We start from the raw sequence: 144,179 nt of genomic DNA, 5'->3' as shown, positions 1-144,179 counted from the left end.
AAACTGTACAATTCACCTATATGCGGACAACTTGTTGATACAGCATATGAATTGGCATATTGGCAATTTTAATTAAGAGTCATTTAAAATCCTATTGTAATGGCTGCCGTCATGATAAGGCAAACTGGAAACTATGCAACTTAACAAAATACCCCAAATTTTGCCATATGCTCCGCCTTCTAAAGTTAGTAGTTTACTCGGTTATGACAAAGGATGTAATGCCTCTATAGAAAGATTATTTAGAAAAAAACACGTTCATGTCATCAAATTAATATATGTCAGTGCATCGTCGGCAATAATAGTATACTTAGTGATTTGAAGAGCCTTTTTGACCTTTATTTCTTGTGACATAATATAAAAATATGATACCTCATTTACTGTGTTTATCATCCAATCAATGTGTGGTTTGAGATATGTAGGACCAACCGGGTTTGTTAAGATATGTAGGACTAACAGGTTTAAGATATGTATGACCAATGGGGTTTTGTTAAGATATGTAGGACCAACGGGGTTTTGTTAAAATATGTAGGACCAACAGGGTTTAATATATGTAGGACCAACGGGGTTTAAGATATGTAGGACTAACGGGTTTTGTTAAGATATGTAGGACCAAATGGGTTTTGTTAAGATATGTAGGACTAACGGTGTTTTGTTAAGATATGTAGGACCAACAGGTTTTTTTTAAAGATATGTAGGACCAACGGGGTTTTGTAAAGATATGTAGGACCAATGGAGTTTTGTTGAGATATGTAGGACCAACAAGGTTTTGTTCAGATGTGTAGGACTAACGGGGTTTTGTTAAGATATGTAGGACCAACGGGGTTTTGTTAAGATGAATAAGACGAACGGGGTTTAAGATATGTAGGACCAACGGGGTTTAAGATATGTAGAACCAACGGGGTTTTGTAAAGATATGTAGGACCAACGGGGTTTTGTTAAGATATGTAAGACCAACGCGGTTTTGTAAAGATATGTAGGACCAACGGGGTTTTGTTAAGATATGTAGGACCAACGGGGTTTTGTTAAGATATGTAGGACCAACGGGTTTTTTTAAGATATGTAGGACCAACGGGGTTTTGTTAGGATATGTAGGACCAACGGGGTTTTGTTAAGATATGTAGGACCAACGAGGTTTTGTTAAGATATGTAGGACCAACGGGGTTTTGTTAAGATATGTAGGACCAACGGGGTTTTGTAAAGATATGTGGGACCAACGGGTTTTGGTAAGATATGTAGAACCAACGGGGGTTTTGTTAAAATATGTAGGACAAACAGGTTTTGTTAAGATATGTAGGACCAACTGGGTTTTGTTAAGATATGTAGGACTAACGGGTTTTGTAAAGATATGTAGGACCAACGGGTTTTGTTAAAATATGTAGGACCAACGTTTTTTTTAAGATATGTAGGACCAACGGGGTTTTGTTAAGATATGTAAGACCAACGGGTTTATTAAGATATGTAGGACCAACGGGGTTTCGTTAAGATATATAGGATCAACGGGATTTTGTTGAGATATGTAGGACCAACGTTTTTTTTTAAGATATGTAGGACCAACAGGGTTTTGTTAAGCGAACGTTTTAAATGTTTTATCATCCGACGAAAATATAAGAAGCCACAAACACAATACTCCATTTAGAAATTCCAACCAATCAAACCGTTCAGAAAAATAAATGACAATTAACATGATTAATGAAATTAATGAATTCAAAAATCAGCTTTGAAACTTCGAACAGCACGCAACTAGCTTACTCGGTCTACACGAAGAAATATTAGGTATATTCAAATATACAATACAAGCATATCGATACATCAATAATTAAATTCATTCAGTGACTTTAACCTTGGAGTTCCAGAATATGATATGTTCATTTACACATTATTTCTTTTTTGGCAAATATGCTTTATAAAGTTAAATTGTCTTTTATAAGTCCCTCTATATGAGTGTTTTTTTATTTTGCATCATAAATTCAAACATTCAGATGGAACCAGATTGATTTCTACTACAATATGAAACAACACCAACAGTACGTGTTCTATATTCTCTGGTTCTTCCTTGCAAAGGTTCCATGAACTATACTGAACAAGGTTCATTTTTATATTTTTTATACATTTATAAGTACATAAAACCCGGTCAGTCATTCTGTATTTAAACGAACAAAACGCTATTTGTTTTTGAAAAAAGTTAAAATTACAATTTTATATTTTATTTTGCAATTTCAAATATTTTTATTTAATATATTCTTCACATTTTGATCAGCTGCAATGTCAACTGATTGTGTACCTTGGTTTATTATCAATGATTTTTGAAGCTTTGTCTGGCTTGAAAATGGTTAATGTAATCTTATAGTTCGTTTTTGTTTGTGTTGCATTTTAGTGTGTCTGTTCTGTTGTTGTTCTTCTCTTATAGTTATGTGTTTCACTCAGTTTTAGTTTGTAACCCGGATTTGTTTGTCTCTATCATAAAATTTATCATTGGTTCTTTTCATTGTTGGCTATAATCTAAAAGTTATTTGTGGCAATAACTATTGTTATGATGGTAATCGTGGGATAAATTAAAATGCAAAGCAATGGAATCACACAAAGTCAAAATACAGCCAATAGCGCGGAAGACATAACTATTAAAATGATTGAATAAACTGGTCCTACATGTTAACACTGCCTGGATATATACTAATTTCTTAAATAGGTTTTCAGCTCTATTTTGTATTCCTGCCGTGTAACTCATTAAATTAAAGATGACAAAGGGTAACAAAAACAATACATTGATGTGTCAGAATGACATGTATGGCCTCGTTTTCAAAAACTATTGCAAGCTCAATATGGGAAGGATTTTAAAAAATAGTCTTAATAACTGTTATTATATCGAATTTATTAAAGCTCAAATCATAGCTTTGATTTCGGCAAAAATCAGAGGAATGGAACCTAATGTATTCATGATCTATAACTCATTACAATAGACTCACAAATTAAAAAAAAACTCAAAATATTTGAACTCGTTTAGGAACCAAACGTATATACATGTTATTTTCACGATATCTTAAGTATAGCATTTAATTTTTGCCAAAATTAGCGGAGCGAAACCAAATGTTAATCAATCTGTAACTTATCGTATTACATTCACATACTAAAGACCAACAATCTGTTAATGCGTTTAGGAAACATTTCATCTATAGTGTGTTGTCGAATGATTGAACGATGGAATGACGAACAAGGGGTAAACTACATGGTCCCAATGTTTCTCAGCAGTAGATGTATCAAGTTATTTATGATTATAACATGAACAGTATTATTGAGGAACAATGTAATCCTTTCAGAGTCTTAAAATTAGGGTCCAATACATTTTGTTAAAATAATGTTTTTTTCAGACCTAGTTACAGGCAGATAACGACTAACTCAGATATAATTATGTAACGAATATTTTACGAAAGGCAAATAAAAATGTATACTTACATAGAATTTCTACAATAAATAGAAAACATTGATCGTTATAAAATGTATAAGATAATGCAATTACAGTTAAATTGTCTTTGAAATACTAATTTAAATTAAACAAATTTTCGAAAACGCTACAAGGAAAAACGTTTAACAACAATATTCATTAAATATTCTAAAAAAACAATTGTCTGTAATAAATCAGTGAATGGATCATGTTATCTTGAATACAGATCAGATAACTGGTTAAAATTTTTACAATTGTTGTGATTAAATCAGTGTAGTACTTTGGACCTGTTATACAAATCTAGTCACTCCCATCAACTTTGAGTTTTGAATCATTTCCGTATAAACCTGTGAACCTTTAACAAGTTGAGTTCCGATATTTTCTATACAACTACAGCTCACAATTGGACGTTGTTAAACATACGATTCAACTAACAAATAAACAATTGTATTATTCAATAATGATGTAAAATGTGACATTCTGATATTAAAGACTAAAACAACAAATGACAAAAATTAAAAGAAGTGACAATACAAATGATGAAAAAGATATACAACAGCTAAACGAATATCCTCAGTCTTACTGAACGGTATTCCAAACATAAGTTCAACTGTAGTCAATCGAATCATAGGTACTTTATTCATATAATTTGCACCACGTGACTTTTGCCCTTATGATTAAATGACTTCTCTTAGTCTAAGATTGAAATTATAGATTATATCAAATTTTCGGATCAAACAGTCCATTTAAGTCATGGATCTAAGACTAATGTGTTTTGGAAAACTTCCTTTGACGGATATTTACAAAAATGTTCTGTAAATCTGAGTGAAAATGCTGAGAATTTGACTTTTTACAAAATGGGAAGGTTGAAATCATCATGTTTTAGAAGAATTTGAACGTAAACCAAAGAAAACTGGTAGTTTTAAAGTTATCAAGCTTTAAAATTCAACATGCAAGGTGTTTCCCCTTCATGCAGACAAATCATGAACACGATCTACTTGTATCTTGATTTCTGTTCTCAACCTTGCGTTTCGACAATTTTTAGCTATATTATATAGCAATTATATGTCGGTTACGCTTCCGATTTTAATACCGTAACTTTGAAAACTTTCAACCTCGTGGTTTTGTTAAGATATGTAGGACCAACGGGGTTTTGTTAAGATATGTAGGACCAACGGGGTTTTGTAATGATATGTAGGACCAACGGGGTTTTGTTAAGATATGTAGGACCAACGGGGTTTTGTTCAAACTAACAAAATTGAAAGTTTTCAAAGTTACTGTATTCAATAATTTTTTGAACACGAACAGAACCCTAAAAACCTGCACCCGTACAAGTTGTTGATACAGCATATATAATGCTAATGTAATGGCTGCCGTTATGATAAGACAAAATGGTCGTCATGCAAATTAACACCCCAAATTTTGACATATGTTCCGCCTTCTTAAGTCATAGTTTACTCGATTATAACAAAGGATGCAATGCCTCTATAGAATGATTATTTAGAATAATTCACGTTAATGTCATCAAATTGATATAGGTCAGTGCAACGCAAGCAATAATACTATTCTCAGTGATTTGAAGATCTTTTCGTTCTTCATTTCTTGTGATATAATATGAACATTTTATGCTTTATTTGTTGTGTTTATAATCCTATCTATGTGTGGTTTAAGATATTCAGGACCAATGGGGTTTTGTTAAGATATGTAGGACCAACAGGGTTTAAGATGGTAGGACCAAAGGGGATTAAGATATGCAGGACCAACCGTGTTTTGTTAAGATATGTAGGACCAACGGGGTTTTGTTAAGTTATGTAGGACCAACGGGATTTTGTTAAGATATGTAGGACCAACGGGTTTTTGTTAAGATATTTAGGACCAACGGGGTTAAGATATTCAGGACCAACGGGTTTTTTGTTAAGATGTGTAGAACCAACATGGTTTAAGATATGTAGGACCAACGGGGTTTGTTAGGATATGTAGGACCAACGGGGTTTTGTTAAGATATGTAGCACCATCGGGGTTTTGTTAAGATATGTAGGACTAACGAGGTTTTGTTAAGATATTTAGAACCAACGGGGTTTTGTTAAGATATGTAGGACCAACGGGGTTTTGTTAAGATATGTAGGATTAACGGGGTTTTATTAAGATATGTAGGACCAACAGTGATTTGTTAAGATATGTAGGACCAACGGGGTTTTGTTAATATATGTAGGACCAACGGGGTTTTGTTAAGATATGTAGGACCAACGGGGTTTTGTTAAGATATGTAGGAACATCGTGGTGGTTTAACATATGTAGGACCAACGGGGTTTTGTTAAGATATGAAGGACCAACGGGTTTTTGTTAAGATATGTAGGACCATCGTGGTTTAACATATGTAGGATAAACGGGGTTTTGTTAAGATATGTAGGACCAACGGGTTTTTGTTAAGATATGTAGGACCAACGGGGTTAAAGATATTCAGGACCAACGGGGCTTTGTTAAGATGTGTAGAACCAACGTGGTTTAAGATATGTAGGACCAATGGGGTTTTGTTCAAACTAAAAAGGTTGAAAGTTTTCAAAGTTACTGTATTCAATAATTTTTTGAACACGAACAGAACCCTAGAAACCTGCACCCGTACAAGTTGTTGATACAGCATATATAATGCTAATGTAATGGCTGCCGTTATGATAAGACAAAATGGTCGTCATGCAAATTAACACCCCAAATTTTGACATATGTTCCGCCATCTTAAGTCATAGTTTACTCGATTATAACAAAGGATGCAATGCCTCTATAGAATGATTATTTAGAATAATTCACGTTAATGTCATCAAATTGATATAGGTCAGTGCAACGCAAGCAATAATACTATTCTCAGTGATTTGAAGATCTTTTCGTTCTTCATTTCTTGTGATATAATATGAACATTTTATGCATTATTTTTTGTGTTTATAATCCTATCTATGTGTGGTTTAAGATATTCAGGACCAATGGGGTTTTGTTAAGATATGTAGGACCAACAGGGTTTAAGATGGTAGGACCAAAGGGGATTAAGATATGTAGGACCAACCGTGTTTTGTTAAGATATGTAGGACCAACGAGGTTTTGTTAAGTTATGTAGGACCAACGGGATTTTGTTAAGATATGTAGGACCAACGGGTTTTTGTTAAGATATTTAGGACCAACGGGGTTAAGATATTCAGGACCAATGGGTTTTTTGTTAAGATGTGTAGAACCAACGTGGTTTAAGATATGTAGGACCAACGGGGTTTGTTAGGATATGAGGACCAACGGGGTTTTGTTAAGTAATGTAAAACCATCGGGGTTTTGTTAAGATATGTAGGACCAACGGGGTTTTGATAAGATATGTAGTACCAACGGGGTTTTGTTAAGATATGTAGGACCAACGGGGTTTTGTTAAGATATGTAGGACCAACGGGGTTTTGTTAAGATATGTGGGACCAACTTGGTTTAAGATATGTAGGACCAACGGGGTTTTGTTAAGATATGTGGGACCAACTTGGTTTAAGATATGTAGGACCAACGGGGTTTTGTTAAGATATGTAGGACCAACGGGGTTTTGTTAAGGTATGTAGGACCAACGGGGTTTTGTTAAGATATGTGGGACCAACTTGGTTTAAGATATGTAGGACCAACGGGGTTTTAAATTGTTTAAATCATCCGACGAAAACATAAGAAGCCACAAACACAATACTCAGTTTAGAAATTCCAACCAATCAAACCATTCACAAAAATAAACCACGATTAATGAAATTGATGAATTAATAAAAATCAGTTTTAAACTGCGAACAACACGCAACTAGTTTCCTTAGTCTACACGAAAAAATATTAGGGATATTTGAATATCACATTTTGAAAATAATTTAGAAATGAATAAAGTGGCTTTTTGTATATCTTTTTTCTTATTCATGGATTAACAGGCATTATACATAATTGATTACGGTTGCACACAATAAAGCTAGCCTTAAAAAAATCCCAATCAAGCAAATGGGAGAAAAAAAACAAGATGATACGACATTACAGAATAAACTATATAACTATCACATTTTCACTGGGTAAAGATATTTGGAATTACAGTACAAGCATATCAATACATCAATACGTAATTTCATTAAGTGACTTTAACTTAGCAGTTCCAGTATATATTTTGTTCATTCACACACATTATTTTTATGGGGGCAAATATGCTATATAAAGTCAAATTGTCTTTTTTAAAATGGTAAGTCTCTCTATATGAGGATTTTTATCTTGCATCTTTGATATATTCTTTGCCAGTAAAGTGACTATCATAGATTATAGTTTCCATATGGGCTAAAAGTAACAATATCCATATTCATTGGAAGATCAATATGTGTTGCTTCATCAATTCAAACATTCAGATAGAACCATATTGCTTTCTACTACAATATGACAAACCACCCACAGTGGGTGTTCTTTAGTTTTTGGCACTTTCTTGCACTATAAAAGCTTCATTCTTAAAAGTCAATATCAGAAGATAAAACCCGGTCAATCATTCGGTATTGAAATGAACAGAGTTTTTATTGTTTTTGACAAATTTAAAAACACAATTATGTATTGTTTTTGCAATTTCAAACATTTTTATCTCAAAATTTTGATCATCTGCAATTTCAACTGAACATTACCTTGGTTTAAAATTGTATTATGTATGACTTTTGAACCTTTGTTTGACTTATAGAAAATGGCCATTGTTATCTTATAGTTCGTTTCTGTGTTTGTTGCATTTTAGTGTTTCTGTTGTGTCTTTGTTCTCCTCTTATATAAAAAAGAAGATGTGGTATGATTGTCAATGGGACAACTCGTCACAAGAGACCGAAAAAAACACAGAAATAAACACCTAATGGTCACCGTACGGAATTTAACAATAAGTAAAGCCCATACCGCTATAAAAGGCCCCGAAATGACTATGTAAAACAATTCAAACGAGAAAACAACAAAGTTGAAAAGCATTGAGGACCAAAAGTTCCAAAAAGTTGTGCCAAATATAGGATTTTCTACCTAGGATAAGAACATCCTTATCATTTAGAATAATTCATACTTTTGCAACCAGTATTTTTTATAGAATGACTATACATGTATAATAGATATAAATGATAAAACCGGCGACTGACTACAAAATAACAACTGATAGATACATATCCTATCACAATCATATAAAAAGTCACAGCCGCGTTAGCCAAATCGATAAAGTGACGTCACATTGGAATTTCGAAAAATTTCCCAAAAAATATGATAGAATTAGGATAAAATTCAAGATTGGGTTTGTAATGTTGATATAACACTTATTATTAACAATAAAAATCACAATACTAATGAATATCAAATTGTGGTAACAATTAGATAAGTAATTTGATCTAGCTATATCGGTATTTTTCTAAATCAAACTGTAAACCAAATATATCGTTTACATTTATTTGAACCAAATGAACTGGATGACTACTTATCTCCACCATAACACACGAAAACAGAAAAACAATAAGATTTATAACTACAAACGATAAAACATTTGACAAAATCCGAGGAGAATAATAAATATTACATCGAAATAGAAAAGTACCGTTACAACTTACACGTCTTATAGCAATGCGAATTCACACTCAGCAAAACAGTCACAATCGGGTATAAGTCAAGTTAGTTAATTAAACGCTGAAGAACATATGTATATCAAAAAGAAAAACAGCTGGTATGTTTTCCTCTTTCAGTGTTGAATCCTATAGATTGTAAACTTTTTAGTGATAATTCAATCCAATAAAATTGTTAGAATGTTGGTTTAAAATATTTCACATTTACCAAATATTACGATTCCCATCACTGTCTTTGTCATGCTTTCTTACGTCTTTGCTTTCATTCATGTATTCAACCAACATATGTGTCAGGTAGTTAACTTACCACCACGATAGCTACCTAAATTCTACAGTACGGTAAACAGATTATCTTTCATGGTCATGTGGTTGTTATTATGTGGGTGGAAACTTTCCTTAGAAACAACTTTGTGACATGTCCTCTTACAACATTGTTTACAAGACTTTAATACTAATATTTCTAGTAGACCTTATATTGAATACAACACATGTCTTTCTTATCTAGGTGCATCACAGCTGGTTTACACCAGGGAAGAGTTCCCATTATACATTAAGCAGGTGAAGGTTTCAGACTGTGACAAATATCTGTTGAAATAGATAGGTCTCACTAATGAACTCAATATTGAAGTAGTTGTCTTATATCAGGTATAATTAATTATTTAATGATATGAAGCTTATACTTACACATCAGGTGATATTCTGAAAAAAAATCAATATTATTATAAAATAAAACATAACAAAAATAATAGAATAACATAATAAAACATAAAGAACACCAATAAATAAATATGCTAGTTTATGCCACTAACATATATCAAGTAGGAATAAAATTTACAGTAAATGATAAACTATGTCTTGGATCTATGATCAGTCCCTGGGGTGTCCATTTGCAATAAATAGATGATAGGACATGCCGCTAGAAAAGATCACCTTTCCAAGCTTGATAATATGTGAATAGGTTGGGAAAACTATCAGAAATATATGATGAGGTCAATAAAGTTTTAATAACTTCGTCTGTCATTTTTATTGGTCTTCATGGGTGTGTTTAATCAACCATTTGTTTTTAACTTTTGGCACTTTTGGGTTTCCACTGTCACATTATACACCAAACGAAACCCAAACAGTATGGGAAAAGTTAACATTTTAACCTACGCAGTATATGAAAAGATTTTTGAAATTTAAATCATGTAAAAAGGTTGGGGTTACAGAAACAAAGCGGCACCCCCTATCAACTAAATATTGGAGTGTGCACCCACCCCGATAAACGGTCGATCATATTGCTCCTTTAACTCCAAATCTGTTTTATTTATAAACATTATTTCAACTATAAGATATAATGAAAACAATTGTTTTTATGTCAGATACTCAAATATATTAGTATATAGTGTTTTTGATAATGTGTTCGTATACACGTAAAAATTTTAATGCAAGATATTCTATACAATCATCTTATAATAATTGTACTTTCATACCCCGTCCGAGAACACATTTTATGACAAAAACATTGAAATATTACAGTACAGTTCTTTGGAACAGTATTACTGTAGAAATCCAAATCATAGAAACGATAGTCTGAGAACAGTTCAAACAAAGTTAGTATAATTTCTTGTATCTAAACTAAAAATGTAATCATCAGATGAAGTTTGTCTACTTTTGAAAAAATCAATATATGTATTTGTCTTGTATATCTGACATTTACAAAATATGTTCATTACCCGATTCTGTACGTTTTTCGCCATTTGTTTTTAAATTAAAAGTTGTGTATATCAACGTATATATTATTTTATTGTTACATTTTGAGTTTCATCGGGGAAGATTATTAATATTCTTACTGATTTTACCCTCTTTAGATAAAGTATTTATTATTATTATATTATATCACATTTCTGTATCAATTCAATATGACTTTTTCAGTATATTTTTCGTTAATAAATTTGAATAGAAGTACTTACTCAGAAGTTATTTTTGTCCTGAAATGTACACAATTTAGAGTTAGAATTATATTTGTAAATCAAAACACATATCAAAGAACCTAAGACAAAAGTATAAATGATAGACACACATATGTTTGTTTTGTAAAAGTATGGTCTATTGCTATTTATACACACCGATGTTATCATACCATTTATAGTTTCTTTGACGAGTTCCAGGTAAAAGTATTTAAAAATACAAAGCATTCGGATAATACATCCTTCTCCTTAATTAATAAACATTATAAGATTAGATAACTAAAACAAATTTTGAATTGAAACAACTACTAGCAGCTCATGTGGAAAGCACCAACAAATACTTTGCAGTTTAAAATGACAAATGGATCAACAACCAGTCTTTGATGTCATTTAAGTCTACAAAAAAGATGTTTGTTATGCACACAATCCAAAATGTAATGTGTCATAACAAAACTTGTTTAAAATCATTGTATTGAGATTAGAAAAAATTTAGAAAAGTAAACGTGAACCATCATATAGAAATAAAAGGATGTCTTATGCTTATCAATAAAACAACTATTCATCATAGTTAAACTGATGGAGACAAAATCCCCATGTTGTTCAATGTTTCTGTTTTAATGATGGAGACAAAATCCCAATGTTGTTCAATGTTTCTGTTATAATGATGGAGACAAAATCCCCATGTTGTTCAATGTTTCTGTTTAAATGATGGAGACAAAATCCCCATGCTGTTCAATGTTTCTGTTTTAATGATGGAGACAAATCCCAATGTTGTTCAATGTTTCTGTTATAATGATGGAGACAAAATCCAAATCTTGTTCAATGTTTCCGTTATAATGATGGAGACAAAATCCCCATGTTGTTCAATGCTTCTGCTTTAATGATGGAGACAAAATCTCCCTGTTGTTCAATGTTTCCGTTATAGTGATTGAAACACAATCCCCATGTTGTTCAATGTTTCTGTTATAATGATGGAGAAAAAACTCCCATGTTGATCAATGCTTCTGTTTTAATGATGGAGACAAAATCTCAATGTTGTTCAATGTTTCTGTTATAATGATAGAAACAAATTCCCAATGTTGTTCAATGTTTCTGTTTTAATAATGGAGACACAATCCCCATGTTGTTCAATGTTTCTGTTATAATGATGGAGACAAAATCCAAATGTTGTTCAATGTTTCCGTTATAATGATGGAGACAAAATCCCCATTTTGTTCAGACAAAATTCCCATATTGTTCAATGTTTCTATTAAAATGATGGAGACAAAATCTACATGTTGTTCAATGTTACTGTTATAATGATGGAGACAAAATTCCCATGTTGTTTAATGTTTATGTTATAATGATGGAGACAAAATCCCCATGTTGTTCAATGTTACTGTTATAATGATGGAGACACAATTCCCATGTTGTTCAATGCTTCTGTTAGGATGATGGAGACACAATTCCCATGATGTTCAATGCTTCCGTTATAATGATGGAGAAAAAATCCCCATGTTGTTCAATGTTTCTGTTATAATGATGGAGACAAAATCTTAATGTTGTTCAATGTTTCTGTTATAATGTTGGAGACAAAATCCTCATGTTGTTCAATGTTTCCATTATAATGATGTAGACAAAATCCCCATGTTGTTTAATGTTTCTGTTATAATGATGGAGACATAATCCCCATGCTGTTCAATGTTTCCGTTATAATGATGGAAACAATATCCCCATGTTGTTCAATGTTTCTGTTATAATGACGGAGACATCCTCTCCATGTTGTTCAATGTTTCTGTTATAATGATGGAGAAAAAATCCCCATGTTGTTCAATGTTTCCATTTTAATAATGGAAACAAAATCCCCATGTTGTTCAATGTTTCCGTAATAATGATGGAGACAAAATCCCATGTTGTTCAATGTTTCTGTTATGATGGAGACAAAATCCCCATGTTGATCAATGTTTCTTTTATAATGATGGATACAAAATCCCCATGTTGTTCAATGTTACTGTTATAATGATGGAGACAAAATCCCCATGTTGTTCAATGTTACTGTTATAATGATGGAGACAAAATCCCCATGTTTTTCAATGTTTCTGTTATAATGATGGAGACAAAATTCCCATGTTGTTCAATGTTTCTGTTATAATGATGGCGACAAAATCTCCATGTTGTTCAATGTTTCTGTTATAATGATGGAGACAAATTACCATGTTCTTCAATGTTTCTGTTATAATGATGGAGACTAAATCCCGATGTTGTTCAATGTTTCTGTTATACTGATGAAGACAAAATCCCCATGTTGTTTAATGTTTCCGTTATAATGATGGAGACAAAATCCCCATGTTGTTCAATGTTTCTGTTATAATGATGGAGACAAAATCCCCATGTTCAATGTTTCCGTTATTATATGGGAGACAAAATCCAAATCTTGTTCAATGTTTCCGTTATAATGATGGAGACAAAATCCCCATGTTGTTCAATGCTTCTGCTTTAATGATGGAGACAAAATCTCCCTGTTGTTCAATGTTTCCGTTATAGTGATTGAAACACAATCCCCATGTTGTTCAATGTTTCTGTTATAATGATGGAGAAAAAACTCCCATGTTGATCAATGCTTCTGTTTTAATGATGGAGACAAAATCTCAATGTTGTTCAATGTTTCTGTTATAATGATAGAAACAAATTCCCAATGTTGTTCAATGTTTCTGTTTTAATAATGGAGACACAATCCCCATGTTGTTCAATGTTTCTGTTATAATGATGGAGACAAAATCCAAATGTTGTTCAATGTTTCCGTTATAATGATGGAGACAAAATCCCCATTTTGTTCAGACAAAATTCCCATATTGTTCAATGTTTCTATTAAAATGATGGAGACAAAATCTACATGTTGTTCAATGTTACTGTTATAATGATGGAGACAAAATTCCCATGTTGTTTAATGTTTATGTTATAATGATGGAGACAAAATCCCCATGTTGTTCAATGTTACTTTTATAATGATGGAGACACAATTCCCATGTTGTTCAATGCTTCTGTTAGGATGATGGAGACACAATTCCCATGTTGTTCAATGCTTCCGTTATAATGATGGAGAAAAAATCCCCATGTTGTTCAATGTTTCTGTTATAATGATGGAGACAAAATCTTCATGTTGTTCAATGTTTCTGTTATAATGTTGGAGACAAAATCCTCATGTTGTTCAATGTTTCCATTATAATGATGTAGACAAAATCCCCATGTTGTTTAATGTTTCTGTTATAATGATGGAGACATAATCCCCATGCTGTTCAATGTTTCCGTTATAATGATGGAAACAATATCCCCATGTTGTTCAATGTTTCTGTTATAATGACGGAGACATCCTCTCCATGTTGTTCAATGTTTCTGTTATAATGATGGAGAAAAAATCCCCATGTTGTTCAATGTTTCCATTTTAATAATGGAAACAAAATCCCCATGTTGTTCAATGTTTCCGTAATAATGATGGAGACAAAATCCCATGTTGTTCAATGTTTCTGTTATGATGGAGACAAAATCCCCATGTTGATCAATGTTTCTTTTATAATGATGGATACAAAATCCCCATGTTGTTCAATGTTACTGTTATAATGATGGAGACAAAATCCCCATGTTGTTCAATGTTACTGTTATAATGATGGAGACAAAATCCCCATGTTTTTCAATGTTTCTGTTATAATGATGGAGACAAAATTCCCATGTTGTTCAATGTTTCTGTTATAATGATGGCGACAAAATCTCCATGTTGTTCAATGTTTCTGTTATAATGATGGAGACAAATTACCATGTTCTTCAATGTTTCTGTTATAATGATGGAGACTAAATCCCGATGTTGTTCAATGTTTCTGTTATACTGATGAAGACAAAATCCCCATGTTGTTTAATGTTTCCGTTATAATGATGGAGACAAAATCCCCATGTTGTTCAATGTTTCTGTTATAATGATGGAGACAAAATCCCCATGTTCAATGTTTCCGTTATTATATGGGAGACAAAATCCCCATGTTGCTCAATGTTTCTGTGATAATGATGGAGACCAAATCTCCATGTTGTTCAATGTTTCTGTTATAATGATAGAGACATAATCCTCATGTTGTTCAATGTTTCTGTCATAATGATGGAGACCAAATCTCCATGTTGTTCAATGTTTCTGTTATAATGATGGAGACACAATCACCATGTTGTTCAATGTTTCTGTTATAATGATGGAGAAAAAACTCCCATGTTGATCAATGCTTCTGTTTTAATGATGGAGACAAAATCTCAATGTTGTTCAATGTTTCTCTTATAATGATAGAAACAAATTCCCAATGTTGTTCAATGTTTCTGTTTTAATAATGGAGACACAATCCCCATGTTGTTCAATGTTTCTGTTATAATGATGGAGACAAAATCCAAATGTTGTTCAATGTTTCCGTTATAATGATGGAGACAAAATTCCCATATTGTTCAATGTTTCTATTAAAATGATGGAGACAAAATCTACATGTTGTTCAATATTACTGTTATAATGATGGAGACAAAATTCCCATGTTGTTTAATGTTTATGTTATAATGATGGAGACAAAATCCCCATGTTGTTCAATGTTACTGTTATAATGATGGAGACACAATTCCCATGTTGTTCAATGCTTCTGTTATGATGATGGAGACACAATTCCCATGTTGTTCAATCATTCCGTTATAATGATGGAGAAAAAATCCCCATGTTGTTCAATGTTTCTGTTATAATGATGGAGACAAAATCTTCATGTTGTTCAATGTTTCTGTTATAACGAGGGTGACAAAATCCCCATGTTGTTCAATGTTTCTGTTATAATGTTGGAGACAAAATCCTCATGTTGTTCAATGTTTCCATTATAATGATGTAGACAAAATCCCCATGTTGTTCAATGTTTCTGTTATAATAATGAAGACATAATCCCCATGCTGTTCAATGTTTCCGTTATAATGATGGAAACAATATTCCCATGTTGTTCAATGTTTCTGTTATAATGACGGAGACATCATCTCCATGTTGTTCAACGTGTCTGTTATAATGATGGAGACAAAATCCCCATGTTGTTCAATGTTTCTATTTTAATAATGGAAACAAAATCCCCATGTTGTTCAATGTTTCCGTAATAATGATGGAGACAAAATCCCATGTTGTTCAATGTTTCTGTTATGATGGAGACAAAATCCCCATGTTGATCAATGTTTCTTTTATAATGATGGATACAAAATCCCCATGTTGTTCAATGTTACTGTTAAAATGATGGACACAAAATCCCCATGTTGTTCAATGTTACTGTTATAATGATGGAGACAAAATCCCCATGTTTTTCAATGTTTCTGTTATAATGATGGAGACAAAATTCCCATGTTGTTCAATGTTTCTGTTATAATGATGGCGACAAAATCTCCATGTTGTTCAATGTTTCTGTTATAATGATGGAGACAAAATCACCATGTTCTTCAATGTTTCTGTTATAATGATGGAGACAAAATCCCCATGTTGTTCAATGTTTCTGTTATAATGATGGAGACAAAATCCCGATGTTGTTCAATGTTTCTGTTATACTGATGAAGACAAAATCCCCATGTTGTTTAATGTTTCCGTTATATTGATGGAGACAAAATCCCCATGTTGTTCAATGTTTCTGTTATAATGATGGAGAAAAAATCCCCATGTTCAATGTTTCCGTTATTATAAGGGAGACAAAATCCCCATGTTGCTCAATGTTTCTGTTATAATGATGGAGACCAAATCTCCATGTTGTTCAATGTTTCTGTTATAATGATAGAGACATAATCCTCATGTTGTTCAATGTTTCTATCATAATGATGGAGACGAAATCTCCATGTTGTTCAATGTTTCTGTTATAATGATGGAGACAAAATCACCATGTTCTTCAATGTTTCTGTTATAATGATGGAGACAAAATCACCATGTTGTTCAATGTTTCTGTTATAATTATGGAGACATAATCCCCATGTTGTTTAATGTTTCTGTTTTAATGATGGAGACAAAATCCCCATGTTGTTCAATGTTTCCGTTATAATGATGGAGACAAAATCCCCATGTTGTTCAATGTTTCCGTTATAATGATGGAGACAAAGTCCCCATGTTGTTCAGACAAAATTCCCACGTTGTTCAATGTTTCTATTAAAATGATGGAGACAAAATCCCCATGTTGTTCAATGTTACTGTTATAATGATTGAGACAAAATTCCCATGTTGTTTAATGTTTATGTTATAATGATGGAAACAAAATCCGCATGTTGTTCAATGTTACTGTTATAATGATGGAGACAAAATCCCCATGTTGTTCAATGCTTCTGTTATAATGATGGAGACACAATTCCCATGTTGTTCAATGCTTCCGTCATAATGATGGAGACAAAATCCCCATGTTGTTCAATGTTTCTGCTATAATGATGGAGACAAAATCTCCATGTTGTTCAATGTGTCCGTTATAATGATGTAGACAAAATCCCCATGTTGTTCAATGTGTCCGTTATAATGATGTAGACAAAATCCCCATGTTGTTCAATGTTTCTGTTATAATGATGGTACAAAATTCCCATGTTGTTCAATGTTTCTATTATATTGATAGAGACAAAATCCCCATGTTGTTCAATGTTTCTGTTCTAATGATGGAGACGAAATCCCAATGTCGTTCAATGTTTCTGTTATAATGATGGAGACAAAATCTCCATGATGTTCAATGTTTCTGTTATAGTGATGGAGACAAAATCCCTATGTTGTTCAATGTTTCAGTTATAATGATGGAAACAAAATCCCTATGTTGTTCAATGTTTCTGTTATAATGATGGAGACAAAATCCCTATGTTGTTCAATGTTTCTGTTATAATGATGGAAACAAAATCACCATGTTGTTCAATGTTTCTGTTATAATGAGCAAGATAAAATCCTCATGTTGTTGAATGTTTCTGTTATAATGATGAAGACAAAATCCCCATGTTGTTCAATGTTTCTGTTATAATGATGAAGAAAACTTCCGATGTTGTTCAATGTTTCTGTTATTATGTTAGAGACAAAATCCCTATGATGTTCAATGTTTCTGTTACAATGATGGAGACAAACTCCCGATGTTAATCAATGTTTCTGTTATAATGATGGAGTCAAAATCCTTATGTTGTTCAATGTTTCTGTTATAATGATGGAGACAAAATCCCCATGTTGTTCAATGTTTCTATTATAATGATGGAGACAAACTCTCCATGTTGTTCAATGTTTCTGTTATAATGATGGAGACAAAATCCCCATGTTTTTCAATGTTTCTGTTATAATGATGGAGACAAAATCCCTATTTTGTTCAATGTTTCTGTTATAATGATGGAGACAAAATCCCCATGTTCTTCAATGTGTCTGTTATAATGATGGAGACAAAATCCCCATGTTGTTCATTGTTTCTGTTATAATGATGGAGACAAAATCCCCATGTTGTTCAATGTTTCTGTTTAAATGATGGAGACAAAATCCCCATGTTGTTCATTGTTTCTGTTATAATGATGGAGACAAACTCCCGATGTTGTTCAATGTTTCTGTTATAATGATGGAGACAAAATCCTTATCTTGTTTAATGTTTCCGTTATAATGATGGAGACAAAATCAGCATGTTGTTCATTGTTTCTGTTAATGATGGAGACAAAGTCCCCATGTTGCTCAATGTTTCTGTTATATTGATGGAGACAAAATCACCATGTTGTTCAATGTTTCTGTTATAATGATGGAGACAAAATCCCAAAGTTGTTCAATGTTTTTGTTATAATGATGGACACAAAATCGCCATGTTGTTCAATGTTTCCGTTATAATGATGGAGATAAAATCCCCATGTTTTCAATGTTTCTGTTATAATGATGGAGACACAATGCCCATGTTGTTCAATGTTTCCGTTATAATGATGGAGACAAAATCCCCATGTTGTTCAATGTTTCTGTTATAATGATAGAGACAAAATCCCCATGCTGTTCAATGTTTCTGTTATAATGATGGATACAAAATCCCCATGTTGTTCAATGTTTCTGTTATAATGATGGAGACACAATGCCCATGTTGTTCAATGTTTCTGTTATAATGATGGAGACAAAATTCCCATGTTGTTCAATGTTTCTGTTATAATAATGGAGACAAAATACCCATGTTGTGACGAAGACAAAATCCCTATGTTGTTCAATGTTTCTGTTATAATGATAGAGAAAAAATCCCTATGTTGTTCAATGTTTCTGTTATAATGATGGAAGCAAAATCCCAAAGTTGTTCAATGTTTTTGTTATAATGATGGAGACAAAATCGCCATGTTGTTCAATGTTTCCGTTATAATGATGGAGACAAAAATCCCATGTTTTCAATGTTTCTGTTATAACGATGAAGACAAAATCCCAAGTCGTTCAATGTTTCTGTTATAATGATGGAGACACAATGCCCATGTTGTTCAATGTTTTTGTTATAAAGATGGAGACAAAATCGCCATGTTGTTCAATGTTTCCGTTATAATGATGGAGACAAAATCACCATGCTGTTCATTGTTTCTGTTAATGATGGAGACAAATTCACCATGTTGTTCAATGTTTCTGTTATAATGATGGAGACAAAATCCCAAAGTTGTTCAATATTTTTGTTATAATGATGGAGACAAAATCCCCATGTTGTTCAATGTTTTTGTTTTAATGATGGAGATAAAATCCCCATGTTGTTCAATGTTTCTGTTATAATGATGAAGACAAAATCCCCTTGTTGTTCAATGTTTCTGTTATAATGATGGAGACAAAATCCCCATGTTGTTCAATGTTTCCGTTATAATGATGGAGACAAAATCCCCATGTTGTTCAATGTTTTTGTTTTAATGATGGAGATGAAATCCCCATGTTGTTCAATGTTTCCGTTATAATGATGGAGACAAAATCCCCATGTTGTTCAATGTTTTTGTTTTAATGATGGAGATAAAATCTCCAGGTTGTTCAATGTTTCTGTTTTAATGATGGAGACAAAATCCTCATGTTGTTCAATGTTTCTGTTATAATGATGGAGACAAAATCTCCATGTTGTTCAATGTTTCTGTTATAATGATGGAGACAAAATCCCCATGTTGTTCAATGTCTCTGTTATAATGATGGAGACAAAATCCTCTTGTTGTTCAATGTTTCTGTTATAATGATGGAGACAAAATCTCCATGTTGTTCAATGTTTCTGTTATAATGATGGAGACAAAATCCCAATGTTGTTCAATGTTTCTGTTATAATGATGGAGACAAAATCCCCATGTTGTTCAATGTTTTTGTTTTAATGATGGAGATGAAATCCCCATGTTGTTCAATGTTTCCGTTATAATGATGGAGACAAAATCCCCATGTTGTTCAATGTTTTTGTTTTAATGATGGAGATAAAATCTCCAGGTTGTTCAATGTTTCTGTTTTAATGATGGAGACAAAATCCTCATGTTGTTCAATGTTTCTGTTATAATGATGGAGACAAAATCTCCATGTTGTTCAATGTTTCTGTTATAATGATGGAGACAAAATCCCCATGTTGTTCAATGTCTCTGTTATAATGATGGAGACAAAATCCTCTTGTTGTTCAATGTTTCTGTTATAATGATGGAGACAAAATCTCCATGTTGTTCAATGTTTCTGTTATAATGATGGAGACAAAATCCCAATGTTGTTCAATGTTTCCGTTATAATGATGGAGACAATGTTGTTCAATGTTTGTGTTATAATGATGGAGACGACATCCCCATGTTGCTCAATGTTTCTGTTATAATGATGGAGACAAAATCTCCATGTTGTTCAATGTTTCTGTTATAATGATGGAGACAAAATCCCCATGTTGTTCAATGTTTCTGTTATAATGATGGAGACAAAATCCCCTTGTTGTTCAATGTTTCTGTTATAATGATGGAGACAAAATCCCCGTGTTGTTCAATGTCTCTGTTATAATGATGGAGACAAAATCCCCATGTTGTTCAATTTTTCCGTTATAATGATGGAGAAAATGTTGTTCAATGTTTGTGTTATAATGATGGACACAAAATCTCCATGTTGTTCAATGTTTCTGTTATAATGATGGAGGCAAAATCCTCATGTTGTTCAATGCTTCTGTTTTAATGATGAAGACAAAATCCCTATATATTTCAATGTTTCTGTTTTAATGATGGAGACAAAATCCCCTTGTTGTTCAATGTTTCTGTTATAATGATGGAGACAAAATCCCCATGTTGTTCAATGTTTCCGTTATAATGATGAAGACAAAATCTCCATGTTGTTCAATGTTTCTGTTATAATGATGGAGACAAAATCCCCATGTTGTTCAATGTTTCTGTTATAATGATGGAGACAAAATCCCCATGTTGTTCAATGCTTCTGTTTTAATGATGAAGACAAAATCCCCATATATTTCAATGTTTCTGTTTTAATGATGGAGACAAAATCCCCTTGTTGTTCAATGTTTCTGTTATAATGATGGAGACAAAATCCCCATGTTGTTCAATGTTTCCGTTATAATGATGGAGACAAAATCTCCATGTTGTTCAATGTTTTCGTTATAACAATGGAGACAAAATCCCCATGTTGTTCAATGTTTCTGTTATAATGATGGAGACAAAATCCCCATGTTGTTCAATGTTTCTGTTATAATGATGGAGACAAAATCCCCATGTTGTTCAATAATTCTGTTGTAATGATGGAGACAAAATCACAATGTTGTTCAATGTTTCTGTAATAATGATGGAGACAAAATCCCTATGTTGTTCAATGTTCCTGTTATAATGATGGAGACAAAATCCCCATGTTGTTCAATGTTTCTGTTATAATGATGGAGACAAAATCCCGATGTTGTTCAATGTTTCTATTATAATGATGGAGACAAAATCCTCATGTTGTTCAATGTTTTCGTTATAACGATAGAGACATAAATTCAATGTTGTTCAATGTTTCTGTTATAATGATAGATACATAATCTCCATGTTGTTCAATGTTTCTGTTATAATGATGGAGACAAAATCCTCATGTTGTTCAATGTTTTCGTTATAATGATGGAGACAAAATCACCATGTTGTTCAATATTTCCGTTATAAAAATGGAGACCAAATCCCCATGTTGTTCAATGTTTCTGTTATAATGATGGAGACAAAATCCCCATGTTGTTCAATGTTTTTGTTATAATGATGGAGACAAAATCTCCATGTTGTTCAATGTTTCTGTTATAACGATGAAGACAAAATCCCCATGTTGTTCAATGTTTCTGTTATAATGATGGAGACAAAATCCCCTTGTTGTTCAATGTTTCTGTTATAATGATAAGGACAAAATCCCCATGTTGTTCAATGTTTCTGTTATAATGATGGAGACAAAATCTCCATGTTGTTCAATGTTTCTGTTATAATGATGGAGACAGAATCCCCATGTTGTTCAATGTTTCTGTTATAATGATGGAGACAAAATCCCACTGTTGTTCAATGTTTCTGTCATAATGATGGAGAAATAATCTCCATGTTGTTCAGTGTTTCTGTTATAATGATGGAGAAAAAGTCTCCATGTTGTTCAATGTTTCTGTTACAATGATGGAGACAAAATCCCCATGTTGTTCAATGATTTCGTTATAATGATGGAGACAAAATCCCCATGTTGTTCAATGTTTCCGTTATAAAAATTGAGACGAAATCCCCATGTTGTTCAATGTTTCTGTTATAATGATGGAGACAAAATCCCCATGTTGTTCAGTGTTTTCGTTATAATGATGGAGACAAAATCCCCATGTTGTTCAATGTTTCTGTTATAATGATGGAGACAAAATCCCCATGTTGTTCAATGTTTTCGTTATAATGATGGAGACAAAATCCTCATGTTGTTCAATGTTTTCGTTATAATGGAAGAGACATAATCTCCATGTTGTTCAATGTTTCTGTTATAATGATAGAGACATAATCTCCAGGTTGTTCAATGTTTCTGTTATAATGATGGAGACAAAATCCCCTTGTTGTTCAATGTTTCTGTTATAATGATAAGGACAAAATCCCCATGTTGTTCAATGTTTCTGTTATAATGATGGAGACAAAATCCCCTTGTTGTTAAATGTTTCTGTTATAATGATAAGGACAAAATCCCCATGTTGTTCAATGTTTCTGTTATAATGATGGAGACAAAATCTCCATGTTGTTCAATGTTTCTGTTATAATGATGGAGACAAAATCCCCATGTTGTTCAATGTTTCTGTTATAATGATGGAGACAAAATCCCAATGTTGTTCGATGTTTCTGTCATAATGATGGAGAAATAATCTCCATGTTGTTCAATGTTTCTGTTATAATGATGGAGACAAAATCTCCATGTTGTTCAATGTTTCTGTTACAATGATGGAGACAAAATCCCCATGTTGTTCAATGTTTCTGTTATAATGATGGAGACAAACTCCCGATGTTGTGCAATGTTTCTAATATAATAATGGAAACTCAATCCCTATGTTGTTTAATGTTTCTGTTATAAAGATAGAGACAAAATCCCCATGGTGTTCAATGCTTCTGTTATAATGATAGAGACAAAATCCCCATGTTGTTCAATGTTTCTGTTATAATGATGGAGACAAAATCCCCATGTTGTTCAATGTTTCTGTCATAATGATGGAGACAAAATCCCCATGTTGTTCAATGTTTTCGTTATAATGATGGAGACAAAATCCTTATGTTATTCAAGGTTATGTTATAATGATAGAGACATAATCTCCATGTTGTTCAATGTTTCTGTTATAATGATAGAGACATAATCTCCAGGTTGTTCAATGTTTCTGTTATAATGATGGAGACAAAATCCCCTTGTTGTTCAATGTTTCTGTTTTAATGATAAGGACAAAATCTCCATGTTGTTCAATGTTTCTGTTATAATGATGGAGACAAAATCACCATGTTGTTCAATGTTTCTGTTTTAATGATGGAGACAAAATCCCCATGTTATTCAATGTTTCTGTTATAATGATGGAGACAAAATATCCATGTTGTTCAATGTTTTTGTTATGATGATGGAGACAACATCCACTTGTTATTCAATGTTTCCGTTATAATGATGGAGACATAATCCCCATGTTGTTCAATGTTTCTGTTATAATGATGGAGACAAAATCCCCATGTTGTCCAATGTTTCTGTTATAATGATGGAGACATAATCACCATGCTGCTCAATGTTTCCGTTATAATGATGGAAACAAAATCCCAATGTTGTTCAATGTTTCTGTTATAATGATGGAGACGAAATCCCCATGTTGTTCAATATTTCTGTTATAATGATGGAGACAAAATCCCCATGTTGTTCAATGTTTATGTCATAATGATGGAGACAAAATCCCAATGTTGTTCAATACTGCTGTTGTAATGATAGAGACAAAATCCCCATATTGTTCAATGTTTTCGTTATAATGATGGAGACAAAATCCCCATGTTGTTCAATGTTTTTGTTATAATGATGGAGACAACATTCCCATGTTGTTCAATGTTTCTGTTTTAATGATGGAGACAAAATCCCCATGTTGTTCAATATTTCTGTTATAATGATTGAGACACAATCCCCATGTTGTTCAATGTTTCTGTTTTAATGATGGAGACAAAATCCCCATGTTATTCAATGTTTCTGTCTTATGCATTTACACGTTTACATTGATATGCGTGTACTTATGTAACATAATCCAAATTAAAGCAAACCAATCGGACAGGACAAAAGAAATGGTCAACATGAATATATTGGGTTTGGATAATTAAAACGGAAATACATCGATATCATTAATCAACAGCCATCTAGATCCCAATCATAGGTCTTTCAATGATCGTAGCCCCATTCTCGGAATTTCATTAAGAAGACAAATTGAAGTGACAAACCAGGTCAAAACATTACTTCGGGTATAGAGAGTTGACGTGGTATGCTTCTTCTGATATACATGTAATACCCTCAATTTATACCCAGTAAAGTATGTTACTATAGTTCAAATTGCTTTTGAGACATCAATTCTCCTATACAGAGATCTAAAACTGCGATAACATGGCACATATACGGACAATTGAGACAAAAACAAATCGGGATCGTTAAACATATATAATTTAAAACACTCTCTCAATGTTTTTGTGTTAGGAACATCGAATCGCCACCTCCTCTTTTCACACTAATAATGACATTTAGATGGGACGAGCGTGGCATATAAATTGCGACAGACAAGTATCGATATTTAAATCAATCAGCTGTAATTAGTCCAGAGGTATGGAAAAGAGGATATGAATAAATTAATAGATATTAATATAATGCAACCAATGACAAAGTCACTGTATGAGGACATGTATTTTTTATGTCTTACATATATGAGGTTCACTATTAACATAAAGAGGGCTTAACATATTTTAAAATGATGTCTGCTATTATCACAATGTTTTTTTTGTTCCAGAAGTTAAAAAAAATTTCTACTGCTCTACATTGTTGAATTAACTATTGTGTCCTCTTTATCATGGTGGTATATTTGTTTACTCAGGAACAGTCTCTTATATGTACTGATCAAAGTTATAAGTTATTATAAAATGTGCGCTTGTCTCTGCAAGTGGCGTCTCCCATGTTAGAGTTTGTGGTTATTTGATAAATATTGTATGTTCGTTTGAGTTTACGAATTAGAACTTATTAGTAAATACATAAGCATAGAATACATATTCCCGAATATATCATATCACTTAAAATAGGTAAAGGTCAGAGTCTGACGATCAATATCTAATTAAGAATGAGAAGTGGAAATGATTTTTATCATCAATACTCAAAGATATAATATTTGGATCTATGACTGATAAAGGGTCTAAAATAAAATATGCCATGTTGTTATCTATATATATACTATACGCGCGTTTTCATAATATCATTCAGGAAAGTCGAATCAATGTGTATTGTATTAACAATAAAGGTTAAAAATTGATAGACACAGATCTGTTTCAATAATTGTATTATAACATCTTTAACATAAAATGAAATTTTATTAAAAGGGAAAAACTTGTTTTGTGCTTTACATATCTTTGTTTTTCAAATTTGCATATCTGATTTCATAATGAACTGTGCACTTGTACTTGGTCTTTTGTACTCTTCCGAAAGAGAACTACACAACATCACACTTACTTGCAATAACTGCATCTGTATCTGTATTGTTTGGCTGTTCTTGTAACTCTATAAAAGACATCATATTTAGATATTCTCAAGGGAGATGTCTAACTTTCATAGAACTTGATTTTATATAAATATTCGAACGCAATTATTATTTGAATACTCACCTTTCATTTTGCTCAGATATTTGAATCTCATATCAAAAAGTAAAATCACAAAAATCCTGAACTCAGAGGAAAATTTAATCGGAAAGTCCATTATCACATAGCAAAATCAAATGACAAAACACATCAAAACCGAATGGAAAAGAATTGTCAAATTTCTGACTTGCTACAGGCATTTTCAATTGTAGAAAACGGTGGTTGAACCTGGTCTTATATCGCTAAACCTCTCACTTGTATCAAAATTATGCGCCATAATTAGTCAATTTTTGCAAAAGTGTAATTTTATGTCTTTGATCTCTTTTCTGGACAAATTTTTATCATGAATACTTAAAGGTAGGATATTTTGGAAAGCTAAACTGAACGAATAACATATATTTACATTGTTTATATATGTCGTGCAACCCTTTAGTCTGATCTATCAAACGTGAACCATATGTATATTCTAAAACCAACGTCCCTAACATTAGTCGATTACGTGAAAAAAGAGACACAATTTAAAGCAATTGATGGTACTGCAAATCACTGATTCGTTTCAGGGTTTGCTATATAATAATAACATGTCTAAAAGAGATAGAACCATTATTTAACATATAATAACTTAGTATTACCTTAGTCGTATTTGGCACAACTTTTTGGAATTTCGGGTCTTCAATGCTCTTTAACTTTGTACTTGTTTGACTATACAACTATTTTGATTTGAGCGTCACTGATGAGTCTTATGTGGACGAAATGCGCGTCTGGCGTACTAAATTATAATCTTGGTACCTTTGATAACTATTTACACCACTGGGTTGATGCCACTGCTGGTGGACTTTCGTCCCGAAGGCATCACTAGCCCAGTAGTCACTCATCGGTGTTGACATGAATATCAACATGATCAATTATGTGGTCATTTTTATAAATTTCCTGTAACAAAATATTGAATTGTTTGAAAATCTAAGGATTTTCTTATCCGAAAAATAGATTACCTTAGGCGTATAAGGCACATCATTTCGGAATTTTAAGTCCTCAATGCTCTTTAACTTTGTACTTGTTTGGCTTTATAACTATTTTGATCTGAGTGTCGCTGATGAGTCTTATGTAGACGAAACGCGCGTCTGGCGTATTGAATTATAATCATGGAATGTTTGAATACCAATAAGTATACGTGCAAATGGTTAATATCATACTCATCGGTTCAATTGGAATCAAAACCAGTTGAACAAAGGATAAGTATAGAGATCACTAACAGTATAACGCAATGTTATATGTAAATATAACTTACAATGACAAACCTAGGTATTTTGCTTAGTTGTATTAGTGTAGCAAAAGTCAAATCCACAGAAGAGATGAACACGAAAACGGGAATAATAGAAACAACTTTGTTAAATGTCTATTATAAATACAAACCTGACGTTCTCCTTAGGTTTTGGGTTTTCTTCTTTATTGACAGTTTCTCTGCGTAAAAATAATGATCTTATTAACAATTTCATTTTGTTATTCTCGTGGGATTTTATCTGATGCTTGGTCCGTTTGTGTGTGTGTTAGTTACATTAAAGTGTTGTGTTGTTGTTCTCCTCTTATATTTATGTGTTTCCCTCAGTTTTAGTTTGTTACCCCGATTTTGTTTTTTGTCCATGGATTTACGAGTTTGAACAGCGGTATACTACTGTTGCCTTTATTTATCATTCACATATTATAAGTGCGTTAAAATTGTAAATTATTATAAAAATCAAATAAAACAGTGATTTCTAAATATAAATAAATCCACTTAGCTGTGTTAAGATAATCCAAAAATATCGCACATTAGTTTCCAAATTGCATTTAAAGTACTGCTTTTTTTTTCTTTTTTTTTTTTCATTTCACTTCTTCAGGTGCAAAAGGGGAAAAACAATATACACAGTCATTTGAAAAAGTTGTTTTCCTTGTGTATGCCCTGCCGTAATGTTTTCCTTGTGATTGATTTGATAAGATTTTGATAATAATTGTTATATTAAGTTTGAACTACCACTTATAAATTGAAAACTGCAGGTTCAAGTATGTCTATTATTAGTTTGTACTAACACTTCATATATATGTCTATTATTAGTACTAACACTTCATATATATGTCTATTATTAGTTTGTACTAACAATTCATATATATTTCTATTATTAGTTTGTACTAACACATCATTTATATGTCTATTATTAGTTTGTACTAACAATTCATTTATATGTCTATTAATAATTTGTACTAACACTTCGTATATATGTCTATTATTAGTTTGTACTAACACTTCATTTATATGTCTATTAATAGTTTGTACTAACACTTCATATATATGTCTATTATTAGTTTGTACTAACACTTCAGTTATATGTCTATTATTAGTTTGTACTAACACTTCATTTATATGTCTATTAATAGTTTGTACTAACACTTCGTATATATGTCTATTATTAGTTTGTACTAATACTTCATTTATATGTCTATTATGAGTTTGTACTAACACTTCATATATATGTCTATTATTAGTACTAACACTTCATATATATGTCTATTATTAGTACTAACACTTCATATATATGTCTATTATTAGTTTGTACTAACACTTCATATATATGTCTATTATTAGTTTGTACTAACACTTCATTTATCTGTCTATTAATAGTTTGTACTAACACTTCATATATATGTCTATTATTAGTACTAACACTTCAGATATATGTCTATTATTAGTACTAACACTTCATATATATGTCTATTATTAGTTTGTACTAACATTTCATATATATGTATATTATTAGTTTGTACTAACACTTCATATATATGTATATTATTAGTTTGTACTAACACTTCATATATATGTCTATTACTAGTTTGTACTAACACTTCATTTATATGTCTATTATTAGTTTGTACTAACACTTCATTTATATGTCTATTATTAGTTTGTACTAACACTTCATATATATGTCTATTATTAGTTTGTACTAACACTTCATATATATGTCTATTATTAGTTTGTACTAACACTTCATATATATGTCTATTATTAGTTTGTACTAACACTTCATATATATGTCTATTATTAGTTTGTACTAACACTTCATATATATGTTTATTAATAGTTTGTACTAACACTTTATATATATGTCTATTATTAGTTTGTACTAACACTTCATATATATATGTCTATTATTAGTTTGTACTAACACTTCATATATATGTCTATTATTAGTTTGTACTAACACTTCATATATATGTCTATTATTAGTTTGTACTAACACTTCATATATATATCTATTATTAGTTTGTACTAACACTTCATATATATGTCTATTATTAGTTTGTACTAACACTTCATATATATGTTGATTAATAGTTTGTACTAACACTTTATATATATGTCTATTATTAGTTTGTACTAACACTTCATATATATATGTCTATTATTAGTTTGTACTAACACTTCATATATATATGTCTATTATTAGTTTGTACTAACACTTCATATATATGTCTATTATTAGTTTGTACTAACACTTCATTTATATGTCTATTATTAAAGACCGTTTAGTTTTTCTTTGGTTGCTGACTTCTTGGCGAGAATCCCAAAGTCTTTTAATAAAACTTCAACTAGAAAGGCCAGTGATTCAATGAAACTTAAACACCTAATACAGTCTATACCATATATACGGAATGAAATTATGTATAGGTCTTAGTCATAATATTTTTTTAAATCAGTTTTGAGATGCCTATATTACGGTACAACAGGATTCAGAAGGAGCCCAAAACAACCTCTTATAACTTTTAGTTACAGTTTCCTATGAATTCATTTAACAGCAAAGCTTTTTTTCTAAAACTTGCTATATCAGTAGTTTATAAAAGGTCCTTTATGGTTTTGAAAGCTCTTGACAGTACAGGTATGTCATAACTTTTAATCAAATTATAACTTCATGTTTGGACTTTAACTTCATTTGCTGGTCAGTTGTGGGTAATTGTAATGACAATATTAACAAAAACCACAATGTATTCAACGTATTTGACATTTTGTCTTTAAGATAAAAAAAAATCATTATTATAGTATAACGACGTCTTCTTTGTTTTAGAAGCTATCCTTGATCCTACTAGAAATTTACTACAAATTTTAATTACTTAAAGTATAAATCGGAATTCTAATTTCTTTTAGTAGATATTGACATTCAAATTTGTACTAGGAGTATTTTCAATCCTACTGAATTCCAATTTAAACTTTAAACATATATTTGGGATTCTATAAAGTAAACGCATAAATTTGATTGTTTTGTAACTCGTGAAATGCTGGTTATTTTAATCAATGATCAAGAGAACACTGATAATTTTGAATAACAGCGTATACTGGCATTGCATTATCGCATATTCTATTAATCTGGAAAACTTTGATTATCTGAGATACTAATACATAATATAATTGAAACAAGAAGCGGAAATGCCATAATTATTCAACCATTTGCAGTCGAAAATAAACTGCTTATATACCAAAGTTCATATGAAAAAAGAGGAAAGGACAATAAGAGTTTTCAAAACAATTTCATAAAATCAATAACTAAGAACAAACTTACCTAAATTTCAGGTCCCCAAACAGTTTCCCTATGTCTGCCTCTGCTACTGTCTTTTTGACATACTTGACTGATGGCATAATAGGAATCTGTATTTCTTCTATTTGATCGACTTGTGACTTTATTTGTCTTAGTTTTTGTAACAATTTCGTAGTATCTTTTATACCCTGGGTGTCTTGATAAAGTTTCTGCTGCTTCTTTGCCTTATCCAAAGCTGTTTTTAACTCATTGCTAACAGACTGAAAGGTTTGAACATTCCTAGTGTCTTTCTCCTTCAGCGTGTTAATAAGACTCTCAACTTTCTTATCAATGATCTCTTTTAAGTGTCTGCCTTCTTCTCTTATAGCCTGAATGACTCCCTGTACATCAGCTTGATGTGTATGGGTACCTTGGTTAATATCTGCTATCTTTGACTGCAGATTTCTCATCTTCATGTCGATCACCATTTTGACCTCATTTTTGATTCCTTCAGTCGATTCCTTGATTTCAGCAAAGTCATGTGATTTGTGTTTTTTAATCACACATATTTTACAAATCGGCGAATTACATTCCATGCAGTAATAAATAAAGTTTTCATCATGTTCTTTACAATATTGTTTAACTTCCGGGTTTATATTTGGACCACCCAGAAATGTGTGATTTTTGGTCATCTTCGTCCGTAAATGAGATATTTTACATCCATCACAAAACAGCTGGTCACACTGTTCACAGTAGTTATGTCCAGGTCCAGATACACAAATTTCACACGTTTTAGACGCAGCCTGAGCCATTTTAGTTGTTTATAATTTTGATTGATTTAAGTGTACAGGAAGATAGATAAAAGTGAATGTAAATACAATACCGGAATAATATCTCAATTACGGATCATGGCATAACATCATTAATTCTTGCGTTGAAGGACATTTAGAAACTCTCTTTTTTTTATTTTTCTCACACTTTTTTTCTTTCTGTAATTGTTTTCGATTCCTAATTTATGTTATTTATCTACAAAAGTGTTTCCCTCAATTGTTAGTTATGATAATACAAACAACACAATAAGAACAAATATTCCATGAACAAAGATATGTACATAAGAAGAAATGTGTAGGAAATTAAATCTCACTGGAATAGATGGATAAGTTATTTTCTCAAGATTAAATACACGTTTACAGAGAAAGTACAACTACAATATAAATACACATACAATAGTTGAGGGCGAACAGAAGCAGTAAAATAAAGTAAAATGAAGTACAACTTTATGATGACATACATGTATAATAAACGGTTAAAATAAATATGAGAAACACAGTCAGGTGTTTTACGTTTAAATGGAGGGCTTACCTTTCTATTAATACACATAATGAATGAACACAGTTTTCTTAAAACTGATTGTTTTAGTATTAAACAGTGAGAAAATTGACAAAATTGTTGAACTCTGTAAAATTGTACTTGCAGACATAAGAATGTACTACTACTTTAAATTGAAAACCTTTGCCAATTGAATACAAATTTACACAAGTACTGTCTTAAATCGACAAATAGATAAATACCACCACAGTCGAGTTTTCTACATTTGAAAATGAATGTACCAAGTCAGGAATATGACACTTGATGTCCATTCGTTTGACGTGTGTTATTATTTGATTTTGTCATTTGTTTAAGGACTTTTAGTTTCGAATTTTCCTCGGAGATCAGTATTTTTTTGTGATTTTATTCTTTACAGCATTACTACAGTGAATGAGAAAAATATTCTCTTTTTTAACCTGGAACAATACGTACAAAATAGCAACCATTATTGCATCAATACACAGACGTAGAAACTCTGTTTGACTTTCATAAAATATTGCCAAGTTTTTAATGCAATATCATTTTTTTTTCATAATCCCAAACTTCAATACTATACACCAGTAAACGTAAAGGTGTAACCATAGAATCTAACAAAGAAATAAAATATCTATTGATCAGTCCAATTTTCCTGTTTTATGTTATGGATAGAACGAAGCTTTTATAAATGGCTTGTTGTAAAAAAAAGTAAAATCACAAAAATCCTGAACTTAGAGGAAAATCAATTTGGAAAGTCCATAATCATATGGCAATTTCAAATAACAAAACGCATCAAAAACGAATGGACAAGAACTGTCATATTCCTGACTTGGTACAGGCATTTTCAAATGTAGAAAATGGTGGAAAACAGTCTACATTTATTACTTCCAAAATATTATACCAAGTCATTTATATTTTGATCGTGATTTATATGAATGTCCTATTAGAGATTTCCAATAAAATGACATACGTACCTAACTCGACGTACGCACGTAACGGGACCGGTTATTGCTAACCAATTAATTTTGTTAAATGCGTTACTCAAGTTTTAACTAAGCATTCCTAAACTATGAAATCCATTCATAATAAATTTTATCTATATCAAATATTTCTAAGATGATGAAGAACGAAAGAAATCATGATTTTTATATATCACGTGATTATTGAGATTCCCGCCTAAACTTCACTGTCATAAGACCACGTATATATACGTATCTTTACCTATCATACGATTCATTTGAGTTGTCTTTCATGGTTTTGACAATGACTTTGATTTTCAGATATACTTATCTTTGCAATATTTAATGAACCTTTTATTATTTGATATTTGTATTGATTTTGTTTGTCGTTATCAGATAGATTCTTCTTTTCGATTTTTAATGTTATAATATTTAATTTCCGTTGGTATTGATTTATATAGATTTTGTCGTAATTTCAGAAAAAAATGAACTCAAAATGTTAATCAGAACGTGTCTCTGTTAAAGTTGATAACTGGGATTGCATCATACTTTATTAAGTATTATTTCAAACCTTCTCTTCTTCTACACTTAATCTCCTCAATTTACAACTTCTAAAAAAAAATTCAACAGGAAAAACGTACGTCAACGGGAACTGAATTTAAAAAAAAAACATTAATACAGGTCATGTACTTCTTTAAATTTCAATAGTTGACATATACCTTTCTTTCAAATGAAAGTCAACGAACATTAAAAAAAGAAAATTGTAGTTGATAATAATGTGTGTAAATAAATGTGTACACCAATTCGTTATATGGATTGTAATTTGGAAGGTGTACTCGATTAGCAAGTGATGACTAATAATCTGCATTGACCACTGTGGATAGTAAACTATCAACTTATCATAGTACATAGTAATTGGCTAAAAATATCCTGTACCCAAGTATTTCTGATTAAAAGTGGATGAGAATGTCTATTTACATAGTTGTTACATTTTTGAGACAACTATAATGTCACTTCAGTCTTTACGGGAATTTTCTTTTTACTCGTATTCATCCGATTAGAAGTAGATTCTAAAGCTATCGCATATATTGATTGAGTTTCAATTTTTGTCTCGCTTTGGAGGTATATATATATATATATATAAAAGTGACAACTATGCGACAGATCCAATGACAGGATCACCAGTGAAGGTGTTACACGACTGAAAAAAATAATTTATATTCATGATTATATACTTGTATATTGGATTGACTGGTAGCAGGCTAGCCTCGAATACAATTTCAATTATTTTGTTGGACCCCCTGATCGAATGACTTTAAGACTGTATTTTACGGCTTCTCCAACAAGCATGATGCATTCACGAGCAAGAGCAGGTATTGGTTTACTCGTAAAAAGACTAGTGTGTCTTGATAGTGGTTACACTCTCTTGTTACCTAGCATATGAAAATGCGACTCTTAATTGTCGGGCATGTTAAAAAAGGTATATGTATTAATCATTATAATTAATTTTCATCATCCTCAATATATATGTAATATTTGTCGCTGGATATAAGACATACATCAGTATCATCATCATCATAAGTACTATAGCTTGAGGCTTAATCTTCGTCGTAAGTACATGTATTATATATAGCTGTAGGCTTCTTCGTCGTAAGTATAACGTGAGGCTTAATTCGTATCTAATATTTTAGCCAGATTATGTCGAGACCTTATTTTACGCATGCATCTCTATGATACATAGTTTTTATAAATATCCAAGTTAAAGCCAATGGAGATCGTTTATCAAATGATCTTGTCACAATTAAAACAGATAGAAAGGAATTGACTCGTGAGACTGAAACGAAGCATAAAAACAGCTAGCCATTTCTAGTATTTCCAAATAAGCTCCATGTACCGAAATGATAGTATCCACAGCTGCTGAACACTATCTTAAAAACAACTACAAAGAATAATTATCCCGTTTATAATATTGATCAACTATGTCGTACTGTTACACCATTGTCCTAGTATGGATGTGACTGTCCCAAGTCAGGAACCTTTAATTCAGTGCTTATCGTTTGTTGTTGTGTTTTCGTTGATTTTTTTTAACATTAATTTGGCTGTTAGTTTTAGTTGTTTTACATTTGTCATTTTGTGGCCTCTTATAGCTGACTATGCTGTATGGACTTTTCTCATTGTTGAAAGCCCTTCGTTGGACTATAGTTGTTAAAATTTCTGTGTAATTTGGTCTCTTGTGAAGAGTTGTCTTATTGACGATCATACTACATCTTGTTTTTTGTACATCACAAATTAAAAATAAAACATTCATAGACAGTCTAGAAAAGCGAGATCTTTTGTCATGTCAAAAGTACAGAGTATCTGTAGGACCATTAGTGGTCATAACTGTTTAACAGATTTTATGTATTGCCCATGTGTCCATTAGATTACACGTCAGTTTCACATGTCTGTGTTCAGTGAGCTACTAAATCACGGGAAAAAAAATCCAATTCAGTATGTAGTCTTAAACTTTTAAATCACATGCGAGATGCCTAATGGTCAGACATTGTTGTTTTTAAAAAGTATTTATCAAAGTCAAACGACAATCATTTAATGTTTTTTTTCGTGCAATACAATTTGTGATCATGGCCGGATCCAAGATATTTGAAAGAGGGTGTAGTTTTCTATAATTGAATTTATACTGACGAGCGGAGCGATGCAAAAAACAATTTGGACAATTATACGCTAAAAATGATATGGATTTTAAAACTTATTTAGCGATCGACAAGGGGGAGTACGCCCTCTACCCCTGTATCCTCGGATGCAAGTTTAGGTATACTTAAACAAAAACCTCGCCCCATAATTTGGTATAGGTAAAGACGAAATAGTACTTTTGAAAAATATATCATTGATATGAATTTCTGCCCACATCAAATTATCTTCAGTTAAATTATAGAAAACTATTTTTTTTTAAAAGTCAAGTACACCTTTTACATTCGGGTGTGTTGGAATTTACTTTAAACGTCAAATCTTTTTAAAACAATAAAAAGGCAACCTTCTCGCTTCGGAATTCGTTATTTTAATATTTGCATGCTAAATTTCGTCTTGGTAGTTTTTAAAATTCATAATTTGAGAAGAACTAAAATATGGGTCAAGTGAAATGACAAGAAATGATGGGTGTGTTTGATTACAAGTTGCTAATTTACTTGTTCCATTATATTATTTGTGTCAATAAAATCATTCAAAGTTTAATGACAAAATATTTAAAGAGTAAATAATTAGTTGGGGTTGATTTTTACTGACGGTATATTCCAGCAAACAATGCGTGTTCAAAGAGCAAAACATGCATGCAGTGTATGCTCCCCTCCGTCATGCTTCAATGCAGTAGGACTAAATACGTTGAGTTAAGTCGGTTATGTCGAGTAAAGTCATTTTATTGGAAATCTCTATTGTGACAATTCAGATAAACTAAAATGTGACATAACTAGAATCAGTGTAATTTTACTCTCGAACCATTACCCGCTTTTTACCGGGCGCTCATTAGAGACTTGACTATTTTAAGAATGACACTTAAACCTATTTTCAGCCATTTTTCTCTGTGCATACAAAACTCCTTCTCGCTTCGTAATAATTGCATAATCTCATGAATCTTCTCAGTATGCACAAACATTTTGACCACTGAGGGCAATACACATATATTCATACGCCGAAAAATTACAGTGAAAAATAAAAGAACAAAAACAAAAATACCGAACTCCGAGAATAATTCTAAACGGAAAGTCTCTCAGTAAATGGAAAAATGTAAAGCTCAAACACATCAAACGAATGGATAACAACAGTCACATTTCTGACTTTGCACAGAAATTTTCTTATGTAGAAAATGAAGAATCAAACCTGAAGGATTAAAGCTTGCTGAACCTCTCACGTGTATGATAGGCGCAAAAAATTCCATAATATTGACAACGATGTGTAAACAAAACAAACAGACATAATAAGTAAAAATATCAAAAGTAGGGGGACAACAGACAACATTGTGTTTTAAATATAATCACTATTAAAAGAAGCAAATATGTCAGCAATGATAAACAATAAGACATACATACAACGCACATTAACAAAAACGAAACACAAGAATACAAAAAAAATATCATAGCACAATAACGCAATGACGGGATGTATAAATACCTAGCCACGTCAAATGAATATTGTCAAAAATAGACTCAACAATGAAAGTAATAATTTACAAAGACAAATGAAAGTACACTACAACACGTCGTTATTAAGATGATAAATAACGTCAGTACCTATATAATATAATTCCAGACCATCGTGTATCATTTGTAAAAAAAACGGAATCACATCAAAAACGAAGCAACAAGAACTGTTATATTCCTGACTTGATACAGGCATTTTGAAATGTAGCAAATGGTGGATTACACCTTGTTTTTAAGCGATAAACCTCTCACTGATGTACCCATATTTTGACTATTATATTTCTTGTGTCTGTTTATTTAACGCATCAATGTAAAAATATCGGAAATTGATGAGACTGTCATTAAAGTGAGAGTGTTAGCGCTATAGAACCAGGTTTAATCCACCATTTTCTACATTTGAACCAAGTCAGGAATATGACAGTTTTTGTCCATTCGTTTTTTGATGCGTTTTGTTATTTGATTTTGCCATGTGATTATGGACTTTCCCAATTGATCTTCCTCTAAGTTCAGTATTTTTGTGATTTTACTTTTCACGTTGTTGATAAATTCTTTCGTTGAACATGAAAATGAGTTGGCAATGAACCGTTGTTTGTACGGAATTTTGTGAAGCTTAGTTATCCAATACAAATAAGGTAAGTCCCATGACTTTATGTTGATTTCCCAAAAATCTCATCAATGGTAAATGACATGTGTGTGTATGTGGGATGACCTCAGTGCTCATCTATTCCTAAGTCTTTTACACGACTCTCCTACTTATACGATATATATACCATGACAATATTATTTGAAGCTTTGTCCCCAAGGAACAAAAACATACTTGATCAAGGCTCCGTGTTGAAGGCCGTACTTTAACCTATAATGGTTTACTTTTTAAATTGTTATTTGTATGGAGAGTTGTCTCATTGGCACTCACACCACATCTTCCTATATCTATTGATCGTGAATAGATGATAGACATTTCGCAGCCTTTTTGGTCTCTGAAAACGGACTTTGGTCGATCATTCACACAGTTTTTTAACTTATGAATGCAACAACTTTTTATCAGAGACCTGATTGTTTTGACCCATTCTGACACAGTGTCCAGTTCAACTTTTCGTTTAACCCATGCTCTGGGGTAGTCCTCAGTGAAATCCATTATTATTTTTATGTATAGTTGCAATAGATGTGTTTGGGTTCTATATACTTATCACCATGAAATGTCAACTTTCGGAGATGTTCATGTTAAATTATGTTTAGATCTCCAGCAATAACATGACCAGAGTATTGTAAATATAAGGAGAGAGGGACCAGTCACATGTAATAGGTTATTTGTATGTATTGTATGCAATGCTTGCTTATAATTAATGTGCAAGTGTTTTGTGTAACTGTAGCATACAATAGAAACATGTTTGAGAATAAAATGGAATTTTAGATGTTATCTCCTTGTGATTTAGAAAGTTGCGTATGTTTATTGTATCAATTCCTTTAATTGTAAACTAAACACGAAGGAATTTCATCGTTTCCACATGTAAAGGTTCATATCTTACTTTAAAAAGCCAAAAAAGAGCTACATCACACATTATACTTACCAGTCTGTATATTGGAGAAAGTGTATTGATGCATCCTTTGTCAAGTGCAGAATCTTTCAAACATTTTAGGAAATTAACAGGCAGTGCAAAAAGAATAGTTCTAATTTAATGTTACCCTATCGGAGGACGAAGATATGAAAAAAGGTAATCAAAGCTCCTAGAGGGCGATCTAGATTTAAAAGACCTTTTTACATCAGGTAGATGGAAAAGTTTGTTCCCATGAATACGTTTCTGTCTTAAAGTAGTATTTAATAAGATCATCACATTTACATCACTGCAGGTTTGACAAATTTCCTACTTCTTTGATGCTATCATTGCAACCATATGGCATTGCAGTACCTATTTCCTTTATCCAGAAATTCCCTCTATTTTTTCGGAAAAGAATACTTAGTATTGGGGTTATTGGTGTGGTGATACATTTCCTCGATGATAAAGAAGGTGCATGGTCAGGTTAATTAAAATGTTTATACAGGACCCTGAATTGCGCATCGTTATTATCAGACCGGTGTTGATTCATCCCTTTACGCAAAGTTAGTCGAGTTTCACCAACATGTAGTATTGCATACAAAGTACATTCAATTCCGTAAACGACATTGTCCGTGGAACAGTCCAGAGGCTAAAAAGATATGCGTATTCCTAGCTAAACCAGTCACTTGTATGACAGTTGACAGCAATAATTTACCATACAGATATAATAGTTAAAAATATTAAAAATAGGGATAAGCAGTCAACATTGTGTATAATCTTAATTTCTTTAAATATAAACACATTTGTCAACAAAGAAAGACAAAATGGCTAACAGACAAATATTGTGAGCGTTCTGAAGGTCAGAAAAGCTCTTGGTGATCAGTATTTATAATTTTCTATTTACTCAATAATTAAGGAAGTAACATACAAAGTATTTTCTAATGCGTTTGTATGTGCTAAATTATATATTAAATGTGATATTTTCATCTCTGATCAGGAAACGTTTGTACTTGAACACAAATATCATTAAAGTTAAAACAATTGAGAATTACAACACGTCATAGTAATGAGCCGGATATAAATTAGTTTTAACAGGAAATGCAAAAGTGTCCTCCTTCTCGAATGTTACATTATCGAATGATACTTTCCATAGAACTTGAGAATCTTATAGTTATGTATTTTTCATTTTAAAGCGCAGTATTATGAGTATTTGACTTAGACATAGAAAGTTATATACTAGTAAGAATCGAATTGTGTACGTAAAGAGTAACTCTTTCTTTTGTTTTTGATATATATACAGGTTAGATAAAGACAGCATCCCCTTTTCTTTGGATGAAATACTTCACTACAAATAATGTTGTTTTCGAAATGAATTCTTATATTTCTACTTGCGATAGATAATGATTTTTTTAACGTGTTAATATCCCAATATCTGATAAATTAAAAATGAAGATTGAATTCAAACTATGCAATCTATTTAAGCATAGTACTGCATTTACTAAAATAAATTTGATAACAGTTATTTTACAACAAAATATACTGACAAATAGTGGCGATAAAGCACTATAGAAATATGAATCTCTGGATTAACTAGATGATTAAGCTTATGTGAGTGTGGAGATAGAACATGGTAGTTTTGACAAAAACATGTACGATAGGAATCTTCTATCATAGTTGTATAGGGAGGTAGAATATCACAACTGGACATATAACGCGTTAAGATTCACATGACGAAAGTTGAACTTACATGATCAAGGATCAAGTAATAATTGGCTTTAGTTTGATACCTTAACACTTGATAAAGCTCAACATATTTATGGGAATAGTACTTCGGTTGTCACATGTGAAGAATAGTCTTCTTACCGTTCCGGAATACATTAAACCACCATCGATTTCAGCTGATGTTTGTGTGGCTTTATCTCATGTTTTTATGCTGTATTTTGAGGAACTTTTATGTCGTATTTTGCCAAAGCGGTATCAGTTTGTCTTCGAGTCATGAGATTTAATATACCTTTGATATCTTCCCCATCTCAATCTTGGTTTGAGGATACGACAGGTCAACATTTTGTTCTATTTCAATCTTATCAAAATGACATTCCCTGTCTAAGCTTTACTTACGAGATTCCGACAACACTCCGTTTAACTTTTTGTTCTGGTAATCGTTATTTCATTAACCAAGCAATTCTGTAAATATTAACAATGCAATTTCCAATAGGAACTCCTTTTACGGCTAAAACTGTACCACTTTTACTATGAAGTTTTGAAAAAAATCTTATCCTAGAATTTAATGTTCATATGCACCACAATTTTTTTCAAAGGTCAAAATATAGGGCTGTGCGGCATATGTTCAACGTTTGTATGCTCTGAACTTCTCAGTGTTTAAACTAACACTAATTATCTTAACTACTCCTACCTCGAATGAAAGGTTACCACAGATTTCAATGTAAACAATATGCACATGTAAATTTACTGGTAACATTCCCAAGTTATGTCTCTGTGAGATGAAACACAGAGAGCATAACTGGGAACCAGTATGTAAACAAAATTGATTTTCTATAAATATTCAAGTTCTCCCCAAAAGAGGCGTTTTTTTTAGAAACAGCTGTATTTACAAAGTGCAACCTATAAATGATTTGTTTTAATTGTTCTTGGCTTTAAACAAGCTGTCTGTAACTGCTGTACTCTCAAAAGTGTACTGAATGTCTTTTATCCTGTATGTTTCAATACCCTGCCACGTCTGTTATTTGTTTTCGTTGGATGTTTTGAAAAGTTTGGCGCCCTCAAACATGTGTTACTCTGCCACATTCTGTATATGTCTGTCCAAACTCCGGCGCCTGTAATTCAATGGTTGTCGTTGTGTTGCTGTGTATCATATTTATTTTTTTATTTTTATTATGAAAATGTTGAAATTAAAAATAACTACACTTTGATATAAAGTAAGCTATGCAAATATTCAAAGTCAACTAACTATGACTGAAAGTAGGGGCTTAACAATCTCCATATAAATGATATTATCCAATTTTAAAACAACTGCATACAAGATAGCATAGACTTATCATAAGTAGTTCCCTTTAAGCAGCTTAAACACAACGTAACTTGAAAACTATGTGAAAGTCAATGAACCATGATGAGAGCCTATACAATCTAAATGAAAATGAGACTTTCAAATGCCAATACATTTGCATTTAAACATTGGTTCATCCATAACCATGTTAACTGATCAAATCCATACATGTTTTGTGTCTTTAAATAATGGAATGTTACACTTCTGTCTCAGTTTACGGTAAAGGTGGGTGCCTGTTACAATGTTACACTTCTGTCTCTGTTTACGGTAAAGGTGGGTGCCTGTTACAATGTTACACTTCTGTCTCAGTTTACGGTAAAGGTGGGTGCCTGTTACAATGTTACACTTCTGTCTCTGTTTACAGTAAAGGTGGGTGTCTGTTACAATGTTACACTTCTGTCTCAGTTTACAGTAAAGGTGGGTGTCTGTTACAATGTTACACTTCTGTCTCAGTTTACAGTAAAGGTGGGTGCCTGTTACAATGTTACACTTCTGTCTCAGTTTACAGTAAAGGTGGGTGTCTGTTACAATGTTACACTTCTGTCTCAGTTTACGGTAAAGGTGGGTGCCTGTTACAATGTTACACTTCTGTCTCAGTTTACAGTAAAGGTGGGTGCCTGTTACAATGTTACACTTCTGTCTCAGTTTACAGTAAAGGTGGGTGCCTGTTACAATGTTACACTTCTGTCTCAGTTTACGGTAAAGGTGGGTGCCTGTTACAATGTTACACTTCTGTCTCAGTTTACAGTAAAGGTGGGTGCCTGTTACGATGTTACACTTCTGTCTCAGTTTACAGTAAAGGTGGGTGTCTGTTACAATGTTACACTTCTGTCTCAGTTTACAGTAAAGGTGGGTGTCTGTTACAATGTTACACTTCTGTCTCTGTTTACAGTAAAGGTGGGTTTCTGTTACAATGTTACACTTCTGTCTCTGTTTACAGTAAAGGTGAGTGCCTGTTACAATGTTACACTTCTGTCTCTGCCTACGGTAAAGGTGGGTGTCTGTTACAATGTTACACTTCTGTCTCAGTTTACGGTAAAGGTGGGTGCCTGTTACAATGTTACACTTCTGTCTCAGTTTACAGTAAAGGTGGGTGTCTGTTACAATGTTACACTTCTGTCTCAGTTTACAGTAAAGGTGGGTGTCTGTTACAATGTTACACTTCTGTCTCAGTTTACGGTAAAGGTGGGTGCCTGTTACAATGTTACACTTCTGTCTCAGTTTACGGTAAAGGTGGGTGCCTGTTACAATGTTACACTTCTGTCTCTGTTTACGGTAAAGGTGGGTGCCTGTTACAATGTTACACTTCTGTCTCAGTTTACAGTAAAGGTGGGTGTCTGTTACAATGTTACACTTCTGTCTCAGTTTACGGTAAAGGTGGGTGTCTGTTACAATGTTACACTTCTGTCTCAGTTTACGGTAAAGGTGGGTGTCTGTAACAATGTTACACTTCTGTCTCTGTTTGCAGTAAAGGTGGGTGCCTGTTACAATGTTACACTTCTGTCTCAGTTTACGGTAAAGGTGGGTGCCTGTTACAATGTTACACTTCTGTCTCAGTTTACAGTAAAGTCTGTTACAATGTTACACTTCTGTCTCAGTTTACGGTAAAGGTGGGTGTCTGTTACAACGTTACACTTCTGTCTCAGTTTACAGTAAAGGTGGGTGCCTGTTACAATGTTACACTCCTGTCTCAGTTTACAGTAAAGGTGGGTGTCTGTTACAATGTTACACTCCTGTCTCAGTTTACAGTAAAGGTGATTGCCTGTTACAATGTTACACTTCTGTCTCAGTTTACAGTAAAGGTGGGTGTCTGTTACAATGTTACACTTCTGTCTCAGTTTACAGTAAAGGTGGGTGCCTGTTACAATGTTACACTTCTGTCTCTGTTTACAGTAAAGGTGGGTGCCTGTTACAATGTTACACTTCTGTCTCTGTTTACAGTAAAGATGGGTGCCTGTTACAATGTTACACTTCTGTCTCAGTTTACAGTAAAGGTGGGTGCCTGTTACAATATTACACTTCTGTCTCAGTTTACGGTAAAGGTGGGTGCCTGTTACAATGTTACACTTCTGTCTCAGTTTACGGTAAAGGTGGGTGCCTGTTACAATGTTACACTTCTGTCTCAGTTTACGGTAAAGGTGGGTGCCTGTTACAATGTTACACTTCTGTCTCAGTTTACGGTAAAGGTGGGTGTCTGTTACAATATTACACTTCTGTCTCAGTTTACGGTAAAGGTGGGTGCCTGTTACAATGTTACACTTCTGTCTCAGTTTACAGTAAAGGTGGGTGTCTGTTACAATGTTACACTTCTGTCTCAGTTTACAGTAAAGGTGGGTGTCTGTTACAATGTTACACTTCTGTCTCAGTTTACGGTAAAGGTGGGTGCCTGTTACAATGTTACACTTCTGTCTCAGTTTACGGTAAAGGTGGGTGCCTGTTACAATGTTACACTTCTGTCTCAGTTTACGGTAAAGGTGGGTGCCTGTTACAATGTTACACTTCTGTCTCAGTTTACGGTAAAGGTGGGTGTCTGTTACAATATTACACTTCTGTCTCAGTTTACGGTAAAGGTGGGTGCCTGTTACAATGTTACACTTCTGTCTCAGTTTACAGTAAAGGTGGGTGTCTGTTACAATGTTACACTTCTGTCTCAGTTTACAGTAAAGGTGGGTGTCTGTTACAATGTTACACTTCTGTCTCAGTTTACGGTAAAGGTGGGTGCCTGTTACAATGTTACACTTCTGTCTCAGTTTACGGTAAAGGTGGGTGCCTGTTACAATGTTACACTTCTGTCTCAGTTTACGGTAAAGGTGGGTGTCTGTTACAATGTTACACTTCTGTCTCTGTTTACAGTAAAGGTGAGTGCCTGTTACAATGTTACACTTCTGTCCCTGTTGACGGTAAAGGTGGGTGTCTGTTACAATGTTACACTTCTGTCTCTGTTTACGGTAAAGGTGGGTGCCTGTTACAATGTTACACTTCTGTCTCAGTTTACAGTAAAGATGGGTGTCTGTTACAATGTTACACTTCTGTCTCAGTTTACGGTAAAGGTGGGTGTCTGTTACAATGTTACACTTCTGTCTCAGTTTACGGTAAAGGTGGGTGTCTGTAACAATGTTACACTTCTGTCTCTGTTTGCAGTAAAGGTGGGTGCCTGTTACAATGTTACACTTCTGTCTCAGTTTACGGTAAAGGTGGGTGCCTGTTACAATGTTACACTTCTGTCTCAGTTTACGGTAAAGGTGGGTGCCTGTTACAATGTTACACTTCTGTCTCAGTTAACAGTAAAGTCTGTTACAATGTTACACTTCTACACTTCTGTCTCAGTTTACAGTAAAGGTGGGTGCCTGTTACAATGTTACACTTCTGTCTCAGTTTACAGTAAAGGTGGGTGCATGTTACAATGTTACACTTCTGTCTCTGTTTACAGTAAAGGTGGGTGTCTGTTACAATGTTACACTTCTGTCTCTGTTTACAGTAAAGGTGAGTGCCTGTTACAATGTTACACTTCTGTCTCTGTTTACAGTAAAGGTGGGTGCCTGTTACAATGTTACACTTCTGTCTCTGTTTACAGTAAAGGTGGGTGTCTGTTACAATGTTACACTTCTGTCTCTGTTTACGGTAAAGGTGGGTGTCTGTTACAATGTTACACTTCTGTCTCAGTTTACGGTAAAGGTGGGTGTCTGTTACAATGTTACACTTCTGTCTCAGTTTACGGTAAAGGTGGGTGTCTGTTACAATGTTACACTTCTGTCTCAGTTTACAGTAAAGGTGGGTGCCTGTTACAATGTTACACTTCTGTCTCAGTTTACGGTAAAGGTGGGTGTCTGTTACAATGTTACACTTCTGTCTCAGTTTACAGTAAAGGTGGGTGCCTGTTACAATGTTACACTTCTGTCTCAGTTTACAGTAAAGGTGGGTGCCTGTTACAATGTTACACTTCTGTCTCAGTTTACGGTAAAGGTGGGTGTCTGTTACAATGTTACACTTCTGTCTCAGTTTACGGTAAAGGTGGGTGCCTGTTACAATGTTACACTTCTGTCTCAGTTTACAGTAAAGGTGGGTGTCTGTTACAATGTTACACTTCTGTCTCAGTTTACAGTAAAGGTGGGTGTCTGTTACAATGTTACACTTCTGTCTCAGTTTACGGTAAAGGTGGGTGCCTGTTACAATGTCACACTTCTGTCTCAGTTTACGGTAAAGGTGAGTGTCTGTTACAATGTTACACTTCTGTCTCAGATTACAGTAAAGGTGGGTGCCTGTTACAATGTTACACTTCTGTCTCAGTTTACAGTAAAGGTGGGTGTCTGTTACAATGTTACACTTCTGTCTCTGTTTACAGTAAAGGTGGGTGTCTGTTACAATGTTACACTTCTGTCTCAGTTTACGGTAAAGGTGGGTGCCTGTTACAATATTACACTTCTGTCTCAGTTTACGGTAAAGGTGGATGCGTGTTACAACGTTTAAACGCGCTGCATTCTAAATCAGGAGCCTGTCGGCAATCATGCATCTAAGACAAGAATATCAATCAGTAAACATTAATTAATCCAAACGCTATTGTTTTTAACCAACCAAGGAATGGATTGCTTAACCGTATTTGGCAAAACTTTTTTGAACTTTGAGTTGTGCTGCTTTTCAACTTCGTATTGGTTTTGGTTTCCAATTATTTTGTTTTGTGCGCATGGTATCTTTACTAAGTTTTAAAATCTTCTTCCATAATTAAGAATTTTGGATCATTGGAAAAATGTCTTCTGCCGTTAACACTTTAAATGCAATGTTGTTTTTTTTTTGTATTTTATTGAAAAAGTGTTTACTATATCCAGTATTAACTTTCAACTTGAATAACTGTTTAATAGTTAGTGTCTCAAACATATTTATTTCTGTACTTGTGTGATGTTTTAGTCAGTTTGGCTGTATGTCTGTGATGATTATTAATACAGTTTTCGCTACTGATTCACATTGTCACATTAACCTATCATGTATGTTTTAAAATAAATGCAACAGTAGTATACCGCTGTTCGAAATTCATAAATCGATAGAGAACAAAACAAATGCGGGTTATAAACTAAAACTAAAACAGAGAAAAACGCATTAAATATAAGAAAACTACAATACCACATATTCACAATAATAAAATAAAACACACACAAAAACAAACTATAATATAACAATGGCCATTTCCCTGACTTGGTACAGGGCATTTTAAAAATAAAAATGGTGGGTTAAACCTGATTTTGTGGCATGCCAAACTTCCCGCTTTAAACGCGTCCAATGTTGTCAGTATACCGAAACTAAAACAATTGTCGTACAAAATGTCGCATTAAATCAGGTTTTTCCCACTAGTCAGATATATGACAATGGTTGTCAACTAACAATGTTTTTGACAACGTCTGAATTTGTCAGGTTTCATGGACGTCCCCTTTTAACATTTACATAAGATGTATTTCTATTATACTTTATTGATATCAGAGACGCCTTCATTATCATGGTGTAGGACAGATACATGATAAGACAAATGCAAATGTTTCGTTGTCATTTGTTTACCTCCAGCGAAATAAACCGTTACAACATACATGGCATACCAGTACCACTTTTACTAAAATGTGCGTTTTGACGATAAACGGTTCCAGGCAAACTTATTATTTTGAGATATAAAACTTGTTTATAAATTGAAGAGACTATAAACCAAACGGACAACAAAATAACCAAAGCCGGACAAAGAGAATATTGCTTAATTTAACGTAACTGGATCGTTTTATTTATGGCCAGAAACTTGAGGAGGTTCCTGCTGAAATATGTCCATGTTTTTACCTAGTGATCAGACAATATTTACTATTGTTTTATCAAACACCACTATTCTAACCCAACACTTTACTATATTCAAAAATATTCTTAGAATTTTAAAGCTTTACTCAAAAGAGTAGTATAATTCATTTAAGAAAACTCTAAATGCCTAGAAAGAAACGATCAGACCTAATGACGTCTCAATGAAAGAACATTGTTGAATCTGTATACATTTTAGATCTCATTTTAGTACACCAAACAATACTTCCATACACCAAATATACAAGACATATTGATGATTGTATCCGAGTTGTAGACCTGACCACGTAAACTTAACATGTTTTACTGATCTATGAAATGATGAATAAGTAAATCTGATGAGGACTGTGCAAGGTACTCGCATACCATATACAGTATATAAATATGTTTTACTCATAATAAGAGAGAAATTAACAATACAATTTTTAATTCGTCACTGAACCATGAAAGTGAGGTCAAACTTGGTAACATAAGGCATCTAGATACAAAATATGAAGCATTCAAGTCTTCCACCTTCTAAAATATAAAGCTTTTTAGAAGTAAGTTAACGCTGACGCCGATTCATTATTTCTATTTCGAGCTTTCTGCGACAAAAGTCGCAGGCCCGACAAGAAGAGAGTTTCTATTTATATGTCAAAGAAACCAAACTTAACAGGATAGAAGATGTTTTAATTTTGTCTTCACAACATAATTGAAGCTTTCTTTTTCTCCTATATATTCTAAAAGGTATTCATGAAATGGCACCTTTCTTATTATAAAGTTTTTTAATAGTTTACATATATGTTACGGAAATGTTCAAATTGTCGTTTTTTTTCTCGTATATGACATCACTCAATGAAACGCATCACATACATAACTATGATCTACTTACTTCTCTGGGGCACTTGAGACCAAACATAGATTTAGTAGGTTTTGAATTGCTCAGTTTTTATTTTTCGAAGTTTTTTTTCTGTCTTCGTCGTATTTTTATTTACCATGGCGTTGTCAATTTCTCTTTGACTTGTTGTTTTTAAACACCTGCTTCTGGTATCATCCATCTGCTTTTCGAACTACTGGCAGGATGGCAATGACTTAACAATTGAAGCTTTTTATCATGTATGGAGTAACACTATATGAATATGTTGGCCAACATGGATTTAATACATTATAACCTTCATTGGAAGTGACTAATTGTGTTAACAAAGACCGGTTTAACAATCACAAAAACGTTCAATCTCAGATTAAATTACATTTTGTGTACCTGCATTTTAATACTATATGTAAACTTGTATCAAAATAAGTTTGGGAGAGATTTATAATGATAATAATAATACTCATTTCGGAGTCCTTGAGGTGCAAATATCTTGTTCCCGAATTATACATAATCGCTTGTGGGAACTTTTATGATTTTCATCAATTTAATGATGTTAATGATTATTATTGTCAGCTATAATTGGACACCTATCATTACAGGCGACATCGTGTTCTCTGTGACCTTTGAGTCAGACCTTTGTTCATACAATAGACGACGTAGGACTCGAAATTGTATCGAAAAATACTCTTCTTAGAAGATTATAGCTTTGAAAACAAAATAAAATTACGCTGACTGTTTGATGTTTAAATTAGAAAACGAATTTACAATTGGCAAATTGAAAACCACATGAACAATAAGAAAATGGAACATATATCCAGGCACTGTCTTTCAGTAGCTGTGAATACTTTCGATCTTTTGTCCTTGAGTCAGATGGAATTGAGTCTACGACTTCATCTGGCCAGTCAACCCTTTCCAAACTAGTTTTTTTATCACCAATGTTCAATCAATTAATGCACTACGGTCAACGTATACAGAATATCTACGTATATCGCAAATCTATTACAATGCAATTATACTGTTATTTTTATATAGAAAGCAATTGTCTGTCGTTAACACAAAATTAGAAATGTATAGTTTTGCAACAAAAATGCAGGGAAGAACAAATAAAAACACCAAATACAAATCAACCTCTAAATCAGGAATCAAAATCGAAGCAACACAAGCAAACAGTAAAAGCGGACACCATGTATGTTATCATTTAAACCAATGTATATAAAACGATTTCTATTGGAAAAAGAGAAAATCTATTTTATTCTCTTTTTCCCACTTTATTTCTATGAAATGTGTATATATTTGATATTGGCAAGCTTGTATATTTTGGGGCATAAGCCCCAAAATGATAAAATAACAGCATTCAATGAGGAAGCAAGCTATCTCCATCATTTTCAGTTTGGGGCAAAGTCCTTAAAATGAAATTACAACATATAATTTAATTTGTCTGTATTATATGATTATGTTGCTGATTCAAACGAGATATAGATTTGATATTGGCAGGCTTGTATATTTTGGGGCAAAAGCCCCAAAATGATAAAATAACATATTTTTGAAAAAACAGCGTTCAATGAGGAAGCAAGTTATCTCCATCATTTTCAATTTGGGGCAAAGTCCCCAAAATGAAATTACAACATATAATCTTGTCTGTATTATATGATCGTGTTGCTGATTCAAACGATGTATAGTTTTGTAAGCGTATAATGAAGATCTTGTAAAAATAGTTTTTTAAAGAAAAGATCAAATTAGAGCATACTTTCCGATAAGAGCAAGAACAAAGAAAATATCAGTTTGCTTGAATAACAAGTCAAAACGGCAAATATCGTAAAATAAATGTTTTGGCAAATGCTTTGTCTTTAATTAGTAACAACATTCTTCCTTCAGTCACAATGCCGTTTTGTTATAAATTAAACAGTTGGTGTTTTTGTTTGTTTGTATTGATTCACAATTTTTTTGATGTCATGGCCTTGTAAAGCTGACTATGCAGTATGAATTATGCTCATTATTGAAGGCTGTACATTTACCTAACGTGTAAATGATTAAACTCGATTCATACAGACTATGTTAGATACTAGTAGTTGTCTCATTGGTAATCATACTTTATCTCCTTATGCACTTCCTTTCACACATTGTCTAATCAGTAAATCAGTTTAAACATAATGCATGAACATAAATGATGCATGTAACATTAGGCCAAAATGTGTCAGGAACTGCCTTGTAATGGCTACAAGTAACATTTGGCCAATAACACACCTTGCCTGAAATTACTCAATATTTTTTCGGATACTTGTTACCATCAAGTTATGGTTAACACTTGCCAGTAGGTACGCTCGGTGTATCTAGTGAACTAGCACTCAGTGTGTAGGTCAAGTACAAAACAGTGATTATATTCATGTCACATTATCATGTTCTCGTTCTGAATGTATATTTTATTTGTTGCTGGTCGTTAGACAGCCAAAAGTCCTTCTTTTCTTCTGAAAATGCATTACATCTGAAACAAATGATATCTTACTTTAAAACGTAAAAAACATAATGGCCAACAAGAGATATCGATAAAATAGCAACAGACTCATTACTGATTTTATTATTTTTAGCATATTAAATTTAAATATTAAATACTAAATTGAATAAAATGCTTCTCTACCTTGAACAGTTTGGGCAATTTTGAACCCCTTCAAAAAATTGAAAAAAAACTTATTGACCCCCCCTCCTTTTCGAGCAACAGACTTAAGTTATTTTTTCCGGAAGCCAAATGTGTCTTCGGACGACGACGACATTATAGCATTAAACGAACCAATAAAAAAAATCTCTCTCTTAGTTTATTTGGCTAGTTCTGTGAAATGTATATTTACCGATATCGTTTGATGATTTAATAAATTCTTTCGGAAAAAGAAAGTACCAGCATATATTTACATGTATATTCCATAAAATACTTGTATGAGGAAATTTGGAACGACTTCTTTTACGTAACATGCTATTGACAGACTGTCTATGACATGTTTAATTCAAATGCTTGTGTACCATACACACTTGTTGCCTCGCCTATTTGAATTATATTTTGTCTTTTAGCATAACCCATACATGCCTTAGATGGTTGCTTTTTACTCTTGTTGCCAAATTCTAACTATAAAAAGAAACGTATATATAGTTACTGAAGATTAAATGAATTTATATGATCAACTTGCAATACTGTGAACACTGATCAAAAGCCAACCCATACAACCACCCCGACACCCCAATCACAAATAAAAAGAAGACATGCACACACAATGGAACACATTGACATAACACATGTAGGCAGCCAATAATGTAGTGGTAGTGTGACGCATATACTACACGGAATGATCAATTCCTCTACATTCAGGTCTTTGCGCACCACAGATAGTTAAATCGTTCACAAGCATACCACTGCCCTTACCAAGCCGACCATTTGAAAGTCCCTGCCATGTACTGGTTACCGAAATTACACAAAAAAACTTTAAATTCCGTTTCATTTCCGCATTGAGTAAGTGTTCTACTACTTATATATCAGTGTTTCTAACTGCCTCCATTACTATTATCAAAGAACTAGTTATTATCTTTTGTAATACAGCTTATGAAAATAATGATATTAATTATTTTTGGAGTGTTAAAAACTCTTTAGAGGTTTTATATAAAATACATGCTTTTGATGGTCCTTATAATTCTGTGGACAGTTATGATCTTTCTACTCTGAACACTACACTTCCACACAATCTTATAAAGAAAAAGTTTTGTATTTGATAAAATGGTCGTTCGAAAAATCTCATTGTAATTTCATTTGCTGTAACTCGTTTAAAGCTTTTTCTGTAACGAAAAAAAGGAAATTATGCTAGTTACACTTACTGGAAATGTGAGGATATGATTGAAGCTTTAAATTTTCTGCTGATAATATTTATGTACGTTTCGGTGATAAAGTGTATCATCAGGTAGAAGGTATATTCCGATGGGCACTAACTGCTCCTTTAATAGCAGATTTATTTCTATAAATGCTATAAATCTCAGTTTATGACCAAACTCAGTAATGACCCATCATTGTTATATTTATATTGATACATTCAAAAATACCTACCGTTACCAGGATGATATTTTTTCGTTGAATAATTCTGAGTTCTTTAAATATACTTCCGAAATTTACCCCAAAGAACTGACTTTAACTAAATCTAACATAAACAGCAGCAGTTGTCCTTTTATAGATTTAGACATTTCAATTTCTTACGGGTAAATACATGTGTACATACAAAAGAGACAATTTTTTATTTCCTATCATTAATTTTCCTTTTTTAAACGGCGATGTGCCTTTGGCTCCATCATACGGTGTCTATATATCCCAACTCGTTCGGTATGCCCTTGTGTGTTCTGATGTCATAGATTTTAACGAACGCAATCAATGCATCACTGGGAAATTATTGTGTCAGGAATTTCGATACCATTAATTACTTAAAACTTTTACTAAATTCTTTCATAGACTCCAAAATTTGATTAGTAAATTTGACTGTACCTGTATAAAACTTAATAAAAATGGTATTTCACATCCTAAATTTGATGGTAATATTGTACTTAAAGCGAGGAAATCACTGTGTGATCCGTGTAAACTCATCGAACCTTTAAACAAACTTATGAGTAAGGGTTATCGTACCAATATTGTAGTTAGATCTCTGAATATAGTTAACATTGTCACTAATATCGATTTTGTCATTAGCAAATTAAAACTTAATTGTATCTTCTTTTGAGGCGGGATGTATATAGACACACACACGTCTAAAGAAGTCGCTCTTCACTACCCTACTACCGATACATTTATTTTTGGCATTGAACAAGTCATGTCTTCTCTGACTGTTCATGACGTTAAAATACTAAATCACTGGGATGTGTTCTAGTTGATTTTAGTCTCTGGTGCATGATTTTTTATTACTAATTCTTTTAGGCTTTTAACTAGCTGTCAGTAACTGCGAGTACTCTCAAATCGTATTTTCTTGTTAATTCGACCTGTTGATACTGTTTATAATGTTTTTTTGTTATTTTATATTAATATGGATATACCAGCTTTGGAATATCTACTAATTTTCACGTCTTTGTACTACATTTGCATGAACATCAAGATTATTCTTCTTTTATCTGTACAGGGAAGTTTAGCTAGCTCTAATTTGTATAGTTATATTGTTGATATTCATCGCATTTGTATCTAGTGTTAAATTATGTATTTATATGACAGCACGTTTTTGGTATTCCTAATTATTGAAAGAATTTTATACAGATACGTAGTATACTCAAAAAACAATTTAGTTATTTTTCATTTACCTATAGAATCTGATGAAAATTGCGGCGGGGTTAAACATGTTTATGAGATCTCAAACCTCCCCTATACCTATAGCCAATGTAGAAAAGTAAACGCATAACAATACGCACATTAAAATTCAGTTCAAGTGAAGTCCGAGTCCGATGTCAAAAGATGTAACAAAAGAAAATAAATAAAATGACAATAATATACATGTATACAATAGACCTTTATTATACTGGAGTGCATTCAGGTACTAATCAAGCTTTGATTCCTAATAAATTATCATATGTTATTATGGTGCATGTAACATTTTGAAATTTAATCACATTTCTGAATTTACTTCTTTATCAAGTCTATTTTCAATCTACACGTACGCATATTAATAAAACATAATACAGTCTATGATTTAAGCCCAAGAATTTGCATCACAATGATGTTGAATAAAAAGGGAACTTAAATCCTGTACCACTTAGAAAACACTATATTTTCAAATTAAACTGTCACATCAATCATGTCAATTATATTATGTTATTTCACAGACATCAAATGGTTTCTCTCTAAATTTATAGGTGACAATTTTCATGATTGTTGCAAGAAGGGATAAAAATGAAATACACAATACCAATCAAGAAAAGTATTTTTTTCCAATAAATTGTAAGATTAAAATAATTGAAAAACCATATATAAAAAAACCAAATAATTAGTTTTCAAATAAATCTTGAAAGTCATGATACATCAGAGAATATTTCCATCTTTTTTTAATTAAAAAAGGGGGAGGGTCAACCCCAAATGTGTCTGTGCATTTTCTTAAAACTTTAAAAGTTTTACAATTTTGTGTTTAAAATACTGTTAGTTAAGTAATATTATCGGACGCCATATCAGTATGAAATGACAGATTTATAGCACTACTTAAGCATTGTATAATTGAGAGAAAATGGATCTAGGACTGAATATGAAATATCGATTAACATGTTCGTTCCGTCAATACTTTCGTTATCGATTGAGCCAAAGGCGAGACCGACTATAAAATGTTTGAAGGTTTGAAAAATGCGTTACCATCCTCGCAGATATGAGTTATTTCTTCCATAACGCTATTAATGCTTTTTAGTCCCCTACCGACGAAGTCGACTGGGGCTTTAGGTTTGCACTCCGTCCGTCTGTCCATCCGTCAGTCCGGAAAATCAATCATGTTTTCACACTTTTTTTGTCATGCTTGAAGATATTTATTTGATCTTTGGTGTATTGTTTTAGCATTATAAGTTACAGATAAAGTTCGAACTTTGTTTCAGTCTGGTGTCCTTCGACTTTGGGAATTCACTTAAATAATCAGTTTTCTGTACTTTTTTCTCATTCTTGAAGAAATTGATTTGATAATTGGTACTTAGCTATCCTGACAAATTACTACAGAGTTCAAATTTGAATTTTGTTCCGGTCTGATGAATTTGTGCAGAGTTATGGTCTTTGGACTTAAAAAATGCACTCAAATAATCAGTTTTCAGCACTTTTTTACGTCATGCTTGAAGACATTTATCTGAAAATTAATTTATAGTTTCTCCATGACAGGTTACAGATCAAATTCGAATTCTGTTCGGTCTGATAATATTGTGCAGAGTTATGGTCCTTGGACTTAGAAAATTCACTTAAAAATCAGTTTTCAACACTTTTTGTCGTCATTTTTGTAGATATTGACTTGATATTTGTCATATACATGTAGTTTACACCATGACAAGTTATTATAGATTAAGTCAGAATTTTGTTCCAATACAATGAATTTCTAACTGGTAGGGGACTATGTATTGCCATGCAATACTAACCGAATGCTTGTTTAATTCTCCATACATGTAACTTATAATTTTTATTTGTTGATTGTTTATCTTTAATTTCAAACCATACAATAAGTTAAGTAAATAACCTTTTTCTCTGCTGAAAGATCACCTACATGTTAATCTGCACCTTATTGAACAAATTGCTATTCTCAGCCATGTGATTAGTAAATTGACACTTTTATTATATTAGCTAAATTAAAAAAAACAGCTTACAAAATTTACATTGATAACGCAATCAATCATATTAGTTATAGTTACGCATACAACGACTGCATTATGAGTATTAAAATATGTATTTCACGTTTATAATTAAGAGTGTCTTTTTTTTTGTAACTTTTTTAAACATATTGATGCCCCCGCCGTAGCTATTACCACTTTGCAAATGGAAAAATTGATGACTTTTTCGTTTCCATTCTCAAACTTAATTTAACTTCAACCAATTGTAATGAATGTATACACAATGCTAATGACCACAAAATACAGATCAAGTTTGAATTTTGGGGGTGTCACTTTTACTGTTCTACAGTTATGCTCCCTTTACAAATGGAAAAAATGGTGAATTTGTCGTTTCCGTTCTCTAAATTAAGTAGCCGCAACCAATTGTTATGAAATTATACACAATGCTAATTACCAAAAGATACAGATCAAGTTTGAGTGTTTGGGATGTTACTTATTCTGTCCCTTTATAACTTTATATGATATGCAATTGGGGCATCATCTGTTTCCCATGGACTCAATCCCCATTTTCTTTCAATACTGTTTTATTTTAGTTGTCGTTTATCAGGTTAGATTTGTTAATCTCAAAACAAGCATCTTTGTACACTACAGATTTTTGGAGAAAATGAAAGACGCAAAACTATCTTCCTATAGAGGAGTTTAGAGCAATGCTGTTTTCCAGGACAACATTTCAATAGCTTTGAAGACAATTAGGGGAAATAAATTATTTTGATATAACGACTTAAGAGTGCGTATGATGGGTTTTTACTGCTGACACACGCAGGATTTCTGTTTTTCAGAAATATTGACCCAGAAATAAGTTTCCCCATGTAGCATTTAATAGAAGAGATAACATTGAAAAAAAATAGAAGTTGAACTTGAATATTTTGTCAGTCTAAAAACAGTTATGTGTATGGTTTCTGTATATAGACAAATGCCTGATAGGTTGATTGATTGTTGGTTGTTTTACGCCGCATTAACACAAAAAGGCTATATCGCGGCGACAAATGCCTGATAGGTGAGCCTGTATTACACAGTAATAATTTAGAGTAAAAGTGAAAGTAAAAGTTAATAATTTTCTCAGTCAGTAAAATGTAGAATGCATATAACACAAATTTGTTTAATCAAACGAAGCCTAGTCCCAGTAATTAGACCAAGCTTTTTATAGTTTGAAAAAAAATCAAAAATCAAGATGATTGCTTGATCAATTGTTGTTTGCTTTACGTCCAGTGGTAAATATTTTAGGCATGTTGAGGTGAAACAAATAAGAATTAATATATGAACAGCTTGGTACTCTAATAGGGTTCGTCCTGGTATAAAGATCGGAATATCTCACAGGAAATAAGGATATATTTCAAATGAACAGACCCCTAAACATTGATGAACAGAGATGATGCAATAGTTATTGAAGTCATCATTCCCGCCGGACGTTGGTGCGTATTTATAAACTGTCCCGCACAGCAAAACGGGTTCATAACTTTAGAAAGGCTTTAACTGTCGGAACGGGAGAATTTCCAAGGGTGTACTGATCTTAAATTTCCCTCTGACAAAGTATATTTGATAACACGGACAACTTTTTGAAACCCTATCACGGCAAAGATCTATCATTTTAAATTAATTCACAAATTTTGAATGTTTGTCCATATTACAAGGACTCCAAGAAAGTTCAGGACTAACTATTATCTTTGCCGTTTGGTTATTATGTTATAGTTATTGACTTTAAGCAATAGTTAGTTCATTAATTTAGTAATCATATCATTTCTTATTCTGATTACGTTCAATTTGCTCAATATATATATCTGATCTGATATAAAAAAAAAAAAACCGGCAATATAAAGTACAAACAAATAAAAAGGGGGAGAGCAATTTGTTTTAAGCCAAGAAAAGTATCCAGCAAGTCATGTATGTTTGATAAGATTAGTTTCTTATAGTTTTAATACATAGTAATACAGAGTTATTTCTACTTTTCATTTCTGGACAGTAAAGCATTTTGTAAAACTTCAGATGTCATTGTTGTATAAACACTAGATTGTTGAAATGTTGAGATGGGAGTGAGTGACCTTAAACCTATTAACCAAATTCCAGTGTACTGTCGGCTGTTGGGATATTATATTACATTACAAATTAATTGTTATTTTTGTGTTAGGCTGGGAAATTTTATAACATGCAGACTTATTTAACACTTCAAGGAAAATCACATCCTTACAGTATCACAGCTGATACACAATCTGTCAGTCTTTTGACCAACTGACCTTTAACAGAAAGTTTAATTACTTTTTCTCTACACAAAACGAATAGGCATTACTAATGTAATTACGCTATAAACCAAGGCATCGTTACTTGTCTTTTAAAAGTACATCGTACAGTTCAACGTTAACTGCAGAAAACAAGCATTAGCCTTTCAAAAAGGGCTAGTCGACTCTTAGCTGATGAAAATGGAAAGTGCTCTCGCTTTGTAGATTTATTCATTTACTAGAATAGCCACGTGCACCAGTCAACAAATTTTACCACACACGTGAGGTCACACGTTATGAAGTAGTATATATCGTTTAACGTTGTTGTTTACGAAACTCCAGAAGATTCGACTATTTATAGATAAAAGTTACCTGTGTACCAATATTATGCATATGCTTGATTAGTGACCAGGCAAAATCTAATTGCTAAAAAAGAGAGGACAAATCCGATACTCTACGGGATTGACGGACATTTACTAGGTTTGGATTGTCCTAACCAATCAAGAAACTTTGATTATTCACGTCTCGTAATATCTTCCAATCAGGAAGCATGAAAAATTCACGCACTGACTGTCCATCGTTTAATTCTTAATATCGACGACTAGGAGTCGATAATAAAACTAGCCATTTGTCAAATAGAGGATATATGAATAAAACATGTCATAGACAGTGTGGCAATATAACAATAGCATGTTACGTAAAAGTATTCGTTCAGAATTTCCTCATGGAAGTATTTTATACTTGAATATACATGTAAATATATGCCGGTACTTTATTTTTCTGAAAGAATTTATTAAAACATCAAAAGATATCGGTAAATATACATTTCACAGAACTAGCAAAATAAACTACAAGAGAGATGTCTCATTGGAAATCATACCACTTTTTCTTTTTTCTTTTTATGGGTTCGTATAATGCTATAGGGAAAACGGCAAAAACAAGCATTGGTGTCGTTTCTGTACAATAACTTGTGTTTACGTGTAAAGATCTCTTTAAAATTGCACAACAAGGTTCCATATTACAACAGGAAGGCTGTGATTGAGTTTGGGTGTAATTGCTCCAAAAAAAGGGGGAGGGGGCGGAATAATTTTTTCAAATTTTTTGAAGGAGTTCATATTTTTTTCTTCTTTTAAAATTTTACACAAATTTGACCACATTTATTTTGTGTCAGAAAACTATATTTTGTCAAAAATATTATCACAATCCAAATTCAGATCGTATCAAGCGTGAATATTGTGTCCAAATTTGCCCTTAGGTCCGACCTCTGCGGTCGTATCAGGCTGTGCTCAGGGAAGCATTTTATTCAATTCAGTATTTAACATTTAAATGTAATATGCTAAATATAATAAATCAGCAATGTGTATGTCGATATTTTATCGATATCTCTTGTTGACCATTATTTTTTTTTGTTTTGAAGTAAGATATCATATGTTGATTTATTTGTTTTCAGACGTAATGTATGTTCAGAAGAAAAGAAGGATTGATGGCTGTTTAACGTCCAGCAACAAATAAAATACACATTCAGGCCGAGCAAATGATAATGCGACATGAATATAATCACTGTTTTGTACTGGACCTACACACCGAGTGCTATTTCACTAGATACACTGAGGGCTAGTTCACAAGATACTAGTCTACATGAAGACCCGTGCACATTCTCCAACTTCTTAACACTGTGTGTTAAGCGGTAAAAACACCAAATTCACGTTTTCAAGTCTTGTAGTTTGACTCTGACGGATATTGAGCCATAAACCTCCTGAACTCGAGCCGAATATGGGACAACTGAGGCTATTATGTGAAAAAGAAGTGTAGAATACAATATTGTTTGGAATACCATTAAAATATATTATCAAACACTATTGTACAGATATGTACTTGTAGGCATTACAAAGCAGTAACTGACACATTTAGTCCTAATGTTACATGCACCATTTATTGTCATGCATTCTATGTTTAAACTGATTGACTGATTAGAACAATGTGTGAAAGGAAGTGCATACGGAGATAAAGTATGATTGCCAATGAGACAACTACTAGTATCTAACATAGTCTGTATGAATCGGGTTTTATCATTTACACGTTAGGTAAATGTACAGCCTTCAATAATGAGCAAAATCCATACCGCATAGTCAGTCAGCTTTACAAGGCTACGACATAAAAAAAAATTGTGAATCAATACAAACGAAAACAAAAACACCAACTGTTTGATTTATAACAAAACGGCATTGTGACTGAATGAAGAATGTTGTTACTAATTAAAGATAATAGAAAACGTTTATTTTACGATATTTGCCGTTTTGACTTGTTATTCAAGCAAACTGATATTTTCTTTGTTCTTGCTCTTATCGGAAAGTATGCTCTAATTTGATCTTTTCTTTAAAAAACTATTTTTACAAGATCTTCATTATACGCTTACAAAACTATACATCGTTTGAATCAGCAACACGATCATATAATACAGACAAGATTATATGTTGTAATTTCATTTTGGGGACTTTGCCCCAAATTGAAAATGATGGAGATAGCTTGCTTCCTCATTGACCGCTGTTTTTCAAAAATATGTTATTTTATCATTTTGGGGCTTTTGTCCAAAAATATACAAGCCTGCCAATATCAAATCTATATCTCGTTTGAATCAGCAACATAATCATATAATACAGACATATTAAATTATATGTTGTAATTTCATTTTGGGGACTTTGCCCCAAACTGAAAATGATGGAGATAGCTTGCTTCCTCATTGAATGATGCGTTTCAAAAATATGTTATTTTATCATTTTGGGGCTAAAATATACAAGCTTGCCAGTATCAAATCTATACACAATTCATTCAAATAAAGTGGGAAAAAGAGAATAAAATATATTTTCTCTTTTCCAGATAGAAATCGTTATTATTATTTAAACTTCATTTTTGTTGGATAATAAATTTATTGTATTTTAATGTAAAAATTAAATCAACTTAATTAGTTACATGTATCTATTCAATATACAATTGTCTCCAAAATAAAACTATGTTATAATTAAGACTCCGTATAATTTCTCAAAAGGTATAGGTACATCATATTGTATTTGACTGCCTTGTTATGTACAGTGACAAATACAGTATTTTATTTTTTAATTTTTTTTTTATTTTATGATTTACAAAGCATACACAACATTTCTTATTAACTGGTTTATATGCACACTAAAGAATCATGCATGTGTTTTAAGAATTGATCTTTACGAATATTAATAAAAAAAATTGTAGATTTCATATTTTCCAATTTAAAGGAAAAACACAAAAACATATAATAAACACAAATAGAACCAGTCAATGCATCCATGTAGGACTCATATCATATTTATTAAATCGTCAAATATTATTATTATTTTCTAATATATAATAAGGACAATAAGTAGGATAAAGGCAAAGAAGGAAACCAAACAATAAAAACAGGCGAAATTCAAATTGCCATCTGATAAAGACACTTTTTCAGAGTTGAAGATTATTTTTTACTTAAATATAATTTGAATGCCAGGTTGATGTAATGTTGCTGTATACTCAAATATTTTTGTTTCTCTATAATATCTTCTCAAGAATGTTCTATGTGATAAACAAGTTTTAGGAAATACAGATTTGCACATAGTGTCTGTTTAAGACATATTCATTACATTTTGTGTATGTTCACGTACTTGATCTTATATGTTAAAGACTACACTTACAATACTAAAAGTACAATTTGATATTTGTACTCTCTTGTTCTATATTGAAAAATATATCAAGTGATTATAAAAGTTCACAAACTATAAGAATAATAGGGGGAACATGTGAGATTGAAGAAAAACTTGAAAGTACAACTTGCCATATGATATATATCTTTCAAATAAGGATTTGAAAAACAATTAACAATAATTTCATTAATAACATTTACGTTACTAATTGTACAGCACTGGTGCTTGTTTCTTCAATAAATTTCTAATTTCCGATCACCAAGTCCTCTATTACGAAAATCCTTATTGCAATACAAACACTGAAGATCTGATGATTAAACAATATATAGATAACTACTCGTAAGTCCTTCGAAGTTATTTCAGGTGAAATACTTAGCATGGTCATTCTGAATTACAGTTCGCCCATCAAGTCATGATAAATTTCCCTTCTAAAAAGTAATAAAATACCGAGTAAAGTACATTTAGCAATATGCATGCCATATATTTCTCTATTAAACAATTATAAATATTTACTCAAACCCATAGTTTTTTTGGTGAAATATAATATTTATAGCACTAAAACATGCTCGCTATGATAAATATATCAAAAAGTAAAATATAGACCATCTCGATTTGTTTTTTGGGAATAAGTTACACCAGATTTAATCCACTTTTTTAAACACACGAAAATGTACAAAGTTATCCATTTGATTCATATGTATGAGCTGCTGATTTCTTATTATTTTGTTACGGACTTTCCGTTTTGAATTTTCCTCGGAGTTCGATATTATTTTTTTTTATTTTTATTTTTACAAAGGTAGACCTGATATCATTGTGCATAGAACATATCATTGAACAATAGGTACTTACTGTGATGAAATAACCTAAGCATTGTGACACAGGAAATGTACCAGAATGTTCACGATAGAAAACGTCGTCTACAAACGTACGTCACGACATTCGTATATATACCAAAAGATGTAACGGAATTTAATGGTTGGTTCTGAAATCACGCTTATTGGGAGTTTGTTTTATTTCTTTTGTTTTCGACGACTCATTGGCACATGTGGAACAGAATCTTATCAACTGTTCAAAGCACCATAGACTACCGGAAGGGGCTCATGTAGTTCAGTCTTTTAACGTCGATGTTTTGTCAACTGTTGTTTGTATTATTTATAATTTTCTTTTCTCTTCTTTTTGCTAATGCGTACTCAATTTTTTATAGGTTTGAATACACTTTGGTATCTTTAGGTTCTCTTTAAACCAGTTTGTAGTAAGATATGCGATAGTTATGAAACCAAAATAAAAAAAAAATCTCTAAGGTTAAGGTATACCATTGATGGTTCGGCTATACATGATTATACTTTAAATGCCAATATATTATATATGTTTTCTACTGGAATATATACTGAGTTCTCCAATGTTTCGTTGCGAACGTACATTATATAGTTTAACAAAAGTCATATATCAATGTTCTTATATAGCACAAATAATTTGTTAACCTTTTTTTGGTTGATATTAGTTGCAAAACACCAAGAAATCTTCGTTAAATGAATAACAAAAAGTATCCTTAAGTGTGATTTCATTTCTTACAAGGGGCAGTTATATGTTTCCATGCTTATCCTGTTAAAAAAGCAGCCTTTATGTTAATAGAATGTCTAGTTGAAATATTTTAAAAGGTTGATGTATCACGACTTTAACTAGCTGTAAAACCAGGTATAACCCACCATTTTCTTTCTAAAAATACCTGTACCTACTCATGATTATTGTATTGTGTGTTTTCACTTGTTCCGTTGACATGGTTGATTTTGTCAGTTTTTATGGACTTCTCCTTTTTGAATTTGCCTAAGAGTTCAATATGTTGCTATGCTTTTTTAACTAACACAATTTACTAAACATATTATTACTTAAGATGTATGACAAATTTTATAATTATTTGATTTACATCTTTTAAAATAAAAAGAACTAAGAAGAAAACAAAAAAGAAAAAAGACTTACCCACATTTCTTACAATCACTGAAAATGAAAAATAATTAACAATAAATGAGATAACTAATTATTCTGTGCTGATACTAATACACATGTGAAACACTTATGTGACTTGTTTGTAAGAGACATTTATCAAAAATGGTGGATAATTAATCAATATATACAACAACATGAAGTTATTATTTGTCTTTCACCGTTCTGGTCAATGATTTCAGTATTATATGTTTATTATTCACTGATTAATTTATAGGAAAAAGGAATTACATTTTTCAGATTCCTTCATTGTTGTTTGTTATCTTGATTTGGAGCTTCAATGATCTAAGGATGTTAAGATCAATGAACCAATTTGCTTTCATTTAACAGGGCGACATTGATGTTATCATACGAAAGAAGTAAATCAAAAAGTTTCTTTATAACAAATAATTATAATTGGTTGTATCAATATTTCAAAGTAGTTCTAATAGCTTGTCAGCCTAAAATCTATTATTGACGAATATATCACATTAGTAGTTGCAATGCCCTTTAGTGCGAAGGCCGTTTAGAGAAAGAACACGACTGTTAGAAAAGGTCAAAGACATAACATGAAATGCAAATACTTATTATAAATATACAATGATATATGCCATGCCATAACAATACTTACAGGTATTGACCTCTGTAAAAGATTATAAGAGATAATAAATGAGTTTATAATTTAACGAATTAACTCAATTTTGAAAAAGAAGACGGATCAGTCTATGATTTTAATTTTTTTTTTAAATAGCAGAAAATAATACTAGGTTCCAAATAACTTTTGGTTTTCTATCTAGTTCTTTGTATTTAAAAAACTCTTTAAAATGAATACATAACTGTAGTACCATACACTTCCATTTATGTTAGTTTTTTTTCCCTGGGAATTATTGACCTTCAACTTTTGTTTAATAAAAACTTTCTGGTTTTTAACTGCTAATTGATAGTTAGATTTCTAATACATTACATCGAATATTCCGCTGTCTATAAACCATAACATTTAATCTGAAACTGTCTGAGATCTATTACAATTTTTATTTGAATTAACAGCATTAACGGTACACAATTTTCTGCACCAGATCAACATTTCGACATCTTATAACTCTTCAGTAATGCTAGAGTATTAAGTATTTAAAATGATTTTGAAAAATGTTGAATTGCTGATGAAACCAAAAAAACAAGATGTAAAAGTGAGACCCAGAATAACATGATGTGTTGTTGCTGTTGTCAAACAAACAAATACCCTACGTCATTGTTTATTTGATATAGATATACCAGTAATTCTGAACTAAAAAGTAAGACTAAGAAATAGTAAAACCGACAGAACTATTGAAAATGAAGATTTGTTGAGTATTCAAAATTTTACCTGGTAAATCATGATAAAACTTAATAATAATATCAGGACTGCAAAACACATCAAAGATACCAGACATCATGCATGCAATGTCAATTTGTTACGCATGCCCAGTGGAGCTCAGAAAACAATTTGCATGACTTATCTTAACACGAACTTGAAAACCATAAACAGAAAATAGATGAATCATCAAGTTATATGGCCACAAGGCTGTCCTGTACTTATTGTAGAATTGTAATAAAAACACCTTTTCTTGTTACACAGAGGTAAAACAACGCGTTGTGATTCAAACAATAACAACCACTATACGTAGAATTGATAAAGTCGAATGAGACCATACAAAAGCATTAATTAGTGACAAATAATCTTGATGTACACATGCATAAAAAAATGGGGTTTTATTTTGTTTCTTTGTTGAACTTTGAACCTGATTGTGATCAAGATTTAGACATATAGAAAACTATCTTTGAGAGTCGCACATCATCAACATATTTTATTGATAGCAACGGATTAATGTATAGCACTACCATTGTAACAATTCAAACAGGGGGTTAACATCACATCATGTAATCATCGTGTACTCGTACATGTTTATGGTAGGCTGAAACACTTTTAAGGCAAAAAGAACTCTTGTTTTTGCTCTTTTGGACTGTGTTATACCTTATTATGATGGGCACATTAAAGCCGTGCATTGACCTATAATGGTTTACTTTTTTAAATTGTTATTGGATGGAGAGTTGTCTCATTGGCACTCACACCACATCTTCCTATATCTATACAGTAAGGGGTTAGCTCATTTGCCCAATTTGGTATCTGTTGGATAGTTGTCCCATTGTCAATCAAACCACATTGTTTTATCTTTATATCAAGCACTCTTGTGGTTTGAACTTTTATATCAATCGAAAATTTGATGCAGTTAAGTTGGTACCCAACACTTTCACTAAAATTAATTGGCTCGTTTAATTTTCATAAAATTTTGACAAAATATTTACTTTGACCCTTTGACAAAAATATTAAAAATTAAAAACATTTGAACCAACCAATTGATCAGAAAAATTACATTGGTTACATAGCAGTTTGACAAACACTAATTTTGATCATTAAGAAGCTTAAGATTCCCTTAATAACACAACGTACTAAAAAAATATAGCTGATTTTACAAAATTATTTCCCTGTAGTGTTAGATACCACCTTAAGCGTCATGTGTTTTGCCTTACTTATATTTGGTAGTGTTATGCCACTGTATTTGTCAAGTTATTTATTTTGACCTAATTTGTTGTGTATGGCCCAAACAGATGTTTACATGATGGGTTGTTTATCTTTCATATTTTTTAACAAAATAAATGTTCACAAATCACTTGACCCAATCAATGATATTGATGAAATGATAAGAACTTTCTATTTGACTTGTTTATTGATTCAAGAACAATCATAATCTACGGTTCGATATTAAAATTCATACTGTGTTCTAAAAGTTTCAGTAGTAAACATATATGCAGACATAAAAGTTATTCAGATAATGATATCTTGGTGTTCATAGAAGTTCTTTAGAGTTGTTGGATTGACACTTTATAAACAACATCATATTATTTGTATACTAATCTTAAGTAATATTTGGTTAAGATTTCGAAACAGTAAGGAGAAAAAATCCGTTCAGAGAAAAGACAAGAATATGACAATCAGACATTTAACAGTCTAGGTGGCATTTCAATGTGTATAATACTGGTAAAATTGTAAAATCAATCTGGTTAAATTTAGCATTGGTTCTTGTCCTATTTTGGCTATATTCTAAAAGTGATTTCGGGCAATACAGTAATTTGTTTAAACAACTATTGTTATGGTGGAAACCTGATGCAAAGGTCATTGGTGTTATCCAAAATAAATTGTGACTGCATTGGTAATCGTAGGATAAATAAAAAGACTATTATAAGGCAAAGAAATAGAATCAAACATTGTCACATAAGGTCAATAGCATGGACGACATAACTATCAACATGATAGAATAAACTGGTCTTTACATGTTAACACTGCGTAGATTGATTATAATTTCTTACATAGGTTTTCAGTAATATTGTGTATTCCTGCTGTGTAACTCATTAAATAACAGATGTCAAAGAGTAACAAAACCAATACATTGATGGGTCAGAATGACATGTATGGCCTCGTTTCCAAAAACGGTTGCAAGCTCAATATGGGTAGGCCTTTCGAAAATAATCTTAATAACTGTTATTATAACGAATTTGTTTAAGCTCAAATTATAGCTGTGATTTCGGAAAAAAATCAGAGGAATGGAACCTAATGTAAACATAATCTGGAACTCATCACAATAGACTCACAGACTAAAAATCAACTCAAAATATTTAAATGCGTTTAGGAACCAAACGTATATACATTATTTTCACGACATTTTTCAAGTTGATCGCTTAGTTTCTGCCAAAATCACCGGAGCAGAACCAAACGATAATCAATCTGTGGCTTATCATATTAGATTCACATACTAAAGACCAACCGTCTGTAAATGCGTTTAGAAAACATTCCGTCTATAGTGTGTTGTCGAATGATGGAACGGTGGAATGACGAACAAAGGTTAAACTACATGGTTCCAATGTTTCTCAATAGTACATGTATCAATTTATTTATGATTATAACATGAACAGTATTATTGAGAAACAATGTAATCCTTTCGGATTCTAAAAATTATAGTGCAAAACATTTTGTGAAAATAATGTTTTTTTTCAGACCTAGTAACAAGCAGATAACAGACTAACTGAGAAATGATTATATAACGAATATCTAACGAAAGGCAAATAAAAATGTATACTTACTTATAATAATTTCTACAATAAATAGAAAAACATTGTTTATTATAAAATGTATAAGATAATGCAATTACAGTAAAATTAAATGATATGGACAAATGTAATGTTATTTGGAAAAAAAGATATAGAAATAAGAATGTCACATCATCTTTGAAATACCAAATAAAACTAAATTTTCCAGCACGCTACAAGGAAAAACGTTTATCAACAATATTCATTAAATATTCTAAAAAAAAAATGTCTGTAATAAAACAGTGAATGGATCATGTTATCTTGGATACATATAAATATAACTGGTTAAAATTTTACAATTGTTGTGATTAAATCAGTGTAGTACTTTGGACCTGTTATACAAATCTAGTCACTCCCATCAACTGTGAGGTTTGAATCATTTCCTTATAAACCTTTTAACCTTTGCGATTACAATTTCGATATTTTCTATACAACTACAGCTCACAATTGGACGTTGTTAAACATACGATTCAGCTAACAAATATACAAATGCATTATTCAATAATGACGTAAAATGTGACATTCTGATATTAAAGACAAAAACAACAAATGAGGAAAATAAAACAAAGAGACAATACAAATTGATGAAAAAGATATACAGTAGCTCAACGAATATCCTCAGTCTTACTAAATCGTATTCCAAACATAAGTTCAACTGTAGTCACTCGAATCATAGGTACTTTATTAATATGATTTGCACCACGTGACTTTTGCCCTTATGATTAAATTACTTCTCTTAGTCTAAGATTGTAATTATAAATTATATCAAATTTTCGGATAATCCACTACATTTCCGCCATGGATCTAAGACTAATGTATTTTAGAAAACTTCCTTTGACGGATATTTACAAAAATGTTTTGTAAATCTGAGGGAAAATGCTGAAAATTTGACTTTTTACAAAATGGGAAGGTCATCATGTTTAAAAAAGAAGTAGAACGTAAACTTAAGAAAGCATGTAGTTGTAAAGTTCTTAAGCTTTAAAATTCAACATACAAAGTGTTTCCCCTTAATCATGTTAATGCTGACAAATCATGAACAATATCTTCTTGTATCTTGATTTCTGTTCTGAATCTTACGTTTCGACGATTTTTACTATTATAATCTTCAATCAATCCTATTTCTATCTTATTTTTTAGACATAATTTTTCAAATATGACTTCATTGTTGTGCTGTTTCAGTAATTGAAATGTCTGCACGACGTAATATTGTGCCTTGTCACCACTTCATATGTGACGTCATTGTTATGACTTTTTGCGTTCAGGCCTGGACTGAGTCGGGTGTGTCTATTTTCTGTGTTGGTCTTCAATGTATTATGTATTCGGGTTTTTGTTTTCTGTAATTAGTTACGACGTCAGTTTAACGTGTAAATCTTTTATATTCATTTGATAAAATTTACTGTTTGCAATAGCATAAATTGTTCTATATAATAAGGATGTTCTTATCACAAGCAGAAAACCCTAGTCGTATTTGACACAACTTTTTTCAACTTTTGATCCTCAGAGCTGTACAACTTTATACCCTTTTTTTTTTACTTTCGAACTTTTATATCTGGGCGTCACTGGTAAGTCTCGTTTGGACGAGCCGCGTTTTTGACGTAATGAATTTTAAACCTGATGCCTTTTGTTATCTAGTTATTTGTATTGTAGTCCTGTATTATTATGTTGTCTTTTTAATGTTATATTTAACATTGCCATCAAAGTGTGAGGTTTGGCATGCCACAAAACCAGGTTCAACCCACCATTTTATTTCTTTAAAAATGTCCTGTACCAAGTCAGGAAAATTATTTTGTTGTTTGTCCATAGATTTATGAGTTTTGAACAGCGGTATACTACTGTTGCCTTTATTTAGCTATTTTATATAGCAATTATCAGTCGTTTACGCTTCCGATTTTAAAAACTAAAAAGGCTGAAAGTTTTCAAAGTTACTGTAGTCAATGATCTTATGAACACGAATAGAACCCAAAAAATCTGTTCCCGGACAAATTGTTGATAAAGCATATGAATTGACATATTGGCCATTTTGATTTAGAGGCATATACAATGCTAATGTAATGGCTGCCTTTATGATAAGATAAAATGGCCGTTATGCAAATAAGCAAAATACCCCAAATTTAGCCATATGTTCCGCCTTCTGAAGTCAGTAGCTTACTCGGTTATGACAAAGGATACAATGCCTCTATAAAAAGATTATTTAGACAAAATTACGTTAATGTCATCAAATCAATATATGTCAGTACATCGCCGGCAGTAATACTATTCTCAGTGATTTAAAGAGCTTTTTCTCTCTTCATTTCCTGTGATATAATATACAAAATTGATGCCTCATTTATTGTGTTTATCATCCAATCAATGTGTGGTTTAAGATATGTAGGACAAACGGGGTTTACGATATGTAGGACTAACCGTGGTTTAAGATATGTAGGACTAACGGGTTTTTGTTAAGATATGTAGGATTAACGGGGTTTGTGTTAAGATATGTAGGAGCAACCACGTTTTGTTAAGATATGTAGGACCAACGGGGTTTGCTAAGATATGTAGGACCAACGGGGTTTTGTTTAGATATGTAAGACAAACGGTTTAGTTAAGATATGTAGGACCAATGGGGTTTAAGATATGTAGGACCAACGAGGTTTTGTTAAGAAAAGAGGGACGAAAGATACCAAAGGGACAGTCAAACTCATAAATCTAAAACAAACTTACAACGCCATGGCTAAAAATGAAAAAGACAAACAGAAAAACAATAGTACACATGACACAACATAGATATGTAGGACCAACGGGGTTTTGTTAAGGTATGTAGGACCAACGGGGTTTTGTTAAGATATGTAGGACCAACGGGGTTTTGTTAAGATATGTAGGACCAACGGGGTTTGTGTTAAGATATGTAGGACCAACGGGGTTTAAGATATGTATGACCAACAGGGTTTAAAATATGTAGGACCAACCGGGTTTTGTTAAGATATGTAGGACCAACGGGGTTTTGTTAAGAAATGTAGGACCAACGGGGTTTTGTTAAGCGAACGTTTTAAATTATGTATCACCCGAAGAAAACATAAGAAGCCACAACAAACAAAACTTAATTTAGAAATACCAACCAATCAAATCGTTCAGAAAAAAAAACCGACTATGAAATTAATGAACTAAAATCAAATCAGATTTGAAACTGCGAACTGCACGCAACTAGTTTCCTCGGTCTACACGAAGAAATATTAGGGATATTCGAATATCACATTTTGAAAATAATTTAGAAATTAATAAAGTGTTTTTTTTTTCTATCTCTTTTTCTTCTTCATGGATTGACAGGCATTATATATATTAATAGATGGTTGCACACAATAAAGCTAGCCATAGAAAAAATCACAATCAAACAATTGAGAGAGAAAAAAAACCAATACGATACGACATTACAGAATAACTTATATAAGTATAACATTTTCCATGAGTTAAGATATTTGTAATTACAGTACAAGCATATCGATACATCACTACGTAATTTCATGAAGTGACTTTAACCTAATAGTTCCAGTATATGTTTTGTTCATTTACACACATTATTTGTTTTGGCAAATATGATATATAAAGTCAAATTGTCTTTTATTAAATTTAAGTCCCTCTATATGAATCTTTTTGTTTTGCATATTTGATATATTCTTTGCTAGTAAAATTACTGTTATAGATTATAGTTTTAATATGGGCAAAAAGAAACAATATCCATATTCATTGGAACATCAATGTGTGTTGCTTCATAAATTCAAACATTAAGATGGAACTTAGACTTCTAGAATATGACAAACCACCCACAGTAGGTGTTCTAAAGTGTCTGCATGGTTCTTCCTTGCACTGTAAAAGCTTCATTCTTAAAAGTCAATATTAGTAGATAAAACCCGGTCAATCATTTGGTATTGAAATTAACAGAGTTTGTATTGCTTTTGAAAAACATAATACAGTACTTGCAACCTTAGGCGTTACTGTTTGACGTGAACTTTACTGATCGGTGAATTAACGGAGACGGATGTTTGACTGATCGATGATTGATCGGTGATCGGTAACTCATAGGATCCGTCAGATAAGTCAAATAACCTATGTAAGATTTACCGTGACAACGGTCATCGATCGATCAGTAAATCAAGTGTATGCACGGATCGGACAGACACGTACATATTTCAAATTCTTATGTAAACCAAACTCAACAGTATTTACAATCCATGAACGCCGACCTCTACGAAGACGCCATAATTTACTTGTTAATTTGTAATAAAATTGGTTGCAATAAAAAAAGTAAAAAATATAAATCAATTGCTTTAAAAAAGCAATTGTAGGGGGTCTTTCCCCCTTTAAAATTAATTGAATTGGGGGGGGGGGGTTTGTTTGTTTGTTTGTTTGTTTGTTTCTGTATGGGGTCTATATTATTGTTACTCGAGAAGTTTCATGTTTAGTTTGGAAAGTTTTTATTTTATTTTAGGTCCAGCGCGCGCGCCAGATTGGGAAGACATCACGTGACTTGGGTTTATAATAACGAAAACTTAGTATTTTTATTTCTCTTTAGGTCGGGATGTTGAACAGACAACATGTATAGAGACGGAATGTACACAATGTAATTTCTTTTGTCATTGTTGGAAATTGACATTTTGATCACAGTTAACCAGCAGTGCATGGTTTGGATTTAATTGTTCCGGTGTAACTTTAATACGCATTTAATGATTATTTTCTTAAAATGTACATTTTTCAGCACCAGTTTGTAACACAGATTAGTATTTTAATCTAGGAGCGGACATTTTATTGTAGGATGTCACTGAGATTTACGGACCTAGCAAGCGATTTTTAGGGCATTGCCATTTTTTTTCTCTAGGAAAAGTCTTGAGAGATATCCGCACCAAGTTTTTTTATGAACTTTTAGTACATGTATGCACTGCTGACTGCAAATTTTGAGGTCGATTGTACTTGTAGTTTCAGAGTACATGTGGATTTTTTTTTTCAGAAGTGACGCAAGAACAATATTAAATTTCAATTTTTCATGAAACATGATTGATTGATCATGATCATGATTGATTGATTACTTGACTGATTGATTGATCATGATCATGATTGATTGATTACTTGATTGATTGATTGATTAGTTGGTTGGTTGGTTGGTTGGTTAAACACATTGGATAGGGTCAATTGAAACAGCGAAAAAGAAACAAAGAAGATCTTTGACCGTATATTAAACACATGAGACGGATACATGATTGATTGATCATGATCATGATTGATTGATTACTTGATTAGCTGGTTGGTTGGTTGGTTGGTTGGTTGGTTGGTTGGTTGGTTGGTTAAACACGTTGGATATTGTCAATTGAAACAGCGAAAAAGAAACAAAGATCTTGGACCCTATATTAAACACATGAGACGGAAACATGATTGATTGATTGATTGATTGATTGATTGATTGATTGATTGATTGATTGATTGGTTAGTTAGTTGGTTAAACACGTTGGAAAGGGTCAATTGAAACAGCGAAAAAGAAACAAAGGAGATCTTGAACCCTATATTAAACACATGAGACGGAAACATGATTGATTGATTGATTAATCATGATCATGATTGGTTGATTGATCATGATTGGTTGATTGATCATGATCATGATTTGTTGATTGATCATTATTGATTGATCATGATTGGTTGGTTGGTTGGCAAACACACATAAAATTCTTCAAGTCGTGCCCCAAATCACATATGTACATGACCTTGACCTTTGACCTTGTGACCTTTGTCAAGGTCATTGCTTCACAATGTCATTGCAAAAGACCCTATGGGTCAAGGACCTTTTGTTTAAGAGTTTTGCCTAATAATGGCTTTTTATAAACCATCAATGGGGGTTATGTCCCTTACATAATGGTAAAACCAATACAGTCGTAATGTAACAAAGTTGCCCCTTGAAGTACTGAACATTTTTCACTGCTTAAATTTTCTGTATCTATAACCATTCAAGAATTATAGGGAAATCAAAGACATATGAAAATCTAAAATATGACCTTGACCTTTGACCTTGACCTAATTTTCTAAGTTAGGACCCAGGGGACTCAAATAAAAACATTCCAGGGTTATACGGTTAACAGTTTATGAGTTAAAAAAACATACCGACAAATTTATTCCGTAAAGGTACATAACTCCTATAAAATTTCATCGAATCGCTTCAATCCAAATTAGCCAAAAATTCCTGAGGATGTAACGAACAATTTGTAAAAAGAATTGTGTCGCTTTCTTATTTTGTTACGAAGGAGATGCACACACATGACAAACAGTGAATAGGGAGATAACTCTTACAAAGAAAATGGTTCGGCTTAGCAGGGTGAAATTTAAAAGCGCATAAACTATACGATACAAAATGAAAAAAATCTAAGCGACATATTGCGAAACAAACATTTATCGCAAGAACAAAATTTGGCGGAAAAAAAAAATAATAATAAATATAAAGCAATTGTTTTGAAAACAATTGTTAGGCAGTCTTTCCCCTCTGATGAATGGATAATTGGTTTTTTTTATTGATTGATTTGGAAAAAGGGGGGGGGGGGTATTTGTTTGTTTGTTTGTTTTTGTAAAGGGTCTATATCATTATGTTACCGGAGAAGTTTCATGTTTAGTTTGGAAAGTTTTTTTTTTATTTTAGATACAGCGCGCGCGCAAGATTGAGGAGACATCACGTGACGCGGGTTTATATTAAGAAAAACTTAGTCTTTTAATTTCTTTTTAGGTCGGGACCTTGGACAGACAACATGTATAGAGATGGAATGTACACAATGTAATTTCTTTTGTCATTGTAGGAAATTGACGACTTGATGACAGTTCACGGGCAGTGCATGTTTTGGATTTAATTGATCCGTTGTAACTTTAAAACACATTTATTGATTATTTTCTGATATTGTACATTTTTCAGCACCTGTTTGTAACACAGATTAGTATTTCAATCTCGGAGCGGACATTTTATTGTAGGTTTTTACTGAGATTTACGGACCTTGCAAGCGATTTTTACGGCATTGTCATTTCTTTTCTCTAGGAAAAGCTTTGAGAGATATCTGCACCAAGTTTTTTTATAAACTTTAAGTACATGTATGCCCTGCTGACTGCAAATTTTGAGGTCGATTGTACTTGTAGTTTCAGAGTACATGTGGATTCTTTTCAGAAGTGACGCAAGAACAATATTAAATTTCAATTTTTCATGAAACATGATTGATTGATCATGATCATGATTGATTGATTGATTACTTGATTGATTGATTGATTGATTGATTAGTTGGTTGGTTGGTTGGTTGGTTGGTTGGTTGGTTGGTTGGTTGGTTAAACACGTTGGATAGGGTCAATTGAAACAGCGAAAAAGAAACAAAGAAGATCTAGGACCGTATATTAAACACATGAGACGGATACATGATTGATTGGTTGATTGATTGATTGATTGATTGGTTGATTGATTAGTTGGTTGGTTGGTTGGTTGGTTGGTTGGTTGGTTAAACACGTTGGATAGGGTCAGTTGAAACAGCGAAAAAGAAACAAAGAAGATCTTGGACCGTATATGAAACACATGAGACGGATACATGATTGATTGATCATGATCATGATTGATTGATTGATTGATTGATTGATTAGTTGGTTGGTTGGTTGGTTGGTTGGTTGGTTGGTTGGTTGGTTGGTTAAACACGTTGGATAAGGTCAATTGAAACAGCGAAAAAGAAACAAAGAAGATCTTGGCCCGTATATTAAACACATGAGACGGATACATGATTGATTGATCATGATCATGATTGATTGATTGATTGATTGATTGATTAGTTGGTTGGTTGGATGGTTGGTTGGTTAAACACGTTGGATAGGGTCAGTTGAAACAGCGAAAAAGAAACAAAGAAGATCTTGGACCGTATATTAAACACATGAGACGGATGCATGATTGATTGATCATGATCATGATTTATTGATTGATTAATTGATTGATTGATTGATTGATTGATTGATTGATTAGTTGATTGATTGATTAGTTGGTTGGTTGGTTGGTTGGTTGGTTGGTTGTTTGGTTGGTTGGTTGGTTAAACACGATGGATAGGGTCAGTTGAAACAGCGAAAAAGAAACAAAGAAGATCTTGAACCCTATGATAAACACATGAGACGGAAACATGATTGATTGATTGATCATGATCATTATTGGTTGATTGATCATGATCATGATTGGTTGATTGATCATGCTCATGATTGATTGATTGATTGGTTGGTTGGTTGGTTGGTTGGTTGGTTGGTTGGTTGGTTGGTTGGCAGACATAAAACTCTTCAAGTAGTGCCCCAAATCACATATGTACATGACCTTGACCTTTGACCTTGTGACCTTTGTCAAGGTCATTGCTTCACAATGTCATTGCAAAAGACCCTATGGGTCAAGGACCTTTTGTTTAAGAGTTTTGCCTAATAATGGCTTTTAATAAACCATCAATGGGGGTTATGTCCCTTACATAATGGTAAAACCAATACAATCATAAAGTAACAAAGTTGCCCCTTGAAGTACTCAACATTTTTCACTGCTTAAATTTTCTGTATCTATAACCATTCAAGAATTATAGGGAAATCAAAGACATATGAAAATCTAAAATATGACCTTGACCTTTGACCTTGACCTAATTTTCTTAGTTAGGAATCAGGGGACTCAAATAAAAACATTCCAGGGTTATACGGTTAACGGTTTATGAGTTAAAAAAATATAGCGACAAATTTATTCCGTAAAGGTAGATAACTCCTATAAAATTTCATCGAATCGCTTCGATCAAAATACGCCAAAACTTTCTGAGGATGTAACGAACAATGTGTAAAAGAAATTTTGTCGATATCTTTTTTTGTTACACAGGAGATGCACTCTGATTATAAACAGTGAATAGGGAGATAACTCTTACAAAGAAAATGGTTCGGCTTAGCAGGGTGAAATTTAAAAGCGCATAAACTATACGATACAATATGAGAAATATCTAAGCGACATATTGCGAAACAAACATTTATCGCAAGAACAAAAGTTGGCGGAAAAAAAAAAATAATAATAATAATAATAATAATAATTAAAAACCAATTGTTCAGAGAACAATTGAAGGTCTTTCCATCAAAACAATGTATTTTGATATGAAAAGATGTGAAACTAAGTTTAAAATGTCATTTCAATCGTCAAATGATAGCTCCTAGTAAGCTGATTCCAAAAATATATTGTTTCCATACATTTTTTTTTAAATAAGGGAGATAATTTGTTACTTCCGGTTTGAAAAATGTTACTTCCGATTATATTTGAATATTTACTTGACACTGATTCCAAAAATATCTGGTTCTATATACTTTTATATTAATAAAGTACAAAAAATTAGCTATTTCCGGTTTACAAAAGGTCACTTCCGGTTGTTTTTTACAAGGTTAAATGGTTTGATACCTTTTTCTAAAAGTTGTATATCTTTATCATGTATACATATAGAATAAAAGCAAAGGTCAAAATCTAGAACGTCAAATTAAGCTATGACCTTGAGATCAATTTCAAGGTCATAAACCAAGGACCTCAAATCAAAAGACCATAGGTCTTTATTATATTTAGTTAATGAGTTATATCACCAAACGCGTATTTTTAAATACAAGAGGGGAGAAAACTTCCTTTTACATTCAACGTACGCTTGCAATCAAAATTTACATCTTACGACATGTCGCAACTAACAATTTAGTAAAAATAATTTGTTGATATCTTATACAGTCTTTGGATATAAGTGAAAATAAGCCAAATTCAAATATTAGAATATGACCTTGACCTTTGACCTTGACCTAATTTTCATTTTTTGGGACCAAGGACTTCAAATAAAAAAATCCTAGGTCTCTATCACTTATGATTTATAAGATAGAAATTCATATCACTTATATCAGATGCATAAGGGGAAATAACTCTCATATGGAGCGGTCATATCGCTTCGGTCAAAATAGGACAAATCATGCGAAGGATATAACGAGCAATTTTGTAAAATAAATTTGTCATAATCTTTTACGGTTGCGAAGGAGATGCGCTAACAAGGAAAACAGTGTTTGGGGAGATAACTCCTACAAAGAAAAGTATTCGTTTACGCAGGGTAAATTTCAAAAGCGCATAAACTGTTCGATATCATATACCAAATATCTAAGCGACATATTGCGAAACAAATGTTTATCGCAAGAACAAAATTAGGCGGAAGAAAAAAAAAAAAAAAAAAAAAATAATCAGAAGAAAAACAATAGGTCTTTCCACAGAAAAGTGGAAAGACCTAATAATCAGAACAAATACAATAAGTCTTTCCACAGAAAAGTGGAAAGACTTAATAATAATCAGAACAAATACAATAAGTCTTTCCACAGAAAAGTGGAAAGACTTAATAAATATAAAGCAATTGTTTTGAAAACAATTGTTAGGCAGTCTTTCCCCTCTGATGAATGGATAATTGATTTTTTTTTATTGATTGATTTGGAAAAGGGGGGGGGGGGGGTATTTGTTTATTTGTTTGTTTGTTTGCTTTGGTATGGGGTCTATATTATTATGTTACCGGAGAAGTTTCATGTTTAGTTTGGAAAGTTTTTCTTTTATTTTAGATACAGCGCGCGCGCAAGATTGAGGAGACATCACGTGACGCGGGTTTATATTAGGAAAAACTTAGTCTTTTAATTTCTTTTTAGGTCGGGACCTTGAACAGACAACAAGTCTAGAGATGGAATGTACACAATGTAATTTCTTTTGTCATTGTAGGAAATTGACATTTTGATCACAGTTCAACAGCAGTGCATGTTTTGGATTTAATCGATCCGGTGTAACTTTAAACCACATTTAATGATTATTTTTTGATCATGTCCATTTTTCAGCACCTGTTTGTAACACAGATTAGTATTTCAATCTCGGAGCGGACATTTTATTGTAGGTTTTTACTGAGATTGACGGACCTAGCAAGCGATTTTTACTGCATTGCCATTTCTTTTTTCTAGGAAAAGTCTTGAGAGATATCTGCAAAAAGTTTTTTTTATGAACCTTCAGTACATGTATGCCCTGCTGACTGCAAATTTTCAGGTCGATTGGACTTGTAGTTTCAGAGAATATGTGGATTTTTTTTCAGAAGAGACGTAAGAACAATAATAAAATAAAAATGTTCTTGAATAATTGAGAGTTTGTTCCTTCAATAAACTGTCATAAATAAACAGTCATGCATATTGATTGATTGATTAGTTGGTTGATTGATTGATTGGTTGGTTGGTTGGTTGGTTGGTTTGTTGGTTGGTTGATTAAACACGTTTGATAGGGTCACTTAGAACAAGGGGAAAAAGACCTCAAGAGACCTTGCATCCCGTATTAAACGCATGACACGGAAACATACATTAAGTGATTGATTGGTTGGTTGGTTGGTTGGTTGGTTAAACACGTTGGTTAAACATGTTGGTTTAACACGTTGGTTAAACACGTTGGCTGGTTAAACACGTTTGATAGGCTCAATTTAAACAAGCGAAAAAAAACCATCTTGGATCCCGTATTTAACACATGAAACGGAAACATGCATTGATTTATTTATTGGTTGGTTGGTTGGTTGGTTAAACACGTTGGTTAAACATGTCGGTTAAACACGTAGTTTAAACACGTTGGCTGGTTAAACACGTTTGATAGGCTCAATTTTAACAAACGAAAAAAAACCATCTCGGATCCCGTTTTTAACACATGAAACGGAAACATGCATTGATTGATTGATTGGTTGTTTGGTTGGTTGGTTAAACACGTTGGTTAAACACATTGGATAGGCTCAAAATTGGATCCCGTATTTAACACATGAAACGGAAACATGCATTGATTGATTGATTGATTGGTTGGTTGGTTAAACACGTTGGTTAAACATGTTGGTTAAACATATTGGTTAAACATATTGGTTAAACACCTTGGTTAAACATATTGGTTAAACACCTTGGTTAAACATAATGGTTAAACACGTTGGCTGGTTAAACACGTTGGATAGGCTCAATTTAAACAAGCGAAAAAAAACACATCTTGGATCCCGTATTTAACACATGAAACGGAAACATGCATTGATTGATTGATTGATTGGTTGGTTGGTTGGGTGGTTGGTTGGTTGGTTAAACATGTTGGTTAAACACGTTGGTTAAACACGTTGGCTGGTTAAACACGTTAGATAGGCTCAATTTAAACAAGCGAAAAAAACCATCTTGGATCCCGTATTTAACACATGAAACGCAAACATGCATTGATTGATTGATTGGTTGGTTGGTTGGTTGGTTGGTAAGTTGGTTAAACACGTTGGTTAAACACGTTGGTTAAACACGTTTGCTGGTTAACACGTTAGATAGGCTCAATTTAAACGAGCGAAAAAAACCATCTTGGATCCCGTATTTAACACATGAAACGGAAACATGCATTGATTGATTGATTGATTGGTTGGGTGGTTGGTTGGTTGGTTGGTTGGTTAAACATGTTGGTTAAACACGTTGGTTAAACACGTTGGCTGGTTAAACACGTTAGATAGGCTCAATTTAAACGAGCGAAAAAAAAACATCTTGGATCCCGTATTTAACACATGAAACGGAAACATGCATTGATTGATTGATTGATTGATTGGTTGGTTGGTTGGTTGGTTGGTTGGTGGGTTGTTTGTTGGTTAAACACGTTAGTTAAACATATTTGTTAAACATGTTGGTTAAACACGTTTATAGGCTCAATTAAAACAAGCGAAAAAAAAGAGACCTTGAATCCCGTATCAAACACATGAAACGGAAACATTGATTGATTGATTGGTTGGTTGGTTGGTTGGTTGGTTGGTTGGTTGGTTGGTTGATTGGTTGGTTGGTTGGTTGGTTGGTTGGTTGGTTGGTTGGTTGGTTGGTTGGTTGGTTGAAATTCAAACACACATAAAACTGTTTAAATAGTGCCAAAACCACATAATTTGATGACCTTGACCTTTGACCTTGTGACCTTCGTCAAGGTCATTGCTCCACAAGGTCATTGCAAAAGACCCTATGGGTCAAGGACCTTTGTTTAAGAGTTTTGCCTAAATATGGCTTTTTAAAAACCATCGATGGGAGTTATGTCCCTTACATGATGGTAAAATCAATATAGTCATAATGTAAAAAAGTTGCCCCTTGAAGTACTTAACATTTTTCACTGCTTAAATTTTCTGTATCTATAACCATTCAAGAATTATAGGGAAATCAAAGACATATGAAAATCTAAAATATGACCTTGACCTTTGACCTTGACCTAATTTTCTAAGTTAGGAATCAGGGGACTCAAATAAAAACATTCCAGGGTTATACGGTTAACGGTTTATGAGTTAAAAAAACATACCGACAAATTTATTCCGTAAAGATAGATAACTCCTATAAAATTTCATCGAATCGCTTCGATCCAAATTAGCCAAAATTTTCTGAGGATGTAACGAACAATTTGTAAAAAGAATTTTGTCGCTATCTTTTTTTGTTACGAAGGAGATGCACACACATGATAAACAGTGAATAGGGAGATAACTCTTACAAAGAAAATGGTTCGGCTTAGCAGGGTGAAATTTAAAAGCGCATAAACTATACGATACAATATGAGAAATATCTAAGCGACATATTGCGAAACAAACATTTATCGCAAGAACAAAAGTTGGCGAAAAAAAAAAATAATAATAATAATAATAATAATTAAAAACCAATTGTTCAGAGAACAATTGAAAGTCTTTCCACACCAAAGGAATGTGGATAAGAAGGTAGTTTCTTCATACTGATGCGATAAATGATGGTTTAATTATCTCTTTCAGTGATATAAGGGAGATAATATGCTACTTCCGGTCAAAAGAATGTTACATCCGGTCTCATATGATAGCTTCTTTCACACTGATTCCAAAAATATATAGTTTCTATGTACTTTTGTATGTAGAATGGGAGATAATTGGCCACTTCCGGTTTGTTGGAAGTCATTTTTAGTCTTCAGTAATCTATTCATCTATCTATATGAATAAATATATGGATTCTGAGTACTTTTTTGTGACAAAATTGCAAAAAAAGCTACTTCCGGTTTTCTAAAGGTCACTTCCGGTAGCCATTTTTCAAGGTCATTTGTCACCTAACCTTTTGTACAAGGTCAAGTGCCTTTATAATGAACTCAGTTGCAGTTATAATCAAATAACCTCATATTAAGACATTTCAGGGGCACTAACTCCTATAAGATGCTATTTAATTGTATAAGACTAAATGTAGCATATCTTCAGTACAATTAAGCAGACATTTTGCAGTTGTTCTTTGATATGTATCTTTCAAAGTGTCAGAGAAAATGCAAAAACAAGCAAAAGTCACAATTGAGAACTTGACCTTGACCTTTGACCTTGACCTCATTTTCTAAGTTAGGACCTAGGGGAGTCAAATAAAAACATTCCAGGGTTATACGGTTAACGGTTTAGGAGTTAAATAAACATACCGACAAATTTATTTTTTAAAGGTAGATAACTCCTATAAAATTTCATCGAATCGCTTCGATCCAAATGCGCCAAAAATTACTGAGGATGTAACCAACAATTTGTAAAAGAAATTTTGTCGCTATCTTTTTTTGTTACGAAGGAGATGCACACAGATGTTAAACAGTGAATAGGGAGATAACTCTTACGAAGAAAATGCTTTGGCTTAGCAGGGTGAAATTTAAAAGCGCATAAACTATAGGATACCATATGTAAAATATCTAAGCGACATATTGCGAAACAAACATTTATCGCAAGAACAAAATTTGGCGGAAAAAATAAATAAATATAAATCAATTGCTTTAAAAAATCAATTGTAGGCGGTCTTCCCCCCTTTAAAATTAATTGAATTGGGGGGGGGGGGGGGAGGGTGTTTGTTTGTTTGTTTGTTTGATTGTTTGTTTCTGTATGGGGTCTATATTATTGTTACCGGAGAATTTTCATGTTTAGTTTGGAAAGTTTTTATTTTATTTTAGGTACAGCGCGCGCGCCAGATTTAGGAGACATCACGTGACTTGGGTTTATAATAACGAAAACTTAGTCTTTTTATTTCTCTTTAGGTCGGGACGTTAAACAGACAACATGTATAGAGATGGAATGCACACAATGTAATTTCTTTTGTCATTGTAGGAAATTGACATTTTGATGACAGTTCACAAGCAGTGCATGTTTTGGATTTAATTGATCCGGTGTAACTTTAAAACACATTTATTGATTATTTTCTGATAATGTACATTTTTCAGCACCTGTTTGTAACACAGATTAGTATTTCAATCTCGGAGCGGACATTTTATTGTAGGTTTTTACTGAGATTTACGGACCAAGCAAGCGATTTTTACGGCATTGCCATTTCATTTCTCTAGGAAAAGCTGTGAGAGATATCTGCACCAAGTTTTTTTATAAACTTTTAGTACATGTATGCCCTGCTGACTGCAAATTTTCAGGTCGATTGGACTTGTAGTTTCAGAGAACATGTGGATTTTTTTTTCAGAAGTGACGTAAGAACAATATTAAATTTCAATTTTTCTTGAATAAATGAGAGTTTGCTCCTTCAATAAACTCATGAATAAACAGTCATACAGATTGATTGATTGATTGATTAATTGATTAGATGATTGATTAGTTGGTGAGTTGGTTGGTTGGTTGGTTGGTTAAACACGTTGGATAGGGTCAATTGAAACACGGAAAAAGACACAAAGAAGATCTTGGACCCTATATTAAACACATGAGACGGAAACATGATTGGTTGATCATGATCATGATTGATTGATTGATTGATTGATTAGTTGGTTGGTTGGTTGGTTGGTTAAACACGTTGGATAGGGTCAATTGAAACAGCGAAAAAGAAACAAAGAAGATCGTGGACCCTACATTAAACACATGAGACGGAAAGATGATTGATTGATCATGATCATGATTGATTGATTGATTGATTGATTGATTGATTAGTTGGTTGGTTGGTTGGTTGGTTGGTTAAACACGTTGGTTAGGGTCAATTGAAACAGCGAAAAAGAAACGAAGAAGATCTTGAACCCTATAATAAACACATGAGACGGAAACATGATTGATTGATTGATCATGATCATTATTGGTTGATTGATCATGATCATGATTGATTGATTGATTGATTGCTTGGTTGGTTGGTTGGTTGGTTGGCAAACAGACATAAAATTCTTCAAGTAGTGCCCCAAATCACATATGTACATGACCTTGTGACCTTTGGCAAGGTCATTGCTTCACAATGTCATTGCAAAAGACCCTATGGGTCAAGGACCTTTTGTTTAAGAGTTTTGCCTAATAATGGCTTTTTATAAACCATCAATGGGGGTTATGTCCCTTACATAATGGTAAAACCAATACAGTCATAATGTAACAAAGTTGCCCCTTGAAGTACTTAACATTTTTCACTGCTTAAATTTTCTGTATCTATAACCATTCAAGAATTATAGGGAAATCAAAGACATATGAAAATCTAAAATATGACCTTGACCTTTGACCTTGAACTAATTTTCTTAGTTAGGAATCAGGGGACTCAAATAAAAACATTCCAGGGTTATACGGTTAGCGGTTTATGAGTTAAAAAAATTTAACGACAAATTTATTCCGTAAGGGTAGATAACTCCTATAAAATTTCATCGAATCGCTTCGATCCAAATACGCCAAAAATTACTGAGGATGTAACGAACAATTTGTGAAAAGAATTTTGTCGCTATCTTTTTTTGTTACGAAGGAGATGCACACACATGATAAACAGTGAATAGGGAGATAACTCTCACAAAGAAAATGGTTCGGCTTAGCAGGGTGAAATTTAAAAGTGCATAAACTATACAATACCATATGAGAAATATCTAAGCGACATATTGCGAAACAAACATTTATCGCAAGAAAAAAATTTGGCGGAAGAAAAAAAAAAAAAAAATAATAATAATTAAAAACCAATTGTTCAGAGAACAATTGAAAGTCTTTCCACACCAAAGAAATTTTGATAAGAAGATAGTTTCTTCATACTGATGAGATAAATAATGGTTTAATTATATTTTTGAGTGATAAAAGGGAGATAATATGCTACTTCCGGTGTCATATGATAGCTTTTTTCACACTGATTCCAAAAATATATAGTTTCTATATACTATTGTATGTAGAAGGGGAAATAATTGGCCACTTCCGGTTTGTTGGAAGTCATGTTTCGTCTCCAGTAATCAGTGTATGTATCTATATGACAAAATATATTGATTCTGGGTACTTTGAGATGAAAAAATTGCAAAAAAGGCTACTTCCGGTTTTCTCAAGGTCACTTCCGGTTGTCATTTTTCAAGGTCATTTGTTACCTAACCTTTTGTACAAGGTCAAATGAATTTATAATGAACTTAGTTGAAGTCATAATCAAATAACCTCATATCAAGACATTTCAGGGGCAATAACTCCTATAAGATGCCATTAAATTGTATAAGACTAAATGTAGCATATCTTCATTACAATAAAGCTGACATTTTGCACTTGTTCTTTAGTATGTATCTTTCAAAGTGTCGGAGAAAATACAAAAAGAAGCAAAAGTCACAATTGAGAACTTGACCTTGACCTTTGACCTTGACCTCATTTTCTAAGTTAGGACTTAGGGGACTCAAATAAAAACATTCCAGGGTTATACAGTTAACCGTTTATGAGTTAAATGAACATACCGACAAATTTATTTTGTAAAGGTAGATAACTCCTATAAAATTTCATCGAATCGCTTCGATCCAAATTAGCCAAAAATTCCTGAGGATGTAACGAACAATTTGTAAAAAGAATTTTGTCGCTATCTTTTTTTGTTACGAAGGAGATGCACACAGAGGTTAAACAGTGAAAAGGGAGATAACTCTTACATAGAAAATGGATCGGCTTAGCAGGGTGAAATTTAAAAGCGCATAAACTATACGATACCATATGGGAAATATCTAAGCGACATATTGTGAAACAAACATTTTGCGCAAGAACAAAATTTGGCGGAAGAAAAAAATAATAATAATAATAATAATAATTAAAAACCAATTGTTCAGAGAACAATTGAAAGTCTTTCCACACCAAAGAAATTTTGATAAGAAGATAGTTTCTTCATACTGATGAGATAAATAATGGTTTAATAATGTTTTTGAGTGATAAAAGGGAGATAATATGCTACTTCCGGTGAAATAAATGTCACTTCCGGTCTCATATGATAGCTTATTTCACACTGATTCCAAAAATATATAGTTTCTATATACTATTGTATGTAAAAGGGGAAATAATTGGCCACTTCCGGTTTGTTGGAAGTCATGTGTCATCTCCAGTAATCAGTGTATGTATCTATATGACAAAATATATTGATTCTGGGTACTTTGAAATGAAAAAATTGCAAAAAAGGATACTTCCGGTTGTCTCAAGGTCACTTCCGGTAGTCATTTTTCAAGGTCATTTGTCACCTAATCTTTTGTACAAGGTCAAATGGCTTTATAATGAACTTAGTTGAAGTCATAATCAAATAACCTCATATCAAGACATTTGAGGGGCAACAACTCCTATAAGATGCCATTTAATTGTATAAGACTAAATGTAGCATATCTTCATTACAATAAAGTTGACATTTTGCACTTGTTCTTCAGTATGTATCTTTCAAAGTGTCGGAGAAAATACAAAAACAAGTAAAAGTCACAATTGAGAACTTGACCTTGACCTTTGACCTTGACCTCATTTTCTAAGTTAGGACCTAGGGGACTCAAATAAAAACATTCCAGGGTTATACGGTTAACTGTTTATGAGTTAAATGAACATACCGACAAATTTATTTTGTAAAGGTAGATAACTCCTATAAAATTTCATCGAATCGCTTCGATCCAAATTAGCAAAAAATTCTTGAGGATGTAACGAACAATTTGTAAAAGGAATTTTGTAGCTATCTTTTTTTGTAATGAAGGAGATGCACACAGATGAAAAACAGTGAATAGGGAGATAACTCTTACAAAGAAAATGGTACGCCTTAACAGGGTGAAATTTAAAAGCGCATAAACTATACGATACCATATGAGAAATATCTAAGCGACATATTGCGAAACAAACATTTTGCGCAAGAACAAAATTTGGCTGAAAAAAAATAAAATAATAATAATCATTAAAAACCAATTGTTCAGAGAACAATTGAAAGTCTTTCCACACCAAAGAAATTTGGATAAGAAGGTAGTTTCTTCATACTGATGCGATAAATAATGGTTTAATTATCTTTTTCAGTGATATAAGGGAGATAATATGCTACTTCCGGTGAAATGAATGTCACATCCGGTCTCATATGATAGCTTCTTTCACACTGATTCCAAAAATATATAGTTTCTATATACTTTTGAATGTAGAATGGGAGATAATTGGCCACTTCCGGTTTGTTGGAAGTCATTTTTAGTCTTCAGTTATCTGTTCATGTATCTTTATGACAAAATATATGGATTCTGAGTTCTTTTATGTGAAAAAATTGCAAAAAAAGCTACTTCCGGTTTTCCCAAGGTCACTTCCGGTAGCAATTTTTCAAGGTCATTTGCCACTTAACCTTTTGTATCAGGTCAAATGTCTTTATAATGAACTTAATTGAAGTTATTATCAAATAACCTCATATCAAGACATTTCAGGGGCATCAACTCCTATAAGATGCCATTTAATTGTATAAGACTAAATGTAGCATATCTTCACTACAATAAAGCTGACATTTTGCACTTGTTCTTTTATATGTATCTCTCAAAGTGTCAGAGCAAATGCAAAAACAAGCAAAAGTCACAATTGAGAACTTGACCTTGACCTTTGACCTTGACCTCATTTTCTAAGTAAGGACCTAGGGGACTCAAATAAAAACATTCCAGGGTTATACGGTTAACTGTTTATAAGTTAAATAAACATACCGACAAATTTCTTTTGTAAAGGTAGATAACTCCTATAAAATTTCATCGAATCGCTTCGATCCAAATACGCCAAAAATTACTGAGGATGTAACGAACAATTTGTAAAAAGAATTTTGTCGCTATCTTGTTTTGTTACAAAGGAGATGCACACAGAGGATAAACAGTGAAAAGGGAGATAACTCTTACATAGAAAATGGTTCGCCTTAGCAGGGTGAAATTTAAAAGCGCATAAACTATACGATACCCTATGAGAAATATCTAAGCAACATATTGGGAAACAAACATTTTGCGCAAGAACAAAATTTGGCGGAAGAAAAAAAAAAATAAATATAAAGCAATTGTTTTGAAAACAATTGTTAGGCAGTCTTTCCCCTCTGATGAATGGACAATTGATTTTTTTGATTTATTGATTTGGAAAAAGGGGGCGGGGGGGGGGGGGGTATTTGTTTGTTTGTTTGTTTTTGTAAAGGGTCTATATTATTTAGTTACCGGAGAAGTTTCATGTTTAGTTTGGAAAGTTTTTCTTTTATTTTAGATACAGCGCGCGCGCAAGATTGAGGAGACATCACGTGACGCGGGTTTATATTAAGAAAAACTTAGTCTTTTTATTTCTCTTTAGGTCGGGACGTTTAACAGACAACATGTATAGAGATGGAATGCACACAATGTAATTTCTTTTGTCATTGTAGGAAATTGACATTTTGATGAAAGTTCACAAGCAGTGCATGTTTTGGATTTAATCGTTCCGGTGTAACTTTAAAACACATTTATTGATTATTTTCTGATAATGTACATTTTTCAGCACCTGTTTGTAACACAGATTAGTATTTCAATCTCGGAGCGGACATTTTATTGTAGGTTTTTACTGAGATTTACGGACCAAGCAAGCGATTTTTACAGCATTGCCATTTCTTTTTTCTAGGAAAAGTCTTGAGAGATATCTGCAAACAGTTTTTTTATGAACCTTCAATACATGTATGCCCTGCTGACTGCAAATTTTCAGGTCGATTGGACTTGTAGTTTCAGAGAATATGTGGATTTTTTTTCAGAAGAGACGTAAGAACAATAATAAAATAAAAATTTTCTTGAATAATTGAGAGTTTGTTCCTTCAATATACTGTCATAAATAAACAGTCATACATATTGATTGATTGATTGATTAGTTGGTTGATTGATTGGTTGGTTGGTTGGTTGGTTGATTGATTAAACACGTTTGATAGGGTCACTTAGAACAAGGGAAAAAAAACCAAGAGACCTTGCATCCCGTATTAAACGCATGACACGGAAACATACATTAAGTGATTGATTGGTTGGTTGGTTGGTTAAACACGTTAGTTAAACATGTTGGTTGAACACGTTGGTTAAACACGTTGGCTGGTTAAACACGTTGGAAAGGCTCAATTTAAACAAGCGAAAAAAAAACATCTTGGATCCCGTATTTAACAAATGAAACGGAAACATGCATTGATTGGTTGATTGGTTGGTTGGTTGGTTGGTTGGTTGGTTGGTTGGTTGGTTAAACACGTTGGTTAAACACGTTGGTTAAACACGTTGGCTGGTTAAACACGTTTGATAGGCTCAATTTAAACAAGCGAAAAAAAAAAAAACATCTTGGATCCCGTATTTAACACATGAAACGGAAACATGCATTGATTTATTGGTTGGTTGGTTGGTTGGTTGGTTGATTAAACACGTTGGTTAAACATGCTGGTTAAACACGTAGTTTAAACACGTTTGATATGCTCAATTTTAACAAGCGATAAAAAACCATCTTGGATCCCGTATTTAACACATGAAACGGAAACATGCATTGATTGGTTGATTGGTTGGTTGGTTGGTTGGTTGGTTGGTTGGTTGGTTAAACAAGTTGGTTAAACACGTTGGTTAAACACGTTAGATAGGCTCAATTTAAACAAGCGAAAACAAACATCTTGGATCCCGTATTTAACACATGAAACGGAAACATGCATTGATTGATTGATTGGTTGGTTGGTTGGTTAGTTGGATGGATGGTTGGTTGGTTGGTTGGTTGGTTAAACACGTTGGTTAAACATGTTGGTTAAACACGTTGGTTAAACATGTTGGCTGGTTAAACACGTTAGATAGGCTCAATTTAAACGAGCGAAAAAAAAACCATCTTGGATCCCGTATTTAACACATGAAACGGAAACATGCATTGATTGATTGATTGATTGGTTGGTTGTTTGATTGGTTGGTTGGTTGGTTGGTTGGTTGGTTGGTTGGTTAAACACGTTGGTTGGTTGGTTGGTTGGTTGGTTGGTTAAACACGTTGGTTAAACATGTTGGTTAAACACGTTTGATAGGCTCAATTAAAACAAGCGGAAAAAAAGAGACCTTGAATCCCGTATCAAACACATGAAACAGAAACATTGATTGATTGATTGATTGATTGATTGATTGATTGATTGGTTGGTTGGTTGGTTGGTTGGTTGGTTGGTTGGTTGAAATTCAAACACTCATAAAACTGTTTAAATAGTGCCAAAACCACATAATTTGATGACCTTGACCTTTGACCTTGTGACCTTCGTCAAGGTCATTGCTCCAAAAGGTCATTGCAAAAGACCCTATGGGTCAAGGACCTTTTGTTTAAGAGTTTTGCCTAAAAATGGCTTTTTAAAAACCATCGATGGGAGTTATGTCCCTTATATGATGGTAAAATCAATATAGTCATCAAGTAAAAAAGTTGCCCCTTAAAGTACCAAGCATTTTTCACTGCTTAATTTTTTTGTATCTATAACCGTTCAAGAATTATAGGGAAATGAAAAACTTATAAAAATCTACAATATGACCTTGACCTTTGACCTTGACCTAATTTTCTAAGTTAGGACCCTGGGGACTCAAATAAAAACATTCCAGGGTTATACGGTTAACGGTTTAGGAGTTAAAAAAACATACCGACAAATTTATTCCGTAAAGGTAGATAACTCCTATAAAATTTCATCAAATCGCTTCGATCCAAATACGCCAAAAATTACTGAGGATGTAACGAACAGTTTATAAAAAGAATTTTGTCGCTTTCTTATTTTGTTACGAAGGAGATGCACACAGAGGATAAACAGTGAAAAGGGACATAACTCTTACATAGAAAATGGTTCGCCTTAGCAGGGTGAAATTTAAAAGCGCATAAACTATACGATACCATATGAGAAATATCTAAGCGACATATTGCGAAACAAACATTTTGCGCAAGAACAAAATTTGGCGGAAGAAAAAAATAATAATAATAATAATCAGAACAAAAACAATAAGTCTTTCCACAGAAAAGTGGAAAGACTTAATAATAATAATAATAATAATCAGAACAAATACAATAAGTCTTTCCACAGAAAAGTGGAAAGACTTAATTAAAAACCAATTGTTCAGAGAACAATTGAAAGTCTTTCCACACCACAGAAATTTGGATAAGAAGGTAGTTTCTTCATACTGATGCGATAAATAATGGTTTAATTATCTTTTTGAGTGATATAAGGGAGATAATATGCTACTTCCGGTGAAATGAATGTCACATCTGGTCTCATATGATAGCTTCTTTCACACTGATTGCAAAAATATATAGTTTCTATATACTTTTGTATTAAGAATGGGAGATACATGGTCACTTCCGGTTTGTTGGAAGTCATTTTTAGTCTTCAGTAATTTGTTCATGTATCTATATGAAAAAATATATGGATTCTGAGTACTTTTATGTGAAAAAATTGCAAAAAAAGCTACTTCCGGTTTTCCCAAGGTCACTTCCGGTAGCCATTTTTCAAGGTCATTTGTCACTTAACCTTTTGTATCAGGTCAAATGTCTTTATAATGAACTTACTTGAAGTTATAATCAAATAACCTCATATCAAGACATTTCAGGGGCGACAACTCCTATAAGATGCCATCTAATTGTATAAGACTAAATGTAGCATATCTTCATAACTATTAAGCAGACATTTTGCACTTGTTCTTTTATATGTATCTCTCAAAGTGAGTGAGAAAATGCAAAAACAAGCAAAAGTCACAATTGAGAACTTGACCTTGACCTTTGACCTTGACCTCATTTTCTAAGTTAGGACCTAGGGGACTCAAATAAAAACATCCCAGGGTTATACGGTTATCTGTTAATGAGTTAAATAAACATACCGACAAATTTATTTTGTAAAGGTAGATAACTCCTATAAAATTTCATCGAATCGCTTCGATCTAAATACGCCAAAAATTACTGAGGATGTAACGAACAATTTGTAAAAAGAATTTTGTCGCTATCTTTTTTTGTTACGAAGGAGATACGCTTTGATGATAAACAGTGAAAAGGGAGATAACTCTTACAAAGAAAATGGTTCGGCTTAGCAGGGTGAAATTTAAAAGTGCATAAACTATACGATACAATATGAGAAATATCTAAGCGACATATTGCGAAACAAACATTAATCGCAAGAACAAAAGTTGGCGGAAAAAAAAAAAAAATAATAATAATAATAATAAATATAAATCAATTGCTTTAAAAAAGCAATTGTAGGGGGTCTTTCTCCCTTTAAAATTAATTGAATTGGGGGTGGGGGTGGGGTGTTTGTTTGTTTGTTTGTTTGTTTGTTTGTTTGTTTCTGTATGGGGTCTATATTATTGTTACCGGAGAAGTTTCATGTTTAGTTTGGAAAGTTTTTCTTTTATTTTAGGTACAGCGCGCGCGCCATATCACGTGACACGGGTTTATAATAACGAAAAGATAGTCTTTTTATTCCTTTTTAGGTGGGGACTTTGAACAGACAACATGTATAGAGACGGAATGCACACAATGTAATTTCTTTTGTCATTGTAGGAAATTGACATTTTGATGACAGTTCACAAACAGTGCATGATTTGGATTTATTTGATCCGGTGTAACTTTAAAACACATTTATTGATTATTTTCTGATAATGTACATTTTTCAGCACCTGTTTGTAACACAGATTAGTATTTCAATCTCGGAGCGGACATTTTATTGTAGGCTTTTACTGAAATTTACGGACCTAGCAAGCAATTTTTACGGCATTGCAATTTTTTTTCTCTAGGAAAAGCTTTGAGAGATATCTGTACCAAATTTTTTTACAAACTTTTAGTACATGTATGCCCTGCTGACTGCAAATTTTGAGGTCGATTGTACTTGTAGTTTCAGAGTACATGTGGATTTTTTTTTCAGAAGTGACGCAAGAACAATATTAAATTTCAATTTTTCATGAAACATGATTGATTGATCATGAAACATGATTGATTGATCATGATCATGATTGATTGATCATGATTGATTGATTGATTTATTGATTAGTTGGTTGGTTGGTAAAACACGTTGGATAGGGCCAATTCAAACAGCGAAAAAGAAACAAAAAAGATCTTGGACCCTATATTAAACACACGAGACGGAAACATGATTGATTGATTGGTTGGTTGGTTGGTTGGTTGGTTGGTTGGTTGGTTGGTTGGTTAAACACGTTGGATAGGGCCAATTGAAACAGCGAAAAAGAAATAAAGAAGATCTTGGACCCTATATTAAACACACGAGACGAGACGGAAACATGATTGATTGATCATGATTGATTGATCATGATTGATTGATTGATTGATTGATTGATTGATTGATTGATTGGTTGGTTGGTTGGTTGGTTAGACACGTTGGAAAGGGTCAATTGAAACAGCGAAAAAGAAACAAAGGAGATCTTGAACCCTATATTAAACACATGAGACGGAAACATGATTGATTGATTGATTAATCATGATCATGATTGGTTGATTGATCATGATCATGATTGGTTGGTTGGTTGGTTGGTTGGTTGGCAAACACACATAAAAATCTTCAAGTCGTGCCCCAAATCACATATGTACATGACCTTGACCTTTGACCTTGTGACCTTTGTCAAGGTCATTGCTTCACAATGTCATTGCAAAAGACCCTATGGGTCAAGGACCTTTTGTTTAAGTGTTTTGCCTAATAATGGCTTTTTATAAACCATCAATGGGGGTTATGTCCCTTACATAATGGTAAAACCAATACAGTCATAATGTAACAAAGTTGCCCCTTGAAGTACTGAACATTTTTCACTGCTTAAATTTTCTGTATCTATAACCATTCAAGAATTATAGGGAAATCAAAGACATATGAAAATCTAAAATATGACCTTGACCTTTGACCTTGACCTAATTTTCTAAGTTAGGACCCAGGGGACTCAAATAAAAACATTCCAGGGTTATACGGTTAACGGTTTATGAGTTAAAAAAACATACCGACAAATTTATTCCGTAAAGGTACATAACTCCTATAAAATTTCATCGAATCGCTTCGATCCAAATTAGCCAAAAATTCCTGAGGATGTAACGAACAATTTGTAAAAAGAATTTTGTCGCTTTCTTATTTTGTTACGAAGGAGATGCACACACATGACAAACAGTGAATAGGGAGATAACTCTTACAAAGAAAATGGTTCGGCTTAGCAGGGTGAAATTTAAAAGCGCATAACCTATACGATACAATATGAAAAAAAAATCTAAGCGACATATTGCGAAACAAACATTTATCGCAAGAACAAAATTTGGCGGAAGAAAAAAAAAAAAAAATAATAATAATAATAATAATCAGAACAAATACAATAGGCTTTCCACAGAAAAGTGGAAAGACCTAATAATATGGAAAAAACTGGAGTTGTCGTTCGTTTTACGTTGATAGGATAGATAGCACACAACCTACATTCAGTTGTAAGTGGAGGGTTAAAAAAAAAGGGGGGGGGGGGCAAAAGGGGGTCTCGGGGAGATTTTTTTTTTTTTTTTTATTAACGGAACAGAATGGTTAAAAAGGTTTTTTACAATATAAATCAATTGCTTTAAAAAAGCAATTGTAGGGGGTCTTTCTCCCTTTAAAATTAATTGAATTGGGGGTGGGGGTGGGGTGTTTGTTTGTTTGTTTGTTTGTTTGTTTGTTTGTTTCTGTATGGGGTCTATATTATTGTTACCGGAGAAGTTTCATGTTTAGTTTGGAAAGTTTTTATTTTATTTTAGGTACAGCGCGCGCGCCATATCACGTGACACGGGTTTATAATAACGAAAAGATAGTCTTTTTATTCCTTTTTAGGTGGGGACTTTGAACAGACAACATGTATAGAGACGGAATGCACACAATGTAATTTCTTTTGTCATTGTAGGAAATTGACATTTTGATGACAGTTCACAAACAGTGCATGATTTGGATTTATTTGATCCGGTGTAACTTTAAAACACATTTATTGATTATTTTCTGATAATGTACATTTTTCAGCACCTGTTTGTAACACAGATTAGTATTTCAATCTCGGAGCGGACATTTTATTGTAGGCTTTTACTGAAATTTACGGACCTAGCAAGCAATTTTTACGGCATTGCAATTTTTTTTCTCTAGGAAAAGCTTTGAGAGATATCTGTACCAAATTTTTTTACAAACTTTTAGTACATGTATGCCCTGCTGACTGCAAATTTTGAGGTCGATTGTACTTGTAGTTTCAGAGTACATGTGGATTTTTTTTTCAGAAGTGACGCAAGAACAATATTAAATTTCAATTTTTCATGAAACATGATTGATTGATCATGAAACATGATTGATTGATCATGATCATGATTGATTGATCATGATTGATTGATTGATTGATTGATTAGTTGGTTGGTTGGTAAAACACGTTGGATAGGGCCAATTCAAACAGCGAAAAAGAAACAAAAAAGATCTTGGACCCTATATTAAACACACGAGACGGAAACATGATTGATTGATTGGTTGGTTGGTTGGTTGGTTGGTTGGTTGGTTGGTTGGTTGGTTAAACACGTTGGATAGGGCCAATTGAAACAGCGAAAAAGAAACAAAGAAGATCTTGGACCCTATATTAAACACACGAGACGAGACGGAAACATGATTGATTGATCATGATTGATTGATCATGATTGATTGATTGATTGATTGATTGATTGATTGATTGATTGGTTGGTTGGTTGGTTGGTTAGACACGTTGGAAAGGGTCAATTGAAACAGCGAAAAAGAAACAAAGGAGATCTTGAACCCTATATTAAACACATGAGACGGAAACATGATTGATTGATTGATTAATCATGATCATGATTGGTTGATTGATCATGATCATGATTGGTTGGTTGGTTGGTTGGTTGGCAAACACACATAAAAATCTTCAAGTCGTGCCCCATATCACATATGTACATGACCTTGACCTTTGACCTTGTGACCTTTGTCAAGGTCATTGCTTCACAATGTCATTGCAAAAGACCCTATGGGTCAAGGACCTTTTGTTTAAGTGTTTTGCCTAATAATGGCTTTTTATAAACCATCAATGGGGGTTATGTCCCTTACATAATGGTAAAACCAATACAGTCATAAAGTAACAAAGTTGCCCCTTGAAGTACTGAACATTTTTCACTGCTTAAATTTTCTGTATCTATAACCATTCAAGAATTATAGGGAAATCAAAGACATATGAAAATCTAAAATATGACCTTGACCTTTGACCTTGACCTAATTTTCTAAGTTAGGACCCAGGGGACTCAAATAAAAACATTCCAGGGTTATACGGTTAACGGTTTATGAGTTAAAAAAACATACCGACAAATTTATTCCGTAAAGGTACATAACTCCTATAAAATTTCATCGAATCGCTTCGATCCAAATTAGCCAAAAATTCCTGAGGATGTAACGAACAATTTGTAAAAAGAATTTTGTCGCTTTCTTATTTTGTTACGAAGGAGATGCACACACATGACAAACAGTGAATAGGGAGATAACTCTTACAAAGAAAATGGTTCGGCTTAGCAGGGTGAAATTTAAAAGCGCATAACCTATACGATACAATATGAAAAAAAAATCTAAGCGACATATTGCGAAACAAACATTTATCGCAAGAACAAAATTTGGCGGAAGAAAAAAAAAAAAAAAATAATAATAATAATAATAATCAGAACAAATACAATAGGCTTTCCACAGAAAAGTGGAAAGACCTAATAATATGGAAAAAACTGGAGTTGTCGTTCGTTTTACGTTGATAGGATAGATAGCACACAACCTACATTCAGTTGTAAGTGGAGGGTTAAAAAAAAAGGGGGGGGGGGCAAAAGGGGGTCTCGGGGAGATTTTTTTTTTTTTTTTATTAACGGAACAGAATGGTTAAAAAGGTTTTTTACAATATAAATCAATTGCTTTAAAAAAGCAATTGTAGGGGGTCTTTCTCCCTTTAAAATTAATTGAATTGGGGGTGGGGGTGGGGTGTTTGTTTGTTTGTTTGTTTGTTTGTTTGTTTGTTTCTGTATGGGGTCTATATTATTGTTACCGGAGAAGTTTCATGTTTAGTTTGGAAAGTTTTTCTTTTATTTTAGGTACAGCGCGCGCGCCATATCACGTGACACGGGTTTATAATAACGAAAAGATAGTCTTTTTATTCCTTTTTAGGTGGGGACTTTGAACAGACAACATGTATAGAGACGGAATGCACACAATGTAATTTCTTTTGTCATTGTAGGAAATTGACATTTTGATGACAGTTCACAAACAGTGCATGATTTGGATTTATTTGATCCGGTGTAACTTTAAAACACATTTATTGATTATTTTCTGATAATGTACATTTTTCAGCACCTGTTTGTAACACAGATTAGTATTTCAATCTCGGAGCGGACATTTTATTGTAGGCTTTTACTGAAATTTACGGACCTAGCAAGCAATTTTTACGGCATTGCAATTTTTTTTCTCTAGGAAAAGCTTTGAGAGATATCTGTACCAAATTTTTTTACAAACTTTTAGTACATGTATGCCCTGCTGACTGCAAATTTTGAGGTCGATTGTATTTGTAGTTTCAGAGTACATGTGGATTTTTTTTTCAGAAGTGACGCAAGAACAATATTAAATTTCAATTTTTCATGAAACATGATTGATTGATCATGAAACATGATTGATTGATCATGATCATGATTGATTGATCATGATTGATTGATTGATTTATTGATTAGTTGGTTGGTTGGTAAAACACGTTGGATAGGGCCAATTCAAACAGCGAAAAAGAAACAAAAAAGATCTTGGACCCTATATTAAACACACGAGACGGAAACATGATTGATTGATTGGTTGGTTGGTTGGTTGGTTGGTTGGTTAAACACGTTGGATAGGGCCAATTGAAACAGCGAAAAAGAAACAAAGAAGATCTTGGACCCTATATTAAACACACGAGACGAGACGGAAACATGATTGATTGATCATGATTGATTGATCATGATTGATTGATTGATTGATTGATTGATTGATTGATTGGTTGGTTGGTTGGTTGGTTAGACACGTTGGAAAGGGTCAATTGAAACAGCGAAAAAGAAACAAAGGAGATCTTGAACCCTATATTAAACACATGAGACGGAAACATGATTGATTGATTGATTAATCATGATCATGATTGGTTGATTGATCATGATCATGATTGGTTGGTTGGTTGGTTGGTTGGTTGGCAAACACACATAAAAATCTTCAAGTCGTGCCCCAAATCACATATGTACATGACCTTGACCTTTGACCTTGTGACCTTTGTCAAGGTCATTGCTTCACAATGTCATTGCAAAAGACCCTATGGGTCAAGGACCTTTTGTTTAAGTGTTTTGCCTAATAATGGCTTTTTATAAACCATCAATGGGGGTTATGTCCCTTACATAATGGTAAAACCAATACAGTCATAATGTAACAAAGTTGCCCCTTGAAGTACTGAACATTTTTCACTGCTTAAATTTTCTGTATCTATAACCATTCAAGAATTATAGGGAAATCAAAGACATATGAAAATCTAAAATATGACCTTGACCTTTGACCTTGACCTAATTTTCTAAGTTAGGACCCAGGGGACTCAAATAAAAACATTCCAGGGTTATACGGTTAACGGTTTATGAGTTAAAAAAACATACCGACAAATTTATTCCGTAAAGGTACATAACTCCTATAAAATTTCATCGAATCGCTTCGATCCAAATTAGCCAAAAATTCCTGAGGATGTAACGAACAATTTGTAAAAAGAATTTTGTCGCTTTCTTATTTTGTTACGAAGGAGATGCACACACATGACAAACAGTGAATAGGGAGATAACTCTTACAAAGAAAATGGTTCGGCTTAGCAGGGTGAAATTTAAAAGCGCATAACCTATACGATACAATATGAAAAAAAAATCTAAGCGACATATTGCGAAACAAACATTTATCGCAAGAACAAAATTTGGCGGAAGAAAAAAAAAAAAAAAAATAATAATAATAATAATAATCAGAACAAATACAATAGGCTTTCCACAGAAAAGTGGAAAGACCTAATAATATGGAAAAAACTGGAGTTGTCGTTCGTTTTACGTTGATAGGATAGATAGCACATAACCTACATTCAGTTGTAAGTGGAGGGTTAAAAAAAAAGGGGGGGGGGGGCAAAAGGGGGTCTCGGGGAGATTTTTTTTTTTTTTTTTATTAACGGAACAGAATGGTTAAAAAGGTTTTTTACAATATAAATCAATTGCTTTAAAAAAGCAATTGTAGGGGGTCTTTCTCCCTTTAAAATTAATTGAATTGGGGGTGGGGGTGGGGTGTTTGTTTGTTTGTTTGTTTGTTTGTTTGTTTGTTTCTGTATGGGGTCTATATTATTGTTACCGGAGAAGTTTCATGTTTAGTTTGGAAAGTTTTTCTTTTATTTTAGGTACAGCGCGCGCGCCATATCACGTGACACGGGTTTATAATAACGAAAAGATAGTCTTTTTATTCCTTTTTAGGTGGGGACTTTGAACAGACAACATGTATAGAGACGGAATGCACACAATGTAATTTCTTTTGTCATTGTAGGAAATTGACATTTTGATGACAGTTCACAAACAGTGCATGATTTGGATTTATTTGATCCGGTGTAACTTTAAAACACATTTATTGATTATTTTCTGATAATGTACATTTTTCAGCACCTGTTTGTAACACAGATTAGTATTTCAATCTCGGAGCGGACATTTTATTGTAGGCTTTTACTGAAATTTACGGACCTAGCAAGCAATTTTTACGGCATTGCAATTTTTTTTCTCTAGGAAAAGCTTTGAGAGATATCTGTACCAAATTTTTTTACAAACTTTTAGTACATGTATGCCCTGCTGACTGCAAATTTTGAGGTCGATTGTATTTGTAGTTTCAGAGTACATGTGGATTTTTTTTTCAGAAGTGACGCAAGAACAATATTAAATTTCAATTTTTCATGAAACATGATTGATTGATCATGAAACATGATTGATTGATCATGATCATGATTGATTGATCATGATTGATTGATTGATTTATTGATTAGTTGGTTGGTTGGTAAAACACGTTGGATAGGGCCAATTCAAACAGCGAAAAAGAAACAAAAAAGATCTTGGACCCTATATTAAACACACGAGACGGAAACATGATTGATTGATTGGTTGGTTGGTTGGTTGGTTGGTTGGTTGGTTGGTTGGTTGGTTGGTTAAACACGTTGGATAGGGCCAATTGAAACAGCGAAAAAGAAACAAAGAAGATCTTGGACCCTATATTAAACACACGAGACGAGACGGAAACATGATTGATTGATCATGATTGATTGATTGATTGATTGATTGATTGATTGATTGATTGGTTGGTTGGTTGGTTGGTTAGACACGTTGGAAAGGGTCAATTGAAACAGCGAAAAAGAAACAAAGGAGATCTTGAACCCTATATTAAACACATGAGACGGAAACATGATTGATTGATTGATTAATCATGATCATGATTGGTTGATTGATCATGATCATGATTGGTTGGTTGGTTGGTTGGTTGGTTGGCAAACACACATAAAAATCTTCAAGTCGTGCCCCAAATCACATATGTACATGACCTTGACCTTTGACCTTGTGACCTTTGTCAAGGTCATTGCTTCACAATGTCATTGCAAAAGACCCTATGGGTCAAGGACCTTTTGTTTAAGTGTTTTGCCTAATAATGGCTTTTTATAAACCATCAATGGGGGTTATGTCCCTTACATAATGGTAAAACCAATACAGTCATAATGTAACAAAGTTGCCCCTTGAAGTACTGAACATTTTTCACTGCTTAAATTTTCTGTATCTATAACCATTCAAGAATTATAGGGAAATCAAAGACATATGAAAATCTAAAATATGACCTTGACCTTTGACCTTGACCTAATTTTCTAAGTTAGGACCCAGGGGACTCAAATAAAAACATTCCAGGGTTATACGGTTAACGGTTTATGAGTTAAAAAAACATACCGACAAATTTATTCCGTAAAGGTACATAACTCCTATAAAATTTCATCGAATCGCTTCGATCCAAATTAGCCAAAAATTCCTGAGGATGTAACGAACAATTTGTAAAAAGAATTTTGTCGCTTTCTTATTTTGTTACGAAGGAGATGCACACACATGACAAACAGTGAATAGGGAGATAACTCTTACAAAGAAAATGGTTCGGCTTAGCAGGGTGAAATTTAAAAGCGCATAACCTATACGATACAATATGAAAAAAAAATCTAAGCGACATATTGCGAAACAAACATTTATCGCAAGAACAAAATTTGGCGGAAGAAAAAAAAAAAAAAAATAATAATAATAATAATAATCAGAACAAATACAATAGGCTTTCCACAGAAAAGTGGAAAGACCTAATAATCAGAACAAAAACAATAAGTCTTTCCACAGAAAAGTGGAAAGACTTAATAATCAGAACAAATACAATAGGCTTTCCACAGAAAAGTGGAAAGACCTAATTAATATTGCAGTATAAGATGCTTAATTAGAGCGTTAAATTGTTTGTGTTGATTAATAGTTTTGTATTATTAACATCAGAGACATATATAATACATAATTGTATTATACATAATATATGTCTCAGTCAACATAAACTTCCTCCTTCGAAAATGGCAATTTTCCGCCATTGGAGTTTTGAGCATTTTCTACTTTAGACAAGGTTGTTTTTCATAAAATTAAAAGAATGTCGTATAAATCATATTAAAATTGTGTTCGCGTTGTTAAAAACTAACAAAAATTAATCTCCTTTTTATTATAAAATTACACTATTTTATTTGAAATCAGTTATTTCTAACAACTCGAGATAAGTCGAGATAAGAATCGAGATATAATAAGAATTAAAATACTTAAACTTTTATTTTTGTAGAAAAAGAATGCAGTTATTGTTTTATTTTGATATAAATTATTAATTATTATTGGTTGTTCTTCTTAAATTATGTTTACTGTAAGAAAAAGGTGTTAAATTTTTGTACGCGTTGCGTAAAATGCAAATATTTCTTCTCATATTTGAAAATATTGTAACTTCATTTGCAATCAGTTGTTATAAATTCCTTTTTATGACTAATTTTGTAAAAAACGTGAATATATGAGGATCAGTATCTGTTTACTTTTGATTTTGTTGAACCAGAATGCAGTCATTTCTTTATTTGAATGGAAATTATTGACCACAATTTAAATTGTTTACTGTATATAGTTTAGAATTGGTATTTTTTTCATAAAATTAAAAGAAAATCAGAGAAATTATATTAACATTTTATTCGCGTTATTTAAAATACCCCAAATCATTCTTCTTTTTTTTTTAAATGATACAATTTTATTTGAATTTAATTAGAATAGGATATAATAAGATTTAAAATACTTTAACTTTTATTTTTGTGGAATAGGAATGCAGATATTACTTTATTTTGATACAAATTATTAACCGCCAAATGATTTCAGTACTTTTTGTACATTCGGATTGTCTGTTCTTCATAATATATGCTTACTGTAAGGAAAATAATACTAAATTTTCGTACGCTTTGCCTTAAATGCAAATATTTCTTCATTTTACTGAAATTATTGACCGCCATTGGATTGTTGTACTCTAAAGTTTTTTTTCATATAATTAAAGGAATGTCAGAGAAATCATACAAAAACTTTATTCTCAATTGTGTAAAATAACCAAAATCATTTATCATTTATTAAAAATGATACTATTTTATTTAAAATCAGTTATTTTTAAAATCTCAAGACAAGTCTTTTAATAAGAATCGAGATATAATAAAAATTAGAATACTTAAACTTTTATTTTTTTTTGGAATAAGAATGCAGTTATTTTATTTTGATATAAATGATTAACCGCCATATGATTTCAGTACTTTTTGTTCATCAAGATTGGTTGTTCGTCGTGAATTATGTTTACTTTAAGAAAAAAGATGTTAAATTGTTGTACGCGTTGCGTAAAATGCAAATATTTCTTCTCATATTTGAAAATATTGTAACTTCAATTGCTTTAAATTCCTTTTTATGACTAATTTTTCAGTTTTGGAGGTCAAGCTGTATTGTACAAGAATCTATAAAACAATTTGGAATGCTATGAAGAACAAAGACGCTAAATTAATTCAAGTGTGGACATCACAATATAGCAACTAATTACATAATAATTAATTATGTAATATTTATGTCATAATGAAATTATCACAACTTGAAAGATTACTCTTTCTTCTTTCTTTTGGTACCTCATTTATAAAATATAAAGAAGGATGAAATGAATTACATCAGTTTAAAGTTGTCCGATTGGGAGTGAACAAATCTTTGTATTGTGCTACCTTAAACTTCTTTTTTTGTGGAATAAGAATGCAATTAATACATTATTTTGATACAAATTATTAACCGCCATATGATTTCAGTACTTTTTGTTCGTCAGGATTGGTTATTCTTCATAAATTATGTTTTCTCTAAGGAAAAAGATCTAAATTTTTGTACGTGTTGCCTAAAAGGCAAAAATTTCTTCTCATATTTGCTTAAATAAAACCAGCATTTTTTATAATTTGTTGTTTTAAAGGCTTCGATTGTGACAAGAATATAGAAAGGCCGTGATGGTGATAAATTAAATCTACAGAATTTTATGATGATAAGGATACACAAATTTTAAATATTGAAAACAATAGACTAAAATTTTCAATAACTGATCCTTTCGTTTCTTTTTCCCCGAGTATTTTTTGAAAATGATAAAATCAAAATCGCGATAATAAGACACCGTTTAAGAACTCGCCGGGTTTCAAATATTATAACCTAAATGAAAACGGAAAAGACCATTCTTTAATGATGATATTTTAATTTAGGTTTTATCTGTACATTTCTTTTCATTTGAATTCATAAAACTTTGTTAATTAATTAATAAAGAATGTATCAGTTGTACTTTAACTTTCGTATTTCATGGGTCATCATTTTAATTAAATTAAACGAAACTAAGGTTCCGTAATTTGTATTAGGTTGTCATGTGAAGTATTAAAGTTCAATCCGTCAGCAAGGTCGATCGGTACTATCCGTCCGATCAGTCAATTACTTTTACTATAAGTCTGACGGATTGCTGACGCGAGTTTGACGCGAACTTGACTGATCGGTGACTGATCGATGACCGCTGTTTGAACGTTAAAACAGTAACGCATAAGATTGCAAGTACTGTAACACATTGTGCATTGTTTTTGCAATTTCAAACATTTTATCTTAAAATTTTGATCATTTTACCTTGGTTTAAAATTGTATTATACTTGACTTTTGAACCTTTGTCTGACTTCTAGAAAATGGCTATTGTTATCTTAAAGTTCGATTCTGTGTTTGTTGCATTTTAGTGTTTCTGTTGTGTCGTTGTCCTCCTCTAATATAAAAAAGAAGATGTGGAATGAAAGAGGGACGAAAGATACCAAAGGAACAGAAAAACTCATATTGTCAATTAGACAACTCTCCACTAGACCGAAAAAACACAGAAATAAACACCTAATGGTCACCGTACGGCATTCAACAATAAGCAAAGCCCATACCGCTATAAAAGGCCCCGAAATGATAATGTAAAACAATTTAACCGAGAAAACTAACGGCCTAATTTATGTACAAACAAGAGGCTGTCACAACGACAGCAAACCGGATTTATTAACATTTATTTGTGTCCTGGCAATATCACAAGAACTATTACTGATGAATGGTGAAAGTGAAAATCGTCAATATCAAATTTGTCCTCCATTTTGTCATCAGTATCATCATATTAAAATTTGAAAAGCTTAGATTGAATGGTTCATGAGTAATGCAACAACGTGAATGGAAACGCCATTTACGATCTTTCAAGAACCATAACTCCTGAACGGTAAAAGTCAAAATCGTCATAGAAATATAGAAAGGCCGTGATGATGATAAATTAAATCTACAGAATTTTATGATGATAAGGATACACAAATTTTTTGGACTTCCAAACCTTCCGCTGTTATAACAATGTTAATCATAACAGTAAAATGACAACATTACATGATAGGACTACAATACAAATAAATGGGAGAGCATATAGAACAGAGAAACACACGAATAATAGCTAACATTAGGTGCCAGGTTTAAAATTTAATACGCCAGACGCGCACCTTGTCTACACAAGACCAACCAGTGTTGCTCTGATGAGAAAAGTTCGAAAGCCAAAAAAAAAGCTACAAAATTGAAAACCATTGAGGACATAAAGTTCCAAAAAGTTGTGCCAAATATAGGGTTTTCTGCCTAAGATAAGAACATCCTTATCATTTAAATAATTCATATACTTTTCAAACAGTATTTTTGATAAAATAGCTATACATGTACATGTATAATAGATATAAATGATAAAACCGGTGACTAACTACAAAATGAAAACTGATAGATAAATATCCTATCACAAGCATATAAAAATTCGCAGCCGCGTTAGCCAAATCGATAAAAGCACAAATTTAAGTGACGTCACAGTGGAATTTCGAAAAATTTCCTCAAAAATAGGATAGAATTCGGATAGAATTCAATATTGGGTTTGTAATGGGTTTGTAATGTTGATATATATCAAAGAGTGATAGTAATTAGATAAACAATTTAATATCTAGCTATGTCGGTATTTATCTTAATCAAACTGTAAACCAAATATATCGTATAAATTTAGTTAACCAAATTAACTGGATGATTAATTATCTCTACCATAACACACGAAAACAGAAAAAGTAAGATTTACAACTGCAAACGATAACACATTTGACAAAATCTGAAGACAATAATAAACATTACATCAAAACTAAATGCATGGATTTCGGAGAGAAAAGTACCGTGACACGTCTTATAGCAATGCGAATTCACACTCAGCAAAACAGTCACAATCGGGTATAAGTCACGTTCGGTAATTAAAAGATGCAGAAAATATTAATATCAAAAAGAAAACAGCTGGTAATTTTTCCTCTTTCAGTCTTGATTCCTATAGATTGTAAACTTTTTAGTGATATTTCAATCTCATAAAATTGTAAGAATGTCGGTTTAGAATATTAAACATTTACCAAATATTACGATTCCCATCACTGTCTTTGTCATGCTGCCTACCGTCTTTGCTCTTATTCATGTATTCAATTATAATATGTGCCAAGTAGTTAATTAACCACCAAGATAGCTACCTAAATTCTACATTACCGTATACAGATTATCTTGCATGGTCATTGGGTTGTTATTATGTGGGAAGTTTTCTTAGAAACAACTGTCTAACGTGTCCTCTTACTACAGTGTTTACAAGACGTTAATACCAATATTTCTAGTGGAACCTTATACTAGTTGTATAACCATTGTTTCTCTTAGCTTGGTGTACCACAGTTCGTTTACACAAAGGAACAGTGTCCCATTATGCATAGAGGTTTCAGACTTTGACAAGTATCCTCTAACAGTGATAGGTCTCACTCAAGAACTCAATGATTGATTGTTGATCATTTGTCATATTTCTGGTATAATTAAATTTTCTTATGTATTATAATGCTTATACTTACGAAGGTTGTTTTCTGAAACAAAATCAATATGATGAAAAATTAAACTGCATCAAAATATAATGTATTTATAATATATAGTTTTTGCCACTCACAACTATGAATAAAATGAATTGTAATACTACAGTATACGTTACAGTAAGTGATAAACTATGCCTTGGATCTATGATCAGTCCCTGGGGTGTCCACTCTTTATATTCAAGATGATAGGACATGCCGTTGGAATAGGTAACTTTTTCAAGCTTGTTAATTTGTGAACAGGTCGCAAAAACTATTAGAAATATATGATAATGTCAATAAAATTCCAATAACTTCGTCTTTCATCTTTATTGGTGTTCCTGGCTGTGTTTAATCAACCATTATTTTTTTTCAACTTTTGGCACTTTGGTTTCCCACTGTCACATTATACACCAAACGAAACCCAAACAATATGGGAAAAGGTAACATTTGTACCTATTCAGTATATGAAAAGGTAACATTTTTACCTACTAAGTATATGAAAAGGTAACATTTTTGCCTACTCAGTATATGAAAAGGTAACATTTTTACCTACTCACTATTTGACAAGGTATCATTTTTACCTACTCAGGCATATAAAAAGGTAACATTTTTGCCTACTCAGTATATGAACAGACAACATGTTTACCTACTCAGTATATGAAAAGGTAACATTTTTACCTACTCAGTATATGAAAAGGTAATATTTTTACCTACTCAGTATATGAAAAGGTAACATTTTTGAAATTTGAATTATATAAAAAGGTTCAGGCAACAGAAACCAAGCGTCACCCCTATCAACTAAGTATTACAGTGTGTACCTGCCCCCTGAGGATCGGTCGGTCATATTGCTCCTTTAACTCCAGATCTGTTGTGAATACATTTGTGTTTATGTCAGATAATCAAATATATTAGTATGTACTGTTGTTAATAATGTTTTTGTGTGAAAATGTTAATGCAATATATTCTTTGTGTTCATCAGATAATCATTTGTTATACCACGTTCGAGAACAAATTTCATGAAAAAAAAAACTTTTCAATATTCCAGTACAGTTCTTTGGAACAGTATTCCTGTAGAAATCAAAATGAAAGAAACGATAGAACAGTTCAGACAAAGTTATTATAATGTCTTGTATTTAAACAAAAAATGTAATTATCAGATAAAGTTTGACTACTGTCTTGTATATCTGAAATTAACAAAATATGTTCATGAACAATTTCTGTATGTTTTTTGCCATTTGTTTTTGAATTAAAAGTTGTATGTATGTCAACGTATACATTATATTAATGTTACATTTTGAGTTATTCAGAGGGCATCGGGGGAGATTATTAATATTCTTACTGAGTTTACCCTCTTTAGATAAAATATTTATCAATATTATATTATATCACATTTCTGTATCAATTCAATATGACTTTTTCAGTATATTTCTCGTTAATAAATTTGAATAGGAGTACTTACTCAGAAGTTATTTCTGTCCTGAAATGTACACAATTTAGAGTTAAAATTATATTTGTAAATCAAAACACATATCAACGAACCCAAGACAAAAATATAAATAATAGACATGATAGACACACATATGTATGTTTTGTGAAAGTATGGTCTATTGTTGTTTATACAGACCGATGTGATCATACCATTTATAGTTTACTTAACGAGTTACAAAAAAAATTAAAAAATACAAAAAATACAAACCATTCGGATAATACATCCTTCTCCTTATTTAATTAAATAATCAGATTAGATAACTAGAATAAAATATTGAATTGAAACAACTACTAGTAGCTCATGTGGAAAGCACCAAATACTACTTTGCAGTTTATAATGAAAAATGGATCAACAACCAGTCTTTAGTGTCATTTAACTCTACCAAAAAGATGTTTGTTATGCACACAATCTAAAATGTAATGTGCAATAACAACACTTGTTTAAAATCATTGTATTGAGACTAGAAATTTTTAGAAAAGTAAACACGAACCATCATATAGAAATAAAATAATATGTTATGATTCTCAATAACACAAATATTCATCATAGTTATAATGATGGAGACAAAATCCCCATGTTGATTAATGTTTCCGTTATATGCATTTAAACGTTTACATTGATATGTGTGTACTTACTGAACATAATCCAAATTAAAGCAAACCAATCGGACAGAACAAAAGAAAAGGTCAACATGAATATATTGGGTTAAGATCATTTAAACGGAAATACATCGATATCATTAATCAACAGCCATCTAGATCCCACTCATAGGTTCGTTTTTCAATGATCGTAGCCCCATTCTCAGAATTTTATTAAGAAGATAAATTGGAGTGACTAACCAGATCAAAACATTACTTCCAGTATGGAGAGTTGACGATATATGCTTCTTCTGATATACATGTATTACCCTCCATTTATACCCAGTAAAGTATGTCACTATAGTTCAAATTGCTTTTGAGACATCTATTCTCCTATACAAAGATCTAAAACTGCTATAGCATGGCACTTATATGGAAAGTTGAGACAAAAACAAATCGGGATCGTAAAACATGTACATCATAAAACACTGTCTCAACGTTTTTGTTTTAGGAGCATCGCCACCTCCTCTTTTCAAACTAATAATGACCTTTAAATGGTGACATATAAATTGCGACAGACAAGTATCGTTATTTATATTGATGAGCTGTAATTTGTCCCGAGTTAGGTAAAAGAGGATATGAAAAAATTAATAGATTTTAATATAATGCAACCACTGACTAAGTCACTGTATGAGGACATGTATTTTTTATGTCTTACATATTTGAGGTTCATTATTAACATAAACAGCGCTTAACATATTTTAAAATGATGTCTGCAATTATCACAATGTTTTTTTGTTCCAAAAGTTAAAAACAAGTTCTACGGCTCAACATTGTTGAATTAACTATTGTGTTCTCTTTATCATGGTGGTATATTTGTTTACTCAGGAACAGTCTTTTATATGTATTTATCAAAGTTGTACAAAATCGAACATGTAAAAATGTTGTTTGTTTATAGTTGACACGTGTTTTGTTAATTATAGTAATGTCGGTTCAATTGGGATAATGAGTTCACGCACAGGGCTTAACATATTAATGCTGTCTGCTATTATCGCTATGCTTTTTTTTCAAAAGTATAAAAAAGTTCTACGGCTCAACATTGTTGAATTAACTATTGTGTCCTTTTTATCATGGTGGTATATTTGTTTACTCAGGAACAGTCTCTTATATGTATTTATCAAAGTTGTACAAAATCGAACATGTAAAAATGTTGTTCGTTTATAGTTGACACGTGTTTGGTTAATACTAGTAATGTTATTAGATATTATAAAATGTGCGCTTGCCTCTGCAAGTGGCGTCTCCCATGTTAGAGTTTGTGGTTATTTGATAAATATTTTATGTTCGTTTGAGTTTACGAATTAGAATTTAACAGTCAATACATAAGAGTAGAATACATATTCCCGAATATATCATATCACTTAAAATAGGTAACGGTCAGAGTCTGACGATAAATATCTAATTAAGAATAAGAAGTGGAAATGAGTTTTATCATAAATACTCAAAGATATAATATTTGGATCTATGACTGATAAAGGGTCTAAAATAAAATATGCCATGTTGTAATCTATATATACTATACGCGCGTTTTGATAATATCATTCAGGAAAGTCGAATCAATGTGTATTGTATTAACAATAAAGGTTAAAAATTGATAGACACAGATCTGTTTCAATAATTGTATTATAACATCTTTAACATAAAATGAAATTTTATTAAAAGGGAAAAACTTGTTTTCTGCTTTACATATCTATGTTTTTCAAATTTGCATATCTGATTTCATAATGAACTGTGCACTTGTACTTAGTCTTTTGTACTCTTCCGAAAGAGAACTACATAACATCACACTTACTTGCATTTACGGCATCTGTATCTGTATTGTTTAGCTGCACTTGTATTTCTATAAAATATATCATATTTAGATATCCTCAAGGGAGATGTCTAACTTTCATAGAACTTAATTTTATATAAATATTCGAACGTAATTAGTATTTGAATAATAACTTTTAATTTTGCTCAGACATTTGAATCTCATATCAAAATGTAGAATCACAAAAATCCTGAACTCAGAGGAACATTTAATCCGAAAGTCCATAATCACATAGCAAAATCAAATGACAAAACACATAAAAAACGAATGGAAAAGAATTGTCAAATTTCTGACTTGCTACAGGCATTTTCAAATGTAGAAAACGGTGGATTGAACTTGGTTTTATATCGCTGAACCTCTCACTTGTATCAAAATTATGCGCCATAATTAGTCAATTTTTCAAAAGTGTAATTTTATGTCTTTGATCTCTTTTCTGGACAAATTTTTATCATGAATACTTTAATGTAAGATATTTTCGAAAGCTAAACTGAACGAATAACATATATTTACATTGTTTATATATGTCGTGCAACCCTTTAGTCAGATCTATGAAAAGTAAACCATATGTATATTTTAAAACCAACGTCCCTAACATTAGTCGATTACGTGAAAAAAGAGACACAATTTAAAGCAATTGATGGTACTGCAAATCACTGATTCGTTTTAGGGTTTGCTATATTATTATAATCCTGGTACCTTTGATAACTATTTACACCACTGGGTTGATGCCACTTTTCGTCCCCGATGGCAGCACCGGCCCAGTAGTCACTCATCGGTGTTGACATGAATATCAACATGATCAATTATGTGGTCATTTTTATAAATTTCCTGTAACAAAATATTGATTTTTTTGAAAATCTAAGAATTTTCTTATCCGAAGAATAGATTACCTTAGGCGTATAAGGCACATCATTTCGGAATTTTAAGTTCTCAATGCTCTTTAACTTTGTACTTGTTTGGCTTTAAAACTGTTTTGATCTGAGCGTCGCTGATGAGTCTTATGTAGACGAAACGCGCGTCTGCCGTATTGAATTATAATCATGGTACTTTTGATAACCAATAAGTATGATGGTTAATATCATACTTATCGGTTCCGTTGGAATCAAAACCAATTGAACAAAGGATAAGTATAGAGATCACGAACAGTATAACGCAATGTTATATGTAAATATAACTTACAATTACAAACCTAGGTATTTTGATTAGTTGTATTAGTGTAGCAAAAGTCAAATCCACAGAAGAGATGAACACAAACACGGGAATAATAGAAACAACTTTGTTAAATGTCTATTATAAATACAAACCTGACGTTCTCCTTAGGTTTAGGGTTTTCTTCTTTTTTGACAGTTTCTCTGCGTAAAAAATAATGATCTTATTAACAATTTCATTCACATCTTATATGTGCGTTAAAATTGTAAATTATTATCAAAATCAAATAAAACGGTCTATTTCTAAATATAAACAAATCGAATTAGCTATGTTAAGATAATCCAAAAATATCGCAAATTATTTTCCAAATTGCATTTAAAGTACTGCTTTTTGTTTTATTTTGTTTTGTTTTGTTTTCCTATTTCACTTATTCAGGTGCTAAACAAGGTGGATTATAATAAACACAGTCATTTGAAATAGTTGTTTTCCTTGTGAAGCCCTGCCGGAATTTTTTTCTTGTGATTGATTTGATAAGATTTTGATAAGAGTTTTTAAATAAAGTTTGAACTTCCACTTTTTAATTCAAAACTGCAGGTTCAAGTATGTCTATTATTAGTTTGTACTAACACTTCATATATATGTCTATTATTAAAGATCGTTTAGTTTTTCTTTGGTTGCTGACTTCTTGGCGTGCATCCCAAAGTGTTTTGATAAGACTTCAACTAGAAAGGCCAATGATTCAATGAAACTTAAACACCTAATACAGTCTATACCATGTATATTGAATGAAATTATGTTTAGGTCTTCTTCATAATAAATTAAAAAAACATAAGTTTTGAGATTTGTATATTACGGTACAACAGGATTCAGAAGGAGCTTTTTATAAATTGGAGTTACAGTTTCCTATGAATTCATATAACAGCAAAGCTTTTTTTCTAAAAGTCCTTCATTTTTTCTTAAATTTGCTATATCATTAGTTTATAAAAGGTCCTTTATGGTTTTGAAAATCTCCTTAGAGTACAGGTATGTCATAACTTTTAATCAAATTATAACTTCGTTTTTTGACTATAACTTAATTTGCTGGTCAATTGTGAGTAATTGTAATGACAATATTAACAACAACCAAAATGAATTCAACGTATTTGACATTTTGTCTTTAAAATAAAAAAAAATCATTATTATAGTATAACGACGTCTTAGCTATCCTTGATCCTACTAGAAATTTACTACAAGTTCAGAATCATTCTTTTACACGTTTGGATATTTAATGTCCAGAAGTAGATACTGGAATGCTGATTTGTAATGGTTTTAATTACTTAAAGTATAAATCGGAATTATAATTTCTTTTAGTAGATATTGAAATTCAAATGTGTACTAGGAGGATTTTGAATCCTACTGAATTCCAATTTAAACTGTAAACATATATTTAGGATTCTATAAAGTCAACGCATAATTTTTCTTGTTTTCAAACTCATGAAATGCTGGTTATATTAATCAATGATCCGAGAACACTGACAATTTTGAATAACAGTGTATATTGACATTGCATTATCGCATATTCTATTAAATCTTGAGAACTTCGATTATCTGAGATACGAATACATAATATAATTGAAACAAGAAGCGGAAATGCCATAATTGTTCAACCCTTTGCAGTCGAAAAGAGACTGCTTTAATACAAAATTTGATATGAAAAAAGAGGAAAAGACAATAAGAGTTTTCAAAGCAATTTCATAGAATCAATAACAAAGAACAAACGTACCCAAATGTTAGTTCCCCAAACAGGTTTCCTATTTCTCCCTCTGCTACTGTCTTTTTGGCATATTTGACTGATGGCATAATAGGAATCTTCATTTCTTCTTCCATTTGATCGATTTGTGACTTTATTCTTTTTAGCTTTTGTAACAACTTCGTAGTATCTTTTATACCCTGGGTGTCTTGATAAAATTTCTGCTGCTCCTTTGCCTTATCCAAAGCTGTTTTTAACTCATTGCCAACAGACTGTAAGGTTTGAACATTCCTTCTATCTTTCTCCTTTACAGTATTAATAAGACCTTCGACTTTCTTATCAATCATCTCTTTCAAGTGTCTGCCTTCTTCTTTTATAACCTGGATAACTTTCTGTACATCAGCTTGATATGTATTGGTACCTTGGTCAATATCTGTTATCTTTGACTGCAGGTTTCTCATCTTCATGTCGATCACTGTTTTGACCTCATTTTTGATTCCTTCAGTTGATTCCTTGATTTCAGCAAAATCATGTGATTTGTGTTTTTTAATCACACATATTTTACATATCGGCGAATCACATTCCTTACAGTAATATATAAAGTTTTCATCATGTTCTTTACAATATTGTTTAACTTCCGGGTTTATATTTGGACCACTTAGAAATGAGTGATTTTCGCTAATTTTCGCCCGTAAATGAGATATTTTACATCCATCACAAAACAACTGGTTACACTGTTCACAATAATTACGTCCAGGTGCAGAAACACAAATGTCACAAGTTTTAGAAGCTGATTGTGCCTTCTCCATTGTGATTTGTTTTGTTTGCAAGTTGTTATGACAAGGTTATCTAAATCCCGTACGTTTACAAAAAAAGAATAACCTTTCCGAATCATTAATTTTTGTTAAACTAACAGTAGAACTTTAAACTTGGGTTGTTTTATCTGCATGTAGTTATGATAGAGTATATTTAAATATCGATAATAAACGGAGAAGGCTAACTCTTCCGGAACATGAATGTATTGTCATTAAATAAAAGGTAAAATGTATAATAATCCTATCAATAACCAGTATTTTTAATTTTTTAAAGGGAATATATTCATATGTTATATTTTGAAATATAATTGTTGTCAATTCATATTGTTGTAAAATGAAATTATCACTTCAATCCCAAACTAAAGATGTAAATTGATATATTGGAAATCAGACAAAATTAGAAATAAGCCGCTCCATTTTTTACAAATGTTTGTCTATTTTGGTAAGGTTGATAATGTGTGATTTGCTGTATACTATCTACTTTTTTACATCTTATTTTATTCATATAATTTACGGATATTGTGTAATCGTCAGTTTGAAATAAAGAAAGTACAAAACGTTGTACCTGTTTGTCTATAACTAGTCGGTTTACATAAAAAATAAAGATGCCAAAAATATACTCTGAATTACCATGAGAACATATACACGTGTTGCAAAAAACGTATTATGTTTACAAAAATCAACAGTGTGGAAAAACTAGAATATTGAAAAGCATTCAGAAAACAAGATTTAGGATAAAACTGTTTTGTACTTTAAGCTCCGACGGAATCAATTGGTGATTTGAATGTCGGAAATTGAATTTCGCTTACTGGTGATTGGGTATTTGAGACCATCAAACACTAATTGGTGCCGTCGAAGTTTAAAATTCAATGTAATCTCCATTTTTATGAAACTGAAAAAAAACAACGTCTAATCCTATATTCAAAATCTGTCATTTGCGTGTACATTTTCATGACATCAATTGTGAATTGATGCCATGGTATTTGATGACGTTATTCAATCAAAATGAACGTTACAAACGATGTTTGACAATTGACAACAATTAATGCTATGAAAAAAAAACGACCAATGACAGATTTTAAATGTATGATTTGATGTTGTTTTTGTCAGTTTCATTAGATGATGATAACAAGATTGAAATTTAAGCTCCAACGGAATCAGTTTTTTAGTTGATAGTATCAAATACCCGTTTACTGGCTCCGCTTACCCGTTGCAATTAAACTTAATTTTCGACCATCAAATCACCTATTGATGCCGTTAGAACTAAATAAACCACAGTTATCTCCTGATTTCGCATTATAACTGTTTAGACATAAATGCCACTGATGAGTCGTACGTCCGGTGGTACAAAAATTATAGAAATGATCAGACTTGCACTCTGATATGTGGGGGATATTTTTACGAATTTAAAATTAAGAACGATTTATAAAAACATTACAGATTTAAATAAAGTTAAAATTAAAATATTTAAATGTATTTTCACTACATATTTACTACTTGAACGCAACTTTTGTATTTTAAATTTGAACGACTTTGTCACTTAGTACAATAATTATCTTCTACGTTTAAAACAAATCATGCAATACAATGGTCAACTAAAATAGTTGTTTAGTACTGTAGTTTATGGTAAGGTGTCAAAACAATACACATATCGAACCATTAAACAGCTTCAAATCCTCTATCTGGTAGGAGTACAATGGTAGCTACAACAAAAGTTTAAACCATGTTATTCGATTCATTAATCAATAATGAATATGAGTATTGATTTTGGTACATTGTGTTATCTTAAATCATTTAATTTTCGTATTTTTTAAATTATGCGTACCGTCTGTAGACACGAATCGTAAGCACTTTATATGTAATATACATTATTGTGCTCTTTACAAATATACTTATCCTGATATCGAAAGACATTGCATATAAAACTATAAATCAAAAAGTAAAAAAATACTAAAATCAAAAATCTTTTCATAACAATTTTAAAAATGCAGACAAAAAATATTAAAAGCTTAGTTCGAGAAACGGTTGCGATTTGTTCTGTATTCTTACAATTGATTCGAACATTAAAAACGATCAACACACACCATGCCTTATTTTCGACATCCAAGGATTTTTTCAGGCTGTATCCTCAAAAGCAAAATATCTGTTTTAGAATTTCTTAATGTATCGTTTTTTTTCGGCTGTAAAAAATTAAAGACAAAATATAAACCTATATAAAAGAATAGTGTGTCGGTTTTTTCACCCTGGTATGTTTTTATAGGAAAGTATATAAACAGTCAATCCGTAATAATTCTTAATCTGATACATGTCAAACGGAAATGAAAACAATACCAAAGGGACTTTCATAATAAGAAGTCCAAAAATAACTGGAAATGTCATGGTCAAAACCGACAAAACAAACAAAATACAAACAACAGTACACAAAACACTAAAGCTTGTCGGAAAATACGCGAAGTACAAACATTACGTTATGGTAACGTTGTTACCATACCGCTTTACTCTGAGACGTTATATTATATGCATTTAGCTATCACGACGATTAAACGTATAGAAAAACACAACGCATGATTCTTCAACATTTAATGGTGCCGTAACCTTTGGATATATATGGATTCAAAGCTGAAGTCAGTTCGTGCTGGACACAAAGGAGCCGTCACGAAGCTACTGGTGAAATTCGACGAGTTAAAGTCAAAAACAGACACAGAAGTTGACGAAGTGAAAGCCCTTGATGATGCCGTCACGCAGAAACAGAAAACATTGATTGACCTGAATAACAGACTTTTGGAACAGACATCGGAGGAAAATCTGGAGCAGGATATTACCGACTCAGATGAGTATATGTACGAACTTGATTGTAAAATTAGACAAATTCGGAAATTTATTAAGTCCTTTGAACATGTTGAAACACATACTATAATTTCGCATGATACTGTTGGTCCTTCAACGAGCAGACTTAACCCAGACGCATATCATTTTACATCCGAAGCTAGAGTTGATATGAACAGATGTGCAATAGATTCTATGAACCAGCAGTATTCAATTAACGCCCCTGCAGTGCATACCCGTCCGTCAGAGAATATCATGTTTCAAGTCCCGTCAGAACCGAGATCTTCAAAAACTAATTACCATAGGCTTCCAAAGTTAGACTTACCCTATTTTAATGGAGATATTCTCAAGTGGCAAACGTTTTGGGATTGTTTCGAGTCATCTATACACTACAACGACACATTAACGCCAATCCAAAAGTTTAATTATCTTAAAGCCCAGCTAGAGGGAAGCGCCTCGCAAACAGTAGAGGGATTCGCTTTAACTAATGGTAACTACGAAACCGCAGTCAACCTTCTCAGAGATCGGTTCGGACAACCTAGCAAACTTATACATGCTTACATGAAAGCACTCATGAATTTACCCGCACCGACAAATGATGCTTTTAGTTTGAGGTCTTACGGAGACAGATTAGAATCCTACGTACGAGGATTAGAGTCACTTGGTCAAACACCAGAGATGTATGGTTCGCTTTTGGTACCTGTAGTTTTGGACAAGTTACCGATTGAGATAAGAAAATGTATTGCAAGAGAACACGGGAGAGATAATTTGATATTGCAAAATTTACGAAAATCAATAACTAAAGAGATTGAAATACTTGAGGCAGGACAGGGAGTCATGGAACCGGACAGATTGCACACCACAGCATTTTTCACAGGTATACAACCAAGATCACACAATAAAGGTAAATTAACTGACACACGGAAGAAGGTAAATACGCATACATGTATTTTTTGTTCAGGTGAGCACTATCCGACGGAGTGCTCTGAAGTAACAGACGCAAACGCTAGAAATCAAATTGTCAAACAGAAACAGTTATGTTTTAACTGTTTAGGGTCACACCGGATGGCCGCATGTAAGTCTACAAAACGGTGTAAAAATTGTAACGGAATGCATCATACAAGCATATGTAAAGGGAAAGAGACCAATACAGGTACGAAGCAGGAGCCGAAAGTACAGCAGACAGCTATCAACGTGGTTGAAACAACAGACACAACTAGTGTATTGCATGCATCACAAGTAGGTCCCGACATTCTTCTAAAAACAGCAACTGCACCAGTTATATATAACGACGTAAAAATAGAATGTAACATCTTATTTGACGAAGGAGCGCAACGTACTTTTATCACTCAGAAATTAGCCGATAAACTAGAAATTAAAACAACGGGGAAAGTCAGCATTCAACTGTCTGCGTTCGGAGATTTATCTCAGAAAGTTCGTAACTTGGAAACTGCAACAATACAATTACAGACCGACACGGGAGAAAATGTGCGTATAAACACACTCATTGTACCGGAAATTGCCGTCCCGATTCATAACAGTATTTCACAGACTACAAGGAGCTTGCCACATTTGAAAGGACTTAAACTTGCACATTCTGTACACAGTGGAGAGCGTTTTGAGATCGACCTACTAATAGGCGCGGATTATTACTGGGAAATTATCGAGGACAAAATCATAAGAGGAAAAGGACCCACCGCTGTACAGTCAAAGATAGGATATTTATTATCAGGACCAAGTATTGCAAATATCAGCCAGCATTCAAGATCTACAGTTCTTTTAAACATCATTTCATCCCATCAATTGGAGGAGACAGAGATTATAAAGTTTTGGACACTTGAGTCAATAGGAATCAATACATGTGAAAACAAGGAGAACACCAACTATTTACAAACATACCAGAACACAGCTATTGATTACGAGAATGGAAAGTACACGGCAAAGTTGCCTTGGAAACTTGACCACCCAGATTTGCCTTCAAATATGGCCATTGCTAAAGGTAGGACCGAGAATATAATTAGACGCCTTAACCGGGAACCGCACTTGCTACAAAAATACAGTGAAATAATCAATGACCAAGAAAAGAGAGGATTTATAGAGAGAGTTCCAGATACGGAAGATGATAACAACAAACATATGATTCACTACATTCCTCACCATCCTGTTAAAAAAGATTCCGAGACTACCCCCATTCGTATAGTGTACGACTGCAGTTGTAAACCACAGCAAGATTTAGCCAGCTTAAATGATTGCTTAATGTCAACGCCACCAAATCTAAATGACTTAACGAAAATATTAATGCGATTCAGAATCGGAAAATATGGTATCAGTACAGATATTGAAAAGGCCTTTTTACAGATAGGACTTGACAAGAAGGATCGTGACGCTACACGTTTCTTTTGGCTAGCTGACCCCAAAGACCCACATGGCAATCTTACAACTTACAGGTTTAAATCGATATTGTTTGGCGCAACATGCTCACCATTTATTTTAAATGCCACTCTACTTAAGCACTTGGACGAAAATGAAAGTAGTATAACACAAACGATGAAAAGGGACTTATATGTAGACAATATACTGTCAAGCGTTGAGACTTATGACGAAGCCATTACATATTTCAAGGATGCGAGAAATGTCATGTCAAAGGGAGGATTCAATTTGCGATCTTGGAGCTCAAACTGCAGTGATTTAACTGAAATTGCAAAAAACGAAAATTTAGCCGAAAAGAACATAACGGTGAAAATACTAGGAATGATATGGAACACTGAAAAAGATACAGTTTCTTTTCATAAAGTTAATGTAACAGATATTAAGGAACCAAACATTACGAAACGTGAAATACTTAGTCAATCATCTCGAATCTACGATCCTATGGGATTACTTTCGCCAGTGTCCGTTAGGGCCAAAATCTTAATGCAAGACCTCTGGAAAGACAAACTTGAGTGGGATGAGCCACTACCGTTAAACGTACAACAACAGTGGATGGAATTAGCTAGAGACTTATAATTTTCAACAAACACAGAGTTACCGAGACAGTTTTTAACTGAGAGTACAGATGAACCAAAACAGTTACATGTTTTCGTTGATGCCAGCCAGAGAGCCTACGGATCAGCTGTTTATATTACAAATGGACATCAGTCAACATTAGTATTTGCTAAGAGCCGTGTTGCACCTATAAAGACATTGACATTACCACAATTAGAACTAATGGCCGCTGTGATAGGAGCTAGAATTGCAGCACACGTAAAATCAGCTGTATCAATAAACAAAGTCACGTATTGGTCGGACAGTCAAATAGTTTTACACTGGTTAACAACGACTAAACATTTGAAAAAATTCCTTCACAACAGAATTACAGAAATTAAATCTTTAACACAGGATTCAGAGTGGAAATATTGTCCGACGAATGACAACCCTGCAGACCTATTGACCAGAAGGATCAGCGCTTCACAACTAGCAGATGCTAAACTGTGGTATAATGGACCGGAATGGATCAATTGTTCAACATCTTGGCCGCAGTGGACACCTAACACATGCATTCTTTTAACGAATATAGATCAAGAGGAGAGCGTTACAAATACAATTGAAGTGAATAATACACATGGCATTCATTGCATACTGGATATTATGAGATACAGTACATTAACAAAGATACTACGTGTTAGTTCATGGATTTACCGATTCATAGCGAATTGCCGCAAATCACGCTTACATAGAATACAGAGCAAATTCATCACATGCGAGGAACTACAAGATGCAACAGAAAAATGGATAATAAGTGCTCAGAGGATTTCATTTGATAAAGAAATTAAGACTTTGAAGTCGCAATCGAACACACCCAATACCTTAATTCGACAATTACGACTATATATAGATCAGAAGGAAATCATTCGTTGCCGCGGGAGAATTCATAATGCTCCAATTAGTGAAAATTCAAGATTTCCGTGTTTATTACCAAATAATTATCATTTCACTGAATTGCTTATATCGGAAGTTCATAAGAATTTAAAACATTCAGGAGTATTAGCCACAGTCACCGAGATTCGCCAAAATTATTGGATACCTAAAATACGCCAACAAAGTTCTTCGTAAATGCGTTACTTGCCGTAAAGTAACCGGAAAACCGTACAGTGCGCCAGATCCTCCACCTCTACCAAAGACAAGATTAATGGAAGCACCACCGTTTACCGTCACAGGTGTTGATTTTACTGGAGCGTTATACGTTAAAGACAATAACGGACAAGGAAGCAAAGTATTCATATGCTTATTTACATGTGCGTCAACGCGCGCAGTGCATTTAGAGGTCGTCACAGATCTTAAAGAAAGATCTTTTTTACAAGCGTTCAGAAGATTTACGAGCCGCAAGTCTTTGCCGAGAGTGATGATATCTGACAATGCGTCAACATACATGGCCGCATCCGAGACTTTAGAGAAACTAACCAAATCTGAAACCTTAAATGATGCGTTATCCGTCTGTGGGACGAGTTGGAAATTCATAATAAAACGAGCTCCCTGGTATGGTGGTTGGTGGGAGCGCTTAATAGGACTAACAAAAATGTGCTTACGAAAAGTTCTTGGAAGATCGTACATTACATTGGATGATTTACAAACAATAGTCACAGAAATTGAAGCCGTGTTGAACGATCGGCCTTTAACGTATGTGTCCACCGACATCGAGGATCAGGAACCTTTGACACCATCGCACCTGCTTTATGGGAGAAGGATTACAACTACACCGTATCCACGGCAAGACATCGACGAAAATACAAGTTTCACAGACAGAAGCGACATTTCTAAACGTGCTGAACTACAAAATTTCGTAATTGACCAATTTTGGTCGCGATGGAAATCAGAATATTTAACGTCGCTACGTGAATACCACACCCGATCAGGAGATAACGACCAGACAATTCAAGTGGGAGATGTTGTTCAAATCCATGAAGACAAGTATCCAAGAAACAAATGGACAATCGGAGTCGTTGATTCTTTAATAACTGGAAACGATGGACTTACAAGAGCAGCCGAAGTGAGAACAAAATCCGGATGCTTTTCTCGACCGATCGTCAAATTATATCCCTTAGAGATATGTGACAATATTCACCCAAAGGAAACACGTGAAACTCCACAACCAGGAACCAGTAACATACAAAGACGATTACCGTTTCGTGAAGCCGCCGTGTGTGCCAGAAGAAAAATCCACGAATGGACTGAGAGATAAACTTTAATTGTGTTAAGTAAAGGTTAAGGAATTTGATTATTTTATTTGAGATGGACATTAATTTTAAATTTATTTATCTATATTGTGAATTTACATTTTTTAATTTTCGTTACATATTGCACTTTTGTCGGCCCCCAGAATGTCGGAAAATACGCGAAGTACAAACATTACGTTATGGTAACGTTGTTACCATACCGCTTTACTCTGTGACGTTATATTATATGCATTTAGCTATCACGACGATTAAACGTATAGAAAAACACAACGCATGATTCTTCAACAAAGCTATCAATAACTGAGGAAATATCTGGTGCTCCGTAAGCGTAAGCTAATTCAACTCCACATGTGGCATCCGTCGTGTTGCTCGTCTAGGTATAAATTATGTGATCAGGATTGTAGTTTGGACAATTTTAGCATATCCGGCGTCATCTGTCAACAATATATTCCATGAAGGTCAATTAACTTGTAAATATGGAACGCCACAGCAGTTTTATGTGGAACTCTGATATTACTTTATGTTGTTTTATTATTACTTAATGATATTTTGTCTTTACTTAATATGGTTTTGGCATTACGTTATGATAATTCGATATAACTCAATATGAAATATACATTACTTATTGATATTTCGATATTACACTATATCATGTATATACTTTCGTAATAACTTGACATAGGTTTGTCATTTCTCAATATGGTTTCACCGTTATTTAATACGGTTGTGTCATTAGTCAATGTGGTTTCATCATTACTTGATGTGTATGTGACTTAACGTAATGTAGTTGTTCCATTACATGAAGTGGTTTTGTTATTTCGTAATGATGATTTGTCTATTCTTTATATGGTTTTAACATTACGTAATGATGTTTCAAAGTTTGACGATTTTACACTACTTGATGTGTTTGATTCATTATTTGATGTGGTCCTGTCATTCTTTGATGTGGTTATCCCATTACTTGATGAGGTAAAACCACGTGACCAATTCGGAAAAGCCTGTTATATTTTTAGATACATATCCATGTTGTATGTGCCTTGAATGCGTGTGGCCATGCATTTGATTAGTGTTCAACTTAAAGTTCGGGTAACTGTTGGAGTTAAACTTTGAATTAGTTTTCGAATTCAAGTCATGCTTAGAATTAAAGTTCTAGTTAGCATTGAGTTTCGAGTTTGAGTAACATTTAAAGGCAGAGTTCTAGTTACAACTTTGAAAATGAGTAACTTCTTGAGGTAGAGTTTGAGTCGAATGTAAGTCTCATTTAAATTAATTAAGATTTCGAGTTGAAATTTGAGCTATTTTATATGTCTTTTTGAGTTTGTAATTAAATTTTGGTATCGCGGAACAAGGGCTTTTTGTTCGGGCTTCCGAAAAGAGGGTTCGGGATATTCTTACTAAATATACACAATCTAAACAATGTTTCAGTTAACACAACGCAACATAGGAGTTAAAATATAGTTAGATGTTGTGTGATTGCCAATGAGACAACTATCCACCAGAGTTTAAATGCCGTGGATATAAGAAATCATATATAGGCAACCGTACAGCCTTCAACACTACGTATAGTCAGCTACAAAAGGCCACCATGCACTATGTGAAAAAAAATCTATTTTGTAACAGATTTCAATATGTCGTTTGTTAAATGTGCTTTGGATGGGTATCGCCAAAGTTAAAGTTAAAACTAAAGTTCGAGTGGTTGTTCAGAGTTATTTGGTGTCAAAAAGGGGGAACGGCACACAATAATAATAAAACAAAATCCTGAAAGTTTTACAGTATTTCGGACATACATGTAATTGGGATATCCCCAAACCACTTGGTCCTGTTATTTGATCCGGAGTTCTCAAATAGAAGCAGTATTATAATAAATGTGTAAAATATTCCACAGAAAGCTGTGTTACGTCTGATATTGCTGCTTTCAGTGTAAAAGCGTAATGTTGATCGGCTATACATATATCGGTCAAAGAAAATAAAAAAGTGTTTTTTCTGTAGATGCTTTTTATTGAAACACTTCATAGAGGTAATAAATGTATCATGTCAAAACAGTTTAATTCAGTTGTATTTAACTAAAACCAAACTGTATGGTTTTCAACAATGAGCAAAACCCATACCCAATAGTAAGATATAACAGGTCCCGAAATGACATTGTTGTGTATAACTGCCGCTACATTGATGACGCAGGCTCGACACAAATCAAAAGACTATTACTTTATTGTTAACAAATGAAACACTTCATATCAACTCACACTTAAGTTACAGGAAAATCGGGAGCGGGGGCTCGGACTAAGTGACGAAGCATCACTACTATAAAATAAGAATTATCGATGATAATTTGAACATATATACGAACATCAATCTGTTACTTTTAATCAATTGAATTCTCTGATCTACCTCGCACTAATTGAAAAATAATTTTGGAATATCAGTTTCACATGTGGCGACGAACATGTTCCAGTTGTCGTAACCATAATACCTTCATCTTTTACTCGAGTATGAACTTCTAAATAAAACCAAATCACTCGGTTTGTAATTTCGCGAATAACACGATGGGTGCCACACGTTGTGCAGAATCTTCTTACCTTTTTGGGGAACCCGAGATCACCCCGATGGATTAAAATTACCCAGTCATACCAATTTATTGAGTCAGTCAATTGAAACTGTTTTTAAGCCACCGCAACTTTACTCAAACTGAAAGTTGGGGGCATAGTGTTTAACATCTGTCCGTCTGTCCGTCTTTCCGTCCCATTATGGGTATATAGTTATTCTGCGTAACTCCTCCAACAGTTTTCTCTTTACTGTCTGTTTGTACATAATTGAAGGTGTGCTGCATGTGGTCAAGGTTTAATTTTTATTAATGTGTGCTCTTTTGGGAGAAAGTTGAACTTTATCATTTTGGAAAATTACTTGCATAAGTAGGGCGTTTCCATATAACTCCTCCAACAGTTTAAATGCTAGGAATATATCACTCTGCTAGATGTTTGTACATGTGTTGAAGGTGTGCATGTGGTTAGGTTTTTTTTTATTATTGTTTCTCTTTTGGGAGAAAATTTAACTTTGCCCTTGTTGACTTATAAGCGGTTAAATGAATGTGGGGGGGGGGGGGGGCATCACTTTGTCTAGTGTACATTTTTTTCTTGTGTTGTGCTGTTACACTACAGTTTCAGTCCGATGTTCGCTCACATACATGTTAAACTCTCCAACATGCACTTTCTTATGTACCTGCTCCAAGTCAGGAGCATGAAGTTCAATTGTTGTCGTTGTATACATGTGTAATTTTATTTTATTTGGGTAAAAACGACAGTTAGTTTTTTCGTTTATTTTTTTTTCACATGGTGCATGATGGCCTTTTGTAGCTGACTATATATGATTCTTATATCCACTGCATTTAAACGCTGGTGGATAGTTGGCTCATTGGCAAATACAACACATCTAACTTTATTTCAACTCCTATGTTGAGTTTTGTATACTGCAACATTGTTTATTTAGTACGCATATCCCGGAGCCCTATTTTCGGAAGTCAGAGCAAAAGCCCTTGTTTCGCAATAACAAATTTTAATTACGAACTAAAAAAGACATATAAAATAGGTCGAATTTCATCTCGAATTCTTAATTAATCTAAATGAGACTTAAATTCCGTTCTTACTCAAAATCTACCTCAAGAAGTGACTCAAATTCAAAGTTGCAACTAGAACTCTGTCTTTAAATGTGACTCAAACTCAAAGTTTAACTCGAAACTCAATGCTAACTAGAACATTAATTCTAAGCATGATTTGAATTTGAAAACTAACTCAAAGTTTAACTCAAACAGTAACTCGAACTTTAATTTGAACAATTTCATCTCGAATTCTTTATTAATCAAAATGAGACTTAAATTCCGTTCTTACTCAAAATCTACCTCAAGAAGCGACTCAAATTCAAAGTTGCAACTAGAACTCTGTCTTTAAATATGACTCAAACTCAAAGTTTAACTCGAAACTCAATGCTAACTAGAACTTTAATTCTAAGCATGACTTGAATTGAAAACTAACTCAAAGTTTAACTCAAACAGTAACTCGAACTTTAATTTCAACACTAATTAAGGTGGTACCCAACACTTTACACTTTCACTAAAATAAATTTGGCTCGTTTAATTTACACAAAATTTTTACAAAGTATTTACTTTGACCCTTTGACAAAAATATAAAAATTTCAAAAAATTTGAACCAAGCATTTTGTCAGAAAAATTACACTGGTTATTTAGCAGTTTGACAAACACTAATTTTGATCATTGAGAAGCTTAATATTCCCTTAAAAACACAACGTCATTAAAACGTTTAGGTGATTTTACAGAGTTATCTCCCTGTAGTGTTAGGTACCACCTTAAAAGGATGGCCACACGAATTACAGACACATACAACATGGAAATCTATCTAAAATTAGAACCGGTTTTTCCGAATTGGTCACGTGGTTTTACCTCATCATGTAATGAGATAAACACATCAAAGAATGACAACACCACATCAAAGAATGACAAGACCACATCAAATAATGAAACAAATACATCAAGTAGTGTAAAATCGTCGAATTTTGAAATATCATTGCGTAATGTTAAAACCATATAAAGAATAGACAGATCATCATTACGAATAACAAAACCACATCATGTAATGAAACAACTATATTACGTTAAGTCACATACACATCAAGTAATGTTCAACCCACATAGACTAATAACACAACCATATCAAATTATGGTGAAACCACATCGAGTAATGACGAAACCATATTGAGTAATGACAAAACTATATCAAGTCAATACGAATCTATATCGTGTAATATCGAAATATCATTAAGTAATGACTATTCCATATTGAGTTATATTAAAACATCATCACGTAATGTCAAAACCATATTAAGTAAAGACAAAATTTCATTAAGTAATAATAAAACAACATAAAGTAATATCAGAGTTCCACATAAGACAGCAGTGGCGTTCCATATGTAAAGGCCTCAATAACATCTTTGGAGGGATAATTTTAACCTCACTACTTGAACTCTTGGTTTATTGATTTCTTTGTTAGAACTGTCACATGTACATTTCTTGTCATATTTTTATCAATTTAGTCTAGGTATATCTGGTGAATTTATTTTCATGGCTTTACTACTTTATGGTTTTAATAAAATAGTATTTGAGATGTTCACCACGGATATTAAATGTATACATCGCGGAAGACATGGAACTCTGTTCTTTTATTATCTTTATGATTAAGGTTAACATGGTGCAGTTGTATTAAACAATAAATAAAAAACACTAAGGCACAATGGAGACATTGTTCTGTCAGTTTAGATTTAACATCCGACGTAAACAATGGGTTGTGACAAAAATAAAATACAAATGTCATGCAATCATAATGACTTTAATCAAATTTGTTAAAAGTTTTTTAATCATTTATTACATAATAAGCACTGTACAGAAAACATGTATTACATTACAAAATGAAGAATAGAGGTGAAATAAACTCAGCTAACAATGTCAGACAGGCAAGAAAAGTCTTTCGATTTGCAGAATAATTACAGCAAATTTCTATTAAACTGAGACATACTTCATTATACTGCACCTTGCTCCGAAGATATATCTAATGGTAATCAATCGTGTCAATTTTCGGACATTTTTCCTTTATTAAATATAGTAAAGTTCAATCAGATTGTTTGACTATTCAGTTGCTATAAATTTGTTATTGTTGACCTGAAAAAATCATAACAGTTACTTATCTTACATTACATCCATGAAAACAAACAATGTTAGAAACAAACATACCAGGTATAACAACTAGAATCAGATTGATGTCATACGAACAAAACAGTTAAACTAAAAACAAACACAATGACATGGAAGAAAGAAAGAAAAATCAACGCTAATTTGAAATGATATTTCTTTTTACTGATAGGGTAAATCTTAAAACAATATGCCTTTGTCTTCATATTTTTGTTAAATTTTTACTTTGTTGAAGAGCAATTATTTTGAAAGATTAATAAAAAAAAAGTTATTATAGATATTCAGACATATTATACTCACTCAAGAACAAAGTAAAACACACACACACACACACACACACACACACACACATGTTTAACCCCGCTCTTGTCCAAAATAATAAGCCTTTATTGGCGTTAATACTGCTTGCTGGTTTTGTCACCGTCTTCATTTATTTTAGTAAAGAAAAGTTGCCAAGGTTTCTCGTTTAAATTATTTACAATTAAACAGCTCATAACGCATCATGGTTTTTGTTTTGCAAACCTAATATTCAGCCACATATAACTGACGGCTTGCAATATAACACAATGTCTTGTCGAAGGTCAAATTTCAACTATACGTGGGACAGTAGAAGGATGATTTAATGTTATTAAAACTGAGTATTTGTAAATTGCAGTAGACATTTAATAGAGTTGCTTGACGGGTTTATCGGAGTTCAATATTTTTGGTCATACTGAATTATCTTAGTGTAAGTTATAGGCAATTCATAACACCAAATATTAATAATTTCGCGATAGATATAAATATATTGCCAGTTATATTTAGATGGTGCTTAAATTTTTGGGGACTGTATACCTAAAGTGGACATGCAGAACAAATGACTTTGAAACTGATATTTGCTTAGCATATAAAATCAAAAGTAAGAGCAAACACACGTTGTTTCAGAGTCAGACTTGTGTGTCTGGGAGAGTGAGATTTCTTCCTGCATACTGTTGCATTCAGATCTAATACGTTGAAGATAGAATTTAATGTGTCTGTTTTAGTACAAAGCCGGGTTAATAATCATATTCTCTTCCTAAATACTCTATGGTCGGGTTGTTGTCGCTTTGACACATTCCCCATTTCCTTTCTCAATTTTATTCAATTTTCCGACGGACATAAAACAGCATTGAAAGATGATCACAATTATATGATATACCCTTAGATATAGGTGTTTCAATTTATCATATTTATTATATACATGCTTTACATATTTAAATGTCCCTCTGGTATCTTTCGTCCCTCTTTTACACATATAATTGGTAGACTCAAAATGCAATTCAACAAAAAAGCAAATATGTTAATCTATATTAACATATACATGTTAATCTATATTAACATATACAAAGTATCTAAGCATATTGTATATATATCTACAATGCAATAATATTAATATATGTATTGGTAAGTTTTGATAGTCTTAAACACAGAATTTTAAATACATTGTTTTCAACTGAAATGCAGGGAAAAAATGAATGAACAAAAACTTCTATATAACAAACATCAAAATCAAAATAACACAAACAAATCGTTACTGTGGAATCAATATTATCATTTAAACAATTTAAACTTTACATTTATTTCATTTTAATTCAAAATATCTAAATGAACTTTGACTTAGTGATTACTATTAGTAATTATATTAATGTACACTCTCTAAAGTAAAAACAACTCCTAGCATGTTAATGTTAAAATATGTACTCTGTAAAAAAATCTATTTAAAAGTTCTTTATTTTATTATTCTGTGATATACTATGTAAACACAAAATGTTTTCTTATCTGATTGAAACGTACATTAACGAATTCGTGTGTTGGAAATTGACACATCAGAATATCAAGAGAAATTTAGGTAGATTTCCTCTTTTAACAGGTTTAATTTTAGTCAAATAAACGCCAACAAAATTATCATAAACACATATACATTTAGTCACTGGTGCCACTCTCGAATATCTTTGTATAAATTAATCATATGTATGCAATAATCCAATAAAGGTTCTTTAAGATAACACGGAGTGTAGAGTCAGTGTCAAGAAGACAACCCAACAATGAAAATATGCAAACTTAATTTTCGATGTTCGCTTTTCAGAGAAATTCATTTCTCGAGTTATTGAGATGTGGTAATGAACCGTAATTACGTTGAAATTTATGATTTGATTTCAAAGAGCTTCTTGGACGCCAACTTGCTGTTACTTTGATTTGTACTCAATCCCGCTCCTTTTTATATCTGACGGATACTCAAAAACATTCCCTTAAAAAAAAAGAATAAAAGCAGATTTAAGTCTTTTAAAAAAATAAAACATAACAAACAAAGAAGATGTCGTTTGATTGCCAATGAGACAACTCTCCACAACATACAAAATAACACAGAAATTAACAACTATAGGTTACCGTACGGCCTTCAACAATGAGCAAAGCCCACACCGCATAGTCAGCTATAAAAGGCCCCGAAATGACAATGTAACATAATTCAAACGAGAAAACTAATGGCCAAATTTATGTAAAAAAATGGACGAAAAACAAATATGTAACACATAACACACGACAACCACTGAATTACAGGTTCCTGACTCGGGGCAGGTACATACATACATAATGTGTCGAGGTTAAACATTTTAGCGGGATCCAAACCCTTCCCCTTACCCGGAAAAGTGATATAACAGTGCAACATAGAAACGAACTATGAAAATCAATTGAAAAAGGCTTAACTCATTTTGTTTGTTCAAAGTAAATTCATGACAAATTATTACAATTTAACGTACCTGATCTTAGTATGTTATTGTTATTAAGAATAATAATGACTTCAAGTACAATACTACTCTATATAGCAAAAGCTCTTATGATCGGATACTGTAAATCAACTTATTTTCGCGAACGATTTTTTTCGTGACTTCCGCGAGTATTAAAAATATATCGGGAATATAAATCGTCGCGAATATGTAAAACTTTGATCTCTTATTAAACTGCATCAAACAAATTAAATAATCGCGAAATTAAATAGCTGCGAAGTGGACTATAAAGGCTAAAACGCGAAATAAAGTATCAGCGATAATAAGTTGGTTTTCAGTAATAAGATTACAAAAGCTAACAAATGGATGAAAAGGTTGAAAGAAGGTTGAAAGAACAAAATGTAATATAAAATGTCTTCATATCAGGATCTACAATAATACAACAATTTCATACAAAAGGAATTTACCAAACTGATTGTATGCATGCCATATACATCTTTATAAAACAATAAAAGATATATACTAATGCACATAGCTTTTTCAGTACATGTAATACTTACAACACTTAAACATACTAGCTGAGTTTTAAATATTCAAAGAGTAAAAAAAAGACCAACCTCGTGTTGTTTTTGTGAATGAGTAACACTGGTGGATAAATGTCAATAGGCGTAAATGACGTTTATACTGTCACGCAATAACATTAGCGTTGTGACAGAGAAAATGTACCGGAAATCGCACCAATGTGAAAGTCGTCTATAGAACGTACGACATGACATTTATGTATTGATACATGAAGATGTAGTATGAGTGCCAATGAGACAATTCTCCATCGTAGTCATACTTTTTAAAAGTTAGACATTATAGGTCAAGCTACGTTCTTCAACACAGAGCCTTGGATCACACCGAAAAGCAAGCTATAAAGGACCCTCAAAATATCACTAGTGTAAAGCCATCCACACGGGAAAACCAACGGTTTTATAAAAAAAATATGCACCTAAAACATGAATTATGATTCCGTACACATCCAACATCCAATGAGTTTAGTGTAATAGGTCATAAACAGTCAGAGAAAAAACAAAATCTAGTGCAATGCCAGATCCAGGAATGTTATGTATATAACAATACTATTTAAAAAAAACACAGTTTTTTAACCAAAGGCAATTATTGGTGCACATTCTTTAAATATAGCCTTTCTACATTGCGTTTTTTTACTGTTTTGTTCATATTGCAACTGATACTATAGTTTATACAAAAGTTGTGTACTTGTCTTGCATTATTTTCATGTGCAAAAGGTAAAATTGTACTGTTCTAATATCAATTGTAGTCAAGTTTATACGGACACAATAATATTCAGTATCGGCCGAATACAGTTGGGACAAATTTGCATATCACCATTATGTATCAACCAATTCAAATATCTTTCAATTCCTGTACAATACCAGACCAACGGGTTTGTATCAACCAATATAAATCTCTTTCAAGTCCTGTACAATACCAGACCAGCGATTGTGTTCTCATTATGTACGTATATATTTTTTGTAATAATCGTTTTCCTCTGCTTTAACACATTTGTATGTTGTCTATGTTTATATTGTTTAACAAACAACATTTATGTTGAATGATTTCTAGTTCAAATTGTTTCAATAGGTTGATGTTCACGAATTTAAATAGCTTCTACCAAGATATAGCCCACCATTTTCTCCTCTCTTCTAAAATACTTGTACCAAGTCAGGAATATTGTGTTATTTACACTTATCCGTTGATTGATGGCTTAATTTTGTCAGTTTTAGAACTTCCCCTTTTAGAATTTGCCGAAAAGTTCAGTATGTTGTTACACTTTTCAACTCATACAATTTACATATATTTCTAATTAAAGTTAATGAAAATGTTGATACCAATCAGAAAAGTACTAAGAAGCAAATAACTTACCTGCATTTCGAACAATAACTGGAAAGAAAAAAATAATTTAGATAACTAAAATACCTACACTGATACTAATATGCATGTTAAAATACTTTTTACGCAAAAGATTATCCAACAAATCCAATATGTCATGAATCGCATCTCTATCCGACGGGAAGATCCCAAATTAATAAACTTCATTTATTGTCAAAGAAAATTCAGTTTAATTTCAAAAGAAAACCATTATAATAGCAATGCATTAAGGGAAAGTTAATAAAAGGTAATGGATAATTATTCACTTCTACAATAGGAACAAAAACATGCAGTCACTAGATGTTTGTCGACGATTTTATTTTCATTATTGGGTGTTTACTCAATCTAGTACATTGTAATATATGTTTATTAATTATTGATTTGTTTTTCAAATTCTAAATGAACCGCAGGACGTATTAAAACCTAAACGCATTAGAAAGGAATATCCCACTTTGTTGTGGTAAATAAAATATGATACTAAATTTTGCAAATATTTATAAAAAATAATATTTTTTTGGACGGTATATAAGTCAGATAATGCATATATGAAAATTGTTCTTGTGGTAGAACACACGACCGTAGGGAGGTTTTGCTTTGAGCAATCCTGACACCCAGAGGTGTGTTCTACGATAAGAAAAACCTTTAAATATGCATTATCTATAACTTATTTGTGTTTTCCTTTTTGATTTTCCTTTCAATTTTTTTTTAAAATGCTAAACGGTATGAGTGTTCTTTATATAGTTTTAGCAATATAAATACATTTCATTGTTTCTGTATGAAGATTTGTTCCCCTGGGTATCAACAGCTCCGAGTTGACAATATGATACACTGTTATTGTCTGATTGTATGAGTTACAAAAGTACTTCGGTACAGGGATGAAAATTTGGATTTTTTGTAATTAGATTTCATGTTATAAATAGATAGTAATTATTTTAGATTAAGGAAAGTATCTCCCTAATGCAAAGCTCTGATGCCTTGCCTGGCTTCGATTATACTTTTGTACCATTTTGTATTTTAACACTCCATCTTTTTAATAAGCTTTAGATTTTCAAATATTTTAACTCAAAACATCACTGAAGAAACATTTATTGTCGAAATGCGCATCTGGTGCAGAAAAAAGGAGGAGGGTGTGTTTCAAGTAATTGTGATTAAAATGAATAACGTTCCATAGAACATTACAGATTTAATTAAAATGAATAGTAGGACATTTAAATGTCACTTCAATACATATTTACTACCTTGTGTATTTGAAATTTGACCGAATTTGTTACTTTGTACAATAATTATCTCTTACATCTAAAACACCTCGTGCAATACAATAGTAAGCTTATATGGTTTGTAATACTGTAGTTTGCAGACATGGGTGATAGGGTTTAACTACTGCAAATTGTATATCTTTTTATTGTCCGATGGTAACGACGAACAAACATTTAAACCTTATTAGATATATAAAACAGATATGAATATGTTTATTGTTTTTGGTACATTGTGTTAAAAACTGTTACATATCTCTATGAAGAAACGAATATTAAATATCTTATATATTTCATACACAATTAATTATTATTTTTAAATATTTGTACCTAATCATGAAGGACATTATATATTAAACTTCAAGACAGAAGATAAGAAATACAAATAACAAATCCATGTATTTAATAGTTTTACAAAAAGTAAACGAAAGAGATTAAAAGCCTGGTACGAGTAACTTTAGTGGTTTGTTTAGTATTCCTACACTGACTGGAACATGAACTGTTATTGTCTTTATGACTAAGGTTAATATTTGTACAGTTATAACAAACAAGAAATTCAGAAATCCCCTAGAAATAGATATAAGAATTAGAATTGTATCTTATTGGACAAAGTTAATTACCGGTCAAAAAAGTAAGCTCGCTGTTGTAATGTTTAGATTTCTTTTCAAGTTGGCACAAGAAACAACATTTCGATCGCGATCGTTAGACAAGATGAAAAGTATTTTAGCCAATTGTGGATTCTCTTACTTATGGTCATTCCAAAACTTTTCACCTACCATTAAATCGATAATTAAACAAAGACTAGAAGTTCAATTTACACAGTCATGGTCGGGAAAGGTAGACGATTCGCCTAAAACCCTTTATTATCGCCTAAACAAGACATCACACAATTTCGAACACTACCTAAACGTACTTGATGATAAAGATGTAATACCAATGTCGCAGTTTAGGACAATGAACCATCAACTGCCGATTGAAAATGGTAGATGGCAAAACATTCCCCGAGAACAGAGAAAGTGTCCGTTGTGCAGAGTTGCTATAAGTGACAAATATCACTATGTAATGGAATGCAGCAGTCTCTTGATAGATAAAACACACCTCGGGGTGTCAGGATTGCTCAAAGAAAAACCTCCCTGTGGTCGATCTTTCGTTTGATTAATCCTGACACCCCTCGGTGTGTTCTACGATAAGAAAAACCTTAAAATATGCATCATGTATAATTTATTTGTTTTTTCCTTTTTGATTTCCTTTCCATTTTTTTTATCAATTATAAACGGTGTGAGTGTTCCTTATATACTTTTAACAATATAAATACATTTCATTGTTTCTGTATGAACATGTGTTCCCCCTGGGTATGAACAGCTCAGAGTTGACAATATGATGCACTGTTATTTCTTTTTTTTTCAACTAAAGTTAGTCGAGTTTTGATTTTTGATTGAAAACTACGGTCTTTTAACCAGAGGCATATATATATTCATTATTATATTTGCTCAAATATTCAGAACTTTTGCTTTCCATTGCGACGTATTTTTGCCTTCTTACTGTTCCGATATTAGTGTATCATAGGAGTGTTACCTCCTGTGGTACAACATTAAGATAAAACTGATATCTTAGAAGTGCTTTTATAGCAATATTGAAAAAAGACGCATCCAAAAATACACACAACGCGCGTAAACACAATACTACTTGGTTTCACAAGCCCAGTTACCAAAGTACCTCGGTACTGGGATGAAAACTTGGATTTTTTGTAATTAGATTTCATGTTATAAATAGATAGTAATTATCTTAAATTATGGAAAGTATCTCCCTAATACAAAGCTCTGATGCCTTACCTGGCTTTGGTAATACTTTTAGCTCTGATGCCTTGCCTGGTTTCGGTAATACTTTTGTACCACTTTGTATTATAACACTTCATCTTTTTAATAAGCTTCAGATTTTCAAATATTTTAACTCAAAACATCACTGAAGAAACATTTATTGTCGAAATGCGCATCTGGTGCAAGAAAAAGGGGGAGGGTGTGTGACAAGTAATTGTGATTAAAATGAATAAGGTTCCATAAAACATTACAGATTTAATTAAAATAATTAGTAAGGCATTTAAATGTCACTTCAATACATATTTACTACTTAAACACACCTTTTGTATTTGAAATTTGACCGAATTTGTTACTTTGTACAATAATTATATCATACATCTAAAACAACTCGTGCAATACAATATTAAGCTAATATGGTTTGTAATACTGTAGTTTACAGACATGGGTGACAGGGTTTAATTAATGCAAATTGTATATCTTTTTATTGTCCGATGGTAACGACGAACAAATATTTAAACCTTATTTGATACATAAAACAGATATGAATATGTTTATTGTTTTTGGTACATTGTGTTAAAAACCGTTACATATCTCTATGAAGAAACGAATATTAAATATCTTATTTATTTCATACACAATTAATTTTTTTTTAATATTTGTACCAGATCATGAAGGACATTATATATTAAACTTCAAGACAGAAGATAAGAAATACAAAAAACATATCCATGTATTAAACAGTTTTACAAAAAGTAAACGAAAAAGATTAAAAGCCTGGTACGAGTAACGTTAGTGGTTTGTTTAGTATTCCTACACTGACTGGACCATGCACTGTTATTGTCTTTATGACTAAGGTTAATATTTGTACAGTTGTAACAAACAAGAAATTCAGAAATCCCCTAAAAATAGATATAAAAACTAGAATTGTATCTTATTGGACAAAGTTAATTACCGGTAAAGAAAGTAAGCTCGCTGTTATAATGTTTAGATACCTTTTCAAGTTGGCTCAAGAAACAACATTTCGATCGCGATCGTTAGACAAGATGTAAAGTAGTCTAGCCAATTGTGGATTCTCTTACTTATGGTCATTCCAAAACTTATCACCTAACATTAAATCGATAATTAAACAAAGACTAGAAGTTCAGTTTACACAGTCATTGTCGGGAAAGGTAAAAGATTCGCCCAAAACCCTGAATTATTGCCTAAACAAGACATCACACAATTTCGAACTCTACCTTAACGTACTTGATGATAAAGATGTAATAACAATGTCGCGGTTTAGGACAATGAACCATAAACTGCCGATTGAAAATGGTAGATGGCAAAACATTCCCAGGGAACAGAGAAAGTGTCCGTTGTGCAGAGTTGCTATAAGTGACGAATGCCACTATGTAATGGAATGCAGCAGTCTCTTGACAGTCTCGGGGTGTCAGGATTGCTCAAAGAAAAACCTCCCTATGGTCGGTCTTTCGTTTGATTAATCCTGACAGCCCTCGGTGTGTTCTGCGATAAGAAAAATCTTAAAATTGAGAATGGAAATGGGGAATATGCCAAAGAGACAACAATCTGACCATAGAAAAAAAAACCTGCAGAAGGTCACAAACAGGTCGTTAATGTAGCGAGAAATTCCCGCACCCGGAGGCGTCCTTCAGCTGGCCCCTAAACAAATATATGCTAGTTCAGTGATAATGAACGCCATACCAATTTCTAAATTGTACACAAGAAACTAAAATTAAAAATAATACAAGACTAACAAAGGCCAGTGGCTCCTGACTTGGGACAGGCGCAAAAATGCGGCGGGGTTAAACATGTTTGTGAGATCTCAACCCTCCCCCTATACCTTTAGCCAATGTGGAAAAGTAAACGCATAACAATACGCACATTAAAATTAAGTTCAATGGAAGTCCGAGTCTGATATCAGAAGATGTAACCAAAGAAAATAAACAAATTGACAATAATACATAAATAACAACAGACTGCTATCAGTTAACTGACATGCCAGCTCCAGACTTCAATTTAACTGACTGAAAGATTATGATTTCATCATATGAACATCAGGCACAATCCTTCCCGTTAGGGGTTTAGTATCATACCATCATAACATATATGAGAAGATCATAACCCGTGTCATGCCAACAACTGGTTTTTGAATAAATGTGTTTTGTTCCGATGCAAAGACCCTTTAAGTGAATCAATATTAACGCCAAAATATGCAATCTTTAATGACCTGACAACAGTATCGTAACTATATCCCTTCTTAATAAGTCTATTCAAAGGTTTTATTAGTTTTTGAGGTGAATACTGACACCTTTGTGCTTGATAAAAAATATTTCCATAAAAAAATAGATGTGAAATACCTGAACGTATAAGAAGTCTGCATGTTGAGCTATATTTACGAATGATGTCGACCTTATACCGATGATAACATTTAGTAAATGTTTTGACTAGTTTGTGATATCGAAAACCCTGGTGTAATAATTTTTCAGTAATACATAAATTTCTCTCGTTAAAATCTAAACATTGTTACATACACGAGCGAATCGTACAAGTTGAGATATATGAACACCGTAAGATGGTGACAAGGGAACGTCACCATCTAAAAATGGATAATTAACGATAGGAAATGAAAAATCATCTCTTTTATCATAAATTTAAGTATTCAGCTTTCCGTTAATGATATAGATATCAAGTTTGAGGAAAGAGCAGTGGTCAATGTTAGTATTAGCTTTATTTAAAGTAAGTTCAACAGGATAAATTTCTTTAATATACATACTGAAGTCGTCATTATTGAGAGCCAAAATATCATCCAAATATTCAAAAGTATTATGAAATTTGTTTATCAGATGTTGTTTCGATGGGTCTTTGCTTATTTTTGTCATAAATGGTAACTCATAGCAATACAAAAACAGGTCCACAATAAGTGTTGCACAGTTAGTCCCCATTGGAATTCCGATAATCTGACGATATACGGAATCCCCAAAGCGAACAAAAAAGTTATTCAGTAAAAATTCAAGGGCATATATAGTATCAAAGCATGTCCAATTGACATAGTTTTTTTGTTTATTGCTACTTAAAAATGACCTAAAAGAGTTTGAACATATATATTCACATTCTGACTTTTTAAATGCCCATTTAATTAGGTGTGTGGATTTTTCGTTAATGAGAATGTGAGGCAATGCGGTATACATGGTAGAAAAATCAAAACTTTGAACAGATTCAAAATCACCAATATAAGCATGCAATTTATCAAGTACTTTCAACGAGTTCTTGTCACTCCAAAAGTAATTAATTTCACTATGTTCGAAGGCCTTATTTGAACAATTTATTATCAGGTTTTTAATTGTACTAAGTTTGCTGGTAAGAAGAATAGACAATTTAGTAGTGGAACAATGGCTTGAAGACGAAATTATGTATAACTTATTTGTTTTTTCCTTTTTTATTTCCTTTCCATTTTTTTTTTATAAATTATAAACGGTGTGAGTGTTCCTTATATACTTTTAGCAATATAAATACATTTCATTGTGTCCTTATGAACATGTGTTCCGCTGGGTATCAACAGCTCCGAGTTGACAATATGATACACTGTTATTGTCTTTTGTTCAACTACAGTTAGTCGAATTTTGATTTTTGATTGAAAACTACGGTCTTTTAACTAGAGGCATATATATTCATTATTATATTTGCTCAAATATTCAGACCTTTGATTTCCATTGCAACGTGTTTTCGCCTTCTTACTGTTTCCATATTAGTGTATCATAGGAGTGTTACCTCCTGTGGTACAACATTAAGATAAAACTGATATCTTGGAAGTGCTTTTATAGCAATATTAAAAAAAGACGCATCCAAAAGTACAAACAACGCGCGTAAAACACAATACTACTTGGTTTCACAAGCCCAGTTACCATAGTACTTCGGTACTGGGATGAAAACTTGGATTTTTTGTAATTAGATTTCATGTTATAAATAGATAGTAATTATCTTAAATTATGGAAAGTATCTCCCTAATACAAAGCTCTGATGCCTTGCCTGGCTTCGGTAATACTTTTGTACCAATTTGTATTATAACACTTCATCTTTTTAATAAGCTTCAGATTTTCAAATATTTAAACTCAAAACATCACTGAAGAAACATTTATTGTCGAAATGCGCATCTGGTGCAGAAAAAAGGGGGAGGGTGTGTGACAAGTAATTGTGATTAAAATGAATAACGTTCAATAAAACATTACAGATTTAATTAAAATGATTAGTAGGACATTTAAATGTCACTTCAATACATATTTACTACTTAAACACACCTTTTGTATTTGCAATTTGACCGAATTTGTTACTTTGTACAATAATTATCTCTTACATCTAAATCAACTCGTGCAATACAATAGTAAGCTAATATGGTTTTTAATACTGTAGTTTGCAGATATTGGTGATAGGGTTTAACTACTGCAAATTGTATATCTTTTTATTGTCCGATGGTAACGACGAACAAATATTTAAACCTTATTTGATACATAAAACAGATATGAATATATTTATTGTTTTTGGTACATTGTGTTAAAAACCGTTACATATCTCTATGAAGAAAGGAATATTAAATATCTTATATATTTCATACACAATTAATTATTATTTTTAAATATTTGTACCTGATCATGAAGGACATTATAAATTAAACTTCAAGACAGAAGATAAGAAATACAAAAAACAAATCCCTGTATTTAACAGTTTTACAAAAAGTAAACGAAAAAGATTAAAAGCCTGGTACGAGTAACTTTAGTGGTTTGTTTAGTATTCCTACACTGACTGGAACATGAACTGTTATTGTCTTTATGACTAAGGTTAATATTTGTACAGTTGTAACAAACAAGAAATTCAGAAATCCGCTAGAAATAGATATAAAAACTAGAATTGTATCTTATTGGACAAAGTTAATTACCGGTAAAGAAGGTAAGCTGGTTGCTGTAATGTTTAGATACCTTTTCAAGTTGGCACAAGAAACAACATTTCGATCGCGATCGTTAGACAAGAGGAAAAGTATTCTAGCCAATTGTGGATTATCTTACTTATGGTCATTCCAAAACTTATCACCTAACATTAAATCGACAAAGACTAGAAGTTCAGTTTACACAGTCATGGTCGGGAAAGGTAAATGATTCGCCCAAAACCCTGAATTATCGCTTATACAAGACATCACACAATTTCGAACACTACCTTAACGTACTTGATGATAAAGATGTAATAACAATGTCGCGGATTAGGACAATAAACCATAAACTGCCGATCGAAAATGGTAGATGGCAAAACATTCCCCGAGAACAGAAAAAGTGTCCGTTGTGCAGAGTTGCTATAGTTAACGAATACCACTATGTAATGAAATGCAGCAGTCTCTTGGCAGATAGAACACTGCTTATTGACAAGAAATACCTAACGAATTGTAAAATGATATATAGAACACTTACATGTTGACATATATAATGGAGACATATTTTGTTTTAAGGAAAGAATGAAAACCCGTGGTAAAGAATGAGCGATAACAAACAAAACCACAAATACCATGGTTGTCCAACCAATATGAAATTGAGAATGGAAATGGGGAATGTATCAAAGAGACAACAACCCGACCACAGAACAGACAACAGCAGAGGGTCACCAACAGGTCTTCAATGTAGCGAGAAATTCCCGCACCCGGAGACGTCCTTCAGCTGGCCCCTAAACAAATATATACTAGTCCAGTGATAATGAACGCCATACTAATTTCCAAATTGTACACAAGAAACTAAAATTAAAATAATACAAGACTAACAAAGGCCATAGGCTCCTGACTTGGGACAGGCGCAAAAATGCGGCGGGGTTAAACATGTTTGTGAGATCTCAACCCTCCCCCTATACCTCTAACCAATGTAGTAAAGTAAACGCATAACAATACGCACATTAAAATTAAGTTCAAGAGGAATCCGAGTCTGATGTCAGAAGATGTAACCAAAGAAAATAAACAAAATGACAATAATACATAAATAACAACAGACTACTAGCAGTTAACTGACATGCCAGCTCCAGACTTCAATTAAACTGACTGAAAGATTATGATTTCATCATATGAACATCACTTTGCATGACTTTATTTAGATTTGATGAACGTGCTTTTTTATCATTATTTACATAATAAACATTGTACACAAAAACATAAAGTTAAAAACTGAAGTCTATAAAATACAACCTAAACATGAGACACTGCAACTGATAAGGCATTGGATAGTCCCAATACATTAGTATAAAAAGTCATGTCTGATTTTGTTGTAGTAGTAATGCACTTCAGAGTTTCAGGAGGGAAAATTTGTTTGCCTAATTTTGACGATTGATATCTTTAGATACTAAACTAGTCGTCCGATCAGTGACTGTATCGATTGGATCGTATTCTCGGATTGGACATTTTGACTGAATGATGATTATTTTTGCGTTTGCTCCATTGAGTCTATAATCCTGTGTGTACAACTGGTATTACTCCTTGTGGATTAAATGTGATTCCCTAAGATTTTGTCTGTCACCTTGATTCGGCTTTAATAAAATTAACGGTACCAATATTCTTGCACCAGATGCGCATTTCGACAATACATGTCTCTTCAGTGATGCTCGTGGCCAAAATATTTGAAATCCAAAGCTTATATAAAAGGTGAAGAGCTATAATCCAAAAGGTCAAAAAAGTATAGCCAAATCCGTGAAAGGAATCAGAGCTGTGCATGAGGGAGATACATTCCTTAATTTATAATAATTTCTAATATTTTGTAACAGCAAATTTTAATAATACAAAAAAATCCGTATTTTCATGCCAGTATCGAAGTACTGGCTACTGGGCTGGTGATACCCTCGGGGACTAATAGTCCACCAGCAGAGGCATCGATCCAGTGGTAGTAATAAAATTAACGGTACCAATTTTCTTGCACCAGATGCGCATTTCGACAATACATGTCTCTTCAGTGATGCTCTTCGCCAAAATATTTGAAACCCAAAGCTTATATAAAAGTTGAAGAGCTATAATCCAAAAGGTCCAAAAAGTATAGCCAAATCCGTGAAAGGGATCAGAGCTTTGCATGAGGGAGATACATTCCTTAATTTATGATAATTTCTAATATTTTGTAACAGCCAATTTTAATAACACAAAAAATCCGTATTTTCATGCCAGTACCGAAGTACTGGCTACTGGGCTGGTGATACCCTCGGGGACTAATAGTCCACCAGCAGAGGCATCGACCCAGTGGTAGTAATAAAATTAACGGTACCAATTTTCTTGCACCAGATGCACATTTCGACAATACATGTCTCTTCAGTGATGCTCGTGGCCAAAATATTTGAAGAGCTATAATCCAAAAGGTCCAAAAAGTATAGCCAAATCCTTGAAAGGAATCAGAGCTTTAAGCTGACTTGATTCAATCGCAACTTATAAGTTGTATGTTAAAAAAAGTACCAAATTATAGGTTTTATGTCTTTCACGAAATTTTAGAGCTACTGATTTGATACTGCTCCTGTTAGTCGTTTCGTTATCGATGTTATCTTCAAAACGTAAATATGATAAGTCACTTCTTGTGTGTTGACTTCAAATACCATTGATAATATAAACCTAAGAATAAGTGGTATGATTGCACATGAGACAACTATCAACCAAACTACAAATGAAGTGGACATAAAAAATACTGAGGATTCGTACAGCCTTCGACAGTAAGAAAAAAACATACCGTATAGTCGGATATAATTATTCACTGGAGAAAAACAAACGGCCTAAATTTTAACATAACCATTTACGAAAATTATATATGTACATGAACTAAGGAAAAGCAGTAAACAATAGGTTCTTGGTTTGTGATAGATTATGTGACTGGGTTATACATGAATGTGAGTTTTGAATCGTTCCGTAATTTGGGTACTATCATAACAGCATAACAGAAGAACAAAACTATTAAAATCATTTAATAAAAGCTTATTGTATCAGATTGGTACATCAAAAAACATAACAAACACACACGCAGGAAGTGGTATGGTATATATCCGGCCCTTATCCTTAACAACAAAAAAGACACTGCTCAAATCTGATAGTTCTCGCAGTTATTGACATACAGTTCCAAGCAAGAAACATACTATAAATAGTCATGTGTCTAAGACAAATTTATCAATCAGTACTCATCCCAAAGCCAATGAATTTGGAAATTGTTCATCCTACATTAATCAAGTATTTTTGAAATGTTGAATAAGTCAAAATCATTCTCACAATAATCTATCATGTATGCTTGGGTTCTTCGTCCACA

General features: G+C 32.6%; 1 protein-coding gene across 2 annotated transcripts; it reads right to left on the bottom strand.

Moving 5' to 3' along the window:
- Window positions 1–25,949: 25,949 nt before the first annotated feature.
- Window positions 25,950–114,542, bottom strand: LOC143043854 (E3 ubiquitin-protein ligase TRIM71-like). Of its 2 annotated transcripts, none has more exons than XM_076216037.1 (3): window positions 113,567–114,542; window positions 111,960–112,007; window positions 25,950–26,184 (listed from the first exon to the last, which is right to left on the bottom strand). In XM_076216037.1, exons 1-3 carry the CDS (start codon window positions 114,340–114,342, stop codon window positions 26,133–26,135), a joined length of 876 nt encoding a protein of 291 aa, XP_076072152.1. In that variant the 5' UTR covers window positions 114,343–114,542; the 3' UTR covers window positions 25,950–26,132. The 2 variants fall into 2 exon arrangements, with proteins under 2 accessions (XP_076072152.1, XP_076072153.1); XM_076216038.1 differs by lacking the exons at window positions 111,960–112,007; window positions 113,567–114,542 and adding exons at window positions 27,675–27,722; window positions 30,851–31,675.
- Window positions 114,543–144,179: the final 29,637 nt, after the last annotated feature.

Source organism: Mytilus galloprovincialis, chromosome 8, assembly GCF_965363235.1.
Source record: "Mytilus galloprovincialis chromosome 8, xbMytGall1.hap1.1, whole genome shotgun sequence".
Classification (NCBI taxonomy): Eukaryota; Metazoa; Mollusca; class Bivalvia; order Mytilida; family Mytilidae; genus Mytilus; species Mytilus galloprovincialis.
This window is presented reverse-complemented; position numbering and strand designations above follow the sequence as displayed.

What these genes read in the sequence shown, in the direction of transcription:
- LOC143043854 (XM_076216037.1), bottom strand. Translation starts at nt 114,342, where the DNA reads ATGGAGAAGGCACAATCAGCTTCTAAAACTTGTGACATTTGTGTTTCT. An exon ending in TTTGGGGAACTAACATTTGG is followed by an intron (nt 112,008 to 113,566) that starts GTACGTTTGTTC and finishes TTTTTTACGCAG; the next exon opens with AGAAACTGTCAAAAAAGAAG. An exon ending in AAACCTAAGGAGAACGTCAG is followed by an intron (nt 26,185 to 111,959) that starts GTTTGTATTTAT and finishes TGTCTTTTATAG; the next exon opens with AGTTACAAGAACAGCCAAAC.